This window comes from Acipenser ruthenus, chromosome 34 (assembly GCF_902713425.1).
Source record: "Acipenser ruthenus chromosome 34, fAciRut3.2 maternal haplotype, whole genome shotgun sequence".
Taxonomy (NCBI): domain Eukaryota; kingdom Metazoa; phylum Chordata; class Actinopteri; order Acipenseriformes; family Acipenseridae; genus Acipenser; species Acipenser ruthenus.
The window spans coordinates 4,643,487-4,787,298 of NC_081222.1; the positions used below are offsets into that span (position 1 = coordinate 4,643,487).

Consider the following 143,812-nt stretch of genomic DNA (forward strand, 5'->3'; position numbering starts at 1 on the left):
TATTATTTATTTCTATTATTATTTATTTCTTAGCAGACGCCCTTATCCAGGGCGACTCACAATTCTCAAAAGATATCACATTATTTTTACATACAGTTACCCATTTATACAGTTGGGTTTTTACTGGAGCAATCTAGGTAAAGTACCTTGCTCAAAGGTACAGCAGCAGTGTCCCCACCGGGGATTGAACCCACGACCCTCCGGTCAAGAGTCCAGAGCCCTAACCACTACTCCACACTGCTGCCCTGACATTAACCCCCTTCGTCATTCATGTACGCACTCAATTAATTTATTTATCCAAATGCCTTGTTAAAAAGTCACACAACTTGCAATAAAGTTTATACTACTGTAACGGGCAGTGTTGTGTGATTGTCTCCCCTGTCGGTGAGATGAGATGAGGTTAAAAGCTCTATAACCATGAATGCAGACGAGCCCGGCTCTTTTACATAGCAATTAGAGGTCCCCGCTTGTGGTGTGCAGGTTCACTGCTTCTCACTCAGCCCCTGGTTCAAATCTGAATTTCTTGAGAATAGAGACATCAGATACAACTGAGGCTAAAGATGAGTCGCTTTGCACTCTCTGCTAGATGGCTGTCAGCCAGGTAGAGTCACAAATCGGAATACAAGCCTCCCACTGTAGCTGCCAGACTGCCCCTGGCACAACACATCCATCAGGCGTATATGCTATTGTGGTTAAAGCACTGTAACATATGGTTAATATAATTGTGTCCACTCAATCTTTTAATACATTTTAATAACTGATTGAAAATATGTCCTTAAACCTGGTAAATTTCTTCTTTCAGTTCCTGTGAAAGTCTTACAAGTTACTTACAAAGTGGTTTAAACATCAAAGGATTGTCCTATTAGATTAAAAGATCTGAAAATGACAAAACCGGCAATTACCTTTAGCCCAGTTTACGTTCGTCTTGTGATTCGGTACTTTTGTTTATAAAGGCACTGTGAATGTAGCGCTGTCACAATCACAGATTGAGAGAAATTAAACTTTTAATAAGGTTGTTTTTTTCCCTTAAAAGAAATAAAATGACAAATAATACTTTCTAAAATCATTCAGCAAAAATGAGTCCGCTTTTATTACTAGAGCACTAACATGTGACTTCCTCTGACAAGACTCAGATCACAAAAGCACAGCAGATAGCATATTATTAATATATTCAATTATATCAACAATATTAAAACTCTGTTATGGAATATGTTGTTAGAGTGTCCAGATCTAGGGTATTTATGTCATTCCCACATTAGATATAGCTGTGGCAATACCCTAGATTTGTCAAAACGTTTGGTCCTGTATATAGACTGTGAGTAGTTTTCCGTTGGGATGCATGGGATCCTTTAGAACTATAGTAAACATCAACAGGAATCCACTCTCATTATGAAATCCACTCTAGTTTCAACCTGGCGAATGTCATTAAAATGAGCTGTAATGACTCTCCCCCTAGCGGCTGATGAGTTAATAGCACTGACATCAGCATAAGACCCGTGCTTGTTTCTCCATTACGGAGCTTGCTCTCTAGTTGAACGCTACGTTGTTCGTCTTTGAGCCGTCCACTTTGTGGTTCGCCTTTCCATTCAGTTCAATGGGCCGAGATGCCCATTTGTTACACAGCGCTGCAGCTTTCATTCTTTCTCTGCCTTTTTAATAGTCTGCACACTGTTCAGATCAATGGTAGGGTGTCGTAGTCGGAAGCCAGTTCATTTTCAAATTCTTTGCATGCAGATTTTCCAGTTTTTATTTTAACCGTTTGTTGAGGAAATATTATTGTTGCCTGCCTCTAAAAAATGCATCCCTCCTTCTTGATTTGTATTCCGGTCTGGGGCTGCAGGCTTGTCACATTCTCCAGTGATGTTTGCATTAGGGAACCCTGGTCCTTCCTAGAATCCTGGAATTCCAGAAACTCTTGCATCACAGAGTCAATTCATTTGTTCCGAGGTAATGTGTATTTAATTGTACGTGTGTTTTGGGGTTTCTTTCGCTTTAGTGGAGGAGTTTGCATAGGAATCTTCAGACCTATCAGAACCTATTTTCCACTGCGTTATAGTTATAAGGCATAACTCAGCAAACTTTAGAAGGTCACAAAATGATAATGACAGTAACTGCACCTTCTGTAACTGTACCTGCTACACATTTTCTTTTTGCTCTGAATTTACACAATTGTCATCTTGAATGTGCATTAAAACTGGGATACATACTTTAAATCAAAATGGGCGATTCCCACAAAACTTGAGGGGAAGTGGAAAAATCCATCCCATCAAAACTACGAAAACCCAAAAGTTGAAGAAACTGGAATGTCTTTAGTTGTGATGGTTCGCTCTCAGCCAGTGAACCTGGGAACCTGCTGCTGAATGAGTTCTATCATTAGGTATGTCATCAATGATGGCCCTTTAAGGCATTCTTTAAAAACAGCTTATTCTTTCTTTTTTTTTTAAAACAAACATATCAATCAGTGAATTTACTCCCTGAAGGGACATTTCACATTGGAAGGTTTGAGTCACATTATTCCACCCATATGAAAAACAAGGTTTAAGCTCAGATAAAGCAAGATATCAACTGCATGTTAACGCAAGAACAATGCAAGGATTATACAAGTACAGTATGTACCTTGCACAAAACAAGCAGGATCCTTGCTGTTTTTGGGGTTTTTTTTTTGCTTAGCCTACGAGCATTTCCCACAGTAACAGCACAGCAAAGTGTAATAAAGCACATTGAAAGCACGGTAAAGCATAGATAAGCATTGTAAAGCACAGAGATGTATGGTAAAGCCTATTAAAAAAAAACATATGGCAAACCAGAGTAAACTATACTGAATGCATATTATAATCATGGGAAAAGCATGGTGAAAATGCACAAATGCCAAACAAATACTGTGGTAAACTTTTCTAAGAGTATTTGTACCATCCTTGAATAGTTTTTGCATGTTTAGTTTCTCAGGTCCGAGCACAACCCTGCATTGGAGTCTCTTAAAAAAAACCCTCCTGGCCTCTCATGAAAGAGTGTTTACTGTAGAAAAAGTTCAAGGAGGGTCTTCTCAGAACTTGTTTTCAATACAAATAACATTTTGGGGTACATTGCATATTAATTTCACAAAACACAACTAAGGAGAATCACATTTCTGCCCCTGTGAAAATGAAATACGTGGTTAGCAGTGTGCAGGTGCAGGAGTGATGCGGTGATCAATAACAGACAGACAACGATATGACCCCTTGGTTAACGATTGCAACCGCTCCTCCAATCCACGGCTGCCACATCAGTTTTCCTTCCGGGTAGATGATTTAGTGTACCGTAGCTCCACCCCTTTTCTAGATTGCTGACGTCCGCCTAACCCTGGGAATCAATTGTCAGGCCATCCGGTCCAGGGCACTCTGTTCCCTTTACACAGCGCCCTCACAGGTCGTGAGGGAGATTTAATCACCAAGACTCATTGTATTTCTGTCACATATCCCACCGCTCAGAGTGGAGCCGAAGGAACACTCGGCTGAATCTGAATTCCCATTACTCCCCCCTCTGGGAAAAATAATCTGCATTTTGGTGGTCTTTCCCCGCACGGTGTACCATATGGTACATGAAGGGCTGCAACGCCAGATACCACCGAGTTATCCAGGCATTGCTGTCCTTCATTGTGCTTAACCACTTGAGTGGGGCGTGGTCTGTGACGAGATCAAATTAATGTCCCAGCAGGTAGTATCGTAAGGCGTGGGTAGCCCATTTAATGGCTATACACTCCTTTCTGACTACAGAGTAGTTGTACTCCCAAGGGAGCATCTTTTTACTGATGTACAATATCGGGTGTTCTACTCCGTCAACCATTTGGGACAAGACTGCACCCAAACCCACATCCGATTCATCAGTGTGGAGGATTAATCTCTTGGTGAAATCTAGTGTGATGAGAGTGGGGGCCTGGCAAAGTCTTCGCTTAACAGTATCAAATGCCCCCTGACACTCTACTGACCATTTAATCAAATTTGGTGCACTCTTTTTGGTGAGGTCAACTAAAGGGTTAACCACTGTGGCATACTTGGGGATAAAGCGGCGGTAATAACCAGCTAATCCCAGTAGCGACCTCACCTGAGCCTTGGTTTTGTGTCTACCAATGTCTACCAATGCCTGGATTTTGGTGACAATGGGTTTTACCCTTCCATTCCCTATTAAAAATCCCAAATATTGTATCTGTTTTGGCAAACGCACATTTTCCCAAGTTAGCTGTCAGCCGGGCTACCTGTAGAGACTGAAGGACGGCTGCAGTCCTAGCAATGCTCTCACCAGGTGGAGCTGTAAATAACCACGTCATCAATATAGGATGCTGCATATTCATGATGTGGGCGTAAAACCTGGTCAATCAAACCTGGTCAATCATCTGAAAGGCAATGGGTGTACCATGTAGCCCAAACGGCATGGTTTTGAAATTAAACAGCCCTTCAGGGGTTGAAAATGTGGTTTTCTCTCTAGAACTGCAGGTTAAGGGGATCTGCCAGTGTCCCTTTGTCAGGTCCAGAGTTGAGATAAACTTCACCTTTCCCAGTCTATCTAGAAGTTTGTCGACCCAAGGCATAGGGTACGCATCGAACTGCAGACAAGGGCACTGTATTACATAAACCCCCTTCACCATTCATGTACGCACTCAATTCACTTATTTATCCAAATGCCTTGTTAAAAAGTCACACAACTTGCAATAAAGTTTATACTACAGTAGAGATGAGGTTAAAAGCTCTATAACCAATAATGCAAACGAGCCTGGCTCTTTTTCATAGCAATTAGAGGTATCCGCTTGTGATGTGCGGGTTCGCTCTTGAGAATAGAGGCATCAGATACAACTGCATGCTAAAGATGAGTCACTTTGCACTTTCTGCCAGATGGCTGGCAGCCAGGTAGAGTCCCATATCGGAATACAAGCCTCCCACTGTAGCTGCCAGACTGCCCCTGGCACAACACATCCATCAGGCGTATATGCTATTGTGGTTAAAGCACTGTAACATATGGTTAATATAATTGTGTCAGCTCGATCTTTTAATATATTTTAATAACTGATTGAAAATATGTCCTTAAACCTGGTAAATTTCTTCTTTCAGTTCAGTGAAAGTCTTACAAGTTGCTTACAAAGTGGTTTAAACATCAAAGGAATTTCCTATTTGATCAAAAGATCTGAAAATGACAAAACCGGCAATTACCTTTAGCCCAGTTTAGGTTCGTCTTGTGATTCTGTACTTTTGTTTATAAAGGTGCTGTAAATATAGCGCTGTCACAACCACAGATTGAGAGAAATTAAAACTTTTAATAAGGTTGTTTTTTTTCCCTTAAAAGAAATAAAATGACAAATGATACTTTGTAAAATCATTCAGATTGGTACGCATCGAAACTTGGCAATAATGTTTACCTTCCGGAAGTCCACACAGAAGCGGTTGGCCACTATGACAATTGGACTGCACCACTCGCTCCTGGAAGGTTCAATCACCCCAAGTTCGAGCACGTCCCATACCTCTTTGCGAACACCACTTCGTCGACTTTCTGGGATCCGGTAAGGTCTCTCTCGTACTGTGACACCTGAGGGCGAGAAAATGTCATATTCAACCAAGTTAGTCCTGCTGGGCGAGTCAGAAAAACATAGCTGAACTCCTCAATAAACTTACGCAGCAACTGTTGCTGATCTGGAACCAATTACCGCGATCGGGCTGACTAATGCCGGTGCTGAGCCGATTTGAGGTTGTCCTGGGCTAAACAACCGACCAAATCCAGGCGATCTCTTAGTAGGAGCACATGCTGCACTACATTTTTGGACGAGCCTTTGTGCTCCTCCCATACAAGAGCTTGAAGGGGGAGAACCCTGTCGAACTCTGCGGCACCTCTCTCACTGCAAAAAGGAGGTAGGGAAGGAGCGATGCCCAATGTTTTTGCTCTTGTGTTACAAATGTCTCAGCATCTGCTTCAAGGTCTGATTAAATCGTTCCACCAAACCGTCCGTCTGTGGATGATAAACAGATGTCCTGAGGGTACGTATTTTTAATAGTTTATATACCTGATGTAACGTGTAAGGTAAGAAGTTGGTTCCATGATCAGTCGAAATCTCCTTGGGTATCCCTACTCTAGCCATAATCTGCACTAGTTATTTGGCAATTGCAGCTGCACTAGAACATAAGAACATAAGAACAAAAGAAAGTTTACAAACGAGAGGAGGTCATTCAGCCCATCTTGCTCGTTTGGTTGTTAGTAGCTTATTGATCCCAGAATCTCATCAAGCAGCTTCTTGAAGGATCCCAGGGTGTCAGCTTCAACAACATTACTGGGGAGTTGGTTCCAGACCCTCACAATTCTCTGTGTAAAAAAGTGGACCTCAATGAAACTGCTTCCGGGTATCGCTTTGCGTAATCTACCATCACTAATATATGCGCATACCTGGAATCAGAAGGAAGCAAAGGGCCCACTATGTCCATTGCAATGCGTTCAAAGGTGGTGGAAATAATCAGCAATGGGACCAAAGGGGTGTAAAAGGGAACCAATAATTGTGTTACAGGCTGTCATGTGCCTGTGGCAAGGTTTACCCTATACAGTAATTGCCCCTTGATTCTGAAGTGCGGAAATACTAGTGCCCCAGCGCTTTCAACATCCTTACCTTCAATAGACCGGACCTGTCCCCAAGCGTGCACTAGTGACAGATCATTATTTTGGCCCCACACTATGTCTGTGCTTGAGTGCCACATGTCTGGTATATTGAGAGGGGCAGGAGTAACATCCGCCCTAGATGGCCCGGTAACCTCATCCTCTCAGTCACACTGCATTCCGACCCCCTTCGACTGGCTTTGTTACCCCAGCCTTGTCTCATTAATTCTCCCTCCCATTTTCGTATCCATCTCTTTATTTGTTTTTCTTGGACAAAAAAGGGGTGAAAACATTTCAGTTTGAAAGGAAAAAGCATCAACAATTATTTATCTTTCTTTGTTGTTTTCTGCCACGTTTACATGTGCGGTCGAGACTGCCATTAATTTGACCAATTCTCTATAATTTGGCCAGTCTCGACCCAGAATTATTGGGTGTGGTAGCCTTTCCGCCACCCCAACTACTAGGTGGCGTTTTATCGGTCCTACCGATAAATATACTTTTAGAGTGGGGTATGTCGCTGTATCTCCATGGACACAGGAGTGCACCACCTGGCCTCGTGGCTGCCACGACACACCACCCAAGACAGCTGCCTTAATTAATGTCTGCTCACACCAGGAGTCCACTAATGCGTGGGTTTTCACCTTTCCTAAAACTGCATTAACAGTACAAGGCCCCGCCTGACCATTTTCCCCTTGCTTACCCGCTCCAGATACCCAATTGCACGTCACGTCACGCCCATCACGGGTGCCATTGATACCGTGGTCTGGATCGCAGGACCGACCCTCTCAATCAGTGCTGTGTACTGCTCCTCTCTCCGTCTGTCCAGCACCTCCAGCAGCGCTGCAAGTGATGCGTGATCCATGATCCCGTTAACTCAGGTAAGACAGCTATTAAATGTATTTATCTTAATGCTTGAAGTCTGACTACTGCACTAACAAGTAACTACGATGTGATAGGTGTTACAGAAACTTAGTTGTCTGAGAGTATGGAGACGAATATAATATTAGTGGGTACACACTGTATAGGAAAGACAGGCAGGACAGAAGAGGTGGAGGGGTAGCGCTATACATAAGAAATAGTCTTGAAGCCCAGGTGTTAAATCTGGACAAAGTAAACAACGCCAAATCAATATGGGTCAGAATACTGGACAAAAATTCAAAGGGCATAATAATAGGAGCATGCTATAGACCGCCAAATTCAGACGCTGAGCAAAATAATCTGTTATACAATGACATTCGAAATGCATGTAGAAAAGGAGAAGCCATACTAATGGGGGATTTCAACTTCCCCCGTATAAAATGGGAAAACGCGGTGGGGAGTACGACAGACGAAATTGAAATGGTGGAAATGACAAATGACTGCTTCCTAACGCAATTTGTCAAGGCACCGACTAGAGGGGAGGCATGTCTTGACTTAGTCTTTTCAAATAATGAAGACAGAATAACTAAAACAGAGGTCAGAGAGCCATTGGCAAACTCAGACCACAACATGGTCGCATTTGAAATATTTTTTAAAACCCCAAAAGTAAGGACTAAAGCTAAGGTTTACAATTTTAGAAAAGCAAACTACGAAGGTATGAAACGGAGACTAATAGAAGTAGATTGGAGTAAAATACAGAAAACATCCACAGAAAAAGGATGGCTGTTTTTTAAAAATGTAGTATTAGAGGCGCAAAACAAGTACATCCCAAAAGTAGACAAATCTAAATCTAAAACAAAATGGCCAAAATGGTTTAATGATCAATTAAAAAAAATATTCAGCGAAAAGGCACTTGACAGAGCGTTTAAAAGGGACCAAAAACAAAGTACACAGAAAGAGTACTCGGAACTGCAAACACAAGTCAAAAAGGAAGTTAGAAAGGCTAAGAGAGAGATAGAAATCAATATTGCTAAGGGGGCTAAAACCAATTCCAAAATGTTTTTCCAATATTATAACAGCAAGAGAACATTCAAAGAGGAGGTTAATGTCTGAGACACAAATGGCAAAATCATAGATGAAGAAAAAAATAGCAAATATATTAAATGATTACTTTTCACAGGTTTTTACAAAGGAGGACACAGATAACACGCCTCACATGTCGACCTGTTCCTATCCAGTTTTAAATAACTTTAGCATAACAGAGGCAGAAGTATTAAAGGGACTAGGAGCTCTTAAAATAAACAAATCCCCTGGGCCGGATGAGATCCTCCCAATAGTACTCAAAGAAATGAAAGAAGTTATTTACAAACCACTAACCAAGATCATGCAACAGTCTCTTGACACAGGGGTTGTACCGACAGACTGGAAAATAGCTAACGTAATACCGATCCACAAAAAGGGAGACAAAACCGAACCAGGTAACTACAGACCAATAAGCCTGACTTCTATTATATGTAAACTTATGGAAACTATAATAAGATCTAAAATGGAAAATTACCTATATGGTAACAATATCCTGGGAGACAGTCAGAATGGTTTTAGGAAACGGAGATTGTGTCTAACTAACCTGCTTGATTTTTTTGAGGATGCAACATCGACAATGGATAATTGCAAAGCATACGACATGGTTTATTTAGATTTCCAGAAAGCTTTTGACAAAGTCCTGCATAAAAGATTAATTCCCAAACTGAACGCAGTAGGGATTCAAGGAAATGCATGCACATGGATTAGGGAGTGGTTAACATGTAGAAAACAGAAAGTACTGATTAGAGGAGAAACCTCAAAATGGAGCGAGGTAATCAGTGGTGTACCACAGGGTTCAGTATTAGGTCCTCTGCTGGATGACAGAGGTTGAGACTCAGTTGAGACAGTTTGAAAGTTCAAAATAAAGTTTTTTAATAAACAAAAATACAAAATAAACCAGCACAAGGGCCAAACAAAAAGGTTTCAAAACACAAAATACACAACATAAAACTTACAAACATACAGCTTCCAGGCTGGGCATTGCCTTCACTGGTTTCCAAAACCGAACAAAACAGAAAAACAGCACACACAGACAAACCCCAGCGGCCACTCCGGCAATGGCAGTTCCAGCTCCTCCAGTGGCAACGGTTCCAGACACACTGGCATTGGCGGTGGTGGCTGTGGCCATTCTAGCGGCCTCTGAAGTTGGGCTGGCACCTCCTGCCGTCGCAGTCGGGTGCGCCTCCCCTGAGCTCCTCTCAGCAGCATGTGCAAGGGCTGCTGAAGGGCTTCAGCCTTCTCCCCTTCTGACTCTCGGGTCCGTGGCTCCTCCCCTTATGGCTCTCGGGTCCATGACTCCAACCCCTCTGGCTCTCGGGACGGCAGCTCCACCCCCTCTGGCTCTCGGGACGGCAGCTCCACCCCCTCTGGCTCTCGGGACGGCAGCTCCACCCCCTCTGGCTCTCGGGACGGCAGCTCCACCCCCTCTGGCTCTCGGGACGGCAGCTCCACCCCCTCTGGCTCTCGGGACGGCAGCTCTATCCCCTCTGGCTCTCGGGATGACAGCAGCAGGGGAACCAGCAGGCATGCTCCTTCTGCTGGTGACGGTGATGGAGGCAAAACCAGCAGGAACTCTCCCTCAGCTGGTGGACACCTGGAATGTGGACGTTCGGCCTTCCCCCCTCTTGGGTTCTGGAAGTACCGACTCCCCCCTCTTGGGCTCTGGACGCACCGATTCCCCCCTCTTGGGCTCTGGACATTTGGGCTCCTCCCACTCAGGCGCAGGATGTTCAGGCTCCTCCCACTCAGGCGCAGGACGTTCGGGCTTCTCCCACTCAGGCGCAGGACGTTCGGGCTTCTCCCACTCCAGGTCTGTGTCCTGTAACACCTCCGGGCAGTGGTGCTCCTCATGCCCGTACTGTATGCAATGGGTGCACCACTCCTCTTCCTCCCATGTCTTCCTTCCTCTCTGCCTCCTTCTGCTCCCCTCTGTTTGGGTGGGGCAGATGGCCACTGTGTGCCCATATGCCCCACAGCCAGTGCACAACTCTGCCGCGAGACTTTTTAAAAACAACTCCCCGTCGTCATCTGCCTCCTCCTGGGCCAGGGCGTAGGAGCATCCTGCCCAGTTGTGGCCGTAGACTTCACAGCGCCCACACCAGTCCGCTGGTGGCACTTCTGGGCAGGATCTCCATCGGTGGTCCTCCTTCCCACACCAGGAGCACCAGGGGAAAAGGCTGGCTGGGTCCTCCAGCTGGGGTGGCAGCAGCTTTTGATGCTGCTGTCGCTGCTGCCGCTGCCTGCTTCTTCTGCCCATTTTTTTCAAAAAAAAAAATTCACAGAACTCAAAAAACACAACAAAAAAAAATACTGCCCTGAGCATCCAGGTGGCGTTATCCCACTTCTGACACCAACAGTTTGAAAGTTCAAAATAAAGTTTTTTAATAAACAAAAATACAAAATAAACCAGCACAAGGGCCAAACAAAAAGGTTTCAAAACACAAAATACACAAAATAAAACTTACAAACATACAGCTTCCAGGCTGGGCACTGCCTTCACTGGTTTCCAAAAACGAACAAAACAGAAAAACAGCACACACAGGCAAACACTCTCCCCCCCCCCCCCCCCCGAATGGGAGGCTGAGGCCTCCTTTTATGTCAGGTGACTGGTGACTAATTGAATAATTAATGGGTTGATTGCTCCCACCTGACACAATCAACCTGGGCAGGGAGGAGAATTTAACTCCTTCCCTGCCAGTATTTCTAAGGGCAGAGCCCTACTCTACCACACTGGTATACCAAGCAAACTTGTTAAATTTGCAGACGACACAAAAATAGGAGGAGTGGCAAACACTGTTGCAGCAGCAAAGGTCATTCAAAATGATCTAGACAGCATTCGGAACTGGGCAGACACATGGCAAATGACATTTAATAGAGAAAAGTGTAAAGTACTGCACACAGGCAATAAAAATGTGCATTATAAATATCATATGGGAGATACTGAAATTGAAGAAGGAATCTATGAAAAAGACCTAGGAGTTTATGCCCAGTCCCTGACCACATTCCAGCGCCTCCTCAAGACTCACCTCTTCAGAAAGCACCTGTAGAACTCCTCTGTTTGTATCCTGGGACACATATCACCCTTCCTTATATGTGCTTTACTTGCTCTTATCTGCCCCCTATGTTACTGCATTCAATCCTGTACTTCAGAGTACTGTAATCTGCCAAGTGTTTAATCTGTAGTATTTTGTATTTAATCATATCCTACTGTAACTATCACTGACACTGTTATCTGCTGTATTATTGAATTGTATTTTGTCACACTTGTACTTGTTTGAACCAAAGTCATTGTACTTATCTTGTATGGCGATACTTAATGTATTTGCTTACGATTGTAAGTCGCCCTGGATAAGGGCGTCTGCCAAGAAATAAATAATAATAATAATAATAATGTTGACTCAGAAATGTCTTCATCTAGACAATGTGGGGAAGCTATAAGAAAGGTCAACAAGATGCTCGGATATATTGTGAGAAGTGTTGAATTTAAATCAACAGAAGTAATGTTAAAACTTTACAATGCATTAGTAAGACCTCACCTAGAATATTGTGTTCAGTTCTGGTCACCTCGTTAAAAAAAGGATATTGCTGCTCTAGAAAGAGTGCAACGAAGAGCAACCAGAATTATCCCAGGTTTAAAAGGCATTTCATATGCAGACAGGCTAAAAGAATTGAATCTATTCAGTCTTGAACAAAGAAGACTACGCAGTGATCTGATTCAAGCATTCAAAATCCTAAAAGGTACAGACAGTGTCAACCCAGGGGACTTTTTTGACCTGAAAAAAGAAAGAAGGACCAGGGGTCACAAATGGAGATTAGATAAAGGGACATTCAGAACACAAAATATGAGGCACTTTTTTACACAGAGAATTGTGAGGGTCTGGAACCAACACCCCAGTAATGTTGTTGAAGCTGACACCCTGGGATCCTTCAAGAAGCTGCTTGATGACATTCTGGGATCAATAAGCTACTAACAACCAAACGAGCAAGATGGGCTGAATGGCCTCCTCTCGTTTGTAAACTTTCTTATGTTCTTATGTTCTTATGTTATCTGACACCACGTGTGGCAAAGTGGTTAACAGTGTGTAGGTGCAGGTGATCAGTAAACAGACAGACGATTATAATGCAGGTGCAATGTTGTTGAATGGTTTGTAATCCAATTGCCTGATGCCGTAATAACGGTAAATAATAAACAATGTTAACAGGCAATACAGCGGCGTGTATTGCTCTGTTTAAATCCACGGTTGGTTCCCAAATAATAAACAGTCCCGTTCTTATTCACCCACACGTAACACAAACACAAACACAAACACAAGTCCACAGTGCGTGCTCGAGTGCTCGTAGTCAATATACAGCCCTAAATGAAACAAGTGCAGTGATGTTGTGCTGGCCTTTGGCGACAGCTCCGGATAGCGTTAGCCGTCTAAACAATAACAAACAGTATTTTCAGACAAGACAAAACAAACAAAACACTCACGATATATTTCATAACACTGGTCCTTCCGGGTCGTTCCGTAACCATAACTGAAGGAACAGATTACGTCGCATCGTCCCCTACTTATACCGTCACTCATGACCCCTTGGTAAATGATTGCAGATACAATTAATTGTGAAACAAAGTGCAGTGTTGTCCGGGTTTTGTGCTGGCCTGTAACAAAGGAACAGATCACTTGGCTACATCCCCTTTTATACCATCAAGCATGACCCCTTGGTTAACGACTGCAACCGCTCCTCCTATCTGTGGCTGCCACATTATTTCCCTTCCGGGTCGATGAGTTAATGCACCGAAGCTCCGCCCCCTTTCTAAATGACCGACTTCCTTTTAACCCTAGGAACGAAGTCTCATTTCAAATAGTCCAGGGTACTCTGTTCCCATTACTTAGCGCCCTCAAAGGTAGGGAAGGAGATTTACCACCAAGAATCATTGTCTTTCTGTCACAGCTCCCCAGCAACTTATATTAAAAGAATATGTACTTGTCAGCGCAGATCAGCTGTTTGGAAATACAAGGTTCTGTGGCTGAAAAAACATGACAGTAGTTAGCTGATGGGGTTAAAGCGGTGGTACTGTAAAAGGGGTGATCATATACTGCCAGAAGCACTGGCAAGATGAACGTCAGATTGTAAACAAAACTGCAGGGTCTTCTCACTCTCCTGGATCATGTGCCAGGATATCTCCCTCCTCTTCATGTGCAGTCCACACAAGCCTGGCATTTTGCAGTGGATTTCCACGCCGGACCCCTGTGTCTTCTGGTTTTCATAAGAAACTAAGCGCTCAATTACTTAACTAAACCTTTACTTGAACTAATAGTTAGCTTAATTAGGCCTTTTTAATTGTTCTCAAAACAGTTGGAGATTGCAACTTAACTAACAAATAACTTGAAATCTGCAACTTTTTAGAAGCTGAGAACAATTCAAAAGGCCTAATTAAGCAAATTATTAGTTTAATTAAGGGTTCACTTAAGTAACTGAGAGCTCAGTTGCAATGAAAAGCAGAAGACACAGGGTCCCTGAGGACCGGGGTTGAAAAGCCCTGCTCTAGAGCAACTTGATTTACATTATTTGATTTATAATGTTTTCCAACCAGTAAGTAGCTTATCCTGTTCAGACGAGTTAATTTAATATATGAGTTACAAATAACAAAATACTTAAATTATGTAATTATTGGATAATTAAACATATAAGTTTTTATTATTACTATAGGCTTAAATACATGTTTCTAATTGCAGAAATGATGCTAGGAAATTATACCATTAAGACGTATTATGAATCACACAAATAATATGCTAATGAGATCATTGGTCTCTAAGGGCACGTTATCCTAACGTCGCAATGAGTGATGTTTTTTGACGGTAAATGACGTTTATGCATCACCCGATGAAATACTATCATGTTAATGTCATGTTGGGCAGCAGTGTGGAGTAGTGGTTAGGGCTCTGGACTTGACCGGAGGTCGTGGGTTCAATCCCAGGTGGGGGACACTGCTGCTGTATCCTCGAGCAAGGTACTTTACCTAGATTGCTCCAGTAAAAACCCAACTGTATCAATGGGTAATTGTATGTAAAAATAATGTGATATCTTGTAACAATTGTAAGTCGCCCTGGATAAGGGCATCTGATAAGAAATAAATAATAACACTATGTAACACAATTTTTGTTCCTGGGTAGTAAGTGTTATTTCCTAATTGCTTATGCCTCAAAAGTATAGAAAATGGCTATATTCCCCACAAACTTTGCTTTTGTGACCATGACTGTGATATTTTGAAATGTACCTATTTCCAATGAGAAAACAGGCGAATTTGTGTCTTTTCGTTCACATAAAGTCAGAAAAAAACAACATATGAATCCAAATTAACATGTATTTATACTAAAGTAATACAAAAATGACTACAAAAGATTTAGAAGTGAGTAGTTTTTCGAGATTTACGATTATACTGTAAATCACTTTCACGAATCAGCCCCCAAATGTAGTCTCTCATCATGTTCTCGTTATACTGTCCTTGGTAGCGGCGTTCAAAGTCCAGTATATCCTGGTGGAAGTGCTCGCCTTGCTCCTCCGAGTACGCTCCTATGTTCTCCTTGAATTTATCAAGATGAGCATCAAGGATATGGACTTTGAGGGACATCCTACAGCCCATTGTGCCGTAGTTCTTCACCAGAGTCTCAACCAGCTCCACATAGTTTTCGGCCTTGTGATTGCCCAGAAAGCCCCGAACCACTGCGACAAAGCTGTCCCAAGCCGCTTTCTCCTTACTAGTGAGCTGCTTGGGGAATTCATTGCACTCCAGGATCTTCTTTATCTGTGGTCCGACGAAGACACCGGCTTTGACCTTTGCCTCAGACAGCTTAGGGAAGAAGTCTTGAAGGTACTTGAAGGCTGCCGACTCCTTATCTAGAGCTCTGACAAATTGTTTCATAAGGCCCAATTTGATGTGCAGTGGTGGCATCAGCACCTTCCGGGGGTCCACCAGTGGCTCCCACTTGACATTGTTCCTCTCCACAGAGAACTCGGTCCACTTGGAAGGGTCCACCATGCAGAAGTAGCAGTTGCTTGAGTGGTCAGTGGGTTCCCGCCAAATTCTTGGGATAGTGAACTTCATGGCTCTCTTTTCCCCTCTGTACCATCCTACAAAAATACATTTATTTCACCCATGACTAATGTGTAAGAGATTCTCGCAACATTTTTCATATATGATATATTTTTTCAATAACATTGAAAATTGTAAAACATTTTAAAATTAAAAACTTTTACAATTTTAAAATTTTTAACAAATTTTATAACATAAAATTCCGAGCATCTTACTTTCCAGAGTTTTTTTTGCAGTGCTCGCAGGTGAAATGAGGTGCCCAGGGTTTGTCTTGATCCCCGACAGGCATGCCGAAATATGCCTTGTAGGCCTCACACATCTTAGCAGATGCTTCCATGGAGTACTTTTTCGCTCTTGTCTTGATAAATTGGCCGCAGACATAGCAAAATGCGTCTGCCGGATGCTTGCAGCCTCTTGATGCCATCTCAGAAAAATGCAGATATGTATACACTTGGAACTAAACTGAACTGGTGGGCTTAACGCCCCTGTATTTATACTACTATTTATATTACTGGAAAGTTCTAGAAAGTTCTAGAAGTTACTCCAAGTTTACTCAGCACTGAATCTATCTGGAATGTTCTGGAAAATAGGTAAATTTCAAAATATCACTGTCCTGGTCACAAAAGCAAAGTTTGTGGGGAATAATAGCCATTTTCTATACTTTTGAGGCATAAGCAATTAGGAAATAACACTTACTACCCAGGAACCAAAAAGAAAATTGTTACACGGTGTAATAATAATGTTAAACACTATTACTGGCATGATAAAGAAGACAGTAAGTTTTATGGAATTGGGCATTGGTTTCTAGTTTTGTAAAAGCAGCAGTGGTCTCCTTTCATACTGTACTATTTAATAAAAGACTGAGGTACTTCACTGGAGTTGATAGCACTAAAAATAAAGCTGTCCAATTTTTTTAACGAGGAGTCTTGATAGATGTCCGTGTAATATAATAACACATTGTGTCACGCTGGTGAGGAGGGCTCCTGGTAGCACATGGGTGCCGCCAGCCCCAGGCCAGTTATTGTCAGGCCATCACCACGGGTGTGGTAAAAGATTCCTCCCCAGCCTTGAAGCCTGCTGGTCAATAAATTATTCTGGGAGCCAAATATCTCCTTTCACCAGCAGGACGTTAAGAATGACACTTCAAGCAAAGCTGAAGCTCAGCAAGCACCATGTGGAGAAGGGTCCCTTGTGTTCATCATAAGCCTGCTCGAGCTGCTATTTTAAACCGGGGTGACAAAGTCCTTATGTATGTAATAATGGGTTTACTAGCCCATGTGCATCTGTGACCCTCTGACTGCTGCAATTGAGCCTGCTTTTAATGGTAAGGCAAGACTTACTTAATGTAGTCCGTGGTTCAAGACAAACCCCCCACGGTGCACCATTTGTAATGAATAGTATTTATTTGATATTACAAGATGAAACATCTGAGGGTACATCGCATGTTTGGATGAGATGATAGCTCCCCTGTGGTTGACTGTGGGCTCATTGAAGAGAGGTGGAGGAATGGGAAAAGAAACATACAAACAACTTCCAGAGGGCTGGATCACATCAATATCAGGGTTTAGTGCTATATATTATAAAGACATTTCAGAGTGCTGGATCACATCAATATCAGGGTCTGCTATATATTATAAAGACATTTCAGAGGGCTGGATCACATCAATATCAGGGTTTGCTATATATTAAAGACATTTCAGGGGGCTGGATTGCATCAATATCTGGGTCTGCTATATATTATAAAGACATTTCAGAGGGCTGGATCACATCAATATCAGGGTTTGCTATATATTATAAAGACATTTCAGAGGGCTGGATCACATCAATATCAGGGTTTGCTATATATTAAAGACATTTCAGGGGGCTGGATCACATCAATATCAGGGTTTGCTATATATTAAAGACATTTCAGGGGGCTGGATTGCATCAATATCAGGGTTTGCTATATATTAAAGACATTTCAGAGGGCTGGATTGCATCAATATCTGGGTCTGCTATATATTATAAAGACATTTCAGATTATTATCTAGTCATTTAGCAGACACTTTTATCCAAAGCGACTTACAGAGACTTGTGGGTGAACCATGAATCACAACTGCTGCTGCAGAGTCACTTCCAAGAGGACCTATTGGAGGTTAAGTGAAGGGTGAGCCAGTGGTAAAGCTAGGATTGAACCTGGAACCTCCTGGTATAAGGCCTTTCTTTAACCACTGGACCCCTAAGCCTCATTTCAGATGGCTGTCTCACATCAATACCAGGGTCTACTTCAGCGACAGTACCAGTGGATGAAGTCTCTGCCGTGTGCTAGTTCACCATGACTGGACTTATGCGTCCCGAGCCGAAGGTGAGGTCAACTAACACACAGTAGAGCCTTCATCGAGACGGCACTATCACGATTAGAAAGCAATATTTCTCATTTTTCTTTAAAAAAACACTTTGAAACCTACACACATAATTAGAGGAAAAACCTTTATTTAACAAATAATCTTTTTACTTGTCAGAGCTGCTTCTAGTTTATCTGAACAGTGCCAGATATCTGAATGGAGCAATAATTCTGAACTGTTCGTGTCTCGGTTTATTGTTGTTGAAAGATGCTGTCTGACTAGAGCTCTAGTTGAGCTGACAGGCTGTGATTGGCTGACATGGCAGTTGCTGGTACAGGATTAGTTGCTTTCGTCGATGCAAAGTATTGATTGGCTGGTTTTGGTGGATAATAAAATAAATTTGGACCAATCGTGTCTTTGTTTAGTATTAACTGTCCGATAGCTGTGAACTGAGCTTAAAAATAAAGGAAGTCAAAATGAAAAATTTTATTTTTATATAGCACTTTTTCATAGTGGACCACCATCACAAAACGCTTTACTGAGGTAGGCTGTGAACGGTGCATTATGTGCAGAGTCACTTCCAATATTCCAATGAGATTTAACATCTCATTCTCAGGGTTAAGTATTTCAGGGTGGTTCTATTTCAATCTAGCACTGTTTCTATCATTAGAACACTTCTTAGACTCTTTCTGTTTGATACCTCTGGTATTAGCAGGTTCTTCCCCTGACATTATATATTTTTTAATATAATTTAACCCTCCCTCCCCCCGGGCGATGCACGGCCAATTGAGCGCCGCCACCTGGAAGCTCCCGTCCTCGGTCGACAAAGGAATAGCCTGGACTTGAACTTGCAACGTCCAGACTATAGGGCACATCCTGCACTTCACATGGAGCGCCTTTACTGGATATGCCACTCGGGAGCCCCTCCCTTGACATTAAAACGTTAGAAAGCATTGCTTCTGTATACGAGATGCGGCTGTTTCATAATTGAAGCTGAGTCTCTGCACAGTGTGGGAGAACCTTCTTTTCGCTATTGTGTCAGGCTGGAAGCCCTGTCACAGTTCACCCTCGGGGAGACAAAAAGAAGCAAACAAAAAGATCACGTGACACTGCTCTCTGTGAGGAATTAGTCCTGGCTTGCCTGTCCTGCAGTATCCTAGCCAGGGCTTACATAGAAAAATACTCACGGAATACAGTAAAAGCACAGCAAGGTGTAATAAAGGAGAAGCATTATAATGCAGAGAGGTATGGTAAAGCATATTTAAAAAAACAATGTAAACCAGGGTAAACTAGGATAAATGCATATTATTATAATCATGAGAAAAGCATGGTGAAAGTGCAATAATACCATGCAAAAACACTGTGGTAAACTTTTCTACACGTATTCTGTACCATCCTTGAATAGTTCTTACTTTGAACTTGCATTTATAGTGTTGCTTCTCACTGCTTGTTCTGGTAGCACCAGCGTAAAGTACAAACAGATTTCCATGGATGCATTTTAATCATAAAAGAAAACATCTTTAAATAACTCCTGTGTTAAAAGCAATGGGGTATGTCGTAATAATGCTCAAACAAACTTTAATTCTTGTACTTTTCTCAGTCTTAAACAGTGAATTAAGTTTTAGGTTCTTATACCCTAGGGTTCGGTCTCCACCATTCAAAATGATGAATCCTGGAGATAATGTCATGGTCCCAAATGAGAGGAAGGAGCGTGTGCTGGTTGTGAAGTACATGGGACCCACTAACCCCTACAGAGGCAGGCAGTGAGACAGCTGTTTGAGCAGAACCGTCTAACCCCTACAGAGGCAGGCAGTGAGACAGCTGTTTGAGCAGAACCGTCTAACCCCTACAGAGGCAGGCAGTGAGACAGCTGTTTGAGCAGAACCGTCTAACCCCTACAGAGGCAGGCAGTGAGACAGCTGTTTGAGCAGAACCGTCTAACCCCTACAGAGGCAGGCAGTGAGACAGCTGTTTGAGCAGAACCGTCTAACCCCTACAGAGGCAGGCAGTGAGACAGCTGTTTGAGCAGAACCGTCTAACCCCTACACAGGCAGGCAGTGAGACAGCTGTTTGAGCAGAACCGTCTAACCCCTACAGAGGCAGGCAGTGAGACAGCTGTTTGAGCAGAACCGTCTAACCCCTACACAGGCAGGCAGTGAGACAGCTGTTTGAGCAGAACCGTCTAACCCCTACACAGGCAGGCAGTGAGACAGCTGTTTGAGCAGAACCGTCTAACCCCTACAGAGGCAGGCAGTGAGACAGCTGTTTGAGCAGAACCGTCTAACCCCTACAGAGGCAGGCAGTGAGACAGCTGTTTGAGCAGAACCGTCTAACCCCTACACAGGCAGGCAGTGAGACAGCTGTTTGAGCAGAACCGTCTAACCCCTACAGAGGCAGGCAGTGAGACAGCTGTTTGAGCAGAACCGTCTAACCCCTACACAGGCAGGCAGTGAGACAGCTGTTTGAGCAGAACCGTCTAACCCCTACACAGGCAGGCAGTGAGACAGCTGTTTGAGCAGAACCGTCTAACCCCTACACAGGCAGGCAGTGAGACAGCTGTTTGAGCAGAACCGTCTAACCCCTACACAGGCAGGCAGTGAGACAGCTGTTTGAGCAGAACCGTCTAACCCCTACAGAGGCAGGCAGTGAGACAGCTGTTTGAGCAGAACCGTCTAACCCCTACACAGGCAGGCAGTGAGACAGCTGTTTGAGCAGAACCGTCTAACCCCTACAGAGGCAGGCAGTGAGACAGCTGTTTGAGCTGAACTGTCTAACCCCTACAGAGGCAGGCAGTGAGACAGCTGTTTGAGCAGAACTGTCTAACCCCTACAGAGGCAGGCAGTGAGACAGCTGTTTGAGCAGAACCGTCTAACCCCTACAGAGGCAGGCAGTGAGACAGCTGTTTGAGCAGAACCGTCTAACCCCTACAGAGGCAGGCAGTGAGACAGCTGTTTGAGCAGAACTGTCTAACCCCTACAGAGGCAGGCAGTGAGACAGCTGTTTGAGCAGAACCGTCTAACCCCTACAGAGGCAGGCAGTGAGACAGCTGTTTGAGCAGAACTGTCTAACCCCTACAGAGGCAGGCAGTGAGACAGCTGTTTGAGCAGAACCGTCTAACCCCTACAGAGGCAGGCAGTGAGACAGCTGTTTGAGCAGAACCGTCTAACCCCTACAGAGGCAGGCAGTGAGACAGCTGTTTGAGCAGAACCGTCTAACCCCTACAGAGGCAGGCAGTGAGACAGCTGTTTGAGCAGAACTGTCTAACCCCTACAGAGGCAGGCAGTGAGACAGCTGTTTGAGCAGAACCGTCTAACCCCTACAGAGGCAGGCAGTGAGACAGCTGTTTGAGCAGAACTGTCTAACCCCTACACAGGCAGGCAGTGAGACAGCTGTTTGAGCAGAACTGTCTAACCCCTACACAGGCAGGCAGTGAGACAGCTGTTTGAGCAGAACCGTCTAACCCCTACACAGGCAGGCAGTGAGACAGCTGTTTGAGCAGAACCGTCTAACCCCTACAGAGGCAGGCAGTGAGACAGTTGTTTGAGCAGAACCATCTAACCCCTACAGAGGCAGGCAGTGAGACAGGTGTTTGAGCAGAACCGTACTGAGAGCATTTTATTAGAAATATCCTAGATAGGGGCCACGCCCTATCTGAGAAAGACTGCCAGTGCAAAGACTGATCCCATTTCTATCTTTTGCAATAAGAAAGTGAACGTGTCAATACTGTCAAGGCACGGCCAGGGTGCAGACAGGTACAGGGTGTTTTCTGAGCTCTCAGCACTGATGTGTTTGCCCTAGAAGAAGACCTGGAGGTTTGTTGTTCAAACAGAAAGGAAAGGGAGGCGTCTTTATTAATAATGCATGGTCCTGCACTGCATTTGTGTTTCGTCAATTCAACTTCAAGAAAACAATGCACTATAAAACTAGGTTAGTGTCCCCGGTTTTCACCAGCGAGATGATTAGTGATATATTTTTTCTTTCTGTTTTCAAAAGAAAGGTGTGGCTGCCTTTGAGTGCAGCATGAAGCCAACAGAGCAGGTAGATAATCTGAATGTCTGTAGGCCATTTGTTTTTCATTACATGCTCAGACATGCATATTTAAATATGCTCTGTATATATATATATATATATATTAATAAAATGCAATTCTAAGTCTGGTGTTGGAAACAGGACAGCACAGGTGAGTTTAATTTCCTATTTAGTTGTACAGTACATATCAATTACTGTAGGATTACATGCAAAACACCACATCACGCCGAGTGAACTCTGGAATTCTTGAAAAAAACAAAGATAAAAATTCTGGAATGGCTTTTGCAATCACCAGATCGCAATCCAATAGAAATGCTCTGAAATTGTGCATTGTGTCTCCAATCTGCATTGTGTCTCCAATCTGCATTGTGTCTCCAATCTGCATTGTGTCTCCAATCTGTCTAAGATGAAGGAAATATGCAAGACAGAATGGGCCCAGATTTCACCAACAAGATGTAACATACTGGTTAAGAATTCTCAGAAATGCCTGAAAGTGGTAATAAAAGCAAAAGGGAGGAGTACTTGAAATTGCTTACATGCTTTTATTTTGTTATAGATTGCTTGTTAAACTACCAGAACTTGTGCATTTTGGTCTTTGTCATATTAATTAGTGGCTGATGTTCACTAAAAGCATGTATTTAACATGCTTTCCTTAATTATCTTATATTAAGTGTAGGGTGCCAATACCTTTGTCTGCTACTGTATTTATTCAAAAGGAGAATCAGGATCCAACTAGATCTTCATAAATCACTAGAAATACTTAAGAAGAAAAGCAATTAATAGACCCGTGATTGCATAGGGTGGAGCACACCCATAATAAATTAATAGACCTGTGATTGCATAGGGTGGAGCACACCAATAATAAATTAATAGACCTGTGATTGCATAGGGTGGAGCACACCCATAATAAATTAATAGACCCGTGATTGCATAGGGTAGAGCACACCCATAATAAATTAATAGACCCGTGATTGCATAGGGTGGAGCACACCCATAATAAATTAATAGACCCGTGATTGCATAGGGTGGAGCACACCCATAATAAATTAATAGACCTGTGATTGCATAGGGTGGAGCACACCCATAATAAATTAATAGACCCGTGATTGCATAGGGTGGAGCACACCCATAATAAATTAATAGACCCGTGATTGCATAGGGTGGAGCACACCCATAATAAATTAATAGACCCGTGATTGCATAGGGTGGAGCACACCCATAATAAATTAATAGACCCGTGATTGCATAGGGTGGAGCACACCCATAATAAATTAATAGACCCGTGATTGCATAGGGTGGAGCACACCCATAATAAATTAATAGACCCATGATTGCATAGGGTGGAGCACACCCATAATAAATTAATAGAGCCGTGATTGCATAGGGTGGATCACACCCATAATAAATTAACAGACCTGTGATTGCATAGGGTGGAGCACACCCATAATAAATTAATAGACCTGTGATTGCATAGGGTGGAGCACACCCATAATAAATTAATAGACCTGTGATTGCATAGGGTGGAGCACACCCATAATAAATTAATAGACCTGTGATTGCATAGGGTAGAGCACACCCATAATAAATTAATAGACCTGTGATTGCATAGGGTGGAGCACACCCATAATAAATCTCTGGCGGGTTCAGATATAAAATGATCGAGTGGAGGGCTGGGAAACAAACGAATGTAAATACAGCTGAATGTCCTTTGTTCGTGTTTGGACAGGTACAGCTCCCTGCCTGTAAATATCGATAGTATTTGTTTATAATACAGAAATGATGTATGATGCAACTCTGCTTGTTAATACCTGCCCGTTGAACACAGGGGAGGGGGACATGTGAAAAACGTTTTCAAACTTTTCCTAGCAGCTCATATTTGAGTTATTTATTTAACCGAGTTTGATTGGGATAGTTTTGTGTTTCTGTAGCGCAAAAGCCAATGCTGCAGTACACTGTATGTTAAACACACATTATGTAACAGATTATAAATACATGTAATATTGTTAATGTTTTAACACTATAGCCGCTCCAAAACGTGTTTATAATATGTTGCTTAAGAGTTGTGTTGAATTAAAATGTGGGTTACAGTATTACGTTTGCTAATGCCATGGTATACCACAACCTACCGCAAAAGTTTCCCACAGTAAAAGCACTGCAAAGTGTAATAGCACAGTGAAAGCATGATAACGTGCATGCAAGCATTGTATAGCACAGATAAGTGTGGTAAAGGATATTAAATAGCAAAAAACCAAGGTAAACTATAATAGATGCGTGATAGGAAATGACCGTGTTAGACTTGTATCTGGTCTATACACGCATTTAAACAAAACAAAACAAAACACAAAAACATCATGTAGGATAAACCACAGCGCGGAAATGTAGTATTCTAATAAACAATGACAACATCAACCTACCTTAGTGTATTTGTATAAATGCGCCTTCTTACAAGAGCTCTCAATAAGCGAACCTGCCCGTGTGAAGTTTATTTTTCACCGCAACGTGTTTTCTGATAATCTGGAACAGTGCATCGAGGAATGGGCATAGCTATGCAAGTTGCATAGCGGATTGAATGCACAATTTGCGAATTCTGGAACCGCAAATATCACTATTACTGTGCGTTCATTAAAAGCCACGACCAAGTCTAAATCAACGAGTTGTTTGTTTATGACATATTTTGTAATGACGTTAATGCACACGAGCTCCTTTACAAGGCAGTGAGCAGACACTTACTAACATGGAGCTTTTTTCTTTTTTTCCTCTTGTTTAATTTATATGTGGTAATATAGATTTTGTAATTATTGCATACAAAATAAAGGGTCTTTTGCAAGAAATTAAATAATATACCCCTTTCCCTGAAACACATAAAAATTCCCAATTTGCAAGCAACGTGCACATTTGGTTACCCTTGCAAGCGCTGTGCTTTGTGCACTCTTTGTACGGCACTGTGCACTGCACTGTGTTTAGAAAACTCAACAAGAATTTTCGGGCGTGGTCCAGCAGCCAATCTGTCAGCAGCAGGCGTGGTTCTGAAGGGTATATAATCCTGAAAGTTATCCACAAACCACAACCCCTCGCCTTGGTCCAACGCAGCCTTTTTTATAGCTGTCTCTGGTCTTTTGAGGTCTGTTGTAAGCTCTGCAGCGCTCCTTACTTCTCTACAGAAAAGTATCAGCACATCAAAACCCCAGTCGCAAGCATGCAGGTCCAGCGTTCTCAGCGGTTCTCCAGCGCCTCAATGGGTGGTGGTGGCGGCGGTTCATTACGCAGGTCCGGTGCGCAGTCTTCTTTCAGCAGCATGGGAGGTGGCATGGGCTATGGCATGGGTGGTGGCGGTGGTGGTATGAGCTTTGGCATGGGTGGTAGCAGTAGTGGCATGGGCTTTGGCATGGGTGGTGGCGGTGGTGGCTTTGGCTTCGCTAACGGTGCAGGTGCGTTTGGAGCTGGCGGTGGCGAGGGCGGCTCCTTCATAATGGGCAACGAGAAGCAGCACATGCATGAACTGAATGACCGTCTGGCCACCTACCTGGAGAAGGTGCGCACCCTGGAGGCAACCAACAAGGACCTGGAGGAGAAGCTGAGGAACTTCACAACTTCCAAGGTGGAGAGCCACGACTATTCTGCCTACGAGGCGCAGCTGAAGCCAATCAGAGACCAGGTGGGTTCTCACTGCTGTAGGTCCTCCAGTACACTGGGCAGTGACACCAGACTGGATATTTAAAGTGCTGACAGTAAGATGTGCGTGAATGCTGGGTGTTTTTTTTTTATTGTTGTGGAGTTAACACAAGTTTGCTGTTTTAGTTTTGAAGTATGCAACATAGTATCCATTTAAAGGGCATGCAATTCCCAGTATTTATAATGACAAGGTGCAGTTTTGCCCAGAAGCTCAGGGTGCTGCATTACTGCAGGATCCCTGTGATTTATAGAGAGCTGAAGCTACAGAACTATTAGGTTCCAGTGAAGTCAAACCACAGACTAACCACACGAAGGTCACCCAAATAGTAAAGTGTCCTGTAATATACAGTATGCGCTGCAGTGTATGCTGTTTGTTGTATTGGTCAGTTACCTCCAATTTAAAACCAATATATTGTAATGAATGCAGGGAGAGGGTGTGTGCTAACAAGGGTTTTAGCACTACAGAACAATGCCATACCACGTATTGCTTTTGTTGCCTGCAGTAATTTACTGGTGGGATTCTGTAGGTAAAATAGAAAACACAGAACAGTGCATTAATGTAAGTGTAAGCTTCGGCTCGCTAAAGCCCAATTTAAGAAGCCATACCAAAAAGTATTGATACTAACCAATAAGTGGTTAGACTAGAGTGTACACTGTAACTGCATTGTATCTGCAATTGAAACCCCAGGCTCTGCACTCTATCTCTGCTGTAATGCTTACATGCTATGCTGTCTGCTGCAGGATCCAACACTGTGCCAATTAGGATGTTTGTTACAGAGCTGAATTACAATGTCCCTTTGCACTCTGTTATATTAACCAGTATGCAATATGTAATCAGATCATTGCGCATGTTACTAGTTTTCTCTCATGAATCCTAGTTTCCAAACACTGATTGCCCCAGGGAACACTGCACACACTGTGTTCCTTGTTTTGCTCGTTATGTTTTTTTTCCAAGCCCATATTTATAAAACCTTACAGAATGGAAATAGAGGGCTTTATATTACATGCATGTTTTCAGGAACAGTGGGTTGAAACCTGGTTGCAAAGTGAATTCCTTCAAAAGGGGGTTTGGAATTGTTTGTAATGAAAAGGAAAAGATGGGAATTGTGCCTTAGTTGCACAACAGAACAGAAAGTATGGCTGAAATGCATTGGTTTTATTAGCTGTTTTTTTAATGCATTGTTTTAGTTTCCAACCCAGGCTAAACCCTGGTAAAACCAATGCATTTCAGCCATGCAATCTGCACAGTGATAGAAATGAAAGAGACACGCACAAATGTGAAAATTAAAGATCTTTACTTTCTGAACAGAACTGCAATAATATTTTCTCTTTTTTCATCCTCTTTCTTTTTTAAATTTCTGGTCAAAAGATTTTCATTTTTTTATGATAGTTTATGAATAAAAAAATTATAGAAAACACACCAAAGGGCTTGCATGTCACCTGACTATGACGCAATCTTTTTACAAATGTGCCCCTCCCTACTAGAACACTGAGTCCCAATGGACTCAGGGGAGGGGTCAGCACTTGAAAAATAGTAAAGAAATGACATAACAACCAACTCCATGGGCCAACTGATTAACTCTTTAACCAAGACTAGAATCAGATTGTTTGTATTAAAGAACATCTGCCCCCCAAAAAATAAAAAGGAGAGGCCAGATTCTCAATACAAACCAGCATCAGCGCTAGTTATCAGATTCTCAATGCACACCAGCATCAGCGCTAGTTATCAGATTCTCAATGCACACCAGCATCAGCGCTAGTTATCAGATTCTCAATGCACACCAGCATCAGCGCTAGTTATCAGATTCTCAATGCACACCAGCATCAGCGCTAGTTATCAGATTCTCAATGCACACCAGCATCAGCGCTAGTTATCAGATTCTGCAGCAGTGTGGAGTAGTGGTTAGGGCTCTGGACTTTTGACCGGAGGGTCGTGGGTTCAATCCCAGGTGGGGGACACTGCTGCTGTACCCTTGAGCAAGGTACTTTACCTAGATTGCTCCAGTAAAAACCGAACTGTATAAATGGGTAATTGTATGTAAAAAATAATGTGTAAAAAAAAATAATGTAATTGTATGTAAAAATAATGTGATATCTTGTAACAATTGTGGATAAGGGCGTCTGCTAAGAAATAAATAATAATAATTAATAATAATAATAATACTCAATGCACACCAGCAATAGCGCTAGTTATCAGATTCTCAATGCAAACCCGCATCAGCGCTAGTTATTTTCTGGAAGTAAAAAAACACAAAGTAAAATTCTGAAAACAAATAAAAAACAGAGAATAAGACCTCCCTGCCGTTAAATACACACGTTGTTTATTTCTGGTTTTGGTAACTCTATTGTGGTTTCCTTTCTGAAGAATGAAAGAGCTTTGAGACGCTATCCAGCGGTGTGCCCTGCCTCTCAGTGATGCCTCTCTGTCTGCCTGTCTGTCTGTCTGTCTGTAGATCATTAATATCATCCTGGAGAATGCTCGTCTGGCCCTGGAGATGGACAATGCAAAGCTGGCTGCCGATGACTTCAGAATGAAGTAAGTGCTGCTGCTTCTTCTTCTTCTTCTTCTACTTCTTCTTCTTCTTCTTCTGGTATAAAAGCAGCTGCAGTGCTCCCTCAATAGGCCACGGTTTGATGGTTCACTGATTTGGTTGATTCACTGTTTGGCAGGCATGTTGACAGTAAATTGTACAGCTATGGCCAAATGTTTAGCATCACCCTATATAACTGACTCATTTTCCTTCATAAAGTTGAATGAAACCTGCTGAATAATGTTACGTTAACATTTTGAATTACATACTGATTTGTAGTTTTCCATATACTTAACAAAAAACTGAATTTTCTTTTTAAAAATGTGATATTTCAAAATCTAACATGAAATACTGTACTGCGATTATGGCTTCCGGTAGACTTTTGCGATATGATTTTGTGGTTTCTTTGATTACATGATGTTAAATAAAAGACCTACTTTATATTCATACAGTTTTTCTTTAAATTATGTCTCATCCTAAAATTCTAGGTGATGCAAAACTTTTGTCCATATCTGTACATGTCCGAAATTTCCCTGTATAAAGGCTCTCCACTGAGTCACTGTTTCCACTGTTTTTTAATGTGTGAGTCAGATAACAAGATAAAGAGAGTGAGTGTATTAAGAAAGTACCTAAACCAATGAGAATCACATGAGGCATTTCCTGGCAGCTTTTCAAGCAGCCTGCTTGGAGGTGAATAGTGAAGAGTTCAGAACAATAATGTCAGAACAACTCGGATAATGTTTATTTTTAATAATTACTGCAGCAGCTGGCAGGATCTGATAACTGCTGGTATTTCAAAGCTTTATAAAATAAAAACAACAATCCACAATCATAGTTGCCATGGCACCTGACCCCTGCAACGAACCTCCAGAGGCTGTCTCTTCAAAACAGAAACATCCATTACAATCCTGTTTTAAAGACACAGTGTGCCTGCCCATGGCAACACTCTGCTTTAAATTTAAATTACATGTGCTGAGCAGAATCCATACCATACGTATGACTCCAAGAATTCCTCAATCACTTTCTCCTTAACAGATACACTTTCATGTCAGTTTGCTCAGCAGAGCCAGGAGGAAAGCTTTTAGTTAGTTAGGGGAGGTGGACCTGAGCCAAACCAGAGCTAAACATGCCTTGACTGGCTAAACCTGTCAACCACAGAGCTGTTACTTTATGATACGGAGCCTCAGTGATTCATCCCAATTAAAAACCACTTTACACTGACAGACCGCAAGATAAGGATGTATAGCCACCCCCTGTTATAGATTCTGGTAACAGACTATCCCAACATAGTTTATAAACGTTTGCTATAGTAAAAACACAGTAAAAGCAAAGAGTAGGCAAGCATTGTAAAGCCCAGAGAGGTATGATAAAGCATATTGAAAAACATGGCAAACAATGGTAAACTAATGCATAACCATGGAAAAATCATAGGGGAAAACTGCCAAATTACCATGCAAATATACTGCGGTAAACATTTAAAATGCTCCTTTAAAAAACGAAAATTGATTTTGTAGGTAGAGATTTGTATTATTTAAATAAATAGGTTAAACCTTTAAAAGGTTTGCTGCTGTGCACATCCCATTTGTGCCTTGTTTGTTGTGGAGAAGTGTTTCACAGCAAACTAGACGATGTTTTCATGAAGGCTTTGCTGAGCTTTCACAAATGTATTTATTTATTTAGCAGCATGGATTTCAAAAGAGGCCCCAGGGCTCTTAATAATGCTTATCAGTGAGGCAATAAGCACATTAGATAAAGTAAACCCTTTCTCTCCATTTGCTAAAGACAGCACCTCAAAGCTCTTTGCTACAGGGTAGACCTGGCCTGCGTTTGTCCCTTTAAGTAGAAGAACATCTGTTCCACATTTTAAATATTTACCACGGCCTGACTTTGCACAACAGTTCTGCAGTTCTCATGCTTTCCATGTCATGCTACAGTATATATTTACAAGACTCTCCCTTATACAAGTTTACCACAGTATGTTTGCACTGTATTTTTGCAGTTTTCCCCATGCTTTTCCCCATGGTTAAGCTATGCATTTACCATAGTTTTTCCCAGTTTGCCATGTTTATTAATATGCTTTAACATACCTCTCTGGGTTTTACCATGCTTTCACTGTGCAGTATTACACATCTCCACACCTCTCTGTGCTTTACAATGCTTGCCTATGCTTTACCAAGCTTCCGCTGTGCTTTATCCCCTTTGCTGTGCTTGTGCTGCCTCTCTGAGGGGTGTTGCTCACGGTTTATCGCTGTGTTGGGCAGGTTTGAGACGGAGTATGCAATCCGCCAGTCAGTGGAGGCTGATATCAATGGGCTGGGGGGCTTGAAGAAGGAGTACGAGTTCAACCACAAGACTCTGCTGCAGGACATCGAGGGGCTGAAGGATGAGCTGGATTTCCTAAAGAAGAACCACGAGGAAGTGAGTCCACTCCGCACCGCGGTGGCTGTGTACGGGACTGCTTACCAAGCACTGGGGGGAAGTGAGACACAGTGGCACTGTCATGCATGGAGCCAGCAGATAGACTGTACTATAGATTAGACTAGACTAGACTAAAGACTGTATACTACTGTATCCTGTGTGCGATTCCCCACAGGAAAAGCATGTGAAAAGCATGACAACTGCAGAATTGCTGTGCAGTCAGGCCGTGGTAAACTTTTAAAATGTGGAACAGATGTTTTTCTCCTTAAAGAGAAAAATCAAGCCAGGTCTACCCTGTAGCAAAGAGCTTTCAGGTTCTGTTATTCCCAGGTATTGTTATTACTGTCTTCTAGGCTAGACTGAGCTACAGTACACTGTATGATATTGCCAGGTATTGGTATTACTGACTACTAGGCTCTGCTGAGCTACAGTACCCTCTCTTACTGTGCACTGTGCTCTGCTGTAATCTGCCTTGTCCGGGTCTGTGTTTCAGGAGCTGGCCTCGCTCCGCTCGGAGATGAGTGGCACGGTGAGTGTGGACCTGCAAGCTGCTCCTGCCGTGGACCTGCAGAGAGTCCTGGACGACATCCGTGCCGAGTACGAGGGTGTGGCGCGACGCAGCCAAGAGGAGGCGGAGAGGTGGTTCGTGAAGCAGGTGAGTGGCACACACACACACAAAATCCTTTTTTTTAAAAGAATTTAAAGAAAGTCAAGCAGACAGAGGCCTTGACTAGTTATGGCACCCCGAATGAATTAATTAGATCTGCACTGTCAGCATGGGCAAGAAGTGATATCACTGCAGCAGGGGATCAGCCAACTCGCACTGCACTGCACTGCACTGCACTGCACTGCACTGCACTGAGAAAGCCAGAGAATGCATACAGCACAATGGACATGTGTAGCCTGTGTCCTATTCTTCCCCCAGCCCCATACTATAAATCCACAGGTGTTTAGCATGGTAATCATGGTATTACCATGCTATACTGAAATGATCACTTCTTGCACCAACTGTACTTCACTGTGTTTTTACTATGGTCTACCACAGCCATCTTTTATTAGGCAAATGTAATGGGACGTAATTTGCTTAACAAATTACCAAGTGTTCTGTATGTGAGCACGATGACTGACAAAGCCCCACTAGAGACTGGATAGAGATTTGCCAAACTTCTGCACTGTGTTATTCAAGTGATCTTTTAGCAGTTCACTGAAACACCACAGTACTGTGCAGGAAGGCTTATTTATTGAACACCTGCGAGTCACCCGCCCAAAACGCCAGAGTGAAGCCCTGCTCGTTTCTTGACATTATCCAAGCGTAAGAACGCAGTGTGTGGTGTCACAATGGCGCTGCAATTAAGACACTTTGCAGTTTGGATCCCACACAATACCACAGCAGCTCAGTCTAATCTTGGTCTAGACAGGAGCTTACTGTAGCTCTTAAGATATACTGTGAGGCGCCAGGTTACAACAATGAACTACCAGCAGAGTGTGTTGTGTGCATTGTCATGCCATTGATACGTCACTATGATCCCATTCTGATACCATTCTCTTGCAAGGCCAGCCTCATCCCATTGTACCTTCCCTTGTGCTACCATTACCCCTTAATGTAATACAGAACCATTGGATTGCATTGCCACTGTCTGTCTGTCTGCATTGCTATTGAAGATCATTTGGCAGGGGTATAGTTAGAATACTCTGGTCCCATTCTACCAATGCCAGCATCACCCCATTGTAGTTGCTCTATACTTGTGCTACCATTGCCCCTCATTATAATACATTGCGTTGACTTTGCAGTGTCATTGTGTCTGCCTTGCTATGAAGATCATCACTGAGGGGTATAGTTAGCATGCTGTTGTCCAATTCTATCCATGGCAGCCTCATCCCTTTGCAGCTGCCTTACCATTGGTGCCCCATTACAGAACCATTGCATTGGCATTGCAGTGCCACGATCTCTGTGCATTCAACATTTGGAAAAAGGAAGTTTTGGTCTATTGGACACAAACCTATAAGCCTACGAAGTCCTTTTGTGCAGTTCTGTGTAGTAAACATTTCTTTCAAAACCGCACAACAGTGACCTACAGTGTGCAGCAAATGGCATACCCAGTGATCCTGCTTCTCTCCCCACAGGCTGAAACGAAGCAGGCAGAAGTAGCTCAGAGCACCGAAGCTCTCCAGTCCACGAAGACGGAGTTCACCGATCTCAGACGCCAATACCAGAACCTGCAGGCCGAGCTGGACGCCCTTAATGCTTCGGTGAGTGCAACTACACTGCAGAGATTTCATGAGCTGTGACGTGAATAGGGCTCAGTGGTCAATGAATACAACCCCTTGAGTTTAATTTCCACACTTAGTTTCTCACTTAAGTGTTCCTTGAGTTGAAGAGTGTTGCACAAAGCAGCTCAACACATTTAAGAGTCAATACCCTAGTTAAGGAAAAATGTATCATTAAGGTTGATACAAGTTAATAGTTATGGTGTTTTATACAATCAGCCCCTGAGCCTGTAGTTCAATGGTACTGTGTATGGAATGAGTGAATGCATTGCCAGGAGGGTGATCTGATCACTACGGGAAGAGTGATTATAAAAACTAAATTCAGTGCTCTGGCCTCCAGCAGTGATCAGAGGACACACTCCTTATCTCAAACCCAAGTGCACTGGAACTGATATGTTGAAAAGAGCTTTGAAACACTTTAAACTTATAAGTGTAAAAAGTTGTCGGGGTGTTAACAATGAAAAATGACAAGTACGTTATTTAAACAGCTGTAGCAGCACATGGGGATGTATAGGCCTATATTTTTTTTTCGGAAACCCGCTACTAACTCTTTAAGTGTGTATGGCTGCTTTCACAGACCCTACTTAGCTCTAATCCTAATGTCATTTTATGTAAGGTAAGTCCATGATTAGCACCAATCACTCAGGTCTGTCAAACCAGACCATATTCTATTAATTATTATTATTATTATTATTTATTTCTTAGCAGACACCCTTATCCAGGGCGACTTACAATTGTTACAAGATATCACATTATACATTATTTCACATTATACAGATATCACATTATTTTACATACAATCACCCATTTATACAGTTGGGTTTTTACTGGAGCAATCTAGGTAAAGTACCTTGCTCAAGGGTACAACAGCACTGTCCCCCACTGGGGATTGAACCCACAACCCTCCGGTCAAGAGTCCAGAGCCCTAACCATTACTCCACACTCCACATTACCCTTATAAATGTTTCCTACAGTAAAAGCATTGCAAAGTATAATAAAGCACAATGAAAGCATGATACAGCATAGGTACGCATTGTAAAGCCCAGAGGGGTATGGTAAAGCAACAATATTGTGCAAAAATGCCATGGTAAGAGTTAGAATGGCCTAGCTAATACTCACACAGCTACTGTACATACAGGGTTAATAAAACACAGCAATCAATGAATTAGTCACTGAAGCTACACAATGGCAGGCTCTTAACCCTTCTCATTTGTCTATAATCATATTAATAATGATGATAATAAATAATGACTGAGTCACCGAATGGCCCCAGGAGAGTTCAAAACTCCAGGGTGCTGAGTAATCACTCACCACTGCCAGGTTCAAATATCTGTGCAAAACTGCAGTACAAAAATACTGTGGTAAGCTTTTGTGAGGGTAGATGTGCAGCCTGTATTGAGCAGTGTGTTGGTTGACTGTGCCCCGTCTCTCCCCTGCAGAAATCCTCTCTGGAGCAGGTGCTGATGGATACAGAGGGGCGCTACCAGATGCAGCTGCAGCAAATCTCCGCCATGGTGGGCCGGCTGGAGCAGGAGCTGATGAACGTCCGCGACAGCATGACAGCCCAGTCTCAGGAGTACCAGAACCTGCTCAACATCAAGATGAAGCTGGAGATGGAGATCGCCACGTACAAGAAGCTGCTGGAGGGGGCGGAGCCAGGGGCCGTCATGCTCGGAGGGGGAGGAGCTGGGTACGTGAGCTCTGCTTCGGAACCGGGGTCTGAGCCCTGTGTTTCTCATGAAGTCCAGGTCGTTTGAGGGGCCTCCTGTAAAAATGACCTGATAATGCTTTGTAATGTGGCTGATGAGCAGACGACCCTGACTCCTCTCAGTTTTGTGGTCATGGTGTGGGTTTCTAAGTGTTTGGGGGCTTCTTATAATTAAATTGAGAGTGTATTTCTCATGAACTCTCTGCTGTCATACAAAGAGTGCAAGAGAAAGTACGGTCTCAACTTGATTAGAGGTAGCCATCCAACACGTGGGACTTGTGAGCTGTATACAGCACACTGCTCACTCTGTACAGCACAGTGCTCCTGTATACAGCACACTGCTCACTGTATACAGCACATTGCTCACTGGATACATCACATTGCTCACTGGATACAGCACATTGCTCACTGGATACAGCACATTGCTCACTGGATACAGCACATTGCTCACTGGATACAACAAAGTGCTCACTGTATACAGCACATTGCTCACTCTATACAGCACACTGCTCACTGGATACAGCACATTGCTCACTGGATACATCACATTGCTCACTGGATACAGCACATTGCTCACTGGATACAGCACATTGCTCACTCTATACAGCACAGTGCTCACTGGATACAGCACATTGCTCACTGGATACAGCACATTGCTCACTGGATACAGCACATTGCTCACTCTATACAGCACAGTGCTCACTGGATACAGCACATTGCTCACTGGATACAGCACAGTGCTCACTGGATACAGCACATTGGTCACTGGAGCTTCTTAAACTGTCAGGATTGTTTTGGCTGCAGTTTGTACACATTGTTAGACAGAAACACACACTGAAGGAATTGATAGATGTTTCATATCCTGTATCTAGTATTTGAATCCACCTCTGTTTTAGATGAACTGAATGAAGCAGGTGACTTGGGAAAGTGTTTCGTCATTGCCATGCTCATGCTGTTAATGGTTTCTTCTCTTTTTAGTGTCAACACTTCCCAGACAGTCGTGATAACAAAGGGTATGATTATCGCTTTTGGTTTTACCCCTTATAAAAGTCCCCCCTAGTAAAAGCATTACAAAGTGTACTAAAGTACAGTGAAAGCATGGTGAAGCATGGGTAAGCATTGCAAAGCCCTAGGTATGGTAAAGCTTATTCAAAAACACGGCAAACTATGTTATAAAGATATAAAATGCATGGGATAACCACAGGAAAAGTGCAAAATTACCATCATATTCACAAAAATATGTAAAAATACTGCTATGTGAAAACCCCAGAAATTGAGTTCAGGACAAGATTATTGTCTTTGGAACATTCCAAAATTACATATATATATATATATATATATATATATATATATATATATATATACACACACGATTTTGATTTTATACCATAGCAGGAAACTTTTGAAATTCAGTTACATTTTTGCACCATTTTCATGTTTCCTGAACTAGTAGGAAACGACCCAAAGAGTCAGTAAGCCAGGGTCAGTGTTGCCTGTGATTGCTTCCTGGCCGCTCACAGCATAACACTGAGTGTGTTCTGAAACCGGGCCTGCCTCTGGTGCAGTATATACCAAGTGTGCAAAACAGCACATTGATTTTAAGCAAACTCTGCAAACTTTGCAGGTTGCAGTGTGTGTTGTTTAACCCTCTGTTCCCTTGCCATCTCTTCTGACTCAGTCCATTCTCCTTGCTTACAGAAACAAAAACAGTGACCACCTAAACGCTTCGGTCAGGAAAAACGGGAGACAGACGGACGGACGGACAGGCAGACGAACGCACACGCTTCTCCTGTGAACACAATAAAATGCTTAACGCCTTCACTATTTTTTCTGTTTCTGAGTTTCTGCACCCTTTGTTAAAGCTCCCCACGCTATCCTATGCACAGCGAAAGTGTAGTAAAAGCACTGGCCGTCCGTGCATGGCATGATATTCTTGGATAGTCTTCACTTGTACTGTAGATTGGGAACCTCTTTACTTCTGTCTGGGTGTTTTCTTTGTAAGGTGGACAATAAAAGAAGTGCAACCGCATGTCCCGTCTCTGCCCTCTCATTGCTGATTGGATGATTGATTGGGCCTGTGTGCTGTTTCATCTACTCTGACAATACAAGCTTATGCTCAGCAACCCCTGTGGAGCTCCAGCAAGACACAGGAGCGCTTTCAGTCCCAGCTCAGCCAGCCCCTCGTGTCTTAGTGACTGCTCCCTATTCCCAAACTCAACAACTCATAATGAAATAAAGTTTGGTATTCAGAAATGTGTTTTCACAGCCCTATTGTGCTGTGCACTGGAGTGCACATTATAAAGCTGCCTGTTAACACTGCAGTTCTTCCAAGCTCATGAAGTGCATTCACCACAGTTACAAAAGCAGTGCCACACCCTGCTCCATGCTTCTCATTCTGCTTTTATTACCATGGTTTAGAGCTGTCTTTCCAAGCAGCTGTGTGTGCACAAAATCTAATTCTTCATAAAATCCATTTGAAACAGCATTTTCGGGTGTCACTGTTTAAAATGGGTGTAACAGGGGTGTTGCACTGATAGACGAGAGACACCGAGGTTGACGTTGAAACGTTGCTCAGGCATCCAAGTTTTATTAACAATTAGAAGCAGTGGCTGGTGGCCGCCACTAGGCTACCAGCAATGGTAGCACTAGTGCAGGAGGACATACACACACGTGTACGTGAAAATCATAAACACAAAAAGGCAAAACAAAACAAAGTGGGGGAAAAAACAGCTAATAAAACAAAAGCTAAGCAAACACCGGCCGAGCGCTGCTACCACTATGAGGGAGGTCCCGCTCCAGGAGCCTTCTCCCGGACACTAACTACAATCTACCTGGCTGGGATTAAAATCCCCAAAGCTTTTCCCCTATTGCTTCCAGTGCTAGTGATCTTGGTATACACACGTGATCCTAGATCCAGCGATACCAGTATACACAAGTGATCAAATTAACAATATATTTTTTCTCACACTGGTTTACAATACATGTTTTTCTCACCCTGGTTTAACAAACACAGTCATGTGCATCCTGCAGCCAATCCCGTCTGGCCCTGAATATTAAAAGTGTCTTCCGACAGTCCGACACTCGCTCGCTCCGTCTGTTTTAGCCCGACTCTTATCCCGAATAACAAAATGAAAAACTTTTCAGCTGTTTTCTGACAGGTGGAATGGGTGCAATTTACATAAAGGTGGCAGAATAACTAGTCAGTATTTAAATAAGAAACCATGTTAAAGACACAAATGACAGGATTTCAATCCATGGACAGGTCCGTGGGATTGAAAGATAGTAAAGAGGAGAAAAACAAAACAGACGCGTGTTTCAGGAGATACAGAGAAAGAAGAGAAGATACATTTAATAAAACACAATAATAAAGCAAGTCTGTCAGGACAGAGAGGAAAAAAAATTAAAGTTAGGCTTTGTTCACACAGAGTCCGTTTAGAGGCCCTGAATATCAAAGCTTTTCCGACTGTCAGGCAGGGCTATTGTGGCAGTGTTTTAACTTTCCGACTGTTTTTCATGTTCCAAGCAAAAATGGCCAGGAAGTATGAGAACAGTCGCAAAACCCCAGTTCCGACAGTATGAGGAATGTTATGCAAATGAAGTAGGAACCTATTTAACATACCTCGCATGCAAATTGTTTTCTGTCTAAAGTGGTTCCACCTGTTTTCTGAGTCCTGATAGAGATGGGAACCTAATTCAACACAGGCTCTGTCTGGTGGTGTGACTCTTTGTCTACACTAATGGTGATGGAGCCCAATGTGCTGCTTGGGATTGTTGCGATTTTAGAAGATGAAAGAGATAATGCAGCTGCCCCCCCCATCCCCCCCCCCCCCCCCCACAGTAATAAATCACAGATAAATCAAGTATACCCCACCGGTGTATCGTCAAAGGGCACCACCTGTTTGTACCTTACAGAAGATCAAGTGCTCCAAGTATAATGAATGGCTACAGCTACCGTATTGTATTTATGAGAGGAACTTAAAGAGGATTTAGAGTCAAGCAGGATCAACACCATGTCGAGTGTAACGGACATTTAAAAAAACATCTTGGCCACGGACAAACAAAATGGAAGTTCTATACAATTGCATGCGTGTGCGTGTGCATGTGTGTGTTAGACGTATTAACTGCCACAGACACTGATAACTCGTGTTATCAGTGTACGGACAAGTTGCAGACCCCTGGAGTCAAGCACCCTTTTGGGGTCATGCATTGTCAGTATCACTCACAGCCCTGTCATTCTTTGCCAGCGGTTGTTTATAAGAACATAAGAACATAAGAAAGTTTACAAACGAGAGGAGGCCATTCAGCCCATCTTGCTCGTTTGGTTGTCAGTAGCTTATTGATCCCAGAATCTCATCAAGCAGCTTCTTGAAACAATCCCAGGGTGTCAGCTTCAACAACATTACTGGGGAGTTGGTTCCAGACCCTCACAATTCTTTGTGTAAAAAAGTGCCTCCTATTTTCTGTTCTGAATGCCCCTTTATCTAATCTCCATTTGTGACCACTGGTCCTTGTATCTTTTTTCAGGTGCATTATCAGGTGCAGCTGCATTATCCCTTTCATCTTCTAAAATCGCAGCAATCCCGAGCAGCACATTGGGCTCCGTCACCATTAGTAAAGACAAAGAGTCACACCACCCACTACAGCAGACCTTTTTTTTATTTTAGACGGAGCCTGTGTTGAAATACGTTCCCATCTCCATTAGGACACTTTGAAACAGGCAGAACCACTAGACGAAAAATACGCAATCCGACCACATCAACCAGTATGATTTTTGCACAGGAGTATCTTAAGTTAGGTACCCACTTAACTTGCATAACATTCCTCATACTGTCAGAACTGGGATTTTGTTAATTCTTCATGTTTGCTCGGAACACAAAAGTCAGAAAGGCCACAAAACTCCTCCCCAACGGTCAGAAAAGCTTTGATATTCAGGGCCTGCGTTCCTAGAGAAGGGTGCTGACTCTGCAGTGTGCGACACCGGCAATACTGCTAGCAGCCTCACTAGCAACACTTGATGCTGAAACACACATGCGCAGATCTCAAAATAATGACCGGTACTGAGAGAAGCTAGCAACAGAAAAAACACATTAGCAAAGAAAACCACCTTTCTCCAATAGCAATGCATAGCTTTTTTTTCATTATGGAGATGGAATGCACTGTAACCCATTCTGGTCGGCCAGGACCCGTGAAGACTTTTTTTTACCAGTGCTGTGAACTAGCTCTATAACCACACCTGCCGAGCAGCCTGTCTCCTCTGCACAGCGGTTAGAGATGCTCGCTTGTGGTGTGTGTGGTCGCCTCTGCCCTGTTACACTAGTATGACCCATGTGTGTACATACAGCAGGATCTCCTAAATAACCTTGGCTGACTCACGCTTTCTCTGTTTGTCAAAGCCCCTGCACCTCATCAGTGAAGATCAGATAAGAGAGTGTGGCAATCATCTCAATCTAAAATAAGATTAGCTTCCTCAGAACAAACCTTGCACTGCAACCAGAAAACTTGGAAAACAGGAATTGCATTGCATTACACAACCTGAAAAGTCTGACTTAACGTCCACCGCAGCAGTATGGCAAGCCAAATTATCATTTGAAGATATCGCTAAATAATTTGAAGCTATCTCAAATACATTTAGAGATATCTTAAATTGATTTACAGATATCTCTAAATGGAGCTTTAAATGAGATATCTAAAATGCATTGTCAGATATCTTTAAATCATTTAAAGATAACTGGAATTCAAGATATCTTAAAATGACTTCCTGTTCATTTAGATATATCTCTAAATAATTTAAAATATCTAAAAATAACATCCTGTTCATTAGAGATATTTCTAAATCATTTACAGATATCTCTAAATAACTTCCTGTTTATTTACAAATATCTCTAAATAACTTCCTGTTCATTTAGAGATATCTCTAAGTCATTTACAGATATCTCTAAATAACTTCCTGTTCATTTAGAGATCTTGTAATAACTTCCTGTTCAATATATTCTCAAATGAACAGGAAGCCATTTCAAGATATCTCAAAATGACTTCCTGTGAAAATGCTTTATGTTTTGAATGGACTTCCTGTCTATTCAGAGATATCTCCAAATGAACAGGAAGTTATTTAGAGATATCGCTAAATGAAAAGGATGTTATTTTGAGATCTCTTCAAATTATTTTGAGATATCTTTTAATGAACAGGAAGTCATTTAAAGATCTCTTCAAATGATTTAGCGATGTCTTTAAACCCTCATTTTAAGATATCTCTAAATGATAGATTGGCGTACCATGCTAGTAAAATCCACATGGTTTCCATATTATTTAAAGATATCTGTAAATCAATTTGAGATATCTATTTCATTTTTAGATATATGTAATTGATTTACAGATATCTTAAAATTAATTTTAGATATCTTAAAAACTGCACAATTAAAGATATATGTAATTCAATCTGAGATATCTCTAAATGATCATTTGGCTTGCCATAAGTAGTAGATCCACATCCTTCAGTCCTGCTTCAGCTCTCCTTTATTAATCCAACTCGGGTGATTAATGGACCATCTTATTAGCAGCCCCGAATACAATGAACACCCTGGAATGAGGTCTGTGAGAACCACTAAGATCCAACACAGGCCTCCTGGACTCTGTCACACTGACTGACAAAGAGCAGACACTAATAAGAAACAGGGTTTAAAATGTAATGACAGCTCGGATCTGGGCCTCCAAATAGTCAGGTCACTCTCAGATGTATTTTAAGAAGAAAAGTTGAATAACCGCTCAGTTCCTTGTGTGCCTGAAGGGGTTCAAACCCTGCATTCCACATCAGAAACTACAGAAAGGTCTTACTTGCTTTGTAAGATTTATGGAGTTATTTTGTTAGAGGCAACTGAAGGTAACACAGCATGGAGTCACAGTGTTGCTTTGACTGGAAGTGTGGTAAAGCACAGTGAATGCATAGCATGTATCATCAAAACTGGAAAGGCACTGGGCAAAAAAAGCTGTTTAATCTTTTTTGTGAAATGTGGAGGAAGACATACAAATGTGTTAACAGCTTTATATTTCATAAGCTCTCTACGCTACAAAACCCACACCTCCCCCTCTGGCATCTGTCACATTTCTCTTACAACTCATTAAAACTCCCTGTGTGTGCGTAAAGGGTGGTAAAGTATGTTAAAAGCTTAAGCAAGCACAGAGAAGCACAGTAAAACACAGTGAGTGCATGTGTGAAATCCTTAGAAAAGTTTATTGCAGGAAATCTGCAGCATCATATTGCAGTTTCCCCAATGCTTTTCCATGATTATACTATGCATTTACTGTAGTTTACTATGGTTTGGTTTTTAATATGCTTTACCATACCTCTCTGTGCTTAACAATGCTTGCCTATGATTTACCATGCTTTCACAATGGTAAAGCACTGAAAAAAACTTCTAGTGGAAACTTTTGTCTTTGAACCTAGTAGGTTTCTATCAGTATTTTAAAATGTTAGCATGCATCAGCTTAAACAACTCAATAAAAACACCCTGTGTGTGTGTGCATGTGTGTCTGTGTGTGAGTCTCAGTGTGTCAGTGTGTGTGTGTGTGTGCGTACGTATTTGTGTCAGTGTGTGTGTGTGTGTGTGTGTGTTTGTGTCAGTGTGTCGGTGTGTATGTGTCTCAGTGTGTGTGTGTGTGTGTGTGTGTGTGTGTGTGCGTGCATGTGTGTGTGTCTCAGGTGTTGTGTGTGTGTGTGTCAGTGTATGTGTGTCTCAGTGTGTGTGAGTGCATGTGTGCGTGTCTCAGTATGTGTGTGTGTGCGTGTCTCAGTGTGTGTGTGTGTGTGTGTGTGTCTCAGTATGTCAGTGTGTGTGTGTGTCTCAGGTGTTGTGTGTCGCTGATGGCTCTCAATAAGCTGTCATTGTCAATGTGATTTACTGGGTGGGTTATTAAACTGGATGATGTTTCTGAGCTGTCCCAAGGCTAAAGCATTCCTTTCCTGTGTGTCACTGGGCTGGCAGGGAGTCCAAGCCATGGAAACAGAGGAGGAGAAGGGCGGGCCCCAGCCATACTCAGAAAAGCTTGCACAACCACGATCAAACAAACCCAGTAAAACCATAGCGAAGTGTAATAAAGCACAGCGAAAGCATGGGAAAGCACAGAGACGAGAGGTATGGTAAAGCATATTAAACAAAATGGAAATGCTGTACATGGTAAACGATGGTACTGTCATAGTATGACCATGGGAAAAGCATAGGGTAAAAACTGCAAAATTATCCTGCAGAATTTTTTTCTGAAAGGATACCCAATAAAGTAACCAAAGCAGAAATAACCCACTGTGATGTTTCGATTCTTGGCGTGAGTTGTTTCTTATTTGTTTTTAGAACTGTACTTGGTGTTTTTTTTCCTATCATCAAATTACAATTTGGAGTAAATATTTTTGAGAATCTTTAGAATGATCAAATGTGTTATCAAGCCCATATTTGCAGACTTTTGAATGTTTATTTAGGCAGGGCTGCCCAGTCAGGGTCCTGGAGAGCCATTCCACTGTCACATTGAACAGGTACAACAAGATCATTAACGACTTTCGGGTCTGGATGGAGGTTTCATTGGTTCAATTAAACAATTAAAGAAGGGAAAGAGAATAAACAGTGCTAACCCTAACGCTGCTTGAATAAGGAGATCCCCTCAAGCCCCCTCTGAAACCCTTTGTTAGAGTCCCTCTCCCCGCAGGTGTGATGATGTGTTTGTAACAGCGTGTCAGTGCTCCCAGCTGTTTGTAATGAATCTGCAGGGCAGGCACTATAGCGCTATCTGTCACAATGGCATTCCCACAAACGCAGGGCTCAGATTAGATTCTGTTGAATTGTTGCTACCCGTTGCCATGCCGATTTCTAAAACAAAAGCAAAACATAATAAAGATTGAATTCCTGTTTTTGACAGACTGTGAAGTGCATCTACAGTAACTACAAGAAGGAAAAAAAGGCTGTTCACCAAGTTTTGAGCAAAACTGTCTTCCTGTACAGCGTTTTCATTTATAATGTATGTTTCTAAGTATTCTGTGTCTCCCTCTGATCAAGTTTCTCTCATGCTGTGTCAGGGTCTGCCATACAAACAGTGCAAGAGAAAGTACACTCTCAACATGATTAGAGGAGCCACAAAAAAACAGACAAAAAGCTGATCTGAAACTATTTAATCTGTTTCTATAGAACCTGTTGTCATTTAAACGTTCTGAATGCTTTGTCATTGACATTGTGAGTGTGAGATCCACGCTGTCAGTGCTGTTACAAGTGTAGCTGCTGCTGTAGGTTCTGTCATTGTGAGTGTGAGATCCACGCTGTCAGTGCTGTTACAGGTGTAGCTGCTGCTGTAGGTTCTGTCATTGACATTGTGGGTGTGAGATCCACGCTGTCAGTGCTGTTACAAGTGTAGCTGCTGCTGTAGGTTCTGTCATTGACATTGTGAGTGTGAGATCCACGCTGTCAGTGCTGTTACAAGTGTAGCTGCTGCTGTAGGTTCTGTCATTGTGAGTGTGAGATCCACGCTGTCAGTGCTGTTACAAGTGTAGCTGCTGCTGTAGGTTCTGTCATTGACATTGTGAGTGTGAGATCCACGCTGTCAGTGCTGTTACAAGTGTAGCTGCTGCTGTAGGTTCTGTCATTGACATTGTGAGTGTGAGATCCACGCTGTCAGTGCTGTTACAAGTGTAGCTGCTGCTGTAGGTTCTGTCATTGTGAGTGTGAGATCCACGCTGTCAGTGCTGTTACAAGTGTAGCTTCTGCTGTAGGTTCTGTCATTGACATTGTGAGTGTGAGATCCACGCTGTCAGTGCTGTTACAAGTGTAGCTGCTGCTGTAGGTTCTGTCCTTGACATTGTGAGTGTGAGAACCACACTGTCACGTGTAGCTGCTGCTAACAGGTTCTAATGGGGACATGACATAGCTAGTGTAGATATCCAAAGTGATGCTACTCTTAATGCAACACAACTGTAATTAATTAACCCGTTATTTTAAATAAGTCTCACCTGTTGTGAATTTCCATTTAGATGTGCAGCTTTGAAGCAGAATCTTTTTTCTCATTTTAAATCTTGAAATCTTGTACTACAGATTTACTTAGAGGTGCAGCTTTGAAGCACTTTTTTGCTTATTTATTTATTTTTTTTATCAATAGCCTGCACCATTGCGCAAGGCACCCTCTTTGAATGTATCACTTACTGGCTGTGCTACTGTAATGTTGTCACTGATTAGAGCTTGACAAAGAACATTGCATTCAGTAACGTTAACCCTTTCCTTGCTTGCTGCTCTGGTTTTTCTAAGCCACTGTGATTGACAGGAGCGGTTTTATATGTTCAAGGCACTGCTCCCTTCTCTTATACCCAGAACCTCCCTGGCTGTAGGGCTATAAGCTCAGTTTCACATTTCTCCCTCACAAGAGAACAGCGTGTGCCTTGGTATTGGAACTCTGGGTATAGACAGGGTGCAAAGAGCAATATTGTAATATACTGAAAAGGTGAGGCGTGCAGTCGCAGTTTACCCATTGGTGGACAATACTGTCATTTATATCCCCAAACAACACAAACACCATGCGATTGGTTGATCTGTGTTGCAGTTTGTTCACACTTCATCAGTGTACTGTTATGGGAGTACAATGCAGTTTGGGCAAGAGGTTCTGACTGCGCAAACGGTGCAAATGATTTCTGTTCTAATAAAACACAATGTATTCACTTATTATGAATCACAAAAGCAAAAAGTGTGCTCAGGAACAAATATTAAGTAAAAAAAAGTTTTTATTCAGTTTTTGCAATTGCGTGATATGTTTAGTGTTGAGAGGAGTTCTCTTTCCTATACTACTAGAGCGCTCTGCAGTGTTGAGTGGAGTTCTCTTTCCTATACTACTAGAGCGCTCTGCAGTGGAGAGGGGAGTTCTCTTTCCTATACTACTAGAGTGCTCTGCAGTGTTGAGTGGAGTTCTCTTTCCTATACTACTAGAGCGCTCTGCAGTGTTGAGAGGAGTTCTCTTTCCTATACTACTAGAGCGCTCTGCAGTGCAGAGTGGAGTTCTCTTTCCTATACTACTAGAGTGCTCTGCAGTGTTGAGAGGAGTTCTCTTTCCTATACTACTAGAGCGCTCTGCAGTGCTGAGTGGAGTTCTCTTTCCTATACTACTAGAGTTAACTATCATAAGCATGAGATGAAAGAGCTGGTTGCTTGTTTTCTTTACCCCTATAAAGTGTGCAATGGCAACAGTGATCTATTTGATATGGGCAAGTTAAACATTATTACTAAAACACGCCTATGAAATTGACTCTGTTCAGCTAAGCCGGTCTGACTCGAGCAGGCTTTTTGAAATCAATGTCTGCCTTTCTAACACTGCAGGGGTGCTTTTTTGAAAGAATGAAAGAAATTGGAAACACCCTGCAAATATCTGAAAGCTGTTTATGAGGTTAATGAATGAACAGGCAAATAAAACTCACAAGACAGGAGCTGATGCTGTTCAGCAGCACTGAATGCCAATATACTGAAAGCCAGGAACTACAGGTAGCCACCAGGGGTTTCAATCCACTCATTATTATTATTATTTCATCATTATTATTATTTATTTATTTATTTATTTATTTATTAGCAGATGCCCTTATCCAGGGCAACTTACAATTGTTACAAGATATGTAAATATGACTCATGATTAATCAGTCAGCCTCTTCAGTTATCTGCAAGCTAATTTATGGGCAGGGGTACCTCGAAAGGCCAGGACAAAGGCCAGACCAGACTGCACCCAGCTACCTCCAGACCCTCATCTCTCCCTACACCCCCACTCGACCTCTCCGCTCCGCCTGCACTAGAAGACTAGCTCTACCTCCGCTACGCTCCCCTGCCTCCAGAGCCCGCTCCTTCTCCACCCTTGCTCCGCAGTGGTGGAATGACCTTCCTACAGATGTCAGGACTGCCCAGTCCCTGACCACATTCCGGCGCCTCCTCAAAACTCACCTCTTCAAAGAGCACCTGTAGAACTCCTCTGTTTGTATCCTGGGACACTATCACCCTTCATGTAAATGTGCTTTATTTTGCTCTTATCTGCCCCCTATTTTACTGCATTTAATCCTGTACTTCAGAATACTGTAATCTGCCAAGTGTTTAACCTGTAGTACTTTGTATTTAATCACATCCTGATGTAACTATCACTATTTAATCATATCCTGATGTAACTATCACTATTATCTGCTGTATTATTGAATTGTGGTTTGTCACACTTGTACTTTGCTTGAACAAAAGTTATTGTATTTCTTGCTCTTATTGTATTACTTGTATTGTAACACTTGAAATGTATTTGCTTACGATTAAGATTGTAAGTAATAATAATAATAATAATAATAATAATAATAATAATAGTGTTGCTCCCCCTTTTAAACGCTGTATCTGGAGCCATGGCTGCAATAACGAGAACAAGTGGAATGGCATTACAGGGTAAATGGGAGCCTCGACCACACCGCTGCATAGCCATGTATGAAGAGCTCCCCTTGTATCGGAGCACTGGAGCCATTTAGTATGGAGAAGAGTCCATGCAAATGCAAGCACATTCTCAGTGCTACAAGCACTGCCCAAGGCATTCGCTGGTTTAGTTAGGGGTGTCTTATAAGGCACTGACTCAGAATCTTTGGAGCAAAACTATTTTGAAAAGAAAGGCAATTAATGTTTGGATTTGGAACCTGGCAGTGGTGAGCGATTACTCAGCACCCCGGAGTTTGGAACGCTCCCCGGGGTCATTCGGTGACACAGTCATTGTTTATCATCATTATCATTATTAATAATATAAACAGATGATAAGGGTTAAGAGGCTGCCATTGTGTAGCTTCAGTGATTAATTCACTGATTGCTGTGTTTTATTAACCCTGTATGTGCAGTAGCTGTGTGAGTATTGGCTTGGCCATTCTAACCCTAACAAAAGTTTACCATGGCATTTTTGCAGTTTTACCATGATTTTCCCATGGTTTACTGTGCATTTACCATAGTTTACCATGGTTTGCCATGTTCATTGATAGGCTTTACCATACCTCACTATTCTTTACCATGCTTACCTATGCTTTACCATTCTTTCACTGTGCTTTATTACGCTTTGCTGTGCTTTTACTATACATACTTTTATAAGGGGTTTAACAATGTAACTGCATGAAGGCGTTAGCCAGAACACTGTGTTTGTTACCTAGACTCCAGTAGTTGTATCTGTGTACAGGTTATGTGGGTTTTGCTTTATTGTAAGTTGCCCTGGATAAGGGTGTCTGCTAATAAATAATAATAATAATAATAATAATAATAATAATAATAATAATAATAATAATAATAGTTCCCTAATTTCCTCTCATAGCTAAATTTCTGTTTACTAGTAGGGCATTTTTTATTATTATTATTATTATTATTTATTTCTTAGCAGACGCACTTATCCAGGGCGACTTACAATTGTTACAAGATATCACATTATTTTATTTTTTTTACATACAATTACCCATTTATACAGTTGTTTTTTTAATGTTGCACTCTCAGGTATTAAATACATCTGAATGCCCCTAAGGTAGGGATTAAGAAGTCCCCTGCCCTTTGTCTATCCTGGAAGGCATGCAATGCATTGATTCTGTGTTATTTTAATGTTTTGAAACTGTACAGACCTGTGCAGAATTTGTAACCTGTACAGACCTGTGCAGAATTAGGGCAGCAGTGTGGAGTAGTGGTTAGGGCTCTGGACTCTTGACCGGAGGGTCGTGGGTTCAGTCCCCAGTGGGGGACACTGCTGCTGTACCCTTGAGCAAGGTACTTTACCTAGATTGCTCCAGTAAAAGCCCAACTGTATAAATGGGGAATTCTATGTAAAATTAATGTGATATCTGTATAATGTATAATGTGATATCTTGTAACAATTGTAAGTCGCCCTGGATAAGGGCGTCTGCTAAGAAATAAATAATAATAATAATAATAACCTGTGGGAAGACGTGGGCAAACTGGCCTATTTCATGGGGCAAGGGGGCCCTCTGCTGGCAATGTAGGGTACTACAATGTCAATATCAAATTTCATTTAGAATAACAATTTCAGTCTTAGGAGAACCTAAAAATCACAGTTTGCAGAAAAACTAATTCAGTGGATATTAAAATGTATCCTCATTGTTCTTCTTATTGTTGTTGTTGTTGTTGCTGTTATAATAATAATAATAATAATAATAATAATAATAATAATAATAATAATAATCATCATCATCATCATCATCATCATCATCATCAGCTCGGGAGGTGGGAGTGTTTGTAACACTGGATGGTCTAAGATTACTGCTGATTGGGGTCTGTGAAGTCACATGATCGAGCCCCTGCTGTGCAAGGCTGCAGAGCTGACCAGCATTCTGATGGCCTTCTGGAATGAGGAAATCAAAGACGCCAAAGCAGCCCACAGCCAGCAGTGAATGTATCTGAAACACATCATTTCAGAGGGGTTGGGGGATGGCCAGGGGACATCACGTGACCCCCTCTTAAAATTAAAATAAATATCACAATTACCTGAATGCATGTCATAGATTTAATTCTGTACTGACAATAGAAAGTTTTTTTTTTTTTTTTTTATAAGCTTCACAATATATAGAATAGGTATATAGAGAAACCAATACATGTCAATGTCAGTCTGTCTCAGTCTAGCCCTTATAAAAGTTTACCATGGTGATCTTGTAGTGCAGTTTCCCCCCATGCTTTTCCTATGGTTATACAATGCATTTACCATAGCTTACCATGGTTTGCCATGTTTTTTAAATTGCTTCACCATATCTCTCTGTGCTTCTTTACAATGCCTACCAATGCTTCCCTGTCCTTTCACTGTGCTTTATCACTCGCTGCTGTGCTTTTACTGTGGTAAACTTTCACAAGGGGTGGGTCAGGTACCCATGGGAGCTACTCTTTGAGGGGCTTCTTCTTCAGCACCCGTATTTTCATTTCCGCCCCCTTGAGGGAGTAGTCAAGCCCCCTCCAGGTTACCCAGTGGATCCCCTTGCCGTGCAGGGTGCTGTTCCCTTGGTAGTAGACCCCGTTGAGGTTGGCACTGTGGCAGTCGTGGTACCAGAACGCCCCGCGGAACTCCATGGCGCAGTTAAAGCCGGCGCCATCCTGGTCTCGATCGAAGGTGCTGAACTTGCGGCCGCTGTGACTGCTCAAGGAATCCCCTGCAGGAGAAACAGAGACCAGCGTGAACATGCTGAGAAATTTATTAAGATTCCTGCTCCTATTAAAGACATCGAACATGCAGCTCTGTAAAACAATTGGTTGTTGACAGTTTTGTAACGTTACTGATATCTTCTTGTCTTTTTCACATAGTTCAATTTCCCTATCGCATTTCTATTGACAGTCTATTATATAAATGAAATACTAATAAACCTGATGAGCCTGTACCGATAAGCCATAGCTTATAAGCCTCTGTGTTTTGTATCAAACCATATGTTTCGGTAGGGCGTCTCCAGAACACCGTGTTATATTATAATATATTACAAAAAGGTACCAGATCTTAGAATTAAGATAGCATTTTGTTTCTAACCCTAATGTACTGTCCTTCATTTACTGCTTGTGGGTTTCATGTCTTATTGTTGGTGTCGGGAGCTGCGTGCTGACCTTTACCTCGTCGTGTTTAAACATAATCTTCAGGTTTGAACAATACCAGCGGCGGGGCGACTACTCTGATACACAGGAACGACAAGCGGTAGTTTTTTGCCGTTTTGGATTGTGAAAAAATAGTACTTTTGTTAGACGTTGCAATCTAGAATATATCAGGGTTTTTTTTATGAATATCCTATGTAGCTCGTTGAGGCCATCTAAAAAAAATTAAAAACCGTTTGTTATGTTAAGATCACGAGATCGTTTCTCTTGTGATGTCGAGAAAAGTCTTGCGCTATCTCGTGACCACGAAATCATTTATCTCTGGATCTCGAGAAGACGGAAGTCGTTACTTCCGTTTTCCAATGATACATAAATGATGTCAGGAAAGCAGAAGTCATCACTTCCGTCTTCTCGAGATCCAGAGATAAATGATCTCGTGGTCACGAGATAGCGCAATACTTTTCTCGACATCACAAGAGAAATGATCTAACGAAGATTTATTTTTTTTCGATAGCCTAAACGAGCCGCTGTATATGTATTTAGATTTCTTCTTTGCAACATTTTATTATTATTATTATTATTATTATTATTATTATTATTATTATTATTATTATTATTATTATTATTATTATTCATTTGCAAACTGTATGTATACTGGTAGTCGCCTGTACCGGCTCTGGGATCCAGTGTGATCCGGCACACATGAATCCCCGCTTAGGCACACTCCTTTCCCATGTTTATTTTCCTGGTCTGGGATCACTAAACTTGCAAAGGTTTTCAGGAATAAATGAAATTATTATTTTGAGATTACACTTTTATTTCAAATAAACATCTCAGAGTATAATCGCCACTAAACACTGTGTGCTGTACAAGCGCCTTCTTACCCACTGTGTGTGCACGTTTCTTTTGTCAATGTTTAAATTCCAGAAATAATATTTCAATTCCAGAAACATGTCAGGAAAGCTTTTAAACAGCAAGAAAAAATGAAACTAAAATAACAAAGCAATCAGCACTGCAGGTGCCCGCTGTGACTGTGCCACATGTGCATCAGCACTGCAGGTGCCCGCTGTGACTGTGCCACATGTGCATCAGCACTGCAGGTGCCCGCTGTGACTGTGCCACATGTGCATCAGCACTGCAGGTGCGCTCTGTGACTGTGCCACATGTGCATCAGCACTGCAGGTGCCCGCTGTGACTGTGCCACATGTGCATCAGCACTGCAGGTGCGCGCTGTGACTGTGCCACATGTGCATCAGCACTGCAGGTGCCCGCTGTGACTGTGCCACATGTGCATCAGCACTGCAGGTGCCCGCTGTGACTGTGCCACATGTGCATCAGCACTGCAGGTGCCCGCTGTGACTGTGCCACATGTGCATCAGCACTGCAGGTGCCCGCTGTGACTGTGCCACATGTGCATCAGCACTGCAGGTGCGCTCTGTGACTGTACCACATGTGCATCAGCACTGCAGGTGCCCGCTGTGACTGTGCCACATGTGCATCAGCACTGCAGGTGCCTGCTGTGACTGTGCCACTGTCCACAGTGCTATGACTTTCTTTTATTTCATTCAGGTGCACCCACCAGCTCCCCCATTTCCAAACCCGTACACAGACAGCGTGTAGCCGTCTGTCTCCCCGCTGATGGCGTACGCAGACAGGGCGAAGGAGGAGTAGAAGGCGTAGGCTCTCTTTCCCTCGAAGTCCTGCAGATCCACCCTCAGTTGGTAGTCTCGGTTCATAGTCAGGAGGTGGATGTTCTGCAGGCCTGCCAACAGGTGGGAGGAGGTGTGTTAATACAGCAGTGTGCACAGTTTACAACACCCCATTGCTTCTGATGCTTTCATTTGTAGAGCATGTGAAATCAAACCACTCAAACTGAAAATTGTAAAAATAGGCAAATTAGTGATTGTCTAATTTAACTGATGACTTAATAGGCCACACATGCAATTAATTTAAAATAGTAAGAGAAAATTAACACAGTCACAAATGGTAAAATGCATGATACTTTTCAGAAGTTGTTTAAGATGCCTAATTAAAGCACAAAGTGATCTAACATTTTCACACACGAGTGCCTGTTGTTTCTGCATCACTGATTACTGACTGAAAATTAAATTCTCACACCCTGAGGTTTTCATCTAGGTTGGTATATAAAATATATAAATGACAAATCTTGTGGTGTTCTAATAAATTTGCACACTAGAAACAATATTGGAAGAGACAGACCAAGATCCCTGCAAAACAAATTCAGAGAGCTAGGAAAGAAATTAAAAGACAAGACCAAAACTGTGGTGTTTTCAGGGATACTGCCGGCACCTTGCAAAGGACCATATGGACAGCTGGAAATACAAAATCAAAATGCATGGCTGAAATCGTGGTGCACACAGGAAGGCTTCACCTTTCTTGAACATTGGAGCACATTCTACAACAAGGACTATCTATATAGGCGGGATGGATTGCACTTAAACAGAAAAGGAACCAATCTACTCAGAGAAAGGATCCTTGAGGAGGTCCAGAAGCATTTAAACTAGAAAGGAAGGGGGGAGAAAACAAAAAAAACAGAAGGGAGACCACATCAAAATAAGGGCAATAACTCGGGTAAGCCAGCTATTAAATGTATTTATCTAAATGCTAGAAGTCTCAAAACCAAAATGTTAGTACTTGAAGCTACTGCACTAACAAGTAACTACGATGTGATAGGTGTTACAGAAACTTGGTTATCAGAGAGTGATGGAGACGAATATAATATTAGTGGGTATACACTGTATAGGAAAGACAGGCAGGACAGAAGAGGCGGAGGGGTAGCGCTATACATAAGAAATAGTCTTGAAGCCCAGGTGTTAAATCTGGAAGAAAAAAAAAACACAGAATCAATATGGGTCAGAATAATGTTCAAAAATTCAAAGGGCATAATAATAGGGGCATGCTATAGACCGCCAAATTCTATAGTACGAACTGTTATAAAATGACATTAGAAAAGTGTGTAGCAAAGGAGAAGCCATAATAATGGGGGATTTCAACTTCCCCCATTTAAATGGGAAAACCTGGTGGGGAGCAAGACAGCCGATATTGAAATGGTAGAAATGATAAATAACTGCTTCCTAACACAATTTGTCAAGGCACTGACTAGAGGGGAGGCATGCCTTGATTTAGTGTTTTCCAGTAACAAAGACATAATAACTAAAACAGAGGTCAGAGAACCATTGGCAAACTCAGATCACAACATGGTCTCATTTGAAGTGCTTTTTAACCCCCCAAAAGTAACGACTAAAGCTAAGGTTTACAATTTTAGAAAAGCAAACTATGAAGGAATGAAACAGAGACTAACAGAAGTAGACTGGAGTAAGACAGGGGTTGTACCGACAGACTGGAAAATTGCAAACGTAATACCGATCCACAAAAAGGGAAACAAAACCGAACCAGGTAACTACAGACCAATAAGCCTGACTTATGTAAACTTATGGAAACTATAATAAGATCCAAAATGGAAAATTACCTATATGGTAACAGTATCCTGTGAGACAGTCAGCATGGTTTTAGGAAAGGGAGATCGTGTCTAAATAACATGCTTGATTTTTTGAGGATGCAACATCGACAATGGATAATTGAAAAGCATATAACATGGTTTATTTAGATTTCCAGAAAGCTTTTGACAAAGTCCTGCATAAAAAATTAATTCTCAAACTGAATGCAGTAGGAATTCAAGGAAATGCATGCACATGGATTAGGGAGTGGTTAACATGTAGAAAACAAAAAGTACTGATTAGAGGAGAAACCTCAAAATGGAGCGAGGTAACCAGTGGAGTACCACAGGGTATTAGGTCCTCTGCTATTCCTAATCTACATTAATAACTTAGATTCTGGTATAGTAAGCAAACTTGTTAAATTTGCAGACGACACAAAAATAGGAGGAGTGGCAAACACCATTGCAGCTGAAAGGTCAAAATGCTTGGATATATTGTGAAAAGTGTTGAATTTAAATCAAGGGAAGTAATGTTAAAACTTTACAATGCATTAGTAAGACCGCATCTAGAATATTGTGTTCAGTTCTGGTCACCTCGTTACAAAAAGGATATTGCTGCTCTAGAAAGAGTGCAAAGAAGAGCGACCAGAATTATCCCGGGTTTAAAAGGCATGTCGTATGCAGACAGGCTAAAAGAATTAAATCTATTCAGTCTTGAACAAAGACGACTACGCGGTGATCTGATTCAACCATTCAAAATCCTAAAAGGTATAGACAATGTCGACCCAGGGGACTTTTTTGACCTGAAAAAAGAAACAAGGACCAGGGGTCACAAACAGAGATTAGATAAAGGGGCATTCAGAACAGAAAATAGGAGGCACTTTTTTTACACAGAGAATTGTGGGAGTCTGGAACCAACTCCCCAGTAATGTTGTTGAAGCTGACACCCTGGGATCCTTCAAGAAGCTGCTTGATGAGATTCTGGGATCAATAAGCTACTAACAACCAAACGAGCAAGATGGGCTGAATGGCCTCCTCTCGTTAGTAAACTTTCTTATGTTCTTATACAGTTCAAATGTTTAATTAGAAGTTGACCACTTTCAGTGGGTATTTCAGCCCACTTCTCCATTCCTGTCCATGGTGGTAAATAAACTAACACAGTGATTTTCCGATCTCGCCTCCAGAATCTCCTACCTAGCCAGTATTCCCCAGTCGCGTTCCCGAATCCCAGCTTGTAATCGTTCCAGCCTCGGTAGAAATTCACAGACCCGTCCTGCCTCCTCTGGAAAACCTGGAGGGCATTACCAAGGTGTTAGAAACACTTTTAATGAAACCAAGCAAACAGCTTGATGTCATTAAACTGCATCAAATAGTTGCACTCAGCAATGCACTCAGTTACAGCTTCACTGGTTTTGTGCTCATATCACACGTTCAACAACACAACATCGATATGCTGCTGCATTCAGCTGCACCAGCTCTGCAAACCTCAACTGGGATACTTCATAGAGCCATACTGTGGAGCTTAAAGAGCCATGTATACACCCGGGGATCCTTCAAGAAGCTGCTTGATGAGATTCTGGGATCAATAAGCTACTAACAACCAAACGAGCAAGATGTGCCGAATGGCCTCCTCTCGTTTGTAAACGTTCTTATGTTTAAAACTTTTTGAAGGTTTAACAAGTGAGGCTTTTTTGCATACCATCATTCTTGCAAGACTATCACACTGAAGTCTTCGTTGTTAAAAGTTTGTTCTTTCACTTCAACTAGAGTGAATGTCTTTTCTCCTGCTGCCACACTACGACCTCACTTCCTGTGGTGGCAGGAGAAAGGAGATACACTCTAGTCAAAGAGCAATATAAGATGCGTTTGCTAGGTGAGGGAATGGTCAAAGAGCAATATAAGATGCGTTTGCTAGGTGAGGGAATGGTCAAAGAGCAATTTAAAATGAGTTTGCTAGGTGAGGGAATGGTCAAAGAGTAATATAAGATGAGTTTGCTAGGTGAGGGAATGGTCAAAGAGCAATATAAGATGAGTTTGCTAGGTGAGGGAATGGTCAAAGAGCAATATAAGATGAGTTTGCTTGGTAAGGGAATGGTCAAAGAGCAATATAAAATGAGTTTGCTAGGTGAGGGAATGGTCAAAGAGCAATATAAAATGAGTTTGCTAGGTGAGGGAATGGTCAAAGAGCAATATAAAATGAGTTTGCTAGGTGAGGGAATGGTCAAAGAGCAATATAAGATGAGTTTGCTAGGTGAGGAAATGGTCAAAGAGCAATATAAGATGTATTTGCTTGGTAAGGGAATGGTTTGGTCCAACTTTGCCGATCATGTTTTGCCACATGTATCCGATGGTTTGATGACTCACCGTCCACACTCCCCCATCGGTGTACATATCGCAGTACACGTAGAGGGGGAAGCCGGGCCCCCCCGCTGGGTAGATCTTGTAGACTCCGCTGTAGAAATTCCCTGCCGTGTAGACATCCTCACAGTCCAGGGGGAAGGAGGACAAGCACCAGCCTGCCAGGCAGCACCAGAGAATCACAAACAGACAGCCCTGCCAATCAGAAGCACACAGAGGGGCGGTACATTCAAAGGCTCTGTGATTCACTCCTGTGTTTTTGAAGGAGAAATTTGTGAGCGCTTTACTTTGCGTGGTATTTAGTTGACATGCAGTTACTAGCTGATTGAAGTACCACCATTAGGCTGCCACTGCAGTTTTGCCCTTGTATTCCATATGTTGGGCATATTTACAATACCTTAGCGACTATGGTGTTCTTTTAGTTGTTGTAACTTTACTAGATTGCTGCACTTCAATGTCAGGTTCATTAAGAAAGCAGCATCTCTTATTTGCTCATTTACAAAAAACGTAAATAATACCTTAAATTTAAAAGATTAGTCTGTGCATTGTCAGAGGCTGGAGAGGGGTATTGCTGCAGAACGAAGGCTCCCACAGCGTAGCTCTCGCAGGGTAGCTCACACACGTTAGTGCTGCGTGCGCAACTCGTAACAGACATCATCATTATATGTTACAGCCCGATCACATGAGAAGGGTGATGAATTTTCGTACTAAAACTGAGTTTATTTCGTAACAGTAACCTAACTCTAAACCTAAGGTTTGTGGGGTATTGGCCGTGGATCGCCAATTAATTGTCACAGGGTAATCACAGTGTTCTCCCCCTCCCATACCTTGTTTATGGTCACATGGTATTTCATTCACTTTCTCTTATTGTATTATTACTTGTACTGTAACACTTGAAATGTATTTGCTTACGATTGTAAGTCGCCCTGGATAAGGTAGTGGTGTTGAGGGTGAATGAAGCACAATGTAAATTACGAGTTGCGCACACAGCACTACCCTGTGTGAGCTACCCTGCGAGAGCTACCCTGTGTGAGCTACCCTGTGTGAGCTACCCTGTGTGAGTTCACACAGGTGAGCTCATACAGCGTAGCTAACACAGCGTAGCTCACACAGGGGAGCTCACACAAGGAAGCTCACACAGGGGAGCTCACACAGCGTAGCTCACACAGGGGAGCTCACACAGCGTAGCTCACACAGGGTAGCTCACACAGGGGAGCTCACACAGCGTAGCTCACACAGGGTAGCTCACACAGGGGAGCTCACACAAGGAAGCTCACACAGGGGAGTTCACACAGGGGAGCTCACACAGGGAGCTCACACAGCGTAGTTCACACGGGAGCTCACACAGGGAAGCTCACACAGCGTAGCTCACACAGCGTAGCTCACACAGCGTAGCTCACACAGGGTAGCTCACACAGGGGAGCTCACACAGGGGAGCTCACACAGGGGAGCTCACACAGGGAGCTCACACAGCGTAGTTCACACGGGAGCTCACACAGGGAAGCTCACACAGCGTAGCTCACACAGGGGAGCTCACACAGGGGAGCTCACACAGGGGAGCTCACACAGGGGAGCTCACACAGGGAGCTCACACAGCGTAGCTCACACAGGGTAGCTCACACAGGGAGCTCACACAGGGTAGCTCACACAGGGTAGCTCACACAGGGGAGCTCACACAGCGTAGCTCACACAGGGGAGCTCACACAGCGGAACTCACACAGGGGAGCTCACACAGCGTAGCTCACACAGCGTAGCTCACACAGGGGAGCTCACACAGCGTAGCTCACACAGGGGAGCTCACACAGGGGAGCTCACACAGGGGAGCTCACACAGCGTAGCTCACACAGGGGAGCTCACACAGCGTAGCTCACACAGGGGAGCTCACACAGGGGAGCTCACACAGGGGAGCTCACACAGCGTAGCTCACACAGGGGAGCTCACACAGCGTAGCTCACATAGGGGAGCTCACACAGGGGAGCTCACACAGGGGAGCTCACACAGGGGAACTCACACAGGGGAGCTCACACAGCGTAGCTCACACAGGGTAGCTCACACAGGGGAGCTCACACAGGGGAGCTCACACTGGGAAGCTCACACAGGGGAGCTCACACAGCGTAGCTCACACAGGGAGCTCACACTGGGAAGCTCACACAGGGGAGCTCACACAGCGTAGCTCACACAGGGGAGCTCACACAGCGTAGTTCACACAGCGTAGCTCACACAGGGGAGCTCACACAGGGGAGCTCACACAGGGTAGCTCACACAGCGTAGCTCACACAGCGTAGCTCACACAGGGGAGCTCACACAGCGTAGCTCACACAGGGAAGCTCACACAGCGTAGCTCACACAGCGTAGCTCACACAGGGGAGCTCACACAGGGAGCTCACACAGCGTAGCTCACACAGCGTAGCTCACACAGGGGAGCTCACACAGCGTAGCTCACACAGCGTAGTTCACACAGGGGAGCTCACACAGCGTAGCTCACACTGGGAAGCTCACACAGGGAGCTCACACAGGGGAGCTCACACAGCGTAGCTCACACAGCTCGTAATTTACATTGTGTATCATTCACCCTTAACACCACTACCATGTGGCCATAAACAGGGTATGGGAGGGGGAGAACACTGAACATAGTGATTGCCATGTGAGAATTAATTGGCGATCCACGGCCAATACCCCACAAACCTTAGGTTATTGTTATGAAATAAAGTTAGTACCTAAATTCATCACCCTTATCATGTGATCGGGCTGTAACATATAACGATGACATCTATTATGCGTTGCGCACGCAGCACTACCTGTGTGAGCCTTCGTTCTGTAGCAATACCCCTCTCTGGCTCTCTGAAAATATACTGAGTGTTTCTAGCAACAGAACGAACATAGGAAAAATAAATTTAAAAAACTACTTGTCCGACATGCAAAGTATACCGGCAAAACTTGTTGTCCCTCACACAAATTTTGTTGCCCGGTGTGTCGGGCATACGAATTGAACACCCCTGCTGATGCATAGTATAACCATGGGAAATCCGTGCAAAATTACTGTGTGAACTTTTACAAGGGGACTGAAGGGGTTATAGGACCCCTATAGATTACTTGTTGGTTTGCATATTAAACCCATTATAAAGGACCAGCCGCTGTTCTGTAATAAGAAAGTCCTCAACCTACAACATGTCATTGGTATGAGCAGCGTGTTTTCAAGACAGATTCTCCTACCTTCATGGTCTCGCTGGTTCAGTGGTGAGGATTTGAAGAGATCGTCTTGCTGGTTCAGTGGTGAGGATTTGCAGAGATGTTCTTCAGTTCAGGGAGGGTGTGCGTGATCACTGCTTTTATATTAAACCCCCAATCAGTCCAGACTTTGTTTAAACTAGATAAGCACGGGTTTCGAGGCATCTGTTAATGACAGGTGAAGGGAGCAGGTGACGCTCCTGCAGGTGAAAGATTACAGCAGCCTTGGGTTCTGCGGACGGATGATTTTGTGCTTCAAAGCAAAAACAGAAGCATACAACTCATACAAATTCCTTATTTATCTCCAGTTTCTGAAAAAAATATGTTTTTGTATTGCTCTTATAAATAAAATAGCAAAAAATAAGTAAATGAATATAAGAAAAAGAAAAAAAAACCGCTCTAGTAGTATAGGAAAGAGAACTCCACTCAACACTGCAGAGTGCTCTAGTAGTATAGGAAAGAGAACTCCTCTCAACACTGCAGAGTGCTCTAGTAGTATAGGAAAGAGAACTCCACTCAACACTGCAGAGTGCTCTAGTAGTATAGGAAAGAGAACTCCTCTCAACACTGGAATCTTGAGTGGACAAGAAATAACACTGTCTTTCGATTTATTTATTTATTTATTTAAATACATTAAAATATGTTGTAGTGCGTTTTCACTTGGTGGGTTTTGTTTATTGGTTTAACCAATAATAATCACAACAATAAATAAAAAGCACATGTAGACCCGGGGCCGACTAACAAGCTGTCTGGGATGGTATTGCATTTCATATTTTATGTTTTCATGTTTTCAATATCTCCAAATAGATATTGAAATTCAAGGAGGGATGGTGAAGCCAGGCTGTACAATTCCACAGAAAACAATGTTTTATTTATGAAGGGCAAATGATTATCTTTTATACGTCTAGACTAATTCATATCTCATTTGTTGGTGTCAGTTTTGTATATTCCCCCATAGTTTATAGCTTACTGCACAGCACATTCTACTCTATGAAGAATAGCGCAATTTGTTAAAATTGCTCAAAAATAACTTGTCATATAACCTCTCGACAGTAGGAGACGCTCTCTTCATTACTTACAGCAGATGGGAGATAAAGGTAATTACAAAAACGGCTTCTTTAATTTAAAAAAAAAAAGACGGGGGGGTCTGGCGGTGGGTAAATAATTGATATTGCAGCTGTGGTTTCGCTAAGATTAGACTTTTCTGCGAATCGAAAAGAATTTAATTAGATTGAACGCCCAGGCATAACGTTGCCGAGGCAACAGGGATGGAAAGTTGAGTCACGTGTGCCCACTTCCAACTCCTTTCCCGATCCAGCAGGAGCCAAGTTAAGGAAAAGAAAGAAAGGGAAAAAAAAACTTTGGAATTAATTTATAGAGAAGGAACGAGCCGGAGCTGTGGAAATACATTCAACACAGACTCCTTTCACGGTCGAAAACCAGCCGGGCGGTCTGTTGTGTTGTGGACGCGGCTTCTCAAGAAGTTTTTGGTCAAAAGTTGTCGGGAAAAACATCTGGAAATAAGTAAGTATTCGTGCAGGTGGATAGTTCCAGTTATTATCCGTGTCACGGTCCGAGCTTGCTAGGTTGAGGGGAGAAGCAGGGTATTTAGATATGTATTAATTTTGTTTTTGTTTATTGTTCAAAACAAAACTTTATAATTATCATTAAATAGTACTGTATTTAAGAACATAAGAAAGTTTACAAACGAGAGGAGGCCATTCAGCCCATCTTGCTCGTTTGGTTTAGTTAAAAAAATGTGCAATGCATTTTATGTATTCGCCCATTTAAAAGTTTATCGTAATGAAATCATATCAAAGTATAATACAGCACAGTGAAAGCGTGGTAAAGCACAGAGAGGTATGGTAAAAGATAAAAAAAAAAAAATAAAAAAAAAAAATGGCCATACTATGGTAAATAACCCTGTAACCAGCGAAAACTGCATAATTATCGTGGCAAACTTTTGTGAGGTCCATTTTTTTTATAGAAAAGTATAATTACATACAGTGAGAAATAAAATGTGTAAATGTGTGCTGCTGAAACATTCAAACTCATAACTTTTTCTTTGATAAACATTTATTAACTAACTTATAAAAAATGGCAGGTTATTGTTTTAAGTCTAATTAAAAACTAGGATTGTGCTTTTAATAGAAAGTAACAAAGAACATAAGAACATAAGAACATAAGAAAGTTTACAAACGAGAGGAGGCCATTCAGTCCATCTTGCTCGTTTGGTTGTTAGTAGCTTATTGATCCCAGAATCTCATCAAGCAGCTTCTTGAAGGATCCCAGGGTGTCAGCTTCAACAACATTACTGGGGAGTTGGTTCCAGACCCTCACAATTCTCTGTGTAAAAAAGTGCCTCCTATTTTCTGTTCTTAATGCCCCTTTATCTAATCTCCATTTATGACCCCTGGTCCTTTTTTCTTTTTTCAAGTCAAAGAAGTGCCCCGGGTTGACATTGTCTATACCTTTTAGGATTTTGAATGTTTGAATCAGATCGCCGCGTAGTCTTCTTTGTTCAAGACTGAATAGATTCAATTCTTTTAGCACACTAGAGGGTCCATATATATATATAATATATATATATGACGGTGATGATGTTTCCCGTCGATGACGACGCATGAGTTTTGTCAGCAACTCTTGCTGAATAAATTTGTTTGTGTGCTCCTTCATGAGAAATAAGGCCAATCCTTGATCTGCAGATGCGGCCACAGGTGCTGCAGGTTGATGGAATTACTGAAATGGCCTTTCTCCTCTCACTCTTTTCCTTCCTTGTTTGCTCGTTTCATTTCAAGGTTTTGGATGGCTAAATGACAATGCTGCCTCCAGCTGTCCCTGTCCTATTGCACAGTCGTCTGCGAACAGCAAGTCCCTAACCACTAGTTCCACAACATTTATGTGGGCCTGCAGACATCTCAGATTGAACAGCCCTCCGTCTTATTATTTATTTCTTAGCAGACGCCCTTATCCAGGGCGACTTACAATTGTTACAAGATATCACATTATACATTATTTCACATTATTCTTGCATACAATTCCCCATTTATACAGTTGGGTTTTTACTGGAGCAATCTAGGTAAAGTACCTTGCTCAAGGGTACAGCAGCAGTGTCCCCCACTGGGGATTGAACCCACAACCCTCCGGTCAAGAGTCCAGAGCCCTAACCACTACGCCACACTGCTACCCGTCTGTGCGAGACTGAATGTGGACGTCCTGATCTGTATCATAAAAGGTACACTAGAGGGTCCATATATACAGCCTGTTCCAATGGTTCACCACCCTTTCCATGAAAAAGCTCCTTCTCCCCTCGGTTCTGAATATGCCCCCCTTCAGCTTCCATCCGTGGCCCCTGGTTCTGCTCTCTGTCACCTGTGAAAAATAATTTTCAGCAGTTGCAGTAGTCTCCACTTATAGGAACACCTCCAAGAGAACACTTCGCCTAAGGGAACACCCTTGTAGTGAAACAGATTTTTCCCATTGTAAATGCCCCGGCTAAAGGAACAGGAACTTTGCATAAAAGAACACCTTCTTGGCACCGATAGCGATTCCTACCCAACAGGTGCAGTACTGTTTTGTAACCTGATAACTCCTCATCAAACTTAAACTGAAATGGTTTATTCAGTCTTTTTGAAAGTGGCTTGTCATCGCGAGAGTGTCTTGAGGCACACTGATTTGGTTTATTAACTCTTTCCAGGATTCAGATATTCCCATGTCAGTTTTCCACATTGACTATGGCAGGGGTACTTTACTTTATTTTAGTGAAAGTCGAGAATTGGTTACAGCAAGGTCAAGGTCCGGACCACATTTTCACTCCCATCTCCATACCGACAAACAAACACAGAGCTACACAAATATCATTTTTACACATGTAGTTGGTTTGAGTTCTTCACTGGGTTTAAAGGAGTTTTTGGGGGAATCAAAACTCTGTCTCATTTTTACTCTTTTACCTTCTTTACTGACTTGTTACTGCATGAGTTATTTCCCTGCCATAACCACAGAATTGTATAACTAGTGTATTCTTATGTGTCTGTGTTAGCAGAGCCAAACATTGTGTTTCACCATTGCAAAAACAAAGCAAATTATAGCAAACAAAACTGAAGCACAAGAAACTGAACTGAAATCACTGTGCTTTCTCTTTCAAGTGAATTAAAAATAAAAAAACACCTGACAAATAATAACAAATACAGTAATTTTACATTCAATACATTTATAATCGGCTAATAATCACAGTAGTGGGACAAGTGGCAGGTCCTCAAGGGCCTGGAGTTACAGGTGAGCTCAGCTAGAGCAATACAGAGATGCAAAGAGTTGCATGAGTCAGAAGAGAACGCTGGTATAATATTAATAATGTTCTGATATTAGTATTAATAATGTCCTGGAGAACGATGTACCACTTTCTAACACTACACCGGCCATTGTTTTCTTGGTCTTTGTGAAGTGCGATTTTCTGAACCCTTAAGGTATGAAAATGGTATCTTAATTGTGTTTTCAAAAGAATTACTAGACGGTTGTTTTGTAGGGATATGTTGACGCTTACTAAACAAGCCACAGCAGCCAATCCACAGAGTTTCACTTCATTTGAGCTGCTAGTACTGTTGACTTGTACATTTTGTTTCATTCATGTAAAATTCCTGGTTAACGACCCAACAGCAAAATGAAATCACAGTGTTACCCACGCACAGAACTGCTTACAACGTAAAAGGCAATGCAACTTAGCAAAAGATTTAAAAAAAACAACAACACAGTTTCCAGAATTCAAAGTCAGTCTCAAAATTGCAGAATATAGTGCTCGATAAACCATTTCCACAGTTTTTCTGGCGTTTTCCGGTGTTTATTGACTGTCCATCAATTTCATTTTTTTTGTATCGGGGGTGTTTTATCGGTTAAAACCGAAAATCAGAAGCCCTAAATATATATATATAGTGGTGAACCTCGGTTCCTGCAGCAGGGGGTTCTCCAATCTTGTTTTAGATTATTTATTTTATTTGTTGTTTGCTGTGTAGTTTGTGGTGTAACTCCCCTTGGCTCTAGACCTCTAGTTTAAACTGCCTGATTACTCTGTTAACTGTCTCCCCCAGTGCACTGGATCCCCTCCTGTTCAGGTGCAGCCCGTCCCACCTCTACAGGCCACGGCCCGTCGAAGGTTCCTCAGTGCCTCATAACCCTGGGCCCCTCTTGCTTTCACAAGGTTTTTAGCCACGTGTTAAAACTTCTAATCATCGCTTGTCTTCTTGGCCCTGCACGTGGCACCGGTAGTATTTCCGAGAAGACTACCATAGAGGCTCTACTTTTAATCCTTTGCCCAGCTCTATACATTTATTTTGCAAAGCCTCCTGACTCTCTTTCCTTATGTAATTTGTTCCCATGTGAACCACGACAACTGGATCCTCCCCAGCCCAGGCCAAGAGCCTGTCCACCTGTGTCGTGATATCGTGCACCCGGGGACCGGGTAGGCAGTGCACCATTCATGACTCCGGATCACAGCTGCACACCTGACTTCCACCTGTGTCGTGATATCGTGCACCCGGGCACCGTGTAGGCAGTGCACCATTCACGACTCCGGATCACAGCTGCACACCTGACTTCCACCTGTGTCGTGATATCGTGCATTCGGGCACCGCGTAGGCAGTGCACCATTCACGACTCCGGATCACAGCTGCACACCTGACTTCCACCTGTGTCGTGATATCGTGCACCCGGGCACCGCGTAGGCAGTGCACCATTCACGACTCCGGATCACAGCTGCACACCTGACTTCCACCTGTGTCGTGATATCGTGCACCCGGGGACCGGGTAGGCAGTGCACCATTCATGACTCCGGATCACAGCTGCACACCTGACTTCCACCTGTGTCGTGATATCGTGCACCCGGGCACCGCGTAGGCAGTGCACCATTCACGACTCCGGATCACAGCTGCACACCTGACTTCCACCTGTGTCGTGATATCGTGCACCCGGGCACCGCGTAGGCAGTGCACCATTCACGACTCCGGATCACAGCTGCACACCTGACTTCCACCTGTGTCGTGATATCGTGCACCCGGGGACCGGGTAGGCAGTGCACCATTCATGACTCCGGATCACAGCTGCACACCTGACTTCCACCTGTGTCGTGATATCGTGCACCCGGGCACCGCGTAGGCAGTGCACCATTCACTACTCCGGATCACAGCTGCACACCTGACTTCCACCTGTGTCGTGATATCGTGCATTCGGGCACCGCGTAGGCAGTGCACCATTCACGACTCCGGATCACAGCTGCACACCTGACTTCCACCTGTGTCGTGATATCGTGCACCCGGGCACCGCGTAGGCAGTGCACCATTCACGACTCCGGATCACAGCTGCACACCTGACTTCCACCTGTGTCGTGATATCGTGCACCCGGGCACCGCGTAGGCAGTGCACCATTCACAGCTTAGGATCACAGCTGCACACCTGACTAGGGAGCAAACACTCCGCTCTGCAGTGGCTGTTTTGGGAGAGGGTGCACTTCTATTCCCTCCCACTGTAACCCAGTCCCTACCAGGTACTGACTGTTGTTCACACCCCCTCCTCTATTTGAGTGCACATCTCTCTAAAAGACTGTTCTATAAAATCTTCTGCGTCTGTCATGCTGTGCAGTCCAGCCAGCCTTGCCTCAAGGCCTGCCACCCTAGCCTCAAGGTCAGAGACCAGCTGGCATCGTTCACAGGTGTATTCCCCCTGGATAGTGTTATCCACATTCTGCAAACCTGGCACTGCATTTAAGAACATAAGAAAGTTTACAAACAAGAGGAGGCCATTCGACCCATCTTGCTCGTTTAGTTGTCAGTAGCTTATTGATCCCAGAATCTCATCAAGCAGCTTCTTGAAGGATCCCAGGGTTTCACCTTGTGGCAAAGTGGTGAGTGGATACAGGTGAGTGTAGTGCAGGTACGAATCACATGGACAATTACTAACAGGTGCAAGGGTGTTTATTGATAAATTACAATGTCCAGAGCCTTAATGCAAACACCTGTAAATAATAATGATGGAGTGATACGGCGTGTATCACTCAGTATTTGTAAAGCCCTGGGTTTGACCCGCAACCAAAAAGTCCAGTTTTACACACCAACACAAATAAGTGCAAGTTGTGTATTACAGTTCTCCATGAAATGCAGGGGTGAAAGTGAAGTCCGGGTTTATGCTGGCTTCTGCTACAGCTCCGGATCGTGTTATAGGAAGTCTAGTTTAAAACAAACAGACAGTTATAACAAACACTAACAGACAGAACAAACTCATGGTTTACAGTACGGTAACACAGGTTCCTTGTAGGTTGTCTCTAATCATTTTACCAAGGAACAGATCACGTCAGCAATGACCCCTATTTATATCCTCGCTCATGACCCCTAGTTTAACGAGCGCATCCACTCCTCCAATCCTCAGATGCCACACCGTTTAACGTCTGGGTCATTGAGTTTGGATACCGTAGCTGCACCCCTTTCCTAAATGACCAACTTCCACCTACCCTCAGAATAAATTGTCATGCAATTTAGTTAAGGGTACTCTGTTCCCGTTACACAGTGCCCTCACAGGTCGAGAGGGAGATCTAACACCAAGGACCATTCGATCTCTGTCACACAGCTTCAACAACATTACTGGGGAGTTGGTTCCAGACTCCCACAATTCTATGTGTAAAATAAAAAAGTGCCTCCTATTTTCTGTTTTGAATGCCCCTTTACCTAATCTCCATTTGTGATCCCTGGTTCGTTTTTTCAGGTCAAAAAAGTCCCTTGGGTCGACATTGTCAATACCTTTTAGAATTCTGAATGCTTGAATCAGATCGCCCCTTTTATTGCCTGCGTGCAGTACCTTACACTTTTCTCTATTAAATATCATTTGCCATGTGTCTGCCCAGTTCTGAATGCTGTCTAGATCATTTTGAATGACCTTTGCTGCTGCAACGATGTTTGCCACTCCTATTTTTGTGTTGTCCTATTTTAACAAGTTTGCTTACTATACTAGAATCTAAATCATTAATGTAGAGAAAGGAAGAGCAGAAGACCTAATACTGATCCCTGTGCTACACCACTGGTTACCTCGCTCCATTTTGAGGTTTCTCCTCTAATCAGTACTTTCTGTTTTCTACATGTTAACCACTCCCTAATCCATGTGCATGCATTTCCTTGAATCCCTACTGCATTCAGTTTGAGAATTAATCTTTTATGCAGGACTTTGTCAAAAGCTTTCTGAATATCTAAATAAACCATGTCATATGCTTTGCAATTATCCATTGTCCTTTTTTTTTTTTTTTTTGCATCCTCAAAAAAATCAAGCAGGTTAGTTAGACACGATCTCCCTTTCCTAAAACCATGCTGACTGTCTCCCAGGACACTTTTACCATATAGGTAATTTTCCATTTTGGATCTTATTATAGTTTACATATAATAGAAGTCAGGCTTATTGGTCTGTAGTTACCTGGTTTGGTTTTGTCTCCCTTTTTGTGGATCGGTATTATGTTTGCAATTCTCCAGTCTGTCAATACAACCCCTGTGTCAAGAGACAGTTGCATGATCTTGGTTAGCAGTTTGTAAATAACTTCTTTCATTTCTTTGAGTACTATTGGGAGGATCTCATCCGGCCCAGGGGATTTGTTTATTTTAAGCCTCTATATACGTTTGTGTTTGTTTCCAAGGGTGAGTTTTACTGTTGTAATTACTTATCAGTTAAAATGTGACAGTAGTTTAATATTACCCTATAGTATAACTTATAACTTGTTTTATTGCTTTGTGTTAGCTTGGGGCTGCTGCTGCTGGGACTACTGTTTTGTGTTGCTCACATTTGCACGGTAGACTGTATTTTTTTACAGACAAAAGCTTATATTTAACATGAAGTGTAGCAATTACAATTGATGCAAAAGGTAGACTATGCACACAAGCCAATCTCTGGCTAATTAAATAAGTATACTTAGTAATGAAATGAAAATAGACTTTGCTTTTATCTTTTGGTGGCGGTAGACCTGTTCCTCCTCCTCCTCCTCCTCCTCCCTCTCGCTCGGTCTGGTTCTCTGGTGCAAATTGATTTAAACTAATTGGGGTTTTGTCGCTTGTGTTCTGGGTTTTTGTTGTAGGGAAAAAGTGGACAGAGATTAACCATGCAATGAAAGAGTTACGCAGAGTCCTGTAAAAGCATAATAGTGGGGAATTAAGTCGCTGTCCCACTTTAGATAATAAGTTACTCCAATGGGAGGTTATGGGTTATTGTTTTCTTCATATGTAAAACATGTACATTATAAAAGTAAGTGCATGAACACCTGTAAATATTATAAATAAAATAAGCCTCCCTGTGACGGGGTGCCCACCCCTTGTGGATATTAATTTTATTTATGTATGTGTTTTCATTTGTATTATTATTATTATTATATTAAATTGTATTTGTGTGCGGATGGACGAAAGCCATCTGACATTATTATTTATTATTTTAGACTGGTGAAAAGCCGGTCTTATAAAATGCAGTTGACATGGATGGGGTTAAATCCCCATCCCGAGAAGCTTGTGGGACTGTGGCTGGAGCCACAGAATAAAAGACCCACTCCAGTCTCATTGAGGGAGGAGAGTTAAGAGGAGTTAAGAGCGAGATCGAATGCTACCAGTAAGTGAACCAAGGTACTTGTTTTATAAAAAGGTAATTTGTTAGTGTTTTATTTTGTTTTGGCCAATGTGCCCATTTCTTTTGTGTATTTTGTTTTGATCATCTGTGTGTTGCACTGCTTCCTGGACACTGACATCACATACCACGCCACTCAAGCCATCCTTTATGACATTCCCCTTGCGATTTATGTTTGGACAATACGTTATTGATAACCCTAGATATATCAAAGGTCAGAACAGTCATACCCTAGAGAGACTTTGTTACAACATAGATATAGAGAGAGTGATAGGGATACTGTATATACATACATACATACAGAGAGGTATGGTAAAGCATATTAAACAAACCATGGTAAACTATGGTGAATGCATTGAATAACCGGGGGGGGGGGCTTCCCTTGTGACTAAACTTCTTTCTTTCTTTCTCTCTCTCTCTCTCTCTCTCTCTCTCTCTCGGAGGGAGGCATGTTCACGCTGTCGGAGCTGGCCTCTCTGAGCGAGACCCACACCACGCACCGGATCCTGAAGCCCTGGTGGGACGTGTTCATGGAGTACCTCGTCTTCGCCATGCTCATGGTCTCCATCTTCTCTGGGACGCTGCTCATCTCCAATGAGCAGGTCGTGTGTCTGCCCATGGACCAGACTGACCCTGCTAACGACAGCAGCACCCCCAACCCAACCGCTACCCCACACACTACCCCAGACACCCCTACCCCAACCCCTACCCCAGACACCAACCCTCCTAAAAACACAGCCGATCCTCTGTCTCCTCCCGTTAAGGAAAGGGGTCGCCCCACCAACCTGGACTACCAGCAGTACGTTTACATCAGCCAGGTGAGTCTTATACCCCTTTCCACTGCCATATCCAAGCCAGGAGATCCCCAGGCCCCAGGCCCTCATGGTGTGGGTGGTTTTCCGCTGGCTATTTGTCAAGCCGAGTGAGAACCAAACCGTGAAACTCTGGCTCGCAACACATCTGAATCTGGATCGGAGCCGAGCAGGGGCAAGGGCGGGGCTAATAATTTTCATCAGTCAGTACACTCAAGACAGACGAACAACATGGCATCATTCTGTTACAATAAGAGGTGCCCTATACATGATGGATTAACCTAATAGAAATCTCAATATAAATCTTCCAGTCAAAATGTTTGTCATTTCATTTGTGAGTTTATTAAGTTTATTTTAGTGTTTCTGAATTGTGAAGTGCAATGGGATGCCTTGGCATGAAGAGAGCTATATAAGAGTACATTTGTGTTGTACTGGTTTCTGTTGTACAGGGCTTTCATTTAATGTGTGTTCTAGGTGTTTGGGGGCTGCCTCTAATCAAGTTGAGAGTGTGTTTCTCAAGCGCACTCTTTGCTGTGTCAGGCTCCGTCATACAAAGAATACAAGAAAAAAGTACACTGAACAGTTAGAAACATATTATCAGGCATTAAATCTAAATAAAAAAACAGACGAAAACCTGATATTAACGTAACGTACTTAATCTGTTTATATAGAAACTGCTGTGGTTTAAACGTTTCAAATGCTTTGTCATTGTCTGAGTGTGAGATCAACAATGAATTATAAATAAGTGTAGCTGCTGCTAATTGGTTCCAGTGGGGACATGACTTCCAATCAGCATTCACAGTGCCTCGCATAGGCGTAATTTACACGGGGACACGGAGGATATGCCCCCCTCATTTTTTTAAAGATGGGAAATGTCCCCCTCACATTGCAGGAGTGCTAAAACTTTTATTTCATGATAATGTATTGGTATAATCACTAGTCAGTATAGATGTCAATGGGAAGAAAAATGGGATTGGATCCGGGATCACTGGAGCCGGATCATGAGATGTTTTACTAAGCGGATCCTGGAGCTGCACACACCTTAACTAGGGAAACTGACCGATGAGAAGTGAACATAGGTGGTGCGCAGTTTAAAGACCCCGGCTGACACATTCGTACACAGCCTGAGATCACAGTAATGTTGGGGAAAATGGATGGACAGAGATAGAGGAGGATGCACTACATTGCTTTATCCAAAACACAGGAACATGGTTTGTTTGTAATTCACCATAGCTCGTGTTATTTACTGATGTTATCACACAGAGATTTCTATCTACTTACAGTTTAACTGACTTTTCATTTTAAATTGAAACAGCAAAATGACCTTTGAGCAAATAAATATAGATATCAATAACAACTAAATAGATTGCCACTTTTTACACAATTATTATACCAAATTAATGACGATATATTACTGATTCTAAATTATTTTGTGTGTTTAAATACATCACACAGACTCTCGCGTCGCTATTTATCAATGTTCCAAAAACTCTCTCTTGGTCACATTTTACTAAACATTTTTAAACTAATAAATAAACAATTACCATAACAAGCATTATCGTATTCATCATAATAAAGATGAGTTCTAACCTGTAAACAGGAACACGTTTAACGTTTGAAACTCGTCGTCTGGAGCTTGGTGTTATTTACATTATCGTCGAAACGCTGCGGTTTGAGTTTCAAGCTACATCTTCCTATTTTAAGTGGATGGAAACTGAAAATACGTTTTAAAAACACCCTTTTATTATACCAATACAATACTAGCATCATTGATAGCAAAACTGTATTTATCTTAAGTATTTCAATTGTGGGGAAGCCTCAACGCTTCTAGAAATATATTTCAAGGGCAATTCTCATCCCTCTCATTAAATCTGCATTATGCCACACTCGCTCTTGTGCTCAACGCTGCCTCAGGGGCTGGTTAAAGGGATCTGATCCTGGATCCAGGCTCTGATCTGAGTGGAGCTTCAGTGCTCTTCAAAGACTGAAATCATCATGGCTTCATAATTCCATGACTCGGAAGCGACTGAATAACATAGCTTTTTGCGACACTCATCATTCATGACAACGTTGTGCCAACAATTTATTGTTTTTGAATAATTGCCGCAGGAATGTCTTTGGATCTTTTAATTAGATATACAAGGGATTCAATGCTTTGTTATACTTGTTTGTAACATATTTTATTATTTTCAGATAGAATAATCTTCATGCATGCCCCAGCTTCAGAAACTGTCCCCCCCCCCACTTTTGAAACCAAAGTTATGCCACTGGTGCCTCGTGTTGCGTTGCATTGCAGGTGTGCTACCACATGGCGCTGCCCTGGTACTCCCGCTACTTCCCTTACATGGCCCTGATCCACTCGCTCATCCTGTTGGTCAGCAGCAACTTCTGGTTCAAGTTCCCCAAGACGTCCTCCAAGGTGGAGCACTTCATCGGCATCCTGGGAAAGTGCTTCGAGTCGCCCTGGACCTCCAAGGCTCTCTCCGAGACTGCCTGCGAGGACTCCTCCGAGACCAGCGGGGGCGCCAGGCATCGCTTCTCCACCTCCTCCACTACAAGGGGCCGGTCGAGTGAGGAGTGGAGCCCCGGGACCCCACTCCTGGCCAGGGCTGGCTCTTTCCCCTCTAACCTGGGCTCCCCTCCCCAGGAGAGCCCCGTGCCGGCAGTTCCCTCCTCCACAGCGATCCTGGACAGGAAGGACGGCGAGCAGGCCAAGGCACTCTTCGAGAAGGTGCGCAAGTTCAGGCAGCACACTGAGGACACAGACCACGTGTATAGGGTGAGGAGAGGCTCTGCTTTAATGTCATTTACATTGCATTCATGCAGACCATGTGTACAGAGTGAGGAGAGGCTCTGCTTTAATGTCATTTACATTGCATTCATGCAGACCACGTGTACAGAGTGAGGAGAGGCTATGCTTTAATGTCATTTACATTGCATTCATGCAGACCACGTGTACAGAGTGAGGAGAGGCTCTGCTTTAATGTCATTTACATTGCATTCATGCAGACCACGTGTATAGGGTGAGGAGAGGCTCTGCTTTAATGTCATTTACATTGCATTCATGCAGACCACGTGTACAGAGTGAGGAGAGGCTCTGCTTTAATGTCATTTACATTACATTCATGCAGACCACGTGTATAGGGTGAGGAGAGGCTCTGCTTTAATGTCATTTACATTGCATTCATGCAGACCACGTGTACAGAGTGAGGAGAGGCTCTGCTTTAATGTCATTTACATTGCATTCATGCAGACCACGTGTATAGGGTGAGGAGAGGCTCTGCTTTAATGTCATTTACATTGCATTCATGCAGACCATGTGTACAGAGTGAGGAGAGGCTCTGCTTTACTGTCATTTACATTGATTCATTCATATTTATTAGATGTACAGACTTCAAGCTGAAACATTTGTTGCTCTAAACACAACTACATTGAAAGATCATTTGTTTCAAAGTCTATTTTTAATGAATAAAGTCAAGTTTGATATTCCGGAAATCACTCTGGACTTGTGATTTCATCCCTTATAAAAGCATAGTGTAATAAAGTATAATAAAGCATAAGTAAGCATTGTAAAGCCCAAAGAAGTATGGTAAAACATATTAAGGAGTTGTGACAGGGTACTCGTGAGACATGGGAGTTGGAGTTGAAACGCCGGCACCGACATGCAGGATTTATTAACACACAAAAAGTAAACAAGCGGGTCATGTGACGGTACCAGCGATGGTAACGCCCAGAGGACACATACAGCAGGCTGTACAAAAGGCAAAATAAACACAGTACAAAAACTACAAATAAAAGGTGCCACATAGGGTGAGCGCTAGCCTTACTAAACGAGGCATCCCGCTCCAGGAACTGGCTACACTACGTAACCCTCGCTATACATTACCTGGGATTAATATTCCCTAGACGAATCTACTTATGAGCCGGTATTCTTACGCCGATTCCTGCTTCTTCATACGGTCTTGGCTGGGCACTGCCTTCACAAGTACCGTGTTGCAGTTTAAGGGTTGCGTAGCTGTAGTTCCTGCAGAGTGAACGCTGTCCTCCTGAGTGTACGCAGCGCCCCTCTGTGTAGCATGGTGGTGCAGTCGCCCAGAACGATCCCCACTCGATGTTTTTATGTTGACAGACACTCAGTCGAGACCCACCCACCTGCAGGTCAAAGACCGACACAGACAATCACTCGCCCTTCCTCTCAACCAAACCTAGCAGGCAGCAAGTCTCAATTGAGCGCCCGTCTGTCATTCAGTCAAACATGGCAATTCCAAAAAGGCACACACAATAAATCCATTTCCACATATAAATTACACCAACACTAATTTCCTCATGTGCAGGGCAATCGCCCTGCTACAGGGCTAATGCCCTCTAGAGTTCTATTGCTTAAGCGAGCAAGTGGTGTAGCAACACAGTTCAAAAAGCTAACTTGATTAAATACATTTATAAATGACTGTGATATTTCCTGGCTGTACCAAGCAGCTGTTTTAAATCTGGAGTCCTCTGTTCTCCAGGTGTACGTGTGCCAGACCGTGTTCAAGGTGTTCAAGTTCCTGCTCATTGTGGGCTACACCTCCTCGTTCGTGGACTCCATCTCCTTCGAGCACGTGTGCCAGCCGCAGATCCGCTTCCTGACGGGATACAGCCGCTTCTTCTGCACACACAGCATGGCGTTCATGCTGCACAAGCTGCTGCTCAGCTACGTGCTGCTGGTCAGTGTGTACGGGCTCATCGGGGTCTACACCCTCTTCTGGATCTTCTGCAGGTCTCTCTCTTTGCTTTGATTGTAGTCTTAGCGTGGGTGACAAGGGAGTGGTGCAGGTGGTTCATTCGACACCAAATGACAACATGTTTTGGATCTTCCCCACCTCACTGTCTCGCCACGACCACCAGTAGGGAACACACCACGATTAACAGGCATTCAGAACAGGGTTGGAACAAAGACCAGGAGGCCCTCCAGGACCATGCTTGCCCCCACCCCCTCCCTGCTTTAAGAGGTTTGACTTCTCAAACATTATAGGCCATAACTTTAAAAAAATGAGAGCTTGGAGCTAAAAACACTCCCAGATACTTCCGTATGCGATATCAACAGTTGGAGACAGTGAGGTGGAGATTCATTCACACAATTGATTCATTCGGCGCGGAATGACCCAGATTCAACAGTTAATCAATTCAACGTTTATCGATTGCCGTGGCTTTTATTTTGCCAGCCTGAAATAAACATTTATTGGCTGATTGATTGACTGAAACTCTGTTTACTGTGCTGTGCTGTATGTTGGCTCATTGAGGACATGGAAACAAATACAAATAAAATGTTCTCATGTCCAGATCCTGAGATCATTTATCTCGGGACCTCCACACAACACATTTTTATTTATGTTTTTCCACTATCCTTAACCCATTAAGAACCTAATTAATTTCTTTGAAAAATAAAAATTCATTTTTTTCAGAACACAAGCTGTATTTATGTAATTTTAAACATGATTTAGACTAAACCTTTGTGGTTAACAAACTTAGAGTAAGTTATCATGGTAATCTAGTTAAAACGAACATTAAAACAACATGTAGATAGATGCCAGTTAAGAAAGCACCAAAAAATTACAAAGTTGTCTCCTCAAATTAGGACAGTGGCACTTAATGGGTTAATGAGCCACAGTAGTGCTGTGCTATACAGTACCATGCTTTTACTGTGGGCTTCATAAGCCACTATGTACTGTTACAAGCACATGTGTTTCTAATTCAGCTTTCTGTAAATCCTACAACTGTTCTGCCAAAGGAGTCTTCATTTTCATCCAGGTGAGCTGTCACAATTTACCAAGCTGTATTGTGTGTTGTGTGTATTGCTTTGCATTGCGTTGTGTTCCTCGTGTTGTGTGCAGGTCTCAGAGGAAGAACTGATTGTATGTTGTGTGTGTTGCACTGTATTGTGTACCTTGTGTGCAGATACCAGGGGGCGCACTGTACTGTGAGTGTGTTGTGTTGTGCAGATACCAGGGGGTGCACTGTACTGTGAGTAGTTTGTGTTGTTTTGTGTACCTTGTGTGCAGATACCAGGGAGCACACTATACTGTGAGTGGTTTGTGTTGTGCAGATACCAGGGCGTGCACTGTACTGTGAGCAGTTTGTGTTGTGTTGTGCAGATACCAGGGGGTGCACTGTACTGTGAGTAGTTTGTGTTGTGTTGTGCAGATACCAGGGGGTGCACTGTACTGTGAGTAGTTTGTATTGTGTTGTGCAGATACCAGTGGGTGCACTGTACTGTGAGTAGTTTGTGTTGTGTTGTGTTGTGCAGATACCAGTGGGTGCACTGTACTGTGAGTAGTTTGTGTTGTGTTGTGTACCGTGTGTGCAGGTACCAGGGGGTGCACTGTACTGTGAGTAGTTTGTGTTGTGTTTTGCTGCATCATGTTTTTCACCCTTGCTTCACTGCTTTGTGTGTGTGTTGCAGGTCCCTGCGGCAGTACTCCTTTGAGAAGGTGCGGGAGGAGAGCAGCATCAGGGACGTGCCGGACGTCAGGAACGACTTTGCCTTCCTGCTGCACATGGCGGACCAGTACGACCAGCTCTACTCCAAGCGCTTTGCCGTCTTCCTCTCGGAGGTGAGTGAGCACCGACTGCTGGAGGAGAACCTCAACCACGAGTGGGGCTACGACAAGCTGCGGCAGCACATGAGCCGGGACGCGCTGGGTAGAGCCGAGCTGCGCCTCTCCACGCTCTCGGGCATCCCCAAGGCAGTCTTCGAGATGTCAGACCTCCAGGTCCTGAAGCTGGAGCTGATCCCGGAAGCCAGGCTGCCCGCCAAGCTGTCCCAGATGAGCTCCCTGTGCGAGCTGCACCTCTGCCACTGCCCAGCCAAGGTGGAGCCCCTGGCCTTCAGCTTCCTCCGGGACAGGCTCCGCTCCCTCCATGTCAGGTTCACTGACGTAGGAGAAATCCCACCCTGGGTCTACTCCCTGAGGGCCCTGGAGGAGCTGAGCCTGACCGGGAACCTGAGCTCCGACAACAACAGGGCCATCGGGCTGGAGTCCCTGAGGGAGCTGCGCAGCCTCAAGAGTCTAAGCCTGAAGAGCAACCTGACCAAGATCCCCTCCGGGCTGGTGGAGGTAGCGGGGCACCTGACACGGCTGTCGGTCCGGAACGACGGCACGCGGCTCCTGGTCCTCAACAATCTGAAGCGGGCCGGGAACCTGTCAGAGCTGGAGCTCCTGCAGTGCCAGCTGGAGAGGATTCCCCACGCTGTCTTCAGCCTGACCGGCCTGCTCTCACTGGACCTGCGTGGGAACAGCATCCGCAGTGTGGAGGAGGTGGTCAGCCTGCAGCACCTGCGGGGTCTGGCCTGCCTGCGGCTGTGCCACAACCAAATAGCCGCCCTGCCGCCCACCCTCTGCATGGTGAGGAAACTGGAGCAGCTGTGTCTGTCCCACAACCTCCTGCAGAGCCTGCCCCCTGCCCTCTTCACCCTCAAGAAGCTCCGCCACCTAGACCTGGCCTACAACCTCCTGGCCACCCTCCCTGGCGAGATCGGAGAGCTGGAGCTGCTTTCCTTCCTCTCCGTCAGCGGCAACAAGTTGGAGGCCCTGCCCGGTGAGCTGTTCCGTCGCTGCACCAGGCTGAGGACGCTCTGCCTGGCCAATAACAGCTTGACCAGCCTTCCCCCGGAGATCGGGCTTCTGTCCCAGCTCAGCTACCTGGACCTCAGGGGGAACGGTCTGGAGAGGCTGCCCGTGGAGGTGGGCTCCTGTGGGGCCCTGAAGAAGGAAGGGCTCCGCGTGGAGGACCGGCTGTTCAACACTCTACCCTCCGAGGCCAAGGAGCGACTGCAGCTGCTGCTGCGTTCTGATCTCCCCACGTCACTGTGAATCCTGGGACTGGGAGGGGATTTGGTGGCTGTCTGTGACCCTGGTAACGGATCGCGAGATTACATAGCAGGGTAACGGCATGTCCAAACTCTTCGGGGCACAGACTCCAAGCTTCCGGAACCAAGTAATTGTATATTTAGAATTAACAAAAGGTGAAAGTTATAGGCTTGGCTTAATATTTCTATTTCACTTCGAATCTGATTAGAGATTCGATTAGCTGTGTAAAAAATAGCTAAGGAGGGGGTTTCTGGTGGTAGCTGGTGCTGATGCTGATGCTGACATGAGAACGTTCCTGTCAACTCAGAAAAAAATTATAGCAAGAAGAAAATCCTAACCAAATCCTTCGGCGCACATTGGGAGCGTGTGCAACCATCCTGCAGTAGTAGTGCCGGTGTCGTAGGAAATAAGTTGATCGCGCAAGCGCAGAAAGGCAAAAGTAGACAAAAGTAAGGCAGGGCTACAGGTTGATTAAAGGGGAGGTTCACTGCATGGCTTTTTATTTTTATCTGGCTGTTTTATTTACTAGACTGTGTATGTTGGTGCGTGTTCGTGCCACTGTCTTTTCGTATGAACTTTAAAATGTGTGATCGACGGCTGTTTCTATGGTAAACTGTCTTTTTATGTTTCTATAACATCGTTGTCAATCAGATGTAGTTTATGTGTGATCGCGGAGATTTATTTATATATTAAATTATTTTACACGTCAAAATGTTGTCAGTCTTTAATCATAATTAAAATGTTTCAGTAATATAATCTGATGACATGCTGCAGCCATCATATTAGTATGACAAGGTCATATTTTTACATTTTAATATTAGTAAAGCTGTAACTTTAGTACAGTTTAGACGTGGCAAAACGTAGGCCTACACTGAGAGTTAAAAAAAAAATGAATAGTATATACAGTACCTTGATTTGTCTGCATGTCTTAAGCATTAACATTTATTGTTACACATACAATTATGTTTATTTAAAAAAGGTTCTAGGTTTAGGGTTGTGGTTTTTAAATTGGGATAGGGTGAAAATAATTAACCAAAAATTTTTTTAGTAAGGAATTGTGTCATGGGAATTAAAAAAAAATCTCTCATGTTGTTTGCACACAATATACATTAACATAAATGCCATATTCTTCATAAACGTGACAATTGTATTTCTTGCAGTAATATATAGTATTACTAAAGGATAAGATTTGTACTATGTTAAAAAAGGACCCTGTCAAATCCTCTTGATAGGACAAAAACAGAAATGAAAAACGTATGCCATGGTAGATATGATTGCTCGTTATGTCTTACATGGTTGTTGCACTACAGGAATTTACCATTTTTAAAATCATGCTGATCTACAGTAGCCTACATATACTGTATGATCTTTCTTTCTTACAATAGCTATCTTGGTTGGTATTGAACTACATGTATTTACCACGGTTTAGCAAAGACGTTAACACTTTAGTTTTTAACTAATAAATGTACTGTTTCTTCCCAAACTTGTAATTGAAATACATGCACAATGATAACCAGTCTCCTGTTCGTTTTCTGTCCTAATTATACAAAGTACTGTATGTAAAAATAAATGAAACAAAGCACATAATACTAAATAATAATAATACTGTATAAGCAACACTTTTCAAGTACATCATCATCATCGCAGCAGGGAGCTCAATTTTTTCCATGACTGAAACTTAACTTTTGGTCAATCGCTTGCATACCTGCTGTCCATACTGTAGTGCTTCCCAAAACAAAAACACCTCCAGAAATGCAAAATAACATTAATACGTAACACATTTTGCTAGTTAACGTTTGTTACACAAACAGAAATACACAATCAGAAATGTACAATCATACAATTCATTTGAAATTATTTGCTGCTAATATATATTACAGCGATATTCACATTCCCTTATCTAGCGTAATACTGTCGAATATATCCGATCTACATGTTAATGTAAATTATACGTACAAAAGTCATTTTAAATTATGCATTTTTATTAGGCTAATATATCGGATCTAAAGCGATATTCACATCATCTTATCTAGCAGCATACTGCCGAATAAATCAGATCTACTAATTGATATAAATTATACTTACAAAATTAATTTTAAATTATTTATTGTTCATTAATATATTTGATCAACTTATTTCCTGGGCTCGATCTACTTATTTCCTAGCCTAGGCTCGTTTACATTAGAAACAACGGAACCTCCCCTTTAAATTCTAGAGCTTGATCAACTTATTTCCTGGGTGACCGGGAGGAATGTGGGTTTTTGTCAACATTTTAAATGAATATTCTTTCAGCTTGAATTGGCTGGTATTTTACGATACAAGTTCTCGATTTGTTTTGATATTTTTATTCACACATCATAGGTAAATCAACTAGGGATTTCTTGTTTTTTATTTCTTTTTTTTTTTACTAGGGATACAGAATTATTCTTCTGCACATCGCAGTGTGTCCAGTTCAGGCTCCCTCCTGCAGCAAGCTGGTGATAAGAACATAAGAAAGTTTACAAACGAGAGGAGGCCATTCAGCCCATCTTGCTCGTTTGGTTGTTAGTAGCCTATTGATCCCAGAATCTCATCAAGCAGCTTCTTGAAGGATCCCAGGGTGTCAGCTTCAACAACATTACTGGGGAGTTGGTTCCAGACCCTCACAATTCTCTGTGTAAAAAAGTGCCTCCTATTTTCTGTTCTGAATGCCCCTTTATCTAATTTCCATTTGTAACCCCTGGTCCTTGTTTCTTTTTGCAGGTCAAAGAAGTCCCCTGGCTCGACATTGTCTATACCTTTTAGGATTTTGAATGTTTGAATCAGATCGCCGCATAGTCTTCTTTGTTCAAGACTGAATAGATTCAATTCTTTTAGCCTCTCTGCATATGACATGCCTTTTAAACCCGGGATAATTCTGGTTGCTCTTCTTTGCACTCTTTCTAGAGCAGCAATATCCTTTTTGTAACGAGGTGACCAGAACTGAACACAATATTCTAGGTGAGGTCTTACTAATGCATTGTAGTTTTAACATTACTTCCCTTGATTTAAATTCAACACTCCTCACAATATATTCGAGCATTTTGTTGGCCTTTTTTATAGCTTCCCCACATTGTCTAGATGAAGACATTTCTGAGTCAACATAAACTCCTAGGTCTTTTTCATAGTTCCCTTCTTCAATTTCAGTATCTCCCATATGATATTTATAATGCACATTTTTATTGCCTGCATGCAATACTTTACACTTTTCTCTATTAAATTTCGTTTGCCATGTGTCTGCCCAGTTCTGAATGCTGTCTAGATCATTTTAAATGACCTTGCTGCAACAGTGTTTGCCACTCCTCCTGTTTTTGTGTCGTTTGCAAATGTAACAAGTTTGCTTACTATACCAGAATCTAAATCATTAATGTAGATTAGGAATAGCAGAGGACCTAATACTGATCCCTGTGGTACACCACTGGTTACCTCGCTCCATTTTGAGGTTTCTCCTCTAATCAGTACTTTCTGTTTTCTACATGTTAACCACTCCCTAATCCATGTGCATGCATTTCCTTGAATCCCTACTGAGTTCAGTTTGAGAATTAATCTTTTATGCAGGACTTTGTCAAAAGCTTTCTGGAAATCTAAATAAACCATGTTGTATGCTTTGCAATTATCCATTTTCAATGTTGCATCCTCAAAAAAAAGTCAAGCAGGTTAGTTAGACACAATCTCCCTTTCCTAAAACCATGCTGGCTCCCAGGATATTGTTACCATATAGGTAATTTTCCATTTTGGATCTTATTACAGTTTCCATAAGTTTACATATAATAGAAGTCAGGCTTATTGGTCTGTAGTTACCTGGTTCGGTTTTATCTCCCTTTTTGTGGATCGGTATTACGTTTGCTATTTTCCAGTCTGTCGGTACAACCCCTGTGTCAAGAGACTGTTGCATGATCTTGCTTAGCGGGTTTGTAAATAACTTCTTTCATTTCTTTGAGTACTATTGGGAGGATCTCATCTGGCCCAGGGGATTTGTTTATTTTAAGAGCTCCTAGTCCCTTTAACACTTCTGCCTCTGTTATGCTAAAGTTATTTAAAACTGGATAGGAACAGGTTGACATGTCGGGCATGTTGTCCGTGTCCTCCTTTGTAAAAACCTGTGAAAAGTAATCATTTAATATATTTGCTATTTTTTTTTTTCTTCGTCTATGATTTTGCCATTTGTGTCTCATTTAACCTCCTCTTTGAATGTTCTCTTGCTGTTATAATATTGGAAAAACATTTTGGAATTGGTTTTAACCCCCTTAAATATTGATATTGATATTTCTATCTCTCTCTTTGCCTTTCTAACTTCCTTTTTGACTTGTGTTTGCAGTTCCAAGTACTCTTTCTGTGTACTTTGTTTTTTGGTCCCTTTTAAACACTCTGTAAAGTGCCTTTTTTCATTGAATATTTGTTTTAATTGATCTATTAAACCATTTTGGCCATTTTGTTTTAGATTTAGATTTGTCTACTTTTGGGATGTAATTGTTTTGTGCCTCTAGTACTACATTTTTAAAAAACAGCCATCCTTTTTCTGTAGATGTTTTCTCTATTTTACTCCAATCTACTTCTGTTAGTCTCTGTTTCATACCTTTGTAGTTTGCTTTTCTAAAATTGTAAACCTTAGCTTTAGTCATTACTTTTGGGGTTTTAAAAAATACTTCAAATGAGACCATGTTGTGGTCTGAGTTTGCCAGTGGCTCTCTGACCTCTGTTTTAGTTATTCTGTCTTTGTTATTTGAAAAGACAAAAAAATCAAGGCATGCCTCCCCTCTAGTCGGTGCCTTGACAAATTGCGTTAGGAAGCAGAAGCCATTTTATACAGGAGAAGTTGAAATCCCCCATTGTATAACAGATTATTTTGCTCAGCGTCTGAATTTGGCGGTCTATAGCATGCTCCTATTATTATGCCCTTTGAATTTTTGTCCATTGTTCTGACCCATATTGATTCTGCATTGTTTTCTTTGTCCTGATTTAACACCTGGGCTTCAAGACTATTTCTTATGTATAGCGCTACCCCTCCGCCTCTTCTGTCCTGCCTGTCTTTCCTATACAGTGTGTACCTACTAATATTATATTCGTCTCCATCACTCTCAGACAACCAAGTTTCTGTAACACCTATCGCATCGTAGTTACTTGTTAGTGCAGTAGCTTCAAGTTCTAACATTTTGTTTCTGAGACTTCTAGCATTAAGATAAATACATTTAATAGTGGTCTTACCTGAGTTGTTGCCCTTGATTTGATGTAGTCTCCCTTCTGTTTTTTTTTTTTGTTTTCTCCCCCCTTCCTTTCTAGTTTAAATGCTTCTGGACCTCTTCAAGGATCCTTTCTCCAAGTAGATTGGTTCCCTTTCTGTTTAAGTGCAGTCCGTCCCACCTATATAGATAGTCCTTGTTGTAGAATGTGCTCCAATGTTCAAGAAAGGTGAAGCCTTCCTGTGTGCACCACGATTTCAGCCATGCATTTTGATTTTGTATTTCCAGCTGTCCATATGGTCCTTTGCAAGGTGCCGGCAGTATCCCTGAAAACACCACAGTTTTGGTCTTGTCTTTTAATTTCCTTCCTAGCTCTCTGAATTTGTTTTGCAGGGATCTTGGTCTGTATCTTCCAATGTTGTTTGTACCGATGTGGATGACTACTACCGGGTCGTCTCCTGTTCGTTCCAGGAGTCTGTCCACATTCTCAGTGATGTGCTTGACTGAGGCTCCTGGAAGGCAGCACACTGTTGTAGTAAGGGGGTCCAAACTGCGAACTGAACTTGCTGTGTTTCTCAATATGGAGTCCCAACAATCATGACCTCCCTTCTTTTTGCATGAGACATGAGTGGCGTATTGCGGGAACAGAAAGCCAGCAGGAGGGAGTGTGATCTGGATACACTGTGATCCTTGAGATCCACTGAGATTTTCATCTCCTGGCAAACACTCACGAGGAAATGTGGAAAAACGTATTGCCCAGTTGATCACCCATAATGTGTGATTAAAAATGTCAAAAGAGTTGACAATATGTTTGTTGAACATGGGACACAGCAAAGGTACAGTGTTGTGTTTCTTGTAAACCTTGCCGGGTGTTGTAACAAATGTGAACCCTTTGTAATAATGTGGTGTTTTATAATTCTGTACAGTAGCTCTTGAGTTTAATGGGATTTGGTTTTTGTGGTAATGTTCAAGGCTGCTGTTGCTGGAAACGTTGGCAACAATTTAGAAAAGCAAAAAGCATTGACAAATTGATTGAGGGTTTGACACATTCTGTGGGTTTTCTTGTTATTTGCTATTTTGTTCATGCATGCTCTTACTTCTGATCCACCCCTGAAGAATGCTGTGCTCTACGGAGCTCCCAGCCAGGTGTATGAACTCTTCCTGGCACACTAACAGAGCTCCCAGTCAGGTGAATGAACCCTCCCTGGCACACTGACAGAGCGCACAGCTTCCCCTTGGCTCAGTCAATGTGTTGTTTCCAGCAGTCTAAAACAGGATTCCCAGGTTCATCTTTTTAACCAAAATAGCCCCGTCATTAAAGGATCTTACTGTGCATCATACTGGACCATGACATCGTGACCTGCATACCTCACTGCACACTGTCATCAGTCTATTATCACCCCCCTGCACAGACCTCACTGCACACTGTGTCATCAGTCTATTATCACCCCCCTGCACAGACCTCATTGCACACTGTGTCATCAGTCTATTATCACCCCCCTGCACAGACCTCACTGCACACTGTGTCATCAGTCTATTATCACCCCCCTGCACAGACCTCATTGCACACTGTGTCATCAGTCTATTATCACCCCCCTGCACAGACCTCACTGCACACTGTGTCATCAGTCTGTTATCACACCCCCTGCACAGACCTCACTGCACACTGTGTCATCAGTCTATTATCACCCCCCTGCACAGACCTCACTGCACACTGTGTCATCAGTCTGTTATCACACCCCCTGCACAGACCTCACTGCACACTGTGTCATCAGTCTATTATCACCCCCCTGCACAGACCTCATTGCACACTGTGTCATCAGTCTATTATCACCCCCCTGCACAGACCTCACTGCACACTGTGTCATCAGTCTGTTATCACCCCCTTGATAAAAGCAGCACTTCCAGCTCTAGCCCCCCTCCCCCACCCGGCCCTAGCAGGATTAGCATTTCAATGGTCTCCTAGCAGCAGCAGACAGATCTGCAGGCTGGGCAGCTCCGGTGTTTGAGTCAACAGATCTCAAACAAAGAAGCTCCTCCGTGGGGTGCCAAGATGGGAGTCATTGATGTGCTGCAGTGCACTTGAGCACAAGTTCAAATAAAACTAAAGCATGCAGATAGGGACGAGGTGGGCGGCTTTGCATTCAAGTTCAAGCTGTTACAAAAACACGTTTTGGGTTTTTTCAACTGAAAATCGAAGCAGAATCTGTCTAATCCAGCATCGATTGAAACCAAAAAATTGTGCCAGATTACATAGTGTGCTGGATTACAGAGGTACTGCGAAATCTAATACCGTACCCCCCCAAAAAATATATAGCATAAATGACAAACTATTTGAAAAACTCTTATTACAGTACATGCAGTAGAGGTACAGTCCAGGGATACCCAGTAATGCAAGCATTGTATTCATTTTTATTTCTCTTTCTCCATGCAACATATTCGATTTATATATTTAGAAAGAAGAACCACATGACTCTGTGCCGGACTGCACAGTCAGATTCGCATTGGTTTTAAGTAAACAAGACTTACAAATCATGCCGGATTCCAGCCTGTACAGGTTCATGGACGGAGGGAGGATCACTCCATGCCTTTCAATAGGGATTTGGTTGGGACCCCACAATTATGCAGTGTATAGAGGGGCTGGATCAGACAGATTTTACAGTATGTTGTAAGAATGTTTATGGAGCCGAGCTGTATGTCTAACCATTCTTACTCTCTGCGGGGACATTGTTGTAGAAGACTGTACTACAGAATACATGTCGGCAGAACAGCGCTTTTTCTGTGTGACGGATAACACAAGGATTCTATACATTTTTATTTACAGGCACTTAAATGGTGCCGAATAACAAAATGAAGCACTGCTATACGATGTAACTGAATGTTGTTTAGGTGTTGTGTGCTGTGGTGTTAGTATTAAATAACCACTCACACAGTTAACATTATTTTTTATTAGCTGGTACTTAATAGTGGCACCATGATGAAAATATGCAGTATTAAGAGACTTCCAAACCAAACTAATCATGACATCCCAATCTGGTTTAAAATCCAGGAGTTTAAAACTTCTTTTAGCACAGTAAAAATCTTTAGGGAAAAATATCACAGGAAGGTATTTATTATTTACTGTTTAAAATCTTTAAACTAAAACTTGAAAGGGAGAAAATTGTCCCAATGTTGTTTTTACAACTAACCAATAACAAACTGTGCCAACCTGCTGCTGGAGATTGTTGGACTTTTATAACATTGTTGTTGTTTTTACAGATTTTGCAATCAATTGAAAATAATGTTTTAGAGATGTGATTGTCATATAACAGTGACCATCAGAGGCCCCCCCCCCCTCTCTCTCTTCTACCAGCATTCTGAATCACAGAAATCAAACCCAGTGGCCTGTCTGGATCTTACAGTGGAGCAGGGTTTGTTGAATGATCAGGGAATCTATTATGGATTATCATCTGAAAAGTGATCACAGTTGTCATTGAATGGATGTTTCTCACAAGCTATTCAAAGTCTGTTTTGAAGAATTGAATGGGGTTTGCTTTTGCTACATGTTCAAGGTTGCTGTTTGCTGACAGCAGTCTAGAAAAGCATTCATCTATTCCAGCAGAGCATAGATATTTAAATAAGTGTCTCATTTCCACAAACTGCACAAACACAACTGAGATGGCATCGGAAGTTCTCTCTAAAAACATTACAAGCTCTTTGAAAACATTAAATGTTGCACAGATTTAAAATAATAAATCTGACCCAGTGTTTAATAAGTGTTTAAGAGGTGTAATAGGTGTTTATCGTTCGAATTAAAGGTAACAAAGTGAAAAATACCTCTAATAATATCATTTTTATAATGGTTTTATTATGTGTACTTTGCAAACAGCAATAAGCACTTTAAACTCTGTTATAGCAAGGTGCCAGTCTCTTTAAACTGTGTTATAGCAAGGTGCCAGTCTCTTTAAACTCTGTTATAGCAAGGTGCCAGTCTCTTTAAACTCTGTTATAGCAAGGTGCCAGTCTCTTTGAACTGTGTTATAGCAAGGTGCCAGTCTCTTTGAACTCCGTTATAGCAAGGTGCCAGTCTCTTTAAACTCTGTTATAGCAAGGTGCCAATCTCTTTAAACTCTGTTATAGCAAGGTGCCAGTCTCTTTGAACTGTGTTATAGCAAGGTGCCAGTCTCTTTAAACTCTGTTATAGCAAGGTGCCAATCTCTTTAAACTCTGTTATAGCAAGGTGCCAGTCTCTTTGAACTGTGTTATAGCAAGGTGCCAGTCTCTTTAAACTCTGTTATAGCAAGGTGCCAGTCTCTTTAAACTCTGTTATAGCAAGGTGCCAGTCTCTTTAAACTCTGTTATAGCAAGGTGCCAGTCTCTTTGAACTGTGTTATAGCAAGGTGCCAGTCTCTTTAAACTCTGTTATAGCAAGGTGCCAATCTCTTTAAACACTGTTATAGCAAGGTGCCAGTCTCTTTGAACTGTGTTATAGCAAGGTGCCAGTCTCTTTAAACTCTGTTATAGCAAGGTGCCAGTCTCTTTAAACTCTGTTATAGCAAGGTGCCAGTCTCTTTAAACTCTGTTATAGCAAGGTGCCAGTCTCTTTGAACTGTGTTATAGCAAGGTGCCAGTCTCTTTGAACTCCGTTATAGCAAGGTGCCAGTCTCTTTGAACTGTGTTATAGCAAGGTGCCAGTCTCTTTAAACTCTGTTATAGCAAGGTGCCAGTCTCTTTAAACTGTGTTATAGCAAGGTGCCAGTCTCTTTGAACTGTGTTATAGCAAGGTGCCAGTCTCTTTAAACTCTGTTATAGCAAGGTGCCAATCTCTTTAAACTATGTTATAGCAAGGTGCCAGTCTCATTGAACTGTGTTATAGCAAGGTGCCAGTCTCTTTAAACTCTGTTATAGCAAGGTGCCAATCTCTTTAAACTCTGTTATAGCAAGGTGCCAGTCTCTTTGAACTGTGTTATAGCAAGGTGCCAGTCTCTTTGAACTGTCTAACTGTCCACTAATGTAGGACGGTGGCGTCTAATCTACAGTATGGCCAAAAGTTTAGCATCCCCCCTTATAGACTTAACACATTTTCCTTCATAAAGTCAAATGAAACCTGCTGAATAATGTTACGTTAACATATTGAATTACATACCACTTTGTAGTTTTCAATACTTAATGAAAAGCTGACAGAAATTGAAAAATATTACATTTCAAAATCTAACATGACATACTGTACTACTATTATGGCTTCTGGTAGATTTGTGCAATATAATTTTGTCATTTCTTTGATTACATGATGTTAAATAAAATATCTAAATTATGTTCATGTAGTTTTTTTTTCTGTCTCAATCCTAAAATTCTAGGTGATGCAAAACTTTTTACCATAGCTGTACTTTAAGATATGTGGAAATTGTCGAGCACTAAAGCACATTTTTATTTTCCATTGTGTTTGAGCTTAAGATGTACACTGTGATACTATGCAGAGTCAGGCACAGGTATAGTGTATGTGCAGAGTCAGGCACAGGTATAGTGTATGTGCCTGTATTCTTTAATCACATGCAAATATATTTTTATAACAATCTACTAAAGAATTGTTTTTTTTTTTTTTTTTTTTGCATAGTATTGTTTTAATAAAGCTTCATTTTGTTTTGTGTTTTTAATATTAATATTTGTACTGGTTCCTGATTTAAAGTGCAAGGTAATGACATTGCTGGAGAGCTGAGATGGGAGTGTTTAGACTAGTGCTCATTATTTTTAAGGTGCTGGTAATGACAGCGCTGGAGAGCTGAGAGGGGAGTGTTTAGACTAGTGCTCATTATTATTACAAAAATAAATATTTCCACACATCTCCTGGTTTTTGATGAAAGGTAACTGTCAAAAATCTAAAACCAAGACTAGACAATGGGCACTATTTAGCAACTATACTGCTATCTGTCGCAGTACTCACAGCATCAAACAGGGTAATAATGAAGATTATTCCTCATTTGAACACTTGATAATAATGCTAAAAATTACCTATTCTCATTGTTGTTATATACCGACCTCCAAAATAGAGTTAATATTTCTTAACAGAGTTTGCAAATTTTCTGTTGACACTATCTACTAAGCATAGTAGGATCCTTTTAGTTGGGGATTTTAATATACATGTTGATAATGAATCTTGTTCACAGTCTGTGGAGTTCTTAAGGCTTTTAGATTCTTTAGACGACACCCAAGATTGTTGTAGGGCGGATACATGGCAAATGACATTTAATAGAGAAAAGTGTAAAGTACTGCACGCAGGCAATAAAAATGTGCATTATAAGTATCTTATGGGAGATACTGAAATTGAAGAAAGAATCTATGAAAAAGACCTAGGAGTTTATGTTGTCAGAAATGTCTTCATCTAGACAATGTGGGGAAGCTATAAAAAAGGCCAACAAGATGCTCGGATACATTGTGAGAAGTGTTGAATTTAAATCAGGGAAGTAATGTTAAAACTTTACAATGCATTAGTAAGACCTCACCTAGAATATTGTGTTCAGTTCTGGTCACCTCGTTACAAAAAGGATATTGCTGCTCTAGAAAGAGTGCAAAGAGCAACCAGAATTATCCCAGGTTTAAAAGGCATGTCGTATGCAGACAGGCTAAAAGAACTGAATTGGGTACCTTAGTGCTGCAGGCACACAGTGTGCTCCCCGCAGGTCTCCTTCCAGGTCAGCCTGAAGCAGTGGCAGGTGCAGTGATTGTTTGTGTGTTGAGGCAAAATTGTGTCAGACAGGCTCAGAAAAGACTGACGACTTTTATATATTTGGGAACTTCTCCTACTCCTCTCTATTTCTCTGCCTACGTTGAAATCAAGTGGGCACTCCATATGTCTCCATACTCCACACATACACCTGATTTTGGCGCGCTAACTGTCCGCAAAAGTGTTTTGCGATTGCCTTAGGGGTTTGCTAGAGTTGCTAATAGGGCCCAAGGTGTTGTTTATTCAGTATGGTTCAGTTTAGGATTTATAACTGAATCAAATCACAAAACTGAAGGGCTGGGAAAATTCAATCACACATTGTAAGACAGTGACCCTTGGTCTTGGTTTATTTCACTATAGAAGATTCCCATGGTAAATATGTAAAGTCATTTAGCAGTTTGGTAATCCTATGCATTTACCATAGTTTACAATGGTTTATATTTTAACATGCTTTACCGTGTCTCTTTGTGCTTTACGATGCATCCCTGTGCATTACCATGCTTTCGTGTTTATCCCATGATCATCTACAGCTAGTGTTATCAGAGGACACCCCACCGCAAACCCCAACCACCGAGAAACAGCTCCAGTAATTATCAATAGAAACCTCAGCGCTCCCCCCGGGGTGCATGTCTACATACCTGACAGACTCAATTACTCCTACTACCTGATCAGACAGCTGCATCTTCCTCATTCATTGCTAATTAGTCTGTTTTTATAAGTGATGGTTTTAACTGGCTTTGAACCAAACCCAGCCCCAGAGGCAGTGAATCCACAGTGCATATGTTTACACACACTTAGAATTTACTGCATAATGCAGTCCCTGGTAAAGCATATTTAAAACAAACCATGGTGAACTATAGTCAATGCATTATAACCATGTGAAAAGAAGAGGAAAACTGCAAAATGACTCTGCAGATGTACCCTGGTAAACTGCTGGGCGTGGCTTGCCAGGTGTGTATGTATCCCTCTGTGGTGTGAACATGTCAACATGACTTCAGCACTTCAGGTCCCACGACACAGAAACAGTGCTATTGTTTATTTACAAGAGGAAACATTTGGCCACTTGGTTTGAAACAATCAACCCTGTGTGTGTGAAAGCTCCCTGGCACATACAAGAAGAACATTTACATACGAGAGGAGGCCATTCAGCCATCACTGCTCAGAACTTTGTTGAATCGGGTCTTAAAGGATCCCAGTGATTGAGCGTCAACACCATGGCTGGGTAACCATGGTAACACTTGGAAGCGTATTCCAAGCCCTCAGCACTCTGAGTGTAAAGAAGTGTCTCCTCCCCTCTGTCTCCACTCTGAACGGTGTGCCTCAGGGTAACGCTGTCTCTGTTGTTGTTTGTGTAAAGTTGCAATGGGTTGTGGTCGACAGGCCTGTAGAAACAAACCAAGTCCTCACAACAAGGCAGAGCGCAGAGCTGTGAGGAAGCCCAGCTCGTGATCTCAGACTGCCGGAATGCAGGCTCATCAGCGAGAGATGGTATGGGCTTGTTTTATTGAGTGACGCTGGAGCGAAATCTGCCTGCGTGCGTGGGGGGGGGGGGGGGGATACTGGGTTAAATGGGGCTACTGGGAGCTGGGCTGAGCAGTTGCTACAGGAGAGAAGAAGAGAAAGAAAGAAAGCGAGGGAACTGAGAACGGATAAGGTAATAAGGGTACTCTGGATTTTTGGGGTTGGGTTATTTTGATCTAAACCATATTCTGTTATTATTATTATTATTATTATTATTATTATTATTATTATTATTTGTACCAGTGGTTTTACTGTTTTGTAGAAATAGCAAGCTCTACTCACGAAGCATAACGACTGTTCTAAGGAATCTTTTTAAGGACAGCTTTTTTAAAGTCTTTAAACTATTTTCTTTTAGGTTAAACAGTGCTTAGAAAAACAATGAAAAGACACCAATAAACTCCCCTCTTAAAGCACTTGAAAAAGGGTCCATGAACTGCAAGCTGGATTAAATTAATCAAAGTGGGCTTTCAAAAAACAGTCCTTAAGAGAACATTCCTTCACAGTCTTTAAAGTTTTGTGAAGAGGACCCATCAATAGAATTCACTTACTTGTATCAGGGTGTATCTGTGAACCAATATTATCTATACAGAATGCGCAGTTGTGTATATAATAATATAAGATGATGGCATGAAATAGCCCTTGTAATATGTACAGTAAAACACATGTGGTAATTAATGTTCAATTAGCACTAATCGTGGAACTACTTAGTGTTACCTTGTGTATCATCCAATATTAATGCTAATCAGGGTCTGTGAAGCCAGCCATTCAAGTTGAATTAGTTAGATACATGTAAAACAGTGGCCATTGATTAAAGACTTCTTATTGAAATAATTGTCAAATCATTTTCTGAATTTCTTTTAGTATTTCTGTGTTTTGCGGCTAGTTTCACAGACCCTGATTAGCACTCGTTGCATTGCCTTACCTGAATCAGCATTGAGTAGTGCTGATTGGTGACTGTGAAATCAGCCCTTGAGTTATAAGGTGTATTTCGGATTTGTCCAAAAAAATATTATGATGTGTTGTAATTTTTCTTCTCAGAATATAGTCATTCTGCAGGGTTTTAAATAACAGATACTGTACATTCGGATTTGTATAGAATAGAATTGAATGTCTGAGTTTCCCTTATAAAAGTTTAGTGTGGTATTTTTGCAATTTCCTCATGGCTATGATATACATTTACCATAGTTTGCCATGGTTTGTCATGTTATTTGTTTTACTGTACCACTGTGCTTCCCAGTGCTTACCTGTGCTCTACCATGCTTTCACTGTGCTTTATTACACTTTGCTCTGCTTTTACTGTGGGTCTGATTAGCTGGGAATTCAAACTTGAGCTTTGCCATTGGGAAGCCCTTATTCCAGTGCAGTGCTCTAGCTCAGCCCCTCTTCCTCTCCTACAGAAAGCAGCTGATTGAAGATGAAGACCGTGTTGGTGCTAGTGCTCGTGTGTCTGTTGGACAGCGCTCTCCCTGCCTCTGTGAGTATACAGTACCACACTTTAATAAACTCTTACTGCTTAGAAGCAGGGTCATGTTTCAACACAACACTGCACAGTTTTTCACTTCCATTTCCCCCCTCTTTTAGATCCTGAAAAAGGATATATTAAAGCAGAGAAAGGTAATCTTTACTCTTTGAAATATATTATGAATGTGCATGAAAAATGAATTATCTAAATAGAGGTAGATCTAAATAATAACTCTGTATTAATCCAGCAGATGATTTTATATTTTATTACTAACATAACTAAATGCAATAAAAACACAGTGACATGATATCCGTGGAAAATGAGTTGTATACATTACAGAGTGGCTGTATTAAGGGCAGAATTTGTATTATTAACCGTTCTGTAATTACAACAGTTTCATATGTTCCTATGACTCCTAAGTTACATTTCTTATTGCATGCACCTTGATCTGGGATGTTGAACTTATATGAAGAGGCTTTATCAAGTTCACAGTTTAGGAATAGGCAGTGTAAAATCCAGCCCTGTACTTCTTCTGAATGAGTGTTTAGAGCTTGAGAATATGAAGAAGTAGACCGACGCTTACCAGTGCCTTCATCAGTAGTGCTGATCGTTTGTCTCTGTGAGTGTTTTCAAATAAGGGGGATGATGTTCCTGTGACCCCTCCTGACCTGTCCATGCTTCACTTCTAGGTCAGATCGGTAGCTGAGCTGCAGACACCCCTTACAGAGTCCACTTCCACCTTTGTACCCCAGACACAGAGCAGTGCAGCCCCAAACCTGAACCCAAACCTAGGGGAGGCAGTACCAGGGCCCTTCTACCCTCCTCTCCCTGCCCTGTCCAGCCCCTTCACCCACAACGAGCCATCCCCTCCAAGCACCGATCCCTACATAGTGCCCATCTCTGGGCAAATGCCCCCTTACCAAAACGGGGTCCCCCCACCCCCTTCCCCATTCCCCATGCCACCCAGCGGCTCACTCTACCCCCCAGTCTCCCAGTTCCCCCAGTACCCCCAGTTCTACTACCTCTACCCCGGCTCCCCGAACCTGGTCCCTCTTCCCTATTTCCAGCAGGGCATGTACCCCTATCCCCCCCAGCACCCGGCAGCCTACATCCCCGCCGGCAGGGGGGGCTTCCTCCTCAGACCGGCCGCAGTGCCCCCCTACCCGAGGCCCCCAGTGCAATCCAACAGGGCTCCTTATCTCTCTGGACCTCTGGGCTCTTGGTACCCCTCGCACCCGCCTTTCAATCCTGCCCCCTCGGGGGCTGCCAGACCCCCGTTTCTGCCCTACTCCGGAGGCTTTGCCCCCCCTCAGTTCCTCGTGGCTCAGAGTGACGAGAGCGGCCACGAGGGAGACTCCATTGAGGAGGTCCAGGGGGCGCAGCCAGTGATGCAGGTAAGCACAATTATAGTCCCGTCCCCATTGGAACCCAGCAGCAGCTACACTTATAATATCGCTGATGGTGTAGATCTGCACTCTGAATGTCAACGACAAAGCATTCGGAATGTTTAAACTACAGCAGGATCTACAGCTGGGCCAAAGGTTTTGCATCACCCTATAGAAAGAACTAATACCTGAAACCTGCTGAATAATGTTATGTTAACATATTGAATTGCATACCGCTTTGTAGTTTTCCATATACTTAACAAAAAAAGTGACAAAAATTGAAAAATGTGACATTTCGAAATCTAACATGAAATACTGTACTACTATTATGGCTTCCTGTAAACTTCTGCGATATCATTTTATAGTTTCTTGAATTACATGATGTCTTATTGTATTACTTGTATTGTAACACTTGAAATGTATTTGCTTACGATTGTAAGTCGCCCTGGATAAGGGCGTCTGCTAAGAAATAAATAATAATAATAATAATAATAATAATAATAATAATAATAATAATAATAATAATAAATATAAGATCTAAATTATATTCATACAATATTTCTTTTATTTTTTTAAATTTATTATTATGTTTCAATTAAAAAATTCTAGGTGATGCAAAACTTTTGGCCATCGCTGTATATAACCTTACAAAAGTCTACCGCAGCGTTTTCTCACTGTATTTCCCCCCATGCTTTTCCTATGGTTAAACTGTGCATCACCATACAGTAGTTTGCCATGTTTATTAATATGCTTTACCATACCTCTCTGATCTTTACAATGTTTGCCTATGCTTTACCATGCTTTCACGGTGCGCATCATCAGATGCATTATTGTTAAGGCTTGTCTCTGTTTCTTCCAGGTGTGAATTGTCTTTAAGCAGAGGAGTGAATTCAGATTGATGTGTGGAGCAGATAGTCAGTCTGTTGTGCCTGCCTGATTTAACAGAGAATATTCTAACAGGCAGAATATCTATTGCCTGTGATGTCTGGTTTATGGGAAAATATACACATTCTTCACTTTCTGAAATAAAAAAAAAAACACTGTCGCTTTGTTTTGTACAGAATTTATGTTCTGAGTTTTAATTTATAAAAATAAAGCAAGTGTGTGGTCTTTCTTTCTCTTTTCTTTCTTTCTCCTCCTTTCTGCTTGTCTCCCTCTTCCTTTCTTTCTCTTTCTCTTTTGAGTGGGTGTGGTCTCATCATCTGGTAATAGGCCCATTGTCTAGCATTGTGTTCTCTGAGCGCAGACCTTGTTGAGTTTCAGTTAGCTTACATTTCAAGAAGTAGTATCAGCATTGGAGACAAGACCCTCCCCCTCTAAATACTATTAGCTTTTGAATGACAGAATCGTGTTTATACGTGCCGTGGTTAGCTTTGTTTTCTACCCTCTTTGCTTACAGGCACAATGCTGCAGTGGTGTAGCTGGGGTAGCTTCATGGTTTAAACCACACACGTTAACTCATTTCATGTTGTTTGATAAAACACAGTTACCCCACTGAATGCGTACAAAACACTTAAACTCACATTTAACCTTACATTTAAATCTCAGACACTTTCAATGAATTGCATTATATTAAAAGATGCAACGTGACTTGCATTTATTTCTCTTTTCTCAAAACAAAATGCTGGCTGTGGTGTCAATGCTAGATGGAAGTTGCAATATGAAATTCAGACACGGATTTTTGTTACAAATGTACCCTCTGCAAGAATAAACTAAAGTATGTAATATGTTTTAAGAATTTAATAAATAGGGCTAATCACACGTAAATATGTAAAAAAAAAAAAAAAATGAAAGCATGTGACATTGAATCTTTAAAGAATTATTTATTTATTTTTATTTTTATTAATGCTAAAAAGAACAAATAATATGTAATATACATAAAAAATAACAAGTGCCAGGGAAACTTTAATACATTGATGTGCACAATATCACATTAGAAAAATGAATAATACACATTAAATAAGCCATAGTTCTGTGGTGCTTTTTCACGTTTCAGGTTTTTCAGTATATTAATACACTGCTTGATGTCTTCTTGTAATCAAATACAAGGATGGTTACATTTTAGAAACTTAGCTTTGTGCATATTGTATTTCCCTAATATAATTCAAACATGTATGCTGTAAATCAAATCATTTTCAGCATGCACTACATGGAATGGAATGGGGTTATTCCTGTACCGCACAAGAGCTCCAGTGACATCATTGCTAAAAGCATGTGCTGCTGGCATGGTGTCTGTGCAAACCAGTGAGCTAAGAAAATAACAAAAAAAAATACATAAATAAACAATAAATACAGTTTAAAGAACAACACATGCTTGGGAAGGTGTGCTGTGAGCAGTGAAGGGTGCTGCACTGTTGGTTTGATCACCTGTTAATGCCAGCACGGTGCCAGCCTCATACTGCAGGGGGAGCTATTATGCAGGAAGGGTGCTAACTACTGAAGACAATGGTGCAGCTGCTCCAATTACCTTGTGAAAGGGTCAAAACAAACACCTTCAGTTTACAGCAAATGCATTGGGAAGCCGGGGAAACTGAAAACTCCTGTGCAATGGTCAAGGGTCTAGAATGGGGATTGCTGCAGCAATGGCACGCTTTCCCCATGTTTATATCATGCATCTCCCATAGTGTCCCCCAGGTTTGCTGTGTTTATTGATCTGCTTTACCACACCTCTCTGAGCTTTACGGCGTCTTACCTATGCTTTACTACACTTTGCTGTGCTTTTACTGCGGGAAGCATTTATAAGGGTCTCCTTTGCTGGAGTTATCATGCAGGTATACTGCAGACATGAACTTGTCTATTGCCACATTCTTATTTTTCCATGTCTATGAATCCTTTGCGGGTGCACTTGTGCAATATTTTAAGGTGTTTTCCTAAGTCCTTTCTTTTATGTGAGTGCATTCTTTAAACGATGTCATGTGTTAATATGAATCCCATCGCATGATGCAACATCCGAAGAATCCGACCCTTCCTCACCAACTATGCTACCCAGCTCCTGGTCCAGGCCCTGGTACTCTCCCGCCTAGACTACTGCAACTCCCTCCTGGCTGGCCTCCCTGCGTCCGCCACCCGTCCGCTCCAGCTCATCCAGAACTCTGCTGCCCGCCTGGTGTTCTCTCTGCCTCGCTTCGCCCACGCTACTCCACTACTCCGCTCGCTCCACTGGCTCCCGATCACCGCTCGCATCCAGTTTAAGACTCTTGTACTAGCCTACAGATGCCTTGACCAGACTGCACCCAGCTACCTCCAGACCCTCATCTCTCCCTACACCCCCACTCGACCTCTCCGCTCCGCCTGCACTAGAAGACTGGCTCTACCTCCGCTACGCTCCCCTGCTTCCAGAGCCCGCTCCTTCTCCACCCTTGCTCCGCAGTGGTGGAATGACCTTCCTACAGATGTCAGGACTGCACAGTCCCTGACCACATTCCGGCGCCTCCTTAAGACTCACCTCTTCAAACAGCACCTGTAGAACTCCTCTGTTTGTATCCTGGGACACTATCACCCTTCATTTAGATGTGCTTTATTTTTATGTGCCCCCTATTTTACTGCACTTAATCCTGTACTTCAGAATACTGTAATCTGCCAAGTGTTTAACCTGTAGTACTTTGTATTTAATCACATCCTGATGTAACTATCACTATTTAATCATATCCTGATGTAACTATCACTATTATCTGCTGTATTATTGAATTGTGGTTTGTCACACTTGTACTTTGCTTGAACAAAAGTTATTGTATTTCTTGCTCTTATTGTATTACTTGTATTGTAACACTTGAAATGTATTTGCTTACGATTGTAAGTCGCCCTGGATAAGGGCATCTGCTAAGAAATAAATAATAATAATAATAATAATAATAATAATAATAATAATAATAATAATGCCTAACAAGTTGTTTAAGATGGCACGGAACAACCTCCATGGGAAATATTTCATTTGTGGTCGTCGCTTGCAAGCAAAACTCCCATCTTATAGAGCCCTGTCCTTTACCAGGTAAGACTGATTTGCATTCCAGTTTATTTACATTGTTCAACAATTGTTTCAGCTGTAGGGACACAAGCTTTCTGCCTCCTTGAGATCTTTCAGAGGAACTTCCTTCAGCATTATTATTATTATTATTATTATTATTATTATTATTATTATTATTATTATTAGGAACTGGAACTGCAGCTACAAAACCCAACAGGCATAGCTTGTTATAAACAACTTAGTTAACAATGGTTCAGTGTATATCTCAATATATCTCTAAAATCATTGTTTCCAGTCCTGCTGCTTTAACGATCAAAACGACCCCTATATTTTATATATTGATGCCACCACCAACCGAGCGCGTAAACTAGTACCCGCCTCCAACTCCAAGCCTCAGCCAACCCGTGTCGAGAGCATGGCAGAGCGACACCAGTGTAAACCAATCGCAGGAGCCATCCATGCGTTTGCTCACATAATCGACACCACAGCCCTCCAATGGTAGCTCCAGGTGGCGGGGAGGTAGCAGTTCCGGAATGGTGTATAAAGGAAGCGGCCTGCCATGTGGGATCAGCAGCAAGTTTCAGAACCCGTATTGAAAGAACGTTTCCAAGTAAGTGCGTGCAGTGAAATACTTTTTAAAAAGAATACAACCAGTCTTTTCAAATGTTTGACCTTGTTTCGCTACCGGAGTTTTAGCTCAAAGATTGTTTTCATTTTCGTCGTACAAGTTTTCGATAAATCTTTATTTTGAAGATTGTGTTGTTATAATGAATGAAGGTTTGTCTAGTAGTACGTTAGCTATACTTCTACCAGTATAACTTTGGTTGTAGTAGAATTCTGGTTAATATTTAAAAAAATATGTGTTGTTGAATGCAGCGGTTTTATTTTTTAATGTAATAATTTTGGTTAACAAGTTGTTCTGTTAAAGTGGAGTGTTCAACTTGACAACAAACCGACTCTATTGTTCGGCCATACTGTCTAATCCAATTCATATAGGCATGTGAATAAACTTAATGCAATTTAAGGATTTTGTTCATAAATCCATTTTTTTTCCTTGTGCGATGAATGGGTTCGAGTGTCGGCTACTATCGGTGTACTGATTAATGAACCAGCGGCTTTCTCAGTAGTATTATTGTGTTAAACGCGACGTGCTTCCTCGATTGAGTTCTCCGTCCGCACAAACATTTGGGAGATGTATCTTCCGTTGCTTGAGACGGGATCATTACCGAAACTACGCTGGCCTATTGGAGTATCCTCATTAAATACTAGTGCCATTGTGTGTGTGATCGTGTGAACGAAGCTCTGTTTTAGTTAAACAATGTCACAGTAGTTGCTGAGGTTATATAAACAACGCGTTTTATTTTAAATGCCACACGAAACCGTCGCTTTGTACACTTGGACGCTGTGTTTCCAATCTGGATGCTAAACGCACGCTGATAGATACAATACAGCCCAGTTTTGACTTCATTTAGCAGAATTTTCATTTCTTTTGTGTCGACTGAGTGGAGAGGCCTAGTAGTAAACGGCGTCGGGCGACAAACCTCGCCCTAGATAATCAAACTTTTTTTATTTATTTTTTAAAGTGTGCCACAATCGACTTTAAGCTACTTATTGTATAATGTATTTTTTTTTTAAATCGGAGTAATGCCGCTTTGAGCTCACACTCGGGAGCACTGGGTTGAATTCAACGTCGTCAGAAGGCGCTGGTGACAGTGGCCTAGTTGTAAAGGTCGATTATAAGTGGGGTTAACGCTTTGTTTGCATGTTAGTAGCGAGAGACATTTACAGCGAGACGGGTTGACTGCAGTTGTATGATTAGGAATGCCGTTGTGTACATTTGATTTTGATTCAATATCCGTTTGCTGCATTACTGATTTTTACTATGTATAAATCGACACAGCTGAGCATGTTACCTGTGCACTGGGGCTGATTTCTTCAAACGTCTGATCATCGAAATATATTCGAGTAGTTCCTGAAACGCCCGCCCCACTTTTTGTGTAAACAATAGCATGTCCTCTCCAGAACTAAGGTTGTACATGTTTTAAACGTTAAACATAAATGCAAATTCTAACCTGCATTGTATAATTAACAAAAGTTTAAATAAGTACTGTACTTGCGCCCCTTAAAAGTAATTTCTAGTATCTTGATGCATTACTGAATAGTGAATCTACCTTATTGTTGAAACAATCATACGTTTTTAAAACTGTAATCTATTAAAGGTAAAGTTTTTACACTAAAGTGTTACTTTCATTCAAGGATGCTGCACAAAAGCCGCTTTAAAATGAATCAAAGAAATGTATCGAGTGTTGTCCTTAACCCTTTAAGTCACACAAGGAATTGAGTGGTTCAGACGGTTTATTTAAATTCATTTGGAGTGATTTAAAGTATCACAAGGAAACTAGCTGGATAACCCGATCCAACCTGTTCCTGTTAAACCCTGTTCCGTGCACCTCATTGTAAAAATAAAGCTGCCATCATTTGTGGGACACGTATGTCTCTTGTACTGTAAAGGGTCAATGTGTTTTGTGCAGCCAGCCCCTAATCAAACTACTCTGTTGCTGAAATGCACAGTGTGTGTGTTTCTCTCTCTCTCTCCCCCCCCCCCGCCCTGTTGCTTGTGTGCTTTAAACAAGCCCCCTGTGCAGGGTACACAGTGAACCGTGTATTCCTCTGCCTAACCCTCCTCTTCCTCTGCACAGCATGGCTGAGAATGACGTGGAGAATGAGCTGCTCGATTACGAGGAAGACGAGGAACCGCAGGTAGCCCCTGAGGCCACTCAGGCTCCTGGGAAGAAGGAGGTCAAGGGCTCCTACGTCTCCATCCACAGCTCCGGGTTCAGGGACTTCCTGCTCAAGCCAGAGCTGCTCCGAGCCATCGTGGACTGCGGGTTTGAGCATCCCTCAGAAGGTGAGCCCAGAGACTGGGTCAGCTGGGGGGGGGGGCGGGACTAGTGCTCCCCTTATAACACTAGTCGGGAGCCATGATCCTTTAGACATCTGTGCTTTTAGTGTTGAGAGTGTTACTGTAATGGCGTCGTGGGTTAAACAGGAGCCAGGACAATACCACCTTGTAAGATTCCATGGTGTAAAAGTAACACACTGTAATCCTGTGTATCGATGAATCGTAATTCTTGTTTATGTAATGGAGGTTTAATTAATTAAATCTTGATAGAACAGAAGCACAGCTTATTTTAGTTTACCAAGTGGATGTTGAATGAAGAATAAGTTTTATAGTTCATATGGATACTAGCAGTGAGTCTTAATATTTGAGATGTTTTTTTAAATAAAATTACTTGAATACTTCCCTCAAAGGGAGGAGTGTGCTAACCTGGAGAAACTTGGCCTGGTATCTGAGAGGAGGAACTTAAGTGATCAGCCACTGTTGTCACCTCCCTGGTAATTGACAAGGAGGCGGGTGCCCTTCATTACCTAACTCTGCTATTGGCTAAGGGAGTACATGAGTAGGGATGGGGATTTTAAACGTACTCTCTAAAGAAGTGGTTAAACAGAATATGCCAGACCTGTAACCGGTCACGTGACAAATTTCACCAAACACGTTGGATATTATAAAAAGGAAGGGGTTTGGCAATTGCCTCAAATAGTTTTCCTAATTGGTGCGACAGAAAGATTGACAATGGGGCGGGTTTTATTCTCGGTTGATCTGGCGCTACATTGGTGCACTCTGTGTTCATGCTGTAGCGGGCGTGGTATGGTTTTGTCCTCACAGGGGTAAGAAACATTTTTTTTCTGACATTATATCTTTTATATTGAATGTTTAAATTGCATCCCTAAACAAAGGAACAAGGCAAAATTTACTTTGGAATTATTTTGAGGAACCGGACAAGAGAACCATGGTATGTAAATTATGCCAAAGAATTGCCGTACCACAAGAATCCAAGTTGAATGCTTAATCATTTGAAATGAAAACATTCAGAACTACTGTGGATAGTTACTGAATGCAGTAAAAAGCAAACACCCATAATAAACAGAACGCTCTAATGCGACTGTGAATACATATAACACGATTTTAAAAGGACTTTTTTTTTTTAATATTAATTCAGAGAACGGAGAAGTGTTACATGCAGGACAACCGCTATGAGATCGTTGCCTTTTATTAAATGTGCACGGATGAATCTACTGAATAATCAACTAATGTGTGTGGTGTGTGTTTTTTTTTTTTGTTGTGTTTTTTTAAATTAAACTTTGTAGTTAAGTCTTTGCAGTGTTGAAATGTTATTTGCATATTTAGGGGTTCTTGGTTAAATACTAACCAGGGCTGTCGGTATAGATCAGAATGTAATGTAATATAAAGTGTGTGCATATGTAGATATAGTTTAAACGCTGACACCTGCATAGCATTTAAACGTTCATCCAAATGTATTTTAGAAGTTAAACAAGACCACCGTGCACAAGTATTTCATGTTGTAATATCAACATGTTGAATGGTTAATCCTGAAATGCAAGCGTTTTACTGTGCTCAGTGGTTGGCGATGCGTCACCTGTAGGGGGGGGTTGATTAATTTGGGGTGATGAATACTTGTTCTGGTAAAAGCTTGAATATTGGCAAATCAAGATTTACAGGTAAATGTCGACCATTTGCCAAGTAAAGCGGTGAATGTCAGAAATAAACCTACCGCTTTGCTTCTGGAGATTAGCCGTAAATCTCAAGAATAACCAAGTGCCTTTTAAGAACATAAAGTTTACAAATGAGAGGAGGCCATTCAGCCCATCTTGCTCGTTTGGTTGTTAGTAGCTTATTGATCCCAGAATCTCATCAAGCAGCTTCTTGAAGGATCCCAGGGTGTCGGCTTCAACAACAAAACAAATGTATTGATGTTGAAGGTGATGAGACAGACATTTGCGTGAAGGCGAATGTGTCTCATTGCCTTCACACATTTGTGCAGCGGCCATAAATCTTTCCTTTTGACATTTTATTGTTTAACCATTTATATGCAGGAATAAATACATTCTTCGATTTGATCAGTAAATTCCGTTCCCTCTAGGGATTCATTTAGTCAGCCACTGTGGCTAAAGTAACTTAACATTTTTTAGCCACACTGGAAACTTAAACTACTTACAATACTGTAAACAAGTTAAATATACTGTTTCACAAGGAAAAGACACGTAGATATTTACAGTGCACAAATATTTAAATTGCCTTTTAACTGATTCCCATTTAGTAAATGCCAAACTTAGTCCCATGTGAAATGTCATTAACAGATTTCCTAAGTTCTGAATAGGTTTGCAGATATTAATGTACTGCATAATCCTTTACATTATTGACTGATACAATTTTCTTTACAGAATGGTATTGTGCCAGTAGACAGTGCTATTAGTATGTTATTAATGCCTCCCTGACCAACCGCAGCTCTAGTTACACCAGATTGTACTAATGTGACTAATATTGTATTACTTGTACTGTAACACTTGAAATGTATTTGCTTACGATTGTAAGTCACCCTGGATAAGGGCGTCTGCTAAGAAATAAAATAATATTTTGATTGTACAGCCACTACTGTATTTAAAATTATATAATATATTAGTGTTCTTTCACCTGGGACTACTGACAGTAATATTGCACCGATTCTGACATTAAAACTCAATATCATAGTGAGATGAATCCTTTTTAAAATGTGTTTATTCTTATTAAATTGTTCGTCCTTTTGAATCGACTGTTAATGTTTCCAAAATATATTCATGGCTTGAATTTCAGCGTGGGATTGCGGGAATCAAGCATTTTCCAAGTTGCTCCTGCATATCTGCAACTTTCAGTGCGGGAAAATCCCGCAGAGATATTTTAAGACACCAAGCTACTGTATTTTTCACCAAATTTAGAATGCCTGAAATGCTACAACAATCTATAAGGCAGTGGTGTCAGTGATGAAAGCACTATGAGCCGCATTCTGAGTAGTTCTGGTTTAAAATAAATACATAAAAGTAGTGATGGATATTAAGCACCGCAGGTATTCTCTCGTACGTAATTCTCGGCTGCTATTTTTAGCATTATAGAAACTCAGTACACTGCAGTAAGTAAACAGTTTTGGGGAAAAGCGATAGTCTATATAGGTGTTTTGCGAGTGGTCACTTTCGCTTGCTCATAACTCGGCCCCATTCATTTTGGGGCGCCAGCACACCAAAGGTTACGCACATCTTAGTCAGGCACTGTAAAAACCACCTCATGCTCGTTTACTAGTATAGACTCTACTTTCCAAAGACGTATTCAGTGTGTGTATGCGGTACTCCTAGCCGGAACTACGATCGCCTGAAGTTAAGCCTCTCATCATATAACAGAGTTCACAGCTTAGTTTTGTTTTGAGTATTGCTTTGTCATTTGTAGTAGCTAGACTGAAAGGGGTGGTATCGTTTTGAAAGCTCAGCCCCCCCCCCCCCCCCCCCCCCCCCCCAAATGTTCAATGTGCTGGCAGTCTCGCACAAGTAAGCCTGAGCCGCAAGGGCCGCTTGTGGAGAGCGGCTAGCGGGAACGTAGGTAAATCATGAGATTGTGAAAGGCAATGTTCCTTAGTTCCGGGCACTTGCCACCTTACTTGGGCAATGTTGACAGTTACTGTTAATGTAAGATTTACCAGACTTGAACTTTTTACCATGACATACGCTCATAACTCAATTTGTCAGTCTGTCATTTTAATGGTCGTTTGATCTTCTTGCACTTCATACGAGTAGCTCCTCGGGACTGTCTCGTACAGTGATTATATATATATATATATATATATATATATAATATATATATATATATATATACACAGTATCGCCACCTACAGATCGTAATGGGTATTGTCACACACTGCTCACAAGGTCCTGTCTGGATCCAGGGAGGATGGCCAAGGGAACAAAACTGTTTATTTTTATATTTTGAATTATTTTAAAGAAATACTTGATTTCCGGGATGCCAATGTGTTCCATATTGCATTTCAGAAATCCCAAATGACTAAAAGAAACCTAGTACCCCATCAAACGGCCATTTAGATATATTGCAGTAATTAACTAGTGACGGAGGGCTCAAGATCTTTGTTTAAAAAAAAAAAAAAAAAAATCGGCAGTGTGTTAAAGTTGAAACATGTTTTAATCACGGAAACTGACGCACCCCAATTCTGAATGTTTGTGAATCCTGCCATGATGTCTCTCTCTCTCTCTCTCTCTCTCTCAGTTCAGCACGAGTGTATCCCGCAGGCCATCCTGGGCATGGATATCCTGTGCCAGGCCAAGTCTGGAATGGGAAAGACAGCCGTATTCGTTCTGGCCACACTGCAGCAGATCGAGCCAGTCGACGGTCAGGTCAGTGCAACACCCATACAGCAGTTTAACACCTGTATCAAAAGGGAATAAAACTTGACAGAAATCTGCAGGTACAGTTGAGTCCACCTTGCATCCTGACGTGGTTCTCCCCAGTGTAACTTTGCTGTACGCATTGCATAAGGTGTGTTAAATCCTGACTAAACCCCTGTATTGATATGAGGATCAGCAGGGGTGGAAATCAGACTCCCATTGCATGGCACTTTGATCCATTCCTGGTTTTAATCAAGACACCTGAGCTTGTTACATGTACATTGTGGCTAATCAAGCTTGTAGTGAAACCTGGAATGGGTGAAACTGCTGTGTAATTGGAGTCTTATTGCCATCCATCTGGTCAGTGACTCAAACTTGTGCTATTCTATTAATAGCTGGGGTATTTTAAAAACTGCAACCTGGCCTTTCTGTACTTCCAGAGGAAGGGCATGTCCCTGGCGCACACTGACCCCAGTCTCTTCCCTCAATCCCAGGTGTCCGTGCTGGTGATGTGCCACACCCGTGAGCTGGCGTTTCAGATCAGCAAGGAGTACGAGCGTTTCTCCAAGTACATGCCGACGGTGAAGGCTGCCGTGTTCTTCGGGGGACTCTCCATCAAGAAGGATGAGGATGTGCTCAAGAAGAACTGCCCCCACATTGTGGTGGGGACCCCCGGCAGGATCCTGGCCCTCATCCGCAACAAGAGCCTCATCCTCAAGAACGTCAAGCACTTCATTCTGGATGAGTGCGACAAGATGCTGGAGCAGCTCGGTAAGGACTGGATGCAGCGATCACTCGCTTAATTTGCTTTCATTTTGCAGCCCTGTTAAAGTTTTTCATGGATGGGTTTAATCTCCCCAGTGCCAGATTTGGATATAATATTGCTAGCATCTGTTCAGTTATAATTTGAAGTCTACTCTCCTACATAACTATCAAATCAGGGGGTGTCCCACTGCAGTCCTTGAGTACCATTCCACGGGTTCCACAAGCAAGTGCCACTTGGCTAAAGTGATGACTAACGGGATGCCTCTTTCTCCTCCCCCCCCCCCCCCCCCCCCCCCCTTCTCTGTTCAGACATGCGCAGAGACGTTCAGGATATCTTCAGACTGACTCCTCATGAGAAGCAGTGCATGATGTTCAGTGCCACCCTCAGCAAAGAGATCCGGCCAGTCTGCCGCAAGTTCATGCAGGATGTAAGTAAAGCAGCTCTGTTCTCCAGCGGGACTGCACGCACACACTGGCTGCTGCCTTTATCAGTGCAGTGGCGCCCAGGTGTGTGTCTACATGAATTGAAGCCGGTTTTGCATTGTAGTGTGAGAAGGACGGCAACAATGTAATCGACCACAAACCCCTGGAAGCCCAGAGCTGTTAACAGCAGCAGAATACAGTAACCCCAGTTTCTTGCAACAGGAGTGATTGGTGACCAAATGTGTACTGTTGAGAAATTCTTAATGACGTTGCTTTCAAGAAGTGTAGAATAAGAACTGAAAAACCAAACTAATGAATTCGGGCTTGTGTGTTGCGCACATGCTCTTAAAATGCCTGAAGACTTTTTAAATAAAGAGAAATTATAATGAAGAGCTGAAACTCGGCAAAGGTCAAGAATTAAAAATAAAAAATCATAAGTGAAAAGATTACCATGCCAAGCTGATGTTTTCTTTATGTACTCCAATAAACGGTCTGTCTCTGCACCAGTCAATTGTTGGGTATCTAAATAGCGTTTTTAATCAACAGTAAGCTTCTATTATCTCCATCTCTTGCATCTTTAGCAGCCACATCTATCCTGGGTGTAATGGGCTTGGGTATTGTTTGATAATTAATTTCACAGCAGCATTCCTTGTTTAGGAAATTAGCATAATTACTTTTTACTTTAAGCAGTTGAATATGGGAGCAACTCCTTTGCTCCTAAAGTGGCACCCAACAAATGGATTGGGTGACCAATTTCTTTGGCTGAAGTCATTGGATCCTTGGCCAGAAAGTTTGTCTGGAGGCCTGAACTAGCAAATAAGATGCATACCAGACTTAACCCTTTGCGGTCCATTTATTAATCGCGCGTCAGGCACGCCAGGAATAATTAATTTTCACACGCGCAGTTAATTTTATACGCGCTGTTTAAAAGTATTTTTCACAGTCAAACGGGTTTAAATGGCCCTGCATATCAACAAAGCACACACTAGGCATCTCCAGCCCCTCCCCAGCCTTTTGTTTGCTATAGCGTTCAGCTGTGTAAGAAATAAATAATAATAATAATAATAGTCGTACATACCGATCGATCATCTCCAGATCACTCGTTTTATCACCAAACTCCTCAATAATGCGATCAAAGTCATTATTTTATTACTATAACATCTGAAAAAAGCTCTGCAAATGTCCATGATAGTCTCAGTGCGCTGACGCACTTAGCCAGCTTGTTTATTATGGACGCCCATTATCTGATACCTGATACCATGTATGACTATTCATGAAATACGCCTTTTTTTTTTTTTTTTTTTTCCGGACTTGTCTCGGCTCCTGTCGCTACCACTCGGCAATTGAATGGTTTTCTCGGCTTTTTCCGGAGAAAAAACGACTAAACACCCGTTTATTGCGTTGCTATAATGATGTCGGACCCAGTCCGACAAAGGACCTGTGAGGAATAATTGCAATGTCGGACCCAGTCCGACAATGGACCGCAAAGGGTTAAATGATTTATTACAATTTTAAAATCCAACTCTAGTTTTTACAAAAAAGGCAATTTGTCTCTGTCCACTGTTTTTTCTTAAGTTCTGGATGACCAGCACCATCATTTTAAATTTAGTAAGTAGAAATATTGTGATTGACCAGGATAAACTGGACTTTGCAAGGCTAGCTATCATTGGCCTCTGACTGTGTAGAGCATTGCTGTACCAGGGATAGCAAAACGACTTGCGTTGCTTAGTGATTTGCTCCATGCCTGGTTTTACGCACCTGAGCTTGTTACAGATACGCTGTGGCTAATCAATTTCTTAGTAGAACCTGGAGTGGGTAACACTGCTCTGCAGTAGGAGTCTGTCCAGACCCATGACTCTGCCCCCTCTCTCCACAGCCCATGGAGGTGTTTGTGGATGATGAGACAAAGCTGACACTGCACGGCCTCCAGCAGTACTACTGCAAACTCAAGGACAGCGAGAAGAACCGCAAGCTCTTCGACCTGCTCGATGTGCTGGAGTTCAACCAGGTGAGGGCGCCATTCTCTCAGATCAGTCCTCCAAGGGCTCTACCTGTGCTTGAGATTATCCTTATTACGACATGTGGGTGCTGCAAAAGTGTATTTGTATTTCAGAGGCTGGCTTGTGATGTCGCAATGACAGCTTTGCCAAGCTTTGAGTTCAGGTATTCACCAGAGCAATGTTTTAAACAAATGACTCCAATAAGTAAATGGTTCATTCCATGCGGGATAAACGGAGGACGCAATGGCTGTCCATTACGCTCTGTCTCTGATCTAACCCGCTCTCTGCTCCGCTCTCAGGTTGTGATCTTTGTGAAGTCTGTGCAGCGCTGTGTTGCTCTCTCACAGCTCCTGGTGGAGCAGAACTTCCCTGCCATCGCGATCCACAGAGGCATGGCTCAGGAGGAACGGTAAGTCTGGAGATTTTAGAAAGGGCTAAGACGATGTGTGGCCTGTGAAGGCTTCCCTCTTCTGCTTTCAACTGGAGCGGACCTCCATTAATAGAATTTAATTCAGCTCAAAACACTGTTAATGATAGTAGACTGTAAGAGGCCTTCTTGCCATGAAGGTTTGGGAACGAGAAGAGGCTGTTTGGCACATCAAGCCTCCTAGCTTCTGTAATTAACCCTTTCCAGGCTGGGCTTAGACTGCTGTGCTGGAATTCTGAACCGGGTTTTGTTTTCTCTTGAATTTGTAAAGAGAATGCACGTGCTTGTTTTGAGTCCTAAGCCATTTGTTTTTTATCTAACTTTTTATAGAACTTTAATATTTTCAAACTGTTTACAGAATTCAGAACATGGTATTGTAAAGAATTGGCAGAAACAAGTTAAACATTTCTTAAATTTTCCAAGACAATGTATCCCTCTACTATCCAATTTCAGAGTTTCAGGTCCCAGAACATCGTGCTCCAGATAAAAGAATGTCTCCATAGGAGATCAGAACAGAAAAGACCAGCAGTAGTAATCTGTCTCCACAGGAAGCTTACTTAAAAAAAAAAAAAAAAAAAAAAAAAAAAAAAATTCAGAACCTGCTGGAATATAAGGCGCAGAAATTACAAAGCAAAACTACAAACACATTTCAGTAATTATATGTATTCACTTCACCATGAAGTATACCTATGACTTTGAATAACTATTGATCTCTGTCAACCAGAATGTAGTGCCCCCATGGGGTTCGTGGTAATGCAAGTCCAGATTGAGGAAATAAAGTTATCCAATAAGACCATAAACAGGATGAATTTTGACATCAAGTCAAATAAATAAATTGGTAAATGCATGAAATAGTAAATATATACAAAATTGTTAATAAAACAAGTAGTTAAACGGTAAAAAAAGGCTTTCAACAAACTAATACATCAGTAAATTAAACCACTGTTGGGCCACATTTTAGTTCTTTTCTGTTGTGTGCCACCCTCAGCAAAGAGGCAGAGTGGAATGTTCTCACAAGGTGTGCAGGGCAAGCTGTCCGCCTCCACAGATGTGCTGAGGCACTTGTCCTGTCTCAAGCATGGTATTGGAGAAGTAGCCCATGGTGAAGCCACATTCGTGACTGAAAGTATAGCACAATAAATGCATGGGAGAAGGATGAACTGCAAAATGACTGTGAATTTATCAACTGTTATAAGGGTAGTGTTTACTTGTAAAACAAAACGGTAACCATGAAAGTAAGTCTACTGTGCATACAGTGTAACTAGTAATAAACAGCAACCTTGTACCTAAAGTCAGTTGTACAAGATTTAAAACAAAAAATCAGGTAAATATATACCTTTTCAGATTGTATTTATTTGTAATATATAAACCTGTGTAGAAATGACTGACTTGTTAAAACGTTGCTCTTATAAATTCAATTATTAAAGTGATCAATCTAACAGGTAATTTATATATAAACACAGTAAATAAACAACGTGCACGGAAACCGGCAAACATAATAATGCCTCCTAAATATGTTGCTGCTGTAGTAAGGGATATGTGAGCAAGCAAGAAAGTAAATCGATACAAATCCTGAATCTTGCCTTCAGTGTCGACTGTGAAAATGGGGTCCGTTATCTAAATGCTTTGATCCCCCACTGGAGTAATCGCAATCACTCCCGTTCTCCAAAACTAACAGATTCCAGCCTGCGCATCTACCCTCTTGATCGCTTGCCTAATCCCATTTTAATAACTTTTTGCAAAATTTAGGGTTAATGCAAGTTGCATTTTGGAATAGATATATAATACTTGCACAGTAGGACAATAGCATAGTATGAACTTTGGCAGGCTTGTTTTGGTCCTTTGACTAAAATAGTTAACAAAAAGTCTTTGCATGAATCCTGAATTGCCAAGCTATACGCAAGAACAAAACAAGCACTTTATTTAATGTTTGGTTCCCTCTTCCTTTAAGCAAGTTGAAGCTTCCTACGAGCCTCTCTAACCGCGACTCCTCCCTCCCCAGGCTGTCTCGGTATCAGCAGTTTAAAGATTTCCAGAGGCGCATCCTGGTGGCCACCAATCTATTTGGGCGTGGTATGGACATCGAGAGAGTGAACATCGTCTTCAACTACGACATGCCTGAGGACTCGGACACGTACCTGCACAGGGTGAGCCTCGCACCATGCACTGTCCAGCATGGCTTACTTGCAAACTCGTTTCCAACAAAGCTACTTGTTTGATGGTAAATGCAACAATCAGAATTAAGTTAACTATAAAATAAATGTAAATTTAGTGCGTTGGACTAAGGTTAAACTAAAACTAAGTCAAGTAGACATTTCAGCCAGTGCCTTAAGTACACTGATGAAGCAGTAGCCAAAACAGTAGTTTACTTGGCCTGTTTTAATCTTGGTTTGGTCCTTAATCTGTTAACTAGATAAATGGTGTTTGAATTCTAGAAAAAATGCTCCAGGTAACAATTTGTCATATTTTTTATTTTATTTTTTTGTAGGTTGCCCGAGCGGGTCGGTTCGGCACAAAGGGTCTGGCTGTAACGTTTGTGTCGGACGAGACTGACGCTAAAATCCTGAACGATGTGCAGGACCGCTTCGAGGTGAACGTGGCTGAGCTGCCTGAGGAAATAGACATCTCCACCTACAGTAAGTGCGATAGACGGCTCCATCTACACAGAGTGCAAGTCTTCATGTCCACGGTGAAGGCATTTTGTGCGGTCCTTCCTCAACCAGTCGGGGTGTATTATCTAGGTCCTCGTTCACGTGTGCTATGAATGAGTGGCTTTTTATTTACTATATTCCTGAAGTGTCAGTGTCTCTGTCCCTGTCCCTAGGGTTCTCTGCTTCTGCACACTGATGCACTTTCAGCTGTCGGACCAGTAGCTTGCCCTGAATCCTTACACAACACAGAGGCATGATAGTGTTATCTGTTAAATGTTTTTATTAAACAGTCTTCAGACAGGGTATGAACCCTGCTTGCTGAACTGGGTCTGTGTACTGGGATTAACTGGTGCTCATTTAGCCTGTTCATAACCATCTCTTAGCATCTCATCCAGTATCCTTCTGTTCTGAAGTGCAGTAGATGTGCTGTACCATAACGAACTTGGTTGTAAGATTCAGGAAAACCGTTGTGATTAGACTCTGGACTTATCAACACATTGAACTCCTGACTACTCTTCAATACTGGTCTTGCCTGTTATTGCTGCATCTGGCCACAAGATGGTGCAGTAGACTATGTTGAAAACCATTCCGTATTCCAAGATCACCAGGCTTAATCTAAAAAAGTGATTTGGATTTTGCATGCAAGCCATTGCAGAACATCCATTGCTAATTTGTATGTTTTTGTCTTTTTGCAGTTGAACAGAGTCGATGAGCTACCTCTCTCCCCTGCCTCTTCCTGTCGTAGAGAAAGCTGTTGATGCTGTTTTTAAAGAGAATTTTTAATTATGATCCTCTGTCTGGATACGCTAGTTTGTATTTTTTTTTTTTTAAATGTGCTCATTTTGTGAATGGAAAAATAAAAAATTTTTACTACGCAAGTGTCCTGTTACTTTCATTTTATGAAACAAATAAGTTTTTAGTCAAGTTATGAAGCCACTCAAAATCAAAACACCAGAACATTGCAGCAAGTGTGCAATTCTGACATGTATAACGACATTAACTATAATGTTTTAAAACATGACTTTTGTAATTGGTATGTACAGTTGACCCTAACTCTTGTGGTGTAAGTATTGTGGACAAGAGGACTCCTTTCTTAAGGCCTTTCTACACCAGACGCGACGCAAGAATCAATCAAACCTATGCTTTTCAATAGCACCCTTCACACCAAAGAGACACGACAAGAGACGTCGCCGCGACACAAATTCCAACGTGAGCAATTGGATTGGGTTGGATAGAAACTGGTCCTATTTTTGCGAATTTCTCTCGCAACAATTGCACAACTGAGCAGAGAACAGCTTCATGTCATGTGGTTCAAGCCCTGTTTCACTTTGGGACGGGTGCCAACCCCTTGTGTGTGTTTTATTATTTATGTAGGTATTCATTTATTATATTTTGTGTATGTGCAGACGGAAGAAAGCCGTCCGACACGATTATTTAAGATGACGGCGCAAAGCCTTGTTTTGTTTATTTAAAAACCTTGTGCAGAAGGTGACCATCTCCCGAATTAATTCATGGATTAATTGTTAAATCGGGAGATGGCCACCTGTATAAAAACCTGCAGCTTTCTGCGCTCTAGGAGAGTGTCGGAGGCAAGACGCGAGTCTAAATTAATAGAGAAACAATTGCTATATCTAAAATACACTTGTTTAGAATTGTTAGTGTTTGTTTTACTTTGGCCAGTGTCCTTTGCTTTGCTTTGTTTAAACTGTTTATTTTGTTAATTATTAAATAAGAGCACAGCAGTGCAGTTTTGCCCGTACAACCATTATGGTTTCATTTCCTGGTCTGACGGCACCACCCACACGCACCACAAATTTCCAGCTGTCGTGTCTATGATCGCTTCTGGTGTGCACAGTGATCTCGCAGCGAATTTGTCGTGTCGCTCCAGTAAAAGTTGTGTTGCGTCTGGTGTGTGAAGGCCTTTAATGCAGATATTTAATACAAATTCAGAAGTACAGCTGTGCCTTGTAATACGGGGTCAACTGTACACTCTGCTTGTATTGAGTGGTTTAATGTGTGCAGTCTAAATGAGCATCGGCCATACTGCCACAGCACAGTCCTGTAGAAGTCTACTCGGAGACACTGCCACAGTCCTGTAGAAGTATACTCGGAGACACTGCCACAGTCCTGTAGAAGTCTACTCGGAGACACTGCCACAGTCCTGTAGAAGTCTACTCAGTGAGACACTGCCACAGTCCTGTAGAAGTCTACTCGGAAACACTGCCACAGTCCTGTAGAAGTCTACTCGGAAACACTGCCACAGTCCTGTAGAAGTCTACTCGGTGTGACACTGCTACAGTCCTGTAGAAGTCTACTCGGAGACACTGCCACAGTCCTGTAGAAGTCTACTCGGTGTGACACTGCCACAGTCCTGTAGAAGTCTACTCAGTGAGACACTGCCACAGTCCTGTAGAAGTCTACTCAGTGAGACACTGCCACAGTCCTGTAGAAGTCTACTCGGAAACACTGCCACAGTCCTGTAGAAGTCTACTCGGTGTGACACTGCTACAGTCCTGTAGAAGTCTACTCGGAGACACTGCCACAGTCCTGTAGAAGTCTACTCGGTGTGACACTGCCACAGTCCTGTAGAAGTCTACTCGGAGAGACACTGCCACAGTCCTGTAGAAGTCTACTCTGCGACACTGCCACAGTCCTGTAGAAGTCTACTCGGAGACACTGCCACAGTCCTGTAGAAGTCTACTCAGTGAGACACTGCCACAGTCATGTAGAAGTCTACTCGGAGACACTGCCACAGTCCTGTAGAAGTCTACTCTGAGACACTGCCACATTCCTGTAGAAGTCTACTCGGAGACACTGCCACAGTCCTGTAGAAGTCTACTCTGAGACACTGCCACAGTCCTGTAGAAGTCTACTCGGAGACACTGCCACAGTCCTGTAGAAGTCTACTCGGTGTGACACTGCCACAGTCCTGTAGAAGTCTACTCTGAGACACTGCCACAGTCCTGTAGAAGTCTACTCGGAGAGACACTGCCACAGTCCTGTAGAAGTCTACTCGGAGACACTGCCACAGTCCTGTAGAAGTCTACTCGGTGTGACACTGCCACAGTCCTGTAGAAGTCTACTCGGTGTGACACTGCCACAGTCCTGTAGAAGTCTACTCGGTGTGACACTGCCACAGTCCTGTAGAAGTCTACTCGGAGACACTGCCACAGTCCTGTAGAAGTCTCCTCAGTGAGGCATTGGCTCAGTCTTGTACAAGTCTCTTTTTTTGTACAAGCTCACCCTCTCCACGTCTTGTTTTTTCCTCCAGTTCTCCCTGCACCAGTAGGGGGTCCCCCTGCAGTTAAACGTGCGGTAGACTCTATTAAAATGATTTGAATTGTTCCCTCAGCTGTTCCCTCATCAGCAGATTTTCCTCCCCCTATAAAAGTCTTCACACATCAAAGCAAGGGGAAGGGTGTGGGTGTGAACTGAAGGAGTCTGACTGCTCTGCTGCTAACAGTCGTTCGGTTTTTAGTTTTTGGAAAACAACATCTTTGCAGTTTCATTTGTGGAAGCTTTTTGTTCTTTCCAGTGCTGTGCGTGGAGTAGAGTTTGCCAAAAAAAAAAAAGAGCAAATGCAAGCCTTCCATGTTGCGGAGGGTTAAGACACATTTTAGTTGTAAATTTTTACATTTGAAAGAGTGCTAACCAAGGCTTTTTAAAAATAAATTCTTACCTCATACAGCTAACCCACACCTCCTTAAAACCCATTTCCATATCTCTTATTAATACTGGCTACATTATCATTTGACCCCATTTCAAGGAGTGCTAACTGGGGCTTCATTTTCAAATCCATACTTATCCTTACTTATTTACATGTGAGCCACATCGCTTTCCTTTTTGAGTTTGGTGTAAGGTCCCTGAGAGTTGTCCCTCGGTATTTCATCGTGAGAAAGGGCCTTGAAGCGATACTGATCCCTCAATCCAGACGAGTCCACTGCTTAACTGTTGTAATGTCTTAATAAAACGCTGTGTGTCTGACACCTTGTTCTACAGCCGGCATGCTTGCTGTGCTCTTCCTCTCTAGCTGCTTTGCCTGCAGACAGTAATCCTAGAAGTCCATGCTAAGAAGTGGACACTGTGACGCTGGCGTATTTGAGTATTTTTTTTGCACTCCTGCAGTTACAGTAGACACTGTGCAATGATAGCTGCCTAGACTGCACTCTGCACACAGGCCGAGCCCTGCTCCCTGTCAGGCTTCCACCAGCCTCATTAAGAGCCCTGCCTGACCCATACAGGATAAGGAAGCTGCAGTGTATAGGCAGGTGCAGACATTGATCAAAATCCATTGATCGCTTATCGATCGCCATAGGCTTTCATTATGCAAGCCTCAATTAAACATTCACTGCTGGATTAATTGACCTGGTGCCCTGTTTATATATTACTAGGACACATTTCCACGTGTATTTGAAGGTATGTAGTGAAGTGTTGCATCTTGTATGCTGGGTATAGAAGAGGGGTCACAATGTTTTCAGTGGCGTTCAAAGGCTTTTTGTGAACTCCCTTTTCTTGCTTTTAAATCAGGGCTTCTCAAACTCGGTCCTGGGTCTAAAAGGGTCTAAGCAAATTATCAGTTCAATTAAGGGTCTTGTTGAATAATTGAGAGTTCGGTTGGAATGAAAACCAGCAGACACAGGGGGTCCCCAGGACTGGGTTTGAGAAACACTTTACTATTTAAAACAGGGCATGCCAATGTATCAGTGATTGTCAAACACTACCTGTCCTCATGCTTGCTGATTGTACCTAGCAGTCACCCGCAGTCATGTTGAGTTGGACACTACAGTATTACTCTTGGGTGTCTCACTGACTACATGTTTCTATAGACTTTAAACCTTCTGTGCGTTCTACTCTTATTAGACACCAGGCAGACCTTGTTGGCAGTCCTGTTTCTTTACATTCCCTGATATTTAGTTTACGGTTTCTATAAGGTTGTGTGGGCCTGGTGTGCTAATGTGCTACATTAGACTGTGTGTGTGGAAGCCCACGTGGTACTGCAGGGATGAAAATAAAGACTCCTATAGCAGTTTTAGCCATTCCAGGTTTTACTATGAGCTTGACTAGCTACAGTGTAGAGGTAACAAGCTCAGGGGTGTCTTATTAAACTCCTAGTAAAACCAGGGATGGAGTCATAATTCCATCCCTGTATTTCAGGGCAGTATGGTAGCATAAATAGTATAGGACTCGCCAACATACTCTTAACAAGTCTAACTTTGGAACTGAAACAGATCCAGAAAAAGAAGGGAAAAAAAGCACATTATCTATAAAATAAATTTATTATTCAATAATTAAAAAAACAACAACAATAATAATAATTAAAATAAACAACAATAGACATTCAATATATAATAAACAAAACAAAATCCACTATATTATTAATATTAATATTATTAATATTTATCTCCAAAATAAAACAGATGCTACATTTTCGATAAATACAAAATACACAGAGATGTACACGTAGTGTAATTATGCAGCCGTGGGGTTGAGAATGAACGTTTGCATGAAATAGAATCCATGATGTACAAAGGCCTGATCTAGCCACATCTAAAGGGCTTTCCCCCTACTGGCTGTATGAATAGAGAGAGGGACCCAGACAATGGCAGTGTATGTACACTGTGCAATCTAAAACAACGCTTCTGCTTTCAACAGCCCCAAACCCCTGTGAGCTCCACCAGTGCACCATGTTCCTGTGCTCTTCCACTTCAGGAGCTTTTAAAAGTGACTTTAGGGCTTAAACAATAATATCTCTCTCTCTCTCTCTATATATATATGTGTGTGTGTGTGTTATTCAGATGCTACTCCTATGCAATTCTATGAATCTCTATGAAATTCCTGGAATTTGCAGCTGTTATTTTAAAGCATTACCAAAATAATGAAAAGCTTGCTGTCGTATACAAAGCTTTTTAGTATATATTTTTTAAATAAATGTTTCATAAAAATGTTAAAGCACAGCACTGTTCTGTACAAACGCATACCATTGAATGACATTTCCAATATAAAATGTAAAATGTCATAAAACTCCAGTACACAGTAATGTACACACAATACATTCTATTTCAAGTATACTAGTGTCATATACTCGTTACAGTCTCAGTCCCATTTTTGTTTTTTAAATAGAAAGGCTAGTTTAGTAGCACAGGGCAGAATTCACTGTACAGGGAACAAAACAAAAGTAAAATAAAAACACGACTAAACAAGCCGAAGTGCTTGACAGCCGAAACGAACATCTCCCCACGGCGCAGTCTGATATACTGAACAAACATACATACATACAAAGAACAACAATATAACATGAATTCAATATGAACATGTGTTACAAATGGTTGTATAAGAAACAGCTTCCAAAAAAGAAGCTAATTTTTCATAGTTCCAAAACAACAGCGTTTTGAAGCTTTTTTGTGCAAAATCTAGTATCTAAATCTAAAGAAAAAACAGAGATATGCAGAAAAAATAGTTACTGTGGCTACTGCTGCTTCCCCTTCAGAGTGTACCGTTTACCATGGATTCTAACAGGGCCTCTGCTGTTCTATTGCAGCGTGTAAAACAGTTTGGGAGAGAATTTGGGGAGAGCGCATCTCTAAAGCATTTACAAGAACTTTGTAACGATGGCTACGTTATTGTAATTAGCTGCCATTTTGGCCTGAACCAGGGCTTATTGCTCTGTTGTCTGCGTGGCTCTCGGCTCTCCCTCTAGCGTTCCCAGCACTTGTTTCAGAGTATGAAGCAGGGGGTTACAACAGGTGTTGATACAAGTTACTAGAGGTCAACTTGAGACCACGTTCTCACGCTCCATTCCATTGCCTTCCAGAAGGACGGATCCATTTTATTCCTTAAAGGACTTGAGACTCAGTTCTTTTTTTAAACATTTGCTTCCCAGTCTTGGTAGTAGAGGATTGTTGCTTTCAGAGGGGGGATAGGTGGAGTTAGAGATTCAGAAAGCCCTGTGAAGTACAGCATCACCAGAGAACACACCGTACTGTTCATACAAACACAAATCACAGCCACTGAACACGAGAACGGGCCAGAAGCCGCGCGACAGATATTATTAGTCCCAAAGAAGGGGACAGTCGCACATCGACCGCTAACTCCCGTCAGCAGACATCCAGTCTCGCAAAACATTCTGTATCTTCTCAGGAGTGCTCAAAGAGTGCAGGAAAGATACAACACTTTGGCGTACACCTTTTGGTTTCCCCCAATGCCATTTGAACATAGCCTCACACGCACGCACGCACACACACACAGTCCTTCCAGTTTCAGTGCTGTTGGATTTTCTCCCTTCTTCTCCCTCTCTGTGTGATCTGCCCGGATCCCTCTCACTCACTGAACTTGTGCATGTCCCCGTACAGCCTGTAATAGGGCTGGAAACCAGCCTCGTTCAGCTGGCTGCACTCAGAGCTGCACTTGCAGGACTGGATCATCATCACGTTGCGGTCGAAAGCCTCTCCGTCCTCACAGATGAAGCGCGCGCTCACCGTGCGGGTCCTCTGAGGTGCGCAGCAGCGGCCATCCACACAGGTGCCGCAGTAGTTGGGCTGGAAGCGGCGCGTGCTTTTGCACCCTGCGTAGGACAGGTGCAGCGGCTCCTTGGCTTTACGGGTGCGAGTGCACTTCTTCCCTTTCTGCAGAGAGAGAGAGAGAGAGAGGGGGGTGCAGGGTTAGTTCAGCAATGCTGTTAACTAGTCTACTTTGAACATTCAAAGTCTCTGTTCGTAGTTGTTTGTGTAACTGAAATTATAAAATTACTGAATCAAAAATATGCAAAGGAATACTACTATTACTAATAATAATAATAATAGGAAACCAATGACTAAATGAACATCTGTAAAGCACGTAGGGGGGCTTCTCTCCTTTCCCTAACAATAGTTTGATGGGGTACCATGTTGAGACATTTTAATACCAGCTAATTAAAGATTAAAACAATATTTGAATATGCGTTTTAATTTAAGAATTTTCAAAACGTTGCCTCCAGCCTTTAATTAACTTCTATTTTTTGAAAGGAGAAAAAAATCACGGGAATGTTACAAAACGAGAAACCCCTTGCAATGCTCAAGAGGACTTGAATGATAGAACTCCGTGGTGCAATTCTAGTTTTGTAAAATTAAGACTGGAGTAAACGCTTTGAAAATGTGACCATTGTTAAAATGTAATGTTTTACAAACAGCTCACAGACAACTAGGGAAGCCCCAGACGAATGCCCTGGAATGCTGTGGCTGTGTTTGATTGTGTCAGGAGGTTTCACCACACAGAGCCTCAGCTCAGCTGCCCACACCAGCCTGCATGTTTTTTGTGTCAGGAGGTTTCACCACATGGAGCCTCAGCTCAGCTGCCCGCACCAGCCTGCATGTTTATTGCTGGAGCATTCCTAAAACCCTGCTTCCTAAATCAGGCCCCTGGGTTGCCAAGCAGGGCCGCAGGAAGCGACTATATTTAAATGGGCTAGATTTACGAGCCTGCCTGTGCATTTTATAGAGGTGCTGTATAAATACATGACATGGGATAGCCTTCGCAGGACAGCGCCGGCCCCTTCTTGGGGTGAAGACGGGAGAGATGGAGTAATTTATTTATACCAGCTTGCCTTTCCAAGTATGCGTTTACGTGGGAAAGAGCTTCCTTATGCACGGTAAATGCTGATAATTTAGGATGCAGCTGCAGTGTAGCACCCGGTGCCAGCCTGCCTTCTCAACAGAAACTGTGGAACATCTCTTGGAGAGAAGCACGAGACTTGAATTCTGCTGCGTGAAAATTGGCAGACAAGCTGGCTGATACTTCAACCAGTAAGGAAAGCAGAACGCTCCACTTGCTGTTTCAAACAATTCAGCTCACACCTGCAGATGTGAATAGGAACGACTGCATTTACTGTAGTTTAGCCTGGTTTGTCATGTATTTAAACATCATTTACCATACCACTCTGGGTTTCACTATGCTTACTTATGTTTTAACATGCTTTTTAAGACTTTGCTATGCTGTTACTGTGCTAAACTTTTATAAAGGCGCTATATAAGTGAATGGTTGCAGCTAAAACAGTCTGATGTCTGATTCGTACCTTGAGTTTGGCGATGTGGCTCTGGTAGCAGGGCCGCACGTTGCACAGGCGTGTCTCCTTCATCAGCTTGCACTGGCCGTTATCGTTGGTGATGCGGGTGGACACGCCCATCCCACAGGTCCTGGAGCACTGGGACCAGTCCGTGGTCTGGAGGACGCACTTCTTCTGCAGGGAGCGACCTTCGAACAGAGGCCTCCAGGCTGGACACAGGCAGTGAGAGTTTAATAGGAGACACGGCAACAAGCACTGCAAATATCAGCACAGCCCTTTTCCACAAAGAGAAACGGCGGCCCCTTCACTCCAGCATATTAATCTGGGGCAATACTGTTTGAAATATATTTGTGGCAATGCATGTTCACATTCAAATTAACTAGAAAAGAAAAGATTAACATTGAGAAGGACTTCTAGTAAAAACATTTGTCATTTTATGATGTTTCTTTACGATTCCTAGTAAAGACTCCCTGTCTTTGAATTGTGTTACATAATAAATAAAGCTGCTCTTACCGGCCAGGTGTTTGTACCCGCGCTGCTTGCCGAAGTCGTAGAGTTCGTTGTTATAGGCGTTGCTAGGACCCTTGTTGCCGTGGTGCCTCTTGACCTCCTTGTCGCACACGAACGTCTCGCAGCACTGTCCCGGGACCTTGACGAGGCGCGGGTTGGGGCAGGATGCAGAGGTCAGGGGCAGCTCGCTGGGGCACAGAGGCACGCAGCCCACCGCCCCGTCGATGCAGGTGCACTGGTGCTTGCAGTTGGGCTGGAAGTTCTCCCCGTTCTGGAAGATCCTGCCGTTGTACTCGCAGGTGCGGCCCTCCAGCTTGGCTGTCGATAAACAGAAAGAAATTGTGAGATTCTGTCAACTTCTTTAATAAGCGTGAACAACAAAGCAAAAAAAAAAAAAAACATAAAGCAAATCTGTAAGTGTGAAACACTCACTGGCGCTGAGTGTATACGTTCAGTGAGAAACATTGACAGGAAGTCTTCAATTGACCCATAGGTAAGCAAGAGCACCAGCGGATTGTGCATGGCTGGTAGTGTCTGTACGCATGCTGGCTGCACACACCTAGAACATGCATGTATGTTTGTAACATGCTTGTGCTCGGATATGCTGTGCTCACTAAACTGCCTGTGTGTTGATAATTTACACCTGGTTTTCTGAGGCAGACTAATGAAAATTCCAGCTTGCTGCTTTCTGCACCACACACACAGACACACACACACACACACACACACACAGGCCCCCCGTCTCAACTCTCCGACCTTCACATTCCTCAGGGCTGACTTCATTTTCTCCCTAGTCTGTCTGCTGCTGGTGCCCGCAGCCAGCATGGTGCATGCTGGGATATTGGCAGACCCAAGCAGGAGCCGCACCAGCACAGTAGCGAGATCTCTAACCCCCACAAGTGTCCCCTGAAGCACCTCAACAAAAAATAATAATAATAGAGGAAACAGCAGGAAAGCTGTATTTGAATCTGCTACTGTGCTGGAAAGATTCTCCAACTCCCCAAAGACCTGGGAGCTGAGCTATTGTGGCTGTCTGGAAAAAGAACACCCAGTCAGCCAGCAGTGTGTTACTAACTCAAGGGGCTGAGATCCGAGCTGCAGGTCACATTGACTGCACTCCCTGCTCTCCTGCATGTGCAGTCACATGGATTCTGCATTGGGTTCCTTGGGTCGTGTGGAAAAGCACTTTACTCTATGTGCATGTAGTCCATTGGGAATCAAAAAGCTTTGCTGCAGGACAGTGGCCTAAATCAACTTGTTATTGATGTGAGAATACAGAGAACGTCAACATCATGCCCTGCCCTGTTTTAATAAAGGAAATGCACGAACCAGACCAACTGTAAAGTGAAGCACATATATGTTCAAAGGCAGGGCATTTGAAGTGTAGATATTTCTGTCGTAGATATTGTGCAGCTGATTATTTCAATAGACTGATTTCTACAGTGAGCAGCTTCTCTGACCAGCTAAACTAGACTAAAGTTCACAGGACAGACCCCTCTCCCCCCCTCTCCCCTTTCAAAACACCCCCACCTCCCCCTCTCTGTCTCCGAGCTGCCAGTTAGCAGTGGATGATCGTGAGCCTGCAGGCTATTCAGTCAAAGCTCGTGCACGCTCTCCAATACATTACTCAAGTCACCAAGGGGCCAACTCCCACTGCATTCTACCATACAACTGCAAATGGCAATATATATATATGTCTGAAAATACAAGACGTTTACAATGTACTGCCAACACGGCCCGACTGTAAATTAAGGTCAAACATTGAAGCAGCGCTGTGTATACAAAAAATTACAATATCGAGGAAAGCCACAAGGGGGTGCTGTGGTTCCCCTTACACAAAAAAACCAAACCCTGTAAAGAAAGCTGTGTTGTATTTCAGATTGTGTTATACAACCCAGAGAGCGAGGGGATTGCCACTGCAGTTTTATTAAGAGCTGCTGACACTCTGGCGAGTGCTTTATGAAAGGAGGGGTTCTACATTTAGAGCATGGCACTTCTCACTTGTTTACAATGTCATTCTAGCTAGCTAGCTATCTGGCAGATAGAATTCACATTATACAAAAATACACTCCCCTTTATATAGTTCAGATAAATAGCCCATCTCTTCCTATATAAAGCCATTGAAACCAGACCCCTTTAGACTGCATGCACGCACACACATGCACATAGTTATACAGTGTACAGAATAAAATAAACTGTTCCATAGTTAACTAATACGCAGTACAGGTCACCTGTGTAGCCCTGTGAACTAAGACAACCAGAAAACAAGCTTGCAATCCTTATAATGCAGGTTAGCTCTCACAGCGTCTTGCCATGAAGACTGTGACAGATGCAGGTTAGCTCTCACAGCGTCTTGCCATGAAGACTGTGACAGATGCAGGTTAGTTCTCACAGCGTCTTGCCATGAAGACTGTGACAGATGCAGGTTAGCTCTCACAGCGCCTTGCCATGAAGACTGTGACAGATGCAGGTTAGCTCTCACAGAGCCTTGCCATGAAGACTGTGACAGAGGCAGGTTAGCTCTCACAGAGCCTTGCCATGAAGACTGTGACAGAGGCAGGTTAGCTCTCACAGAGCCTTGCCATGAAGACTGTGACAGATGCAGGTTAGCTCTCACAGCGCCTTGCCATGAAGACTGTGACAGATGCAGGTTAGCTCTCACAGAGCCTTGCCATGAAGACTGTGACAGAGGCAGGTTAGCTCTCACAGCGCCTTGCCATGAAGACTGTGACAGATGCAGGTTAGCTCTCACAGAGCCTTGCCATGAAGACTGTGACAGAGGCAGGTTAGCTCTCACAGAGCCTTGCCATGAAGACTGTGACAGAGGCAGGTTAGCTCTCACAGAGCCTTGCCATGAAGACTGTGACAGATGCAGGTTAGCTCTCACAGCGCCTTGCCATGAAGACTGTGACAGATGCAGGTTAGCTCTCACAGCGCCTTGCCATGAAGACTGTGACAGATGCAGGTTAGCTCTCACAGCGTCTTGCCATGAAGACTGTGACAGATGCAGGTTAGTTCTCACAGCGTCTTGCCATGAAGACTGTGACAGAGGCAGGTTAGCTCTCACAGAGCCTTGCCATGAAGACTGTGACAGAGGCAGGTTAGCTCTCACAGAGCCTTGCCATGAAGACTGACAGCAGAATGTTTGTGTACAGCACGTGCATGTTACATAGTACAGTTACATCAGAGTTTGTCTTCTAGTACAAACTGAGCTCCATCACACCAGCTTGTTTCTCTGCTGTGTCCCAGGCATACCCCCACTGCGCTGAATGCTGACCATGTTTTGTTCCAATGTTTTCACTTCCTCCTGCAGCTCTGCTTTACCATGACTTCAGCTAACCTCAGTAAACTATTAAGAGTTGAGATCATTGGCTTTAAGTTGAATAATTAATGTATCAAATCCACCTTTTTAAAATATGTTGGGTGACAGTCTTTGGAGGAGGCAGCCCTGCAATCAGCGTGGGTAATGGTAATGGGCGATGGTTTCTTTCTTACCTCGGCAGATGCCCCGGTAGCTCCTCTGATCCGCCCCGAAGTTGCACTCCAGTCCCTTGTGGTGGTCACAGGGCTGGGCCGGACCGCAGTCTTCGTTCAGCTGCCGGGCGCACACTTTGCAGCAGCCGCAGCCGTCCGGCACTGCACTTACCCCCGGGGGACACTGGGGTGGCTCGGCGGGGCAGTTACACTCCGCGGGGCAGTAACTCTGGACCTAACATCGAGGAAAGGATAACGGTAAGGGTTAAACGGTTCTGCTAGTTGAGTGAGTGAATGAATTGCACGGATGTAATGTGAGCAACGTGTTCACTGTTTCCAGCACCAGACTGTAGTCGTGCAAATAATAATGATATAGGTTATCTTACAGTATGAAATGCTTGTATGCATGGATCATGCTGTTTAATGAGTGGAATGTGAATTATTAAGACTTAAACAAATGTGACAGTACAGTAACATGTATTAAAAAATGTTAAATCCTTAAAAAAAAAAAAAAAAAACTTACCAGAGTAATGCTTACAAATGTAAGGAACGCGAGCAAAACAACTTTCTCCATTGTTTTTTAAAAACTTATTTAAAAAATCCGAGATTTAGAACAAGTCCAAAATTCTTTCTCCAAGTTGCGGTTCGCCGAGGTACTTCAAGATCAAGCTGAATACTGACTATATAAATATATGGAGAGCTTATTATTTACTTCTTCTTGTTTCTGATCCGAATTCTATCGCCTTTCTGTTAGACTGTAGTTCAGCACAGCCTCGCAGCACCAATTTATACGCTTCTTGTGCTGCTCAGCGCAGCCCCGCCTACCCCCGGGCTACGAGCCAATCGACAGTGAGGCACCGAGCCAGGACATTCCAAAGGGGTGGAGGGGCTGTGGGAAGGCGGGGCCTGTGAGCTCTTTTCAGAAGTGCGAGGAGCAACGAGCGGGGTTTCGGGGCGTGTCTGGGGATGAATGGAGTCATTCATAAATTTATAGAATTACTACATTCCATTGCGTTCCAACGGCCCGCGTGTTCCTTTTGGATTAATAAGGATTCAATGACCGCAGACACTGCAGACAGCTTCACAATAGTCCCAGCCCCCACCCCAAGATAAATATACTTAACATGCCTCATTAATATGCTCACATTCCAGTAAAAGAGAGACGCTATGGGAGCTCAGCATGTCCTCTCCCTCCCTACAGATAATATTATTATTATGCCAAGGCTGTGCAAATATTTAGCAGGTGATATTCAATATTACAGCAAGCAGACAGAAACGGAAACGGATGGGCTGGATTGCCTTCTACAGCAAGGTGCACATGAAAAGGAATGTGCAGGGGAAATTCGTATGCGTATCTTAGTGGGTTTTAATGTAACTTTCGAATTGCTGCTTTTGTATTATTATGTGTATATTGTTATTTAAATCTGTTATTTAAAGGGTCTGACTGTGGCAGCTGCATGTGTGACACGCTATACAAATGTATTGTGGTTTGTTATTTTTTTCTGCTATGTACTGTATCATTCTTTGCGATACGTTTGTATAAAAAGTGCAACATAAATGCAATAAATAAATAAATAAATGCATTGTGTAACCATTGCAAAATGAGTTTCATCTCGAGTGTCTTGTTTAATTCACATTTAATTGAGTTTAATTTATATTTAATTAAATTCAGATACTCAGCTGTAGGGTTTAAGATTCCAATTACTAAACCGGACAGCTAGCTAGGAGTTTTCTTTGTCTTTTTTTAGCACTTGATTGACAGGTCCGGCTTTTTGATAAATCTAGGGTTGCCAAATTTCCATTTTTTCAAAACCGGACAAAACCAGCAATGCCAGCGAAGAGGGTGGAGGAGGTTGGCGTTTTGGACCGGACATCCGGTTTTAAGGGAATTTGTACCGTGTACGGTCAGAACCACTGACCGGAGAGCAAAAGTCCGGTTCTTGCGAATCTTGCTTAATTACTGTTCATTGCCGTTTGGGTATTTCTAAACTCTTTTTATTATTATTATCGATCTGTTAAGTTTGAGAACTACACTGATCATCACTTGAACATCACTTGGCTCGCATTGCTGGTTTTGTCCGGTTTTGGAAAAATGGAAAGTTGGCAACCCTACTGAGAATGCAAGCTAAGCGATCCGGACAAAACCGGACAAAACCAACAATGCGAGCCAAGTGGTGTTCAAGTGATGACCAGTTGGCAACCCTAGATAAATCGTTGAACAAACAATTGGTTAGTGGCGTCACTTTGCATTCATTCAGTCTATAGTATTACTGCTCTGCCGTGGTTTTGTGACTACAATCGTGGAGAAATTGTATGTGTGGCACAGACAGATGTTGAGATATTATTACTCACCATGCATGAGAAAACGCTGCCCTGTTATATATACAGTACATATGTTATATTGTATTCAACAGGCCTACCATGCCAAATGAATTAAACTTCATTAAAAAAAAAGAGTTATTCCTATGTGTGCAAACACAACATCATGATTTAATTCACGAAGCGGCTGCATGGTGTTATTGTGAGCAATGGGGTTTGCCAAGTGGATTTTAGGCGGGCGCATGTTGTTACCTGAATTCATCTTTTCTTTGCTCATACTGAATTGCATGCAAAATAACTACGGCGCAAGACGTCCTTGGTTTTGCACGAGGGATCCGTTTTAGGAGTCATGTGACCCACAGCACTGTTCTGCCCAGGATTCTCAGATGAAGACGGGCGGCGGTTCGAGGAGAAGCAGCGCTATGAAAACATGTGTGTATTTAAGTTTTTTTTTTAATTTAAAAATTGACGTGAGTGTAAGCATATTGCATAACTACAAAATTCTGTATTTAATATTTACAAAGGTGCCGGTTGACTTATTGTCGTGTTTTGGGGAAAACTAATTGAGTAGTTTTTGTAACAGAACAATTTTTGTGGTAGTCTCTGTACCCATGCCATAGTATTACGTTTTTCTATAAAATGTGTTTGACATTACAACTAAATTCCATCATGATGTGATACATAACGAGTTGCAAAATTCAATAACGCATATAGCAGACTTCAAAAAACAGCCCAGGCCCCGGCTGAGGTGCAGCTATACCGTCTACTTTTTTTTGGCGTCAATTGTAGTTCCTAAAACAAGGGAAATGACAATTAATTTTAATGGAGTATTTCCCCAAATCTCAATTTTAATTGAGACAGTAGCTAGCTTTATTTATTTATTTACTTACGGTATATCTATGTATGTATGTATGTATGTATGTGAATCTATGAAAATGACCTAGGAGTTTATGTTGACTCAGAAATGTCTTCATCTAGACAATGTGGGGAAGCTGTAAAAAAGGCCAACAAGATGCTCGGCTATATAGTGAAAAGTGTTGAATTTAAATCAAGAGAAGTAATGTTAAAACTTTACAATGCATTAGTAAGACCTCACCTAGTAGAATATTCTGTTCAGTTCTGGTCACCTCCCTCTTGCTGCTTTAGAAAGAGTGCAAAGTAGAGCAACCAGAATTATCCCGGGTTTAAAAGGCATATCGTATGCAGACAGGCTAAAAGAATTGAATCTATTCGATCTTGAACAAAGACTACGCGGTGATCTGATTCAAACATTCAAAGTCCTAAAAGGTATAGACAATGTCGACCCAGGGGACTTTTTCAACCTGAAAAAAGAAACAAGGACCAGGGGTCACAAATGGAGATTAGATAAAGGGGCATTCAGAACAGAAAATAGGAGGCACTTTTTTACACAGAGAATTGTGAGGGTCTGGAACCAACTCCCTAGTAATGTTGTTGAAGCTGACACCCTGGGATCCTTCAAGAAGCTGCTTGATGAGATTCTGGGATCAATAAGCTACTAACAACCAAACAAGCAAGATGGGCTGAATGGCCTCCTCTCGTTTGTAAACTTTATGTTCTTATGTATGTATGTATGTATGTATGTGTATGCATGTGTGCGTGTATGTATACTGTGTTTTTAGTTTATGTCTGTACGGTACAGTACAGCACACTACAGTATTGCATCCATACCTATGAGCACTCAGTGCTGCTGTCTGTTGTATCCTAATACTGTAGTTTGGGGACATTTGAGAAACTCATACGCAAAACGTTTGTCATTGAACTTTATACTTTCTTTTAGTATTATTAGTAGATGTGTCATAATGGCTCTGTTTCAACACTGACTTTATTCAAATACACACTTCAGTATTTCTTTTTGCAACAGGATTAAATGATTAAATCATGATGCCGTGGGCTTGTTTTGAAGAGCTGATTCACTGTCCTATCGACAGTGCTGTCACTATAGCTGTGTGCTCGGACTATAGAGTGGCTCTGACTATTTATTTAGCTAAGTTTACTTATGATGATGAGGATGACTATGATGTTAAATGAAAACAGTGATAGCGCTGCAGCTGTATGGTGAATGTGTGCAGTACTGGACTGAGTATTCAGGTGATGGTGTGTCATTCCAGAGTTGTTTGGATAGTGGCTTCATCCACTGCGCTGTCAGGAATGCAGAGATTATCTTTTCAAATTGTAACTGCATTACACATCACAGCAGGGCTGCCATTCCGGTCATTGTGAGTGGTGACTGTGCTTCCTCTGCTATGCCTTGCATGCTGTTTGCATGACTGATAAAGTCTCTGCTTCATCAGCTGCTGTGGGGGGGGGGGGGGAGATGGTTTCAGGTGGTGCTGTAGCACATGCAGAAATGATCCTGACAAAGCAATGTTCCCCAGGCCAGGGGATCAGTTTATTTACACGAAGCTGCTGCCTAATTTCCGGGCGGGCATCCTCAGTCCGGATTCATAATGTCATGGGGGGCCTTGAGCCCTAAATCACAGGCTCTCAAACTTATGATTTTGGAAAGGGACCCTTCAGCTAAAATCTGAGGAAAAGTCAAATTAAGAACATAAGAAAGAACATAAGAAAGTTTACAAACGAGAGGAGGCCATTCAGCCCATCTTGCTCGTTTGGTTGTTAGTAGCTTATTGATCCCAGAATCTCATCAAGCAGCTTCTTGAAGGATCCCAGGGTGTCAGCTTCAACAACATTACTGGGGAGTTGGTTCCAGACCCTCACAATTCTCTGTGTAAAAAAGTGCCTCCTATCTTCTGTAACAAGGTGACCAGAACTGAACACAATATTCTAGGTGAGGTCTTACTAATGCATTGTAAAGTTTTAACATTACTTCCCTTGATTTAAATTCAACACTTCTCACAATATATCCGAGCATCTTGTTGGCCTTTTTTTATAGACATTTCTGAGTCAACATAAACTCCTAGGTCTTTTTCATAGTTCCCTTCTTCAATTTCAGTATCTCCCATATGATATTTATAATGCACATTTTTATTGCCTGCATGCAATACTTTACACTTTTCTCTATTAAGTGTCATTTGCCATGTGTCTGCCCAGTTCTGAATGCTGTCTAGATCATTTTGAATGACCTTTGCTGCTGCAACAGTGTTTGCCATTCCTCCTATTTTTGGGAAATTTACTGCGATAAACTTTAATTAGGGGAATATCGTAATTCAGGAAACAAAAACTCCCTTATAAAAGTTTCCCATAGTAAAAGCAGAGCAAAGTGTAATAAAGCACAGTGAGAGCATGGTAAAGCAGAATTAAGCATTGGAAAGCACAGAGAGGTTTGGTAAAGCATGATGCACTGTGGTAAATGCCTAGTATAAACATGGGAAACTTACACTGCAAATCTATGTAGTAGAAGCATAGCAAAGAGTAATAAAGCACAGTAAAAGCATGATAAAGCATATTTAAAAAAAAAAAAAAAAAGCTTATGCAAACCTTGGTCAATTATGATAAATGCATATTTAAATATTGGGAAAAGCGTGGGGAAAAACTGCAAAATTACTGTGCAGATTTACTGCGATAAACTTTAATTAGGGGAATATCGTAATGACATGCCTAGCTCTGCGTTGTGAAACCCAGGACTGGATGCATTACAGCTGAGTTACAGTCCTGACCCTGTATGGTAGAGCTGGATGCAGAAATCCGAAAAAGTCATTAGAGCTGTTGTTACCACTTGGATGATGTCACCTACTATCATTAAAAACAATGGCAGCTGGGTCTGTATTCCTTAGCGTCTGCGCTGCGATGTAATGGGGAGACGGTGCGTGTCTCTTGCCAAGAATGGAATGGCTTTTCCATGCAAGAAGGCAGACAGGCAGGCAGGCAGGCAGGCAGGCAGGCAGTCATATGCTCCTATACTTGTACTCGTTTTATTGGTTGACATCCATAAAATCCAAATGCTCAGTCAGATGTTTGAAACTCTTAAGTCACATGGACAAACGTTTTTGGGCTAGAGTAAAAATTCCTCTTATGAGAACAAAGATAAGCCAGACATCTTTTTATGTACAGGCAGGGTTAGAATCTCACACTAGCTCTGCACCCAGTCCTGGGTTTCTGAACTACCATCAATTAAGTATACTGTTTAAATGCTTCCGTAGCCAGGAGTTTGAGCAACCCCTGTTAAACATATTGTTCCTTCTCTTATTGCTACATGAACAGTCAACATACAGATGCAGGTGAAACTTTTTCAAGTGCCATCAGTTCAGAGCAGATTTAGCAGGAGCCTTATTGTTCAAACTCCTGGCTCCTGATCATTTCAATAAGAGACCTAAACAAGGAGAGCTGTGAACCCCAGGACTGGGTGCAGGACAAGTGGAAGTTTCTAACCCTGTACAGAGCTCCTGGATTCTGCAATCGGTTACCAATCGACATTCGAAATACAGCTTCTCTGCGTAAATTTCAATATTTGATTCAGAGTATATGTAATCACTGACCAATGAGGAACCTGTGTGAGAACAGATGATGTTAAAATGTGTTTCTCTACTTTTTGCTTTCAGGGTTCCTCTTGAAAACAAGCTGGCTGTGGCAGCTTAGTGAGGTTTTGCTGGTGTGCGTAAATACAAATAAATAAGTGAATGACAAGAAAACATTGGCCAACTTGACTTCCATTTCTCATAAGTTTGATCTAATTGGTTATCTAATAGGTCCATGTGGGTTACACACACTGTGTTCTTTTTTTTTTATTTCATTTTGTTTAATACAGCACTACTCTGTCATTTCCTTTGGTGATACTGGCCCTGTTTCTGTTGAACACGCATTGCGACTGGTATCCTCAGATGCTGCCAGCCCTTCTGTTTTTATCATTAACGGGACTTGGCCATCTTCAAAGAAATGCCTTATGAGCTAAGCGGACATTGCCTGTCTGCCTTCCTCCCTGGCATGTCATTTTATTGTTATTAAACATCAGCGTCAGGTATTGACTGTGTGGATACATTTTGATTTGATAAGGTAAGAAAGTTCTGTACTGAACTACAGAAACAGATTTCAGCAGTCACAATATAATTTATATGGCCTGTTGTGTTTGCATCAGCCCTGTTACAGAATGAGAAACAGTCAACTTGCAGGGAGAGGCTTAGAAACCTTACATTATAGGACTTGGTGGTTTTTTTTGTTTGTTTTTTTAAATAAAATTAACAGGTTTCTTTCCTTTTCCAAAAATGTAGTTTTAAAGATGTATCGTGCGTTGTTGCATTCCACATCAACCTCAATTATTATTTTTTTTTTAACAAAATAGTTCCATCATGAAATGATCTTTTGATCTTATTATGCATCATATACAAGTAGCCCATCAGGACCATTTTATGTATTGTGATACATGTCACAATATCGCAGTACATATTATATCATGAAATGCGCATAACTTCAATCAATACTGCAGACCAGTGAGCAAATCTGATAGAGTAAAACAGATTGCCCACACCCCTCTGTTATCTGGACAGCCCCTTGGTAACCTGTCCTGTTGTGTGCTGTGCTCTTCTGCACTGCTGTCATATAGAACCTGTCAACCAGCCCTCAATCTCTGGTATTCACAGTGCAGTGCTGTGTGTTATATATATATATATATATGTATATGTATATGTGTGTGTGTGTGTGTGTGTGTGTGTGTGTGTGTGTGTGTGTGTGTATATATGTGTATATATAGTATCCTCCCTGAAGAAAACATGTGCGTATGCACATTTTGTTTAATTGTTTTATTATTTTGGTAATTTGTTTATTGTTTAATTATCACCCGCACCTGATATTTATTGTAAAATAATGCCAGGCGCAAGGTATTTGAGACGTGCAGCTTGTCCTCACAGGGCTGCTGAGTAGAAGGAGGCAGAAGGTGCGCTCTGCTTCCGAGCAGTCAAAGCACTGAATTAAAACGTATGTGGTTTCCAGTGTTTTTATGACAGGTAAACGGCGTAGCCGTCCTGCGAGCTAGTCAGGGACCTGCATGAAATGTTTAGTTAGTGCTCAAAACGGAGCTAGGTGTTTTGTTTCGTTTTGTTTATTTATTGTTGTGTATATTAAAATTAGCGCGTAAGCGCTTGAAAATCCATTTCTTGTGTCCTGGGTCCTGCTTTTAAAGGGGCAACGAACGACCGTGAGTGCCGGCCGGTTACAATATACAGACGTGCTCAAATTTGTTGGTACCCCTCCACAAAAAACGAAGAATGCACAATTTTCTCTGAAATACTTTTGTCAGTTTCAAGTTAATTGGCATCCACCATTGTTTATTCCATATTTAATAGAAATCAGACTTTGCTTTTGATTTTTTATTCAACATAATATTGTAAATAATAAAACAAATGAAAATGGCATGGACAAAAATGATGGGACCGCTAACCTAATATTTTGTTGCACAACCTTTAGAGGCAATCACTGCAATCAAACGTTTTCTGTAGCTCTCAATGAGACTTCTGCACCTGTTAACAGGTAGTTTGGCCCACTCTTCCTGAGCAAACTGCTCCAGCTGTCTCAGGTTTGATGGGTGCCTTCTCCAGACTGCAAGTTTCAGCTCTTTCCATAGATGTTCGATAGGATTCAGATCAGGACTCATAGAAGGCCACTTCAGAATAGTCCAATGTTTTGTTCTTATCCATTCTTGGGTGCTTTTAGCTGTGTGTTTTGGGTCATTATCCTGTTTGATGACCCATGACCTGCGACTGAGACAGAGCTTTCTGACACTGGGCAGTACGTTTCGCTCCAGAATGCCTTGATAGTCTTGAGATTTCATTGTGCCCTGCACAGATTCAAGGCACCCTGTGTCAGGCGCAACAAATTAGCCCCAAAACATTACCGAGCCTCCTCCATGTTTCACTGTAGGAATGGTGTTCTTTTCTTTGAAAGCTTCATTTTTTCGTCTGTGAACATAGAGCTGATGTGACTTGCCAAAAAGCTCCAGTTTTGACAGATCTGTCGAAAGGACATTCTCCCAGAAGGATTGTGGCTTGTCAATATGCATTTTAGCAAATTCCAGTCTGGCTTTTTTATGTTTTTCTTTCAAAAGTGAAGTCCTCCTGGGTCTTCTTCCATGGAGCCCACTTTCGCTCAAAAAGCGACGGATGGTGCGATCAGAAACTGACGTACCTTCACCTTGGAGTTCAGCTTGTATCTCTTTGGCAGTTATCCTTGGTTCTTTTTCTACCATTCGCACTATCCTTCTGTTCAATCTGGGGTCGATTTTTCCTCTTGCGGCCGCGCCCAGGAGGTTGGCTACAGTTCCATGGACCTTAAACTTCTTAATAATATTTGCAACTGTTGTCACAGGAACATCAAGCTGCTTGGAGATGGTCTTGTAGCCTTTACCTTTACCATGCTTGTCTATTATTTTCTTTCTGATCTCCTCAGACAACTCTCTCCTTTGCTTTCTCTGGTCCATGTTCAGTGTGGTGCACACAATGATACCAAACAGCACAGTGACTACTTTTCTCAATTTAAATAGGCTGAATGACTGATTACAAGATTGGAGACATGTGTGGTACTAATTAAAGAAACTAATTAGTTTGAAATATCACTATAATCCAATTATTTATTATCTTTTCTAAGGGGTACCAACAAATGTGTCCAGGCCATTTTAGAATATCTTTGTAGAATAAGCAATAATTCATCTGTCGCTCTTATTGTATTACTTGTATTGTAACGCTTGAAATGTTTTTGCTTACGATTGTAAGTCGCCCTGGATAAGGGCGTCTGCTAAGAAATAAATAATAATAATAATAATAATCTCTTTTCACAGCTTCTTTGCTTTATTCTATGACATACCAAAGGCATGCAAGTATACATGATAAAATAGCTTTTAATTTCATCACTTTTCAGGAGGAATGAACCATTATTTCAATGAGCTGTAAGGGTACCAACAAATTTGAGCACGTCTGTATATAATATGTATTTACAGGGAAGGTCTATAAAAACTCCCTAGTAATTGGTATGACTCTTTGCAAAAAAGGACATCAAAGGTTGTTTAAGCTAAGGACTGAAGACTAGGTGGTATATTCAGGTTTATACCACAAGCGTGGGTATATCTAGTATGGGATATATTTTTGTTATTCCACTGGAGTGGGATAATATGCTTACTGGGATTAGTTTCAAATGTGTCTTTGCAAACATTCCAATCCAGTGGTGTGCTGCTGAAATTGACAGCCTAAACTCAAGGTGCTACCGAAAAAGACAGAGGCTGTAAACAGTTGAAAATGAAAGAAAAGAATTAATTGATTTGATATAAAAATGTACACATTGTAATGTTATTTATTTTAAAATCTATACAGAATATGAAATGATTGTTTGTGGTATAGGGTTTACATGAACCACTCGCCCCTGTCGGCCCTGTCGGTTTCCTGTGCTGAATATGGACTCTCTTCCCTTGTAAAAGTTTACCATAGTAATTTTGCAGCGTTTCCCATGGTTGTACTAGGCTATGCATTTACTAAAGTTTACACTGATTTGCCATGTTTGTTAACATGCTTTACCATACCTCTTTGTGCTTGTACTTTACCATGTTTTCTCTGTGCCTTATTACACTTTGCTGTAACTTGTATAAGGGTTACTACAACAGAAATCATTTAGCCCATTTGAGTAGGCAGAACCACTCAGCTTTGCTTTGAGGTCCTCTCGACAAATTGTACGATTTTACAACAGACACACTATGTATGTACGTTAACTTTTAATATTTGGTTAAAGCTGTAAAAGGCATAGTGTGTGCGTCAGCAGTCTGTGTTTGAAGGTAAAGCAACAGCAGCAGTAGCACATCTCCCTCCATCCCAAAACCTCTTTCAGAAAAACAAGCGTTTCACAGCAGCTCCATTGAAGCACAGGAATGTCTGGAATGCAGACCGCTTGGCAAGGTGCACCATACAGGCACAAGCGTTTTCCATATCAACAGGAAACCTGCAGTCTGAGGCAATGAGCATTGACTTCCCCCGCCGACAGAAAAAATAAGAAAAGCAAAGAAGAAACAGGCATCTCAGGAACCCCCCCCCCCCTCCCCCCGGACCCTTTCTATCCCACCCCACCTCTCTAAAAGATACGCTGCATGCTTACGGGGAAAAAACTGCTTCTTTATAAGGAATGGGAATTATTATTTAAGAAAAAATGGAGACTCAAATAAGCTAAATATGTGAGTGTGTGTATAGGGATGCTATATTATTAAATATATTCTTTTATATGCAAGTCCCAGAACTGCATGTTTCCAATGATATTGCTCCAGTGACGGTAATGCTGGATCTGTTTTGTGTTGTTTTTTCTAGGAACTGGCTATCTCTGCTGTCCCCTCTCTCCACCTCTCCACCGGCTCATGATTGCTTCCTGGTTGTGGGGAAGGCTAAGGATACCAGTGGACCACTCGTGTCTGCTTAGGAGAGCCAGGGACAGGAACCTCTTTGGGAAAAAAAGGTACGTTATTATTATCATTTAATTTGAAATAAGGGGACACTTGCATTGAACGTGATTCAAATTGTGTATAGCACAGTGGTGACTATTGGACTACCAGATGATTTACCTGCTCACCTGGATTTATTTTTTACATGCAATGTACTCGCAACACATTCCAGACTCTGCATCTTAACCCAGATTCCTATTTATATTGTGGACAGGCAACTGTTTGTGCACTTATTTTAACATGAGGCCAATACAGTTTTCAGTTACTGAACTGATGCATGGTTTTCATTGCTTTGAAATGAACTTCTTTAGCGTGATAAACGTTTAAAAAGAAAACATGCCAAAGCATTAAAATGACGTGGGGCTGGTTTTATTGTTACTTGCTGCTATTGATTGAACAATGTAAGTTGATTTGCATGTTTATTATATGTATTTATTTATTTATTTCAATTTATTTTACAGTTTACAAATGTGCTGATTTAGCATTTGCTTTTAAAAGAAAATCTTGTAAGAACAGTATTTTTTATTTTACATTTTGTTTTAATTGTGTCTTAGAAGAATGGTTTACCGTTACGTGTTTTGTCTCGGTTTCTGCAAAATGTTCTCAAGGAATATTAATGTGTCTGGTCTGCTGAAGCCATATTTATTTTCTTTCTCTGCTGTTTTATAGTCAGCACAGTACTGTCTTCAGTTTTGTACAGGTTGTAGACAGTTTGCTAATAGAACTCGGAGGCGTTTCAATGTCTACTGCTGGAACTCTTGGCCTCAGTCTTCCAAATAAGCACTCTAGCTAAGTTAAAGAGTAAGCAGCAGGGTTCCGAAAAATATAGCGTTACCCATCCCCGCGTGCTGCTACAACTGTTTAAATAACATACCTGTCATTTTTATTTTCATTGTTAACATCCTGACAACTTTTTACACAGGGGTTTCTCAACCTTTTTGCTTTTGAGACCCCCATATACATTATATACACACACACACACACACCCATCAGGGATGTAAATTAGACTACTATTGCTATTGCATAGCAGTTTTACCCATTCCAGGTTTCACAACGAGCTTGATTAGCCCCAGTGTGAACAAGTTCAGATTTGTCTTTTTAAACTTATATTACTAAAACCAAGAATTGATCAAACTGCTATGCAATGGCAGTCTTATTTCCATCCCTGATAATTATATAATTATTTTTGTTTTACTTAAGAACATAAGAAAGTTTACAAACGAGAGGAGGCCGTTCAGCCCATCTTGCTCGTTTGGTTGTTAGTAGCTTATTGATCCCAGAATCTCATCAAGCAGCTTCTTGAAGGATCCCAGGGTGTCAGCTTCAGTTCAGGTATTTCTGGTGTATACTGTACCTCCATTTTATCTGAGAAAGTTTTTGAAAATGTTTTTAATTTGTGAAAAGCAATTCAAAATATTACTAAGTTCTCAATATTATGCTCAATAACTGTCTCTTTAATAAGCAATATTTTGCACGAAATGTCGCTATGTTTATACCCTACCCTAACATATTTATGTCCCGCCTCTGCTCACTAATTGATTGGACAGCTGTAAAACCAGGGCAGATCTTTGACTTTCCCATTGGTTAAACTCCCTATTGTGTCCCGCCTCGTTCAGTCATGATTGGACACCTGTATAACAAGGTCCAGATCTTTGACTCTTCCATTGGTTAAACCTACTAAAGACCTTCTAACTGTTTATGTCCCGCCTCTGCTCACTTATGATTGGACTGCCGCAGAGAAAATGCAGACCTTCTATTGGTTGATTTTATTTTATGTACAAAAATAGAACTGCATGATTACATTTAAAAAAAATAATCTGCGATCAACTCTTTAGTTGATTAATCTGTCTGATTTAATGTATCAGTCGGAGCAGCCCTATATACATATTTTTGTGTAACTTCTAAAAGTTTACTGTGGTATTTTTGCATGGTAATTGTGCAGTTTTCCCCATGCTTTTCCTGTGTTTATACTATGCATTTACTGTAGCCTGCCATTTTTTGCCTATGCTTCACTGTGCTTTATCACACTTTGCTATGCTTTACTGTTGTTTTGTATTGAGTGTCCAGGTTGCTTTGCTAGTGCTTATGCAATCATAATAATAATAAGCTCTTCCGTGCTCTTATCTTGCTGTGTGAAAGTGTTGTCAGTTTGTAAGAGATCCCATTAATAATAAACTCTTCCGTGCTCTTATCTTGCTGTGTGAAAGTGTTGTTAGTTTGTAAGAGATCCCATTAATAATAAACTCTCCCGTGCTCTTATCTTGCCTTGTGTAAGCGTTGTCAGTTTGTAAGAGAGCCCATTCTGACCCTCGACACGGTCCAGGTGTTGACATTGTGTTATACGATATTGGCACAGGCGCACAAACAGAAATTTAATGTCATCAATTCCTCTTAATGTGAAAAAAGCTTTAAACGATCTGTGTTGATTGTTTCCATTTGTATTTATTTTGGGGTTGTAATAGATTTACACAAGTTTAACAAATTTGCACAGTATTTTTGCAGTTTTTTGCCCCGTGCTTTTCCCATGGTTATACCATTTACCATTGTCTGCCATGGTTTGCCTTGTTTCTAAAATATGCTTTCCATACCCCTCTGGTTTTACAATGCTTACCTATGTTTTACAATGCTTACCTGTGTTTTATTTTATTTATTATTTTATTTATTGCATTTATATAGCACTTTTTATACAAAAGTATCGCAAACACTGTACAGTACATAGCAGAAAAAAGAACAAACCACAATACATTTGTATAGCATGTCACACATGCAACTGCCACAGTCAGACCCTTTTAAATAACAGATTTAAATAACAGTATACACATAATAATACAAAAGCAGCAATTTTAAAGTTACATTAAAACCCCTACAAAGAAGACTACGCGGCGATCTGATTCAAACATTCAAAATCCTACAAGGTATAGACAATGTCGACCCAGGGGACTTTTTTGACCTGAAAAAAGAAACAAGGACCAAGGGTCACAAATGGAGATTAGATAAAGGGGCATTCAGAACAGAAAATAGGAGGCACTTTTTTACACAGAGAATTGTGAGGGTCTGGAACCAACTCCCCAGTAATGTTGTTGAAGCTGACACCCTGGGGTCCTTCAAGAAGCTGCTTGATGAGATTCTGGGATTAATAAGCTACTAACAACCAAACGAGCAAGATGGGCTGAATGGCCTCCTTGTTTGTAAACTTTCTTATGTTCTTATAAGAACCATTTTATAAAAGTGTGTTTTTTAGTCTTGACTTGAAAACTGTAACGGTCTCAGCTTCCCTGACAAACGAAGGCAGAGTATTCCATAATTTAGGATCTCTACAAGAAAAAGCCCTACCTCCCGTGTTGCTTTTGTTGACCCTAGGAATAACCAGCAACCCGCATCCTGTGATCTCAGAGAGCGGTTTGGAAGATACGGGGTCAGTAACTCCTGCAAATAACTAGGTGCTAATCCATTCAGGGCCTTGTAAGTTAACAGCAAAATCTTAATCAATTCTATACTGCACAGGGAGCCCATGTAAAGAGGCCAAAACAGGGGTAATATGTTCACTTTTCCTGGTTTTAGTCATAATTCTAGCTGTGGTATTCTGAACAAGCTGCACCAGAAAAAAGTGCATTGCAATAATCAATTCTAGATGAAACAAAGGCATGCATTAGTCTCTCGGCATCAGATATGGAAATAATTGGTCTAAGTTAGGCTATATAAAGACGACCCCCAAACTCTTAATTTCTAGTTTATGTTTTGATGAGAGACTGCAAGGGTCGAGCTCATGTAGTCCCACATTTCCTTTTAGTTGGTTCTGTGATCTCACTCGCATATTATTATTATTATTATTATTTATTTCTTAGCAGACGCCCTTATCCAGGGCGACTTACAATTGTAAGCAAAAACATTTCAAGCGTTACAATACAAGTAATACAATAAGAGCAAGAAATACAATAACTTTTGTTCAAGTAAAGTACAAGTTTGACAAACCACAATTCAATAATACAGCAGGTAATAGTGATAGTTACATCAGGATATGATTAAATAGTGATAGTTACATCAGGATGTGAGTAAATACAAAGTACTACAGGTTAAAAACTTGGCAGATTACAGTATTCTGAAGTACAGGATTAAATGCAGTAAAATAGGGGGCTGATAAGAGCAAAATAAAGCACATTTACATGAAGGGTGATAGTGTCCCAGGATACAAACAGAGGAGTTCTACAGGTGCTCTTTGAAGAGGTGAGTCTTAAGGAGTCTGTTTTATCTGAATTCAGCAATAGAAAATTCTGTGACTCCTAGGCAAAAGAAATTCCTGGCTTTAGGGACAGATATAGCTGGGTATCATCAGCATAGCAATGGAAGTTCACTCCGTGTCTGCAGATAATGTCCATGGAATGGAGCCCTGTGGAACACCAGACAACTTCCGATCATGCCGATTTTACCTCCCCAATAGAGACAAACTGAAAGATAAGATTTGAACCAGGATGGAATGGTCTACAGTATCAAATGCAGCACTTAGATGAAGAATAATTAATACTGATGGAAAGCCAGAGTCAGAGCTTATCAGCAGATCATTCACAACTCTGACAAGGGCTGTCTCGGTGCTATGTGCAGCACGAAAACCAGACTGAAACTTCTCGAATATGCCATTAAGAGTCAGAATTTTTCGTAATTGAATTGCAACAACTCTCTAGAAGCTCATCTAAGAATGGTAGGTTGGAGATTGGCCTATAGTTATTGAGGACTTTAGAGTCCAAATTGTGTTTCTTAAGCATAGGCTTTACCACAGCTACCTTAAGTGCTGAGGGAGCTATACCAGAAGAAAGTGAACCATTTATAATTTTTATATTCATAATTCTACATCTATATCTTTAATAGTTTTGTAGGAATAGGATCAAGAGAGCATGTAGTAGCTCCCATATGTTGAACTAGTTCTGTCAGTTCCTGTGTAGTAATCAAATAAAAAGCCCCCATAGTTTTATTTTTAAAGAAATGTAAGAAGCCATTGCAGCTGTGAGAGGAGCCAATGTCAAGGGTAGGACTATTAGGGGAAGGATTAATTTAATTTTATCAAGGGTAGCAAAAAAAGAAATCTAGGATTATTTTTATTAACTAGAATAATATGATGATCAAGCCAACGCCAGAGCCTTCCTATATTTAACCAGGTGGCCCTTCCATGCGATGTAATGAACGTCCAGTTTAGATTCCATCTCCATTCTAGTTTACGACCCTCATATTTCATCTTACGAGTTGTATCATTAAACCACGGTGAGCTTTTTTTAAAAGACACTCTGAGTTTTGATTGGCACTACAGTATCTGTAGGTATTAACCAGTTCATCTACTGATAAGGACTCAGAGAGTGGTAATGAGCTCAATACATCAGAAAGCTTAACAGCAGTTGAAGAATTAATTGCCTGGGATTTAAATGTACGGTCCACCTTCTTTGTAGATACTGGCAGATTCACTTCAAAAAGAATGGCAAGATGATCAGAAATAGTAAGATCTAGGGTTGTGACGTTCTTAACAGCTAAACCACGAGAAATTACCAGATCTAAAGTATGGCCACGATGATGCGTAGAACATTTGACATGCAGGATATAATCTAAGGAAATCCATTAGCCTCAAAAATTCCAAGGAGTTAGAATCAGAATCCATGTCCACATGAAGGTTAAAATCACCCAATAAAAGAATCCTATCACACTTGAGTGTCAATATAGATAGCAGATCACCTACATAATGGGTTTGACTTAGGCGGACGATAAATAATTATAATATGAACAAGCAATGGGCTATTTAATGCTAAGGTTAACACTTCAAAATATGAATAGCCTTCAACAATTTCCTGTTTGATTCTAAGTTCACTACAGAAGACAGTAGCAAGTCCACCTCCCCGCCCAGTAGAGCAAGCTTTCTGGAAAAAAGAGTAGTTAGGTGGAGAAGCCTCAATCAGGGAAACATTGTCATTCAGTCCAAGCCAAGTTTCAGTTAAAGAGAGAATATCAATGTTGTAATCCTGAATAAAATCAAGAGAGCCTTGATAGACAGAGACCTGACATTAAATAAACCTAGGTGTAAATTGGTCCAGTCAAGAGCATGTGATTGAGCAGGGGTAATAGGAATTTGACGAAGGTTACTGTAGCACACACCTCTGTGTTTACTAAGCGGGTAGCAGGAATGGCAGGATACTTTAACCTGAATTTTACATGCCTCTCTAGATTCCCTCCCTTCCCCAGTTCCTAGTTTTAAATACCTTGCAAGGTGATGTTCGATGTTATCAGCTACCCTGCCTGCTCCGGACCTTAGGTGCAGTCCATCTTTACTAAAATATCTATTTCTTTTCCAAAAGCAATCCCAGTTGTTTATAAATCCCAGCCCTTCTTGCACATCCCAACCAGCCAGCCAAATATTTAAGGCCCTAATTCTACTGAATCCCCACCACCACCAACAGGTAGTAGACCTGAGAGAATAATTCTGCATCCTAACCTTTTTCAGCTGTCTTGTTAAGGATTTAAAATCCTCTTTCAGAATCTCAGATTTTCTGTTCCTCATGTCATTTGCACCAGCATGTACAATGACCACAGACTTTCTTTTGTGATTTAATAATCTGTGCACTCGTGATTCAATATCCTTTACTTTTGCTCCAGGGAGGCAGGTAACAACCCTATTATGGGATCTTTACGGCTAAAATCACTGTCAAAACAGCGTAGAATTGAATCACCTACTAACAACACCTCACCCCTGTTTTCATCCAGCACTAGTCATTGCTCAGTGCTTGGAATCTATTAGCAAGATCAATCTCCTCTCTATGCTGACTGCTCAGTGCCATCCTCCTTTTCGTACTTTGTCTAACAGGTGCCCAGTCCCCATTCACTTCCTTTACCTTCTCAGGTCCCTCTACACATACAGTTCCACTGTCATGCTGTGGCACTGAAACGCAGGGAGCAGCTGCATTTATAAAGTTAAAATCAGAGTCATTTTCAGTCTCACCTTCAGTATCTGAAACTAACCAAGTGTTATTAATTTTGTTAAAACTGTTTTCAATGCACTGCTCGTTTTCGTTTATGCTTCTAAGTATTCCAATTTGTTTTTCAAGTTCGGCAACCTTCTGCATTAAATAATACATGACAGAGCACTTCTTGTTTTACAATGCTTTCACGTGATGCTTAATATTGACTTTGCATTGTCGTCAACAGAAGGTTTTTATGTATTTCAATTATTATTATTTATTTCTTAGCAGACACCCTTACCCAGGGCGACTTACAATTGTATACAAAAAATACAATATAGAGCAAGATACAAAATACAATTACTTCAGTCCTGATAAGAGCAAATACAAAACACTGTACAATTTGATATCGGGGCAGTTCAAGAGCAGATAGTTACATCAGGGTTAGATACGAGTGCAGGTGAAATACAAAGTACTACAGATTGGGTTAAGTTCAGGATTAAATACAGTAAAATAGGGAGCAGATAAGTGCAAGTTAAAGTGCATTAAAGGCAGAGTGTTATATTGTCCAGAAGGGAAGAGTTGAGTTTTACAGGTGTTGTCTGAAGAGGTGTGTCTTGAGGAGGCGCCGGAAGGTGGTCAGGGACTGGGCAGTCCTGACATCCGTAGGGAGGTTGTTCCACCACTGCAGGGCGAGGGTGGAGAAGGAGCGGGCTCTGGAGGCAGGGGAGCGTAGAGGAGGTACGGCCAGTATTCTAGTACATAAGAACATAAGAAAGTTTACAAGCGAGAGGAGGCCATTCAGCCCATCTTGCTTGTTTGGTTGTTAGTAGCTTATTGATCTTTGTTCAATATAGATATTTGTTCTGAATAGTCATCTTTGTTCAAGACTG

The 143,812-nt window shown here is 42.0% G+C and overlaps 7 protein-coding genes across 14 annotated transcripts in view; 5 read left to right on the plus strand and 2 right to left on the minus strand.

Annotated features, from left to right (window-relative positions):
- Window positions 1-25,032: 25,032 nt before the first annotated feature.
- Window positions 25,033-36,607, plus strand: LOC117965566 (keratin, type I cytoskeletal 50 kDa-like). Its single transcript, XM_059006935.1, has 8 exons — window positions 25,033-25,636; window positions 28,107-28,189; window positions 30,446-30,602; window positions 31,096-31,257; window positions 32,727-32,852; window positions 34,310-34,560; window positions 35,557-35,591; window positions 36,277-36,607. Exons 1-8 carry the CDS (start codon window positions 25,178-25,180, stop codon window positions 36,297-36,299), a joined length of 1,296 nt encoding a protein of 431 aa, XP_058862918.1. The 5' UTR covers window positions 25,033-25,177; the 3' UTR covers window positions 36,300-36,607.
- Window positions 36,608-49,092: 12,485 nt separating this feature from the next.
- Window positions 49,093-59,320, minus strand: LOC117402094 (microfibril-associated glycoprotein 4-like). Its single transcript, XM_034002966.3, has 5 exons — window positions 59,179-59,320; window positions 55,972-56,160; window positions 54,802-54,898; window positions 51,730-51,912; window positions 49,093-49,723 (listed from the first exon to the last, which is right to left on the minus strand). Exons 1-5 carry the CDS (start codon window positions 59,182-59,184, stop codon window positions 49,455-49,457), a joined length of 744 nt encoding a protein of 247 aa, XP_033858857.2. The 5' UTR covers window positions 59,185-59,320; the 3' UTR covers window positions 49,093-49,454.
- A 1,026-nt stretch (window positions 59,321-60,346) lies between these two features.
- Window positions 60,347-87,978, plus strand: LOC117401982 (volume-regulated anion channel subunit LRRC8D-like). 6 transcript variants are annotated; one of them, XR_009310139.1, is made up of 6 exons: window positions 60,347-60,717; window positions 69,267-69,641; window positions 71,932-72,414; window positions 74,144-74,394; window positions 76,078-87,478; window positions 87,511-87,978. XR_009310139.1 is itself a non-coding variant. In XM_059007027.1 (5 exons), exons 2-5 carry the CDS (start codon window positions 69,273-69,275, stop codon window positions 77,486-77,488), a joined length of 2,514 nt encoding a protein of 837 aa, XP_058863010.1. In that variant the 5' UTR covers window positions 60,347-60,717; window positions 69,267-69,272; the 3' UTR covers window positions 77,489-87,978. The 6 variants fall into 6 exon arrangements, 1 of the variants encoding a protein (XP_058863010.1); XR_009310140.1 differs by having other exon boundaries at window positions 87,607-87,978; XR_009310137.1 differs by having other exon boundaries at window positions 76,078-87,158; window positions 87,191-87,978.
- A 1,277-nt stretch (window positions 87,979-89,255) lies between these two features.
- LOC117966825 (basic proline-rich protein-like) lies at window positions 89,256-95,493 on the plus strand. 2 transcript variants are annotated; one of them, XM_059007246.1, is made up of 5 exons: window positions 89,256-90,871; window positions 92,302-92,378; window positions 92,486-92,518; window positions 93,056-93,760; window positions 94,611-95,493. In XM_059007246.1, exons 2-5 carry the CDS (start codon window positions 92,319-92,321, stop codon window positions 94,614-94,616), a joined length of 804 nt encoding a protein of 267 aa, XP_058863229.1. In that variant the 5' UTR covers window positions 89,256-90,871; window positions 92,302-92,318; the 3' UTR covers window positions 94,617-95,493. The 2 variants fall into 2 exon arrangements, with proteins under 2 accessions (XP_058863229.1, XP_058863228.1); XM_059007245.1 differs by lacking the exon at window positions 89,256-90,871 and adding an exon at window positions 90,933-91,037 and having other exon boundaries at window positions 94,611-95,490.
- A 2,725-nt stretch (window positions 95,494-98,218) lies between these two features.
- LOC117402038 (ATP-dependent RNA helicase DDX39A) lies at window positions 98,219-112,138 on the plus strand. The gene is made up of 10 exons (XM_034002852.3): window positions 98,219-98,325; window positions 100,415-100,623; window positions 104,881-105,008; window positions 105,494-105,770; window positions 106,074-106,192; window positions 108,064-108,195; window positions 108,487-108,596; window positions 110,617-110,761; window positions 111,103-111,250; window positions 111,961-112,138. The coding sequence occupies exons 2-10, from the start codon at window positions 100,416-100,418 to the stop codon at window positions 111,975-111,977; spliced, it is 1,284 nt and encodes a 427-aa protein (XP_033858743.1). The 5' UTR covers window positions 98,219-98,325; window position 100,415; the 3' UTR covers window positions 111,978-112,138.
- Window positions 112,139-116,522: 4,384 nt separating this feature from the next.
- LOC117965557 (CCN family member 1-like) lies at window positions 116,523-125,052 on the minus strand. Its single transcript, XM_059007255.1, has 5 exons — window positions 124,810-125,052; window positions 124,308-124,521; window positions 120,816-121,130; window positions 120,312-120,511; window positions 116,523-118,887 (listed from the first exon to the last, which is right to left on the minus strand). The coding sequence occupies exons 1-5, from the start codon at window positions 124,858-124,860 to the stop codon at window positions 118,582-118,584; spliced, it is 1,086 nt and encodes a 361-aa protein (XP_058863238.1). The 5' UTR covers window positions 124,861-125,052; the 3' UTR covers window positions 116,523-118,581.
- A 1,813-nt stretch (window positions 125,053-126,865) lies between these two features.
- Window positions 126,866-143,812, plus strand: part of LOC117402041 (regulator of G-protein signaling 5) — a 130,826-nt gene continuing 113,879 nt past the window's right edge. Inside the window, exons 1-2 of one of the 2 annotated variants that reach the window (XM_059007260.1) lie at window positions 126,866-127,037; window positions 135,857-136,001. Coding sequence is in view for 1 of the 2 variants with exons in the window: in XM_059007259.1 (XP_058863242.1) it covers window positions 135,904-136,001 (98 nt within the window). In the remaining variant the exon portion in view is untranslated. Of the gene's footprint in view, window positions 127,038-135,584; window positions 135,727-135,856; window positions 136,002-143,812 lie in introns of those variants that run through there. The other variant, XM_059007259.1, reaches the window with a different exon arrangement.

What these genes read in the sequence shown, in the direction of transcription:
- LOC117965566 (XM_059006935.1), top strand. Translation starts at nt 25,178, where the DNA reads ATGCAGGTCCAGCGTTCTCAGCGGTTCTCCAGCGCCTCAATGGGTGGT. An exon ending in TGAAGCCAATCAGAGACCAG is followed by an intron (nt 25,637 to 28,106) that starts GTGGGTTCTCAC and finishes GTCTGTCTGTAG; the next exon opens with ATCATTAATATCATCCTGGA. An exon ending in TGGACGCCCTTAATGCTTCG is followed by an intron (nt 32,853 to 34,309) that starts GTGAGTGCAACT and finishes TCTCCCCTGCAG; the next exon opens with AAATCCTCTCTGGAGCAGGT.
- LOC117402094 (XM_034002966.3), bottom strand. An exon ending in CCGATGGGGGAGTGTGGACG is followed by an intron (nt 54,899 to 55,971) that starts GTGAGTCATCAA and finishes AATGCCCTCCAG; the next exon opens with GTTTTCCAGAGGAGGCAGGA. An exon ending in GACTGGGGAATACTGGCTAG is followed by an intron (nt 51,913 to 54,801) that starts GTAGGAGATTCT and finishes ACCTGTTGGCAG; the next exon opens with GCCTGCAGAACATCCACCTC.
- LOC117401982 (XM_059007027.1), top strand. Translation starts at nt 69,273, where the DNA reads ATGTTCACGCTGTCGGAGCTGGCCTCTCTGAGCGAGACCCACACCACG. An exon ending in AGTACGTTTACATCAGCCAG is followed by an intron (nt 69,642 to 71,931) that starts GTGAGTCTTATA and finishes GTTGCATTGCAG; the next exon opens with GTGTGCTACCACATGGCGCT. An exon ending in ACACAGACCACGTGTATAGG is followed by an intron (nt 72,415 to 74,143) that starts GTGAGGAGAGGC and finishes TCTGTTCTCCAG; the next exon opens with GTGTACGTGTGCCAGACCGT.
- LOC117966825 (XM_059007246.1), top strand. Translation starts at nt 92,319, where the DNA reads ATGAAGACCGTGTTGGTGCTAGTGCTCGTGTGTCTGTTGGACAGCGCT. An exon ending in ACAGCGCTCTCCCTGCCTCT is followed by an intron (nt 92,379 to 92,485) that starts GTGAGTATACAG and finishes CCCCTCTTTTAG; the next exon opens with ATCCTGAAAAAGGATATATT. An exon ending in ATATATTAAAGCAGAGAAAG is followed by an intron (nt 92,519 to 93,055) that starts GTAATCTTTACT and finishes CTTCACTTCTAG; the next exon opens with GTCAGATCGGTAGCTGAGCT.
- LOC117402038 (XM_034002852.3), top strand. Translation starts at nt 100,416, where the DNA reads ATGGCTGAGAATGACGTGGAGAATGAGCTGCTCGATTACGAGGAAGAC. An exon ending in ATGTGCTGGAGTTCAACCAG is followed by an intron (nt 108,196 to 108,486) that starts GTGAGGGCGCCA and finishes CTCCGCTCTCAG; the next exon opens with GTTGTGATCTTTGTGAAGTC. An exon ending in CGGACACGTACCTGCACAGG is followed by an intron (nt 110,762 to 111,102) that starts GTGAGCCTCGCA and finishes ATTTTTTTGTAG; the next exon opens with GTTGCCCGAGCGGGTCGGTT.
- LOC117965557 (XM_059007255.1), bottom strand. Translation starts at nt 124,860, where the DNA reads ATGGAGAAAGTTGTTTTGCTCGCGTTCCTTACATTTGTAAGCATTACT. An exon ending in CATTTGTAAGCATTACTCTG is followed by an intron (nt 124,522 to 124,809) that starts GTAAGTTTTTTT and finishes CCTCGATGTTAG; the next exon opens with GTCCAGAGTTACTGCCCCGC. An exon ending in GCCACATCGCCAAACTCAAG is followed by an intron (nt 118,888 to 120,311) that starts GTACGAATCAGA and finishes CTCTCTCTGCAG; the next exon opens with AAAGGGAAGAAGTGCACTCG.